Source organism: Lynx rufus, unplaced genomic scaffold (assembly GCF_022079265.1).
Source record: "Lynx rufus isolate CCGP_SWC_20201006 ecotype Redwood Valley unplaced genomic scaffold, mLynRuf1.p SCAF_12, whole genome shotgun sequence".
NCBI lineage: Eukaryota > Metazoa > Chordata > Mammalia > Carnivora > Felidae > Lynx > Lynx rufus.
The window spans coordinates 61,484,320-61,628,498 of record NW_025814826.1 but is presented as its reverse complement, the minus strand read 5'-3'; positions in this window follow the sequence as shown (position 1 = coordinate 61,628,498).

Below are 144,179 nucleotides of genomic sequence, written 5' to 3'. Positions count from 1 at the left end.
TGACCCTCCTTCCTCTGATTTTCCATTCAGTGCTACAGTCCAAGCAAGAGCTCTAGGTCTTTGTCTCTGCAGAGCTCCTAGAAGCCCTGTAAGCTTAGGGTTGTTCTGGCTTTAAGTAGACCTTCCACATGGGCCTTCGGGTCAGACCAGAGATGAAACATAGTGCCTCTTTGGAAGGTAGAGACACCTAGAAATATCATCAGGGCTTAGATATATCCATCGTATGTTTCTCTGTAAGCTATGACTTACACCCATGCAACAGAATGATAAAGTTGCTAAGAAGATGCGCTCTAAGACTGAGGGAACAAATATAACTACCCCCAACAAAGGGAATCCACCATGGCAACAAGCTCGGAAACAACTGCATGAGGAACAGAAGAAAGGATTGGGATGTTCAGGCTGCAAAAGAGAAGATGTGGTGGGGAGGGGTAGGCAGGGACTCAAAATGTCTGAAACCTCATATGTGGGAATGTGAGAACTTGGCAGGGTCTCCAATGGGCAGAACCACGACCAGTGGGCAAAAGCAACAGAGAGTTAGTTTTATTGTTAAGTAAGGGCCACGGATCTTTAATGGCTACGTTAATAATCATTCTTTAATAACTGGTCATTTATAGATTATGCATGTGTGGACTCTTATGTTTTGAACCTAATAATTTATTTCCTCAATTATTCAATGGTTTGAACCTAATAATTCATTTCCTGGTGGTGGTTGTCCTTAGTGGACACATCTGACAAATCATGGAGTGCTGTGAATCCAGAAAAAGTGAGCAATTGTCTTGGGGTTACCCTTTTATTCCCAAAGCCCCTGTGCCAATAGATCCAATTGTCCCGTGTCTAATTCCACTTCTTCTTGGATTTACAAAATGTTTGGGTTTGACATGGGCACTGTGGAGGAGGCGAGCTCAATATAAGTCAAATGTATTGCTGCCCTCCAGATGCTCCAAATTTAGTAGAAAAGGAGAGACACGGTCAAAAAGAGCATAAGAGTGAGTTTGAGGTTCTTTTGATTTCCAGTTCTACCTCCCACTGAGGTGGAAGCCCTATTCTAGAATCTCAGTGGAGGGCTAACTTAGAGGTTATCTAGCAAGGTCACCAAAACTTTCATATCCTGTATGTCGCTTGATATTCCCAAGGACATGGAGAAGAAGGACATCTATTTTGCCTCTTTTCCAACGAGGGAATTGAGGCTCAGAGGGGTCACACCAGCTGCATAGGGACACAGCTAGGAAGCCCCAGAGCTGACTATTCGGATCCTAAATCCCATAGTGACCCCTTCCCCTACACGGATGATCAGATTTGTTGGAGATGATACTGCCCACAAACTACTTGTGATTTAGGAAAATAGGGTGGATCTCTGGAGATTAAACCGTAAAGTCATTGAAAACCAAGTGACCACGAAAAACAAATGCCATGATGGGATAAAACAGCAGTGTAAATAGCACAGTGTAGGAACACACAACACATTTCTAGCCCCTGGGAACTCACACACTTAGGGAAGGAAGGCAGGTACACAAGTGGGGACAAGGCAGGCAATATTTGGAACATTTGGGGAGACTCCCCAAGTGAGAATGTGCCATGTAGGAGTCTTAAAATGAGCTCACTGAAAGAAAGTCGCTGTGTTTTGTTGGCTACAGACAAAGAGTAATGCGCCCCACCAATTTAAACACACCAAGCACTGGCTCACAGAGCACGTTTCAATACTGCTCAAGAGCAGATGATATTTACAGAATGAGGTTTCTAAAAGGACATCCTTCTCTTCTAATGGAATGAAGCTTTTGGAGAAAGAGGAGGGAGGGGATGTCTTTTTGTGTGGACTCTAACAAGATGTGCATAATAGCCACACAGTAATTGGATTAAAGGGGGTTACTACTCACAGGCAGATGTAAAAGCTTACAAGATGTTTGAATGGGAAGAGAGAGGCTTCAGGTTCTAGTTTCCTTCATTAGGAACAGCAGGGTTGGCCAGAAAGGGGAAGTGGGAACCAGCCTTGCATACAATGTACATGGCAAGGTGGGATATCTATTACTGCAAAAACAATTTACTACCAAAATGAGTGGGCTAATGGAATGATTTATTATTGTCTTTCTTGATTCTGTGGGTTGACTGTGCTCGACCAGATGGTTCTCACATAGAGTCTCTCATGTGGTAGCAGTCAGATGGCAGCTGGGGCCACGGCCATCTGAAGGCCTAACTGGGCTGGACATCTGGGATGGCTCACTCCCATGGCCAGCACTTGATGTTGGCTCGGAGTTCAGTTGTGATTGTCAACCAGAATCCCTACAAGCGGCTTCTCTATGTGTTTGTGGCTTCTTGCAGATGGTGGATGAAAGGAAGTGTCCCACAAGCAAGAACTCAAAGAGAACCAAGAAGAAGCTTTCATGGCTTCTTATGACCTAGCTTCAGAAGGCCCAAAAGGTCAGTTCTGTTGGTGAGGCCCAGTCTTCTATGTGTGAAGTAGAGGGCTGCATGAAGTCAGGATGAATTGATACAGCCCAGGCATTTGGGAAGCTAAAACCTAATGAGTAAAATAGATGTGTGATTTCATATCTGAAATTAGCTAATCAGATACTCTGATAAATATCTGTCCAAGCCATGTGGGGGTCACGAAAGAATAGTTTAGGAGGGTGGGGGATCAGAGTGGGCTTCAGGGAGGAGGTGACTACTTGAACAAGGCAGGAAAGGAAAGTCGTTCTTTGCCCTGGACTGTGTGTTGTGTGTATGTGTGTGCATGTATGTGTGTGTGCTGTGTGGATGTGTGTGTTGTGTGTATATGTGTGTGGTGTATACGTGTCTGTTGTGTGTCTTACGTGTTGTGTGTATGTATGTGTTGTGTATGTATGTGTATGTATATGTGTGTATGTGTGTGTGTGTTGTGTGTATATGTGTGTGTGTTATGTGTTAGGTGTGTGTTGTATGTACATTGTATGCTGTGTGTGTGCATGTGCACGCACACACGAGTGTGTGTAAAGGTAGGGAGGAGATGAGGGAAAGGCATTTAGTAATTCAAGAGTGAGGAAACAACAAAATGAATCCAAACAGTCAGATGCATTCTGGGAATTGTAAGAGACTCAATATTGCTACACAGTGGGGAAAAAAACACAAACTGGAACTATAATTGCAAAGGATGTTAATAGAAATCTTCTGAAAGTATTCATTGAATAAGTAAGCTTAGAAACAAAGTTAAACTGCCCGTAGTATTTCTTACATTTTATAATATAATACGTATTACAAATCTTGGCCATTTTGGTGGCACAGTAGATGGGCCAAGAGTATACCCCGTGGTTTAAGGTATATGCGCAAGTAGGTTTGGCCTTGTCTAGACTGTAATTTCCACAATGTTGGGTTAGTCCAAAGAAGACAGTACGACAAGCAGAGAGATTACAAGAGTAAGTGGGGGCTGGATTAAGAAGTTTCGCCATTATCCTCGGGTCAGTTTCCAAATATTCATTAAACACATACTACATCCCTGGCACTCTTTATGGCACTGGGGCTCTATCAGCAAACAAGGCAGAAAAAGTCCCCGCCCCATATAGCTTACCTTCTTCTGGGGAGAGACAGACACTAAACAAGATAAATAGGAATATTATACAGTGTGTTAGGTGATGATAAGCACAACATATAAGAAATAAGGCAGGAAGGAGGTGAGAAGAGAGGTAGGGATCTTACATCATCTGGGCAGGGGGCTGGGCAGTGGAAAATGACATGTGATGACAGTTTCAAAGGAAGAGATCCAGTAAGTTCTGTGGATGGGGGCTCCAGCTGAGGCAATAGCAAGGTCCTGGAGCAGAGGATTCTGGTTCATTCAAGAAGGCGGAGAGAGACCAGTGAGCAGGTGGAGTGATTCCAGGGGATGCTCCTAAAAGAAGACCTTCTGCCGGATCGCAGAGGGCCTCCGGATCCCCAGGCCTTTGGCTTATAGCCTGAGTGAAATGTAGAGACACTGGAGGGTTTTGAGCACCTGAGCGATAAGACTGGCTTGCTTGTGAAAGGATCTCTCTTGCTAATATGTAGGCAACAGACAGAGGGGGCAGAAAGGGGGCAGAAAAGGAAGCAGGGGCACTAATTAGAAGGCTTTTGCATTAAGCTGGCTGAAACATGTTGGGGTCTATACCAGAGTGAAAGCAGGAGAGCCAGTGGGAAGTGGCTGGATTCTGGACATACTTTGAAGGCAGAGCCAATGAGACTTGCTGGCAGATAAGATGCAGAATTGAGAAGAAGAGAGGACTCAAGATGATTTCAAGATTTTTGGCTGCGCAACTGGAAAGGCAGAAGTCCTGTACCTGAAGAGGGATATTTTCAGGAGTACGTTTGAGGCCAAAGAAGCTAGGTGTTGGAGCAAGTGAGTTTGGGAGGCCTGGAAAGAAAGGTGTTTAAGCAAGCACGTTGTGCGATTGGATGAACACTCCAAGCTGAACTTCTCTGCCGGCCTTAGGAAGGATAGATTGGAGAGGATGTGTAAACAGCAAGATGCTCAGGAGTAGAGGAGGCAGTCTGGAAGCTAAAACAAAAATCGAGAAAGAAGCAAAGAAACTGATCTGGAGCAGTAGGTTGAGAACAGGCAGGTTCGAAGAGGCCAAGGACAAGAGGAGTCATGGAGGTGAGGTCAGCAAGCTTTCGCAAGTGGCCAAAAGTGGGAAAGTGGAGGTACACATCAGACTTGCTTACGGCTCGGGATGCAGTGCGGATGTCGGCCCTTTTACGACAAGTAGGAAAATAGAAGATGGAACAGTTTGGTCAATGAAGACATGGACTTCTGTGAGCAACCCGATGAACTTCAACTGCCCTAGTAAACTCTACATGAAAGTGTCTGGGGACTGTTGATGTGGCCAAGACATTTACTGCTCACAAGTCTCTTTTTTCCCACTGATGCAGATAGGCTGGGTCTGAGAACCAGGGGAAGGTCCCATAAAACCAGCCCAGGGGGCCCTTGGCTTCACACAGGATAGAAATCAAGTGCGAGCCAGAGAAAGTGAAAACAGAGTTTACTGAATACCACAAGTAACAGAGAGAGGATAGCAGATGGAGTATTGGGAGACTCAGAAAGGAGAGAAGGATGAGTCTCACCATTGCTTGGGGTTAGGGTTTTGCATTGGAAAGGGGTCTAGGGTAGGTGTTCCTTCAGGAATCCGAGGTAGGGCCCAATGAAAGGCAAGTGTCAGGTGAACAATAGGTATTATTCTGTAAATTACTAAAGGTAGGGATACTGATGCCAGTATCAGCTGAAGTATGTTTGAAGCTGATATCACGAAACATGTCTGAGATCTGGCTCTTCCTAGGTGTTATCAGGTGTTTGGAGCCTAGGAAAAAGCTCAGAGAACGATGAACTTTCTTGCTTTCCCCGCGAAGTAGGAACACAGCTTCTGTGGTTTATTCAGGAGTGGGACCTAGCAGAAGAACAGCGGCGACAGAGCCTTTCTAAAACGGAATCCCTTCACCTCCCTACCTCCCCAGCACCTTCACCATTGACAGGGTCACATGACTAGTTCTGGCTAATGGACCGGGTGCCCAAGTGATCTGTGTTGTTTCTAGGCCAAAACATTTAAGAGCCATTGCGAAACCAGCCAGCTCCCTACTCCCCTGCCGCAGAGGAGAGGAGCTCCATGTGTTCAGATGTGGCTTCCACCTCCGAGTGACTCTATGGCACTTCTTCAACCAACTTGTGTTGGACCTGTCTCATGACCAAGAAATAATGATATGTGAAACCCCAGAGTTGAGGGTATACTGTTACTGCATCACGACCCATGCTCCATACGGTTGGATGTATGTGTATGAAGCTCAGGGGAAATGTGTTAGAATTTTACCAGCATAAACACGGCCGTTAAATGTGGGAAATGAATGAGACGGCTTACTGAGAGTCTACCTAGTGAGAGCCCTGGTGGCCAGAGGGAATGGCTCCGAGGGGCAGCAGTAGTTAAGAAGAAAGATACAGAAGTGCATTCAGACACGTGGGAGAACTGAGACCTTGGAACCAAGACAGAAAAGAATGTCAAGGAGGTGCCGAATGCCTCAGGATTTACTCACTTCAATTTGTTTTAATTTTAAAAACATAGATGGACTGCTGCTTACAGTCTAGGAAAGTGGAGTGAGAATTAATGAAGAGACCAATGGATAGAACAATGTACAGATCATTTGATGACCTTGGACTAGAGTTCTTCCCTGGACAAGGATGTGGGCAGAAGCCAGACTGGGATGGACGGGCAGTATATGGAAGTCATGAGATGGAGCCCACTGATGTGATTCTTTGGGGCTCTTGCAGGAAAGAGAAAGGGGAAGATAAGGCAGTAGCTGTGAGTGACAAGGGGTAGAAAAGTAATACACTATGTTCTTACCACATGTTAGAAAGCATCTGGTATCCCAACCATGCAGTGAGGGCAGAATCATTTCCCCATTCCTTCCAGAGAGAAAGCACCATGTGGTGGTTATCCTTTGAGATGCAGACCCGGAGACTCAGAGAACCAAAACGTCTGGCTTTTCCATTTACCAGCTCTACAGACTTGGCAAATTTACTTAACCTGTCTGTGCCTCATTCCTTCATCTGTACGTAGGAGGAATAATACCTTTCTCATATTTGGTTAGGAGGATTGAATAGGATAATCAACTACCCTGGTTTTCCTAGGACTGAGGGTTTTCCCAGAACATGGCTCTTTCAGCGCTAAAACCAGGGAAATTCTAGGCAAACTGGGACACGTTGGTCTTCCTATGGTCGAGTGCATTAAAAATGTTCAGCACAGTGCCTGGCAAGCAGTGAGTTTTACGAAGAGGTAGCTACTCCCACTGCTGAACTTCTGCGTGCCTCAGTTGCTTAATCTGTCCATTGAAGATATTAGAATTTGCAGAATGGAGTTTTGTGAAGATTAAAAGGATGAAAATAAATAGATGATAGATAGATAGATAGATAGATAGATAGATAAAATGGTGATGCAATCCACATGCTTCACAATCCACATGGTAAACACGCAAGAGCATTCATTATTGTGATGATGGCGATTATGATTACAGTGATAATGACGAAGAAGAAACGGGCTGAGGGAAGTAAAACACACAACTAATTAGTGGAAGAAGTGGAGTGTGAAACCAAGTTGGCCTGCCTCCAAGGCTCTGGGTTTTCCCCCTGTGTTGTGGCGTGTTGTAAGCCAGTTCAAGGGGTGATTATGTGGTGATGTGGCATCTGAACCCAGCCTTAAAGGATGAATCGAGTTTGGCATTCATTCATTTACTGATTTAATCAGCAAATATTTATCAAATACCCATCACGGACTGGACACTCTACAGTGTGAATAAAATAGATGTGCAATTTTAATCTAGGAGACTATGGAAATTGAAAGGGTAGGAAGCAAGAGAACACCCTAGAAAGAGAGAGGGATGGCCTTGGTTTAATTTCCCGCCCTACTCCCAAGTCAAAGGGAGCATTCGCACAGATGAAGGTCCTTGAGAAGTTAAGCCCACTCTACAAATCCTGAGGGAAGAGTTGACCTCTAACTGGAATGTCATCTTGTTGGGGCACCTGGGTGGCTCAGTCAGTTGAGTGTCCAACTTCAGCTCAGGTCATGATCTCATGGTTCATGGGTTCGAGGCCCGCATTGGGCTCTGTGCTGACAGCTGGGAGCTCAGAACCTGGAGCCTGCTTTGGATTCTGTGTGTGTGTGTCTCTCTCTCTTTGCCCCTCTCCCGCTTGTGCTCTCTCAAAAATAAATAAATAAACTTAAAAAAAAGAATGTTCTCTTGTTTATTAGCTTTGACCCAAACAGGACCATTTTTCACACGCTCATCAGGCTCTGTCTCCGTGGTCATGGCAGCCCCTACCTTCATTCTAGCTTGTCACTGCAGGTGATGTTCTAACTTCCTGCCAAGAGCTAATAACACGCCAAGAGAGGCTGCTGACAAGTAAACACTGCCTCTATTTTCAGTCTTTTTGCCATAGATTTTGGCAGATCTTCACTCTGAAATTCAAGGGTAACCCCTGAGCCTTCCTTTAAGAATAAATACTCCTCTGATATGCTCCTTTAAGCAAGGTAAGTAGACAACAGATCTACTATGTGATTTGAAACTGATGAACGAGAGACGTACAGGGAGCTCCCAATTAACAAAACCTTCGCTAACATCCAGCACCTTCTTTAGCGAATCCTGTCCACGGAAACAGCTTCAGCTGGCGCAAGAGGCATGGACTCCTTCTTTCTCAGATCCTGTATCTGAATGGGTCACTGGGGAGGAATTTATTTCAACAAAATCTCTCTCAAGAATCAGCCTATTTCAGGCAAGCCAGAGAAATAAGGGCAAAACCAGGTGAGTCAACCGTAAAATGGCGAGCAGGCAAACATCAGACTTCCTCAGTAGAATGCCAGCCAGCCGGGAAGCTGTGCAAGCAAGTGCCTCCCATTCCCCAGCATCCCCATGGCCTAAGAATAGAGGCCCACCAGGTCTTCAGGACCCACGCACTGTGAAGCAGGAGATCCAGGCCTCCCAGTAGACTTCCTGCTGTGGTAGAACTTCTCACCCAACAGACAGAGACCTTAAGATCTGGAGTTGGAATGTCTTCCTCCGGAGGCTGGGAGATTTGCATTCCTAGGACCTTGATCCTTCCCAGGGTGTCCTAAGACTCAAGTCTGGCTCGATGTTCTTAGATTCCACAGGAAGGAAGCCAAAAAAAGCAAGATTGGTTGGAAAATCCTGAGAATAATAGGCCGTAAGCCAGGTGCCAGGTTTCATCCGCAAAATAAAATGAAGAGAGAGCACTCAGAAAGGAAACCAGAGGGTCCCGGATGATTGCACCTAATGAGGTCTTTGGGAATGTGGGGAGCTGGGTAGAGACTGTAGCACTGAGATGGAGGCCGGACAGCTTCAAGGACAAAAGAGTTACAGTGAGGCCCTCTCTCCTTCAAACCCAGTCCCTCATTCTTTTGTTCAGCCTCTCCTTTATTGTGGTCACTTAACCATATTGTTGTTCCAGAAGGCCACCATTCAGTCAACTAATTGAGTATATGCACATCCATCAAGTTCGCTGGTTACAGCAAATTGTCCACCAGGTTCTGAGAAACCAGCTTTAAGCTGTACTTCTCTTCAGTTAAACTTGCATTTGCCTGATGGTCCCAAAGGCTCACACTATGGGGTATGGCTTTTGAAATACATTTCCTCTCTTTATTAAAAAATAATTATAACAAACCTCAGAGCCTGATATAAGAAAGATCTTTGCACAAATAGATTCAGGAAATGCACACTCCATCAGGCCCATTGCAGAGACTGAACGCATACAGGTTCCAGATGGCCCAAGAAGGAGGCTGCACAAGGGGTCTAGGAATCCAGGGACCATCCCACAGGGTCCAGCTTGGGATCCATCCCAGAACAAGCCACTTATAAAATGTTTTCTATGGGGCGCCTAGGTGGCTCAGTCAGTTAAGTGTCCGACTTCGGCTCTGGTCAGGATCTCGTGGTTCACAAGTTCCAGCCTCGCATCTGGCTCTGTACTGACAGCTCAGAGTCTGGGGCCTGCTTCGGATTCTGTGTCTCCCTCTCTCTCTCTGCCCCTGCCCCACTCATGCTCCGTCTCTCTCTCTGCCTCTCAAAACTTAAAAAAAAAAAAAAATTTAAAAATGTTTAAAACAATGTTTTTTATAATTATGTTCTTCTTTAGATTAAAAAGTGATTCATTAGAAAATGAAAGTTTTGAACGAGAAAATAAAAATCAGGGGTGCCTGGGTGGCTCAGTCGGTTAAGCATCCAACTTCAGCTCAGATCACGATCTCACAGTTCGTGGGTTTGAGCCCCACATCAGGCTTTGCGCTGACAGCTCGGAGCCTGGAGCCTGCTTCGGATTCTGGGTCTCCCTCTCTCGCTGCCCCTCCCCCGCTCATATTCTGTGTCTCTCTTTCAAAAATAAGCATTAAAAAATTTAAAAAGAGAAACAAAAAGAAACATCAGGCAAGATCCCACCACCCAGATTTAGTAGTTGTTAACATTTACATTTTTACCAAAAAAGTGAAATCGTTATGTATAATTTTTAATTAATTGATTATTATTACAAAAGCAATGTATGATTCATATAGAAATTTTTGCATTTAAGAGTTTGGTCAATTGGGATAGTAGTTAAACTTTACGATCACAATTGAAATGAGTAATTTAGTCACTGATTTAGACTTGCTGTTTCAAGTTGGATTTTTACTTGATTTATATATAGTACTTGAACCTTTACAATATCATAAGAATCATCGTGTTTACAAGTTCAGTGTAATCTATTAGACTCATAAGACTTGAGTACTTGGGAAATGTTGTTTGGTAATCAGACAATTCAAAGGCTGAAAACAGAACATATCAAAATTACAAAGACGGTTGGAAATCCTAAAGTTAATAAATGACGCTAGGTGTTCGTCAAGATCTCCTACAAGTGATTAATTTTTGCTAGGCTTTTACAAACAGAATAAGATTTAGAAACTTAACTTCAAAGCTGAAGAAAGAACACTGCTTTATTTTATAAACTTAATGATTGGGGCTCCTGGGCGGCTCAGTCGGTTGAGCGTCTGACTTCGGCTCAAGTCATGATCTCACAGCTCGTGAGTTCGAGCCCCGCGTCGGGCTCTGTGCTGACGGCTCAGAGCCTGGAGCCTGCTTCTGCTTCTGTGTCTCCCTCTCTCTCTGCCCCTAACCCACTCACATTCTGTCTCTGTCTCTCTCAAAAATAAATAAACATTAAAAAAAATTTTTAACTTAATGAACTCAATATTAAATTTTAAAATCAAGGTAACCCGCGAGTGAGCGTTCACGCGCACTTCCCTCGAGGACGTTTTAAAAACACTCCGTCTCACAGCCACATCAGCTAGGGGTGTGGGATTCCACATCTTCTATGTGGACGGCCCCTCCACACAGGGTACCTCGTGGGCTGATGGCCCTCCCTCGTACAGGTGGATATCAAAGATGACTGCCATCAAGTTCATGAGCGTCCTGGTAGGTAGTCCTGCAAGTTGTGCTGGCACATATTTTTCGAAGGAAGTCTGAATCTCTGGGAGGGCATTTTATTCACCTTCATGGCTCCAGAACCTGGCACGCATCACGTGTTCAACGAAGATGCCAACACACCAAAAGGTCAGCGTGGTGAGTGCAGGTGGTGAGGGTCTCAGGTCTCAAGACTGCTGGGGAGAACCTCCACTCTGGACCGTTCTCCGCATCTGCATGTTTGCCCTTTGTTGGGACAATGGCCACAGGGATCTAAGTCCTCGCTCTCCCGCGAGCCTTTCTCTGCCTTCAGAGCCCCTCAGTCCAGCTAGTCCCTCTGATTATTCCCTGGGGTGAGTTCAGACAGGCTGCAGAGGGGCTTGTCACAGAGAATATTCCGAACCGACTTTTAGAAGGTCTGAGGTTACTTATCAGAGATGGGGGTTTGGTGGGGGGAGCAGTGCAGAAAATGCCTACCAGCTGACAGCACGTTGTTTCGAGACCCCAGGCACGGAGCTTGCCTCATCTGTCAGAAAACAAAACAACCCCCCCCCAAAATAAAAACACAACCCACTAAAAAACCGCAAACTTTAAGACAGAATTGCTGCCTTTTATGCTTGAAAACTCGGTCTCTGGGGCTCCCGCCAGGTGAGGGGTGAGTTTCCTTGCAGCAGAGGCACCAGACAGGCTGGGTGAAGGGGGTTGGGGAGAAATGCAGACAGACAGACAGTTGCTTGCGGAGTCACTCTCCGGAGCCTCAAGGCTTCCACCTGCCACCGCCTCCCTGGAACTCAGCCCTGACTTCCCTGTCCTCTGCTGGAGGGCTGGCCCCTTCACCATGCTGGCTGGCCACATCAAGCAGGTGTCTCGAGGGACCGACACAATGTCCCCAGCCTCCATGCCGCGGTGACTCAGGAAGTGACAGCCAGCAGCCTGCACGGCAGGCCCACCTGGTGGGTCCTCAGAGCACTGGCCACAGGGTCCACCGCGTCTCTGTACTCTGGGCCACCTCACCTGACAAACGGCTCTTATCACAGGTAATTTCCCCCTCGGCACTATTTCGGCCCTGAATTTATGCTTCATACCGACGTGCCCTGGAGGTTGGCAGGGATGGATTTAGTCCCTGTGGGTACGGATGTGGATTCTGATGAACACAAGCGCCTCATGACTTCACGACACACACTCGTATGTCATGAGTCCCACAGCACTTCTTAGCCAGCCTGCCAACCGTGGTAGGTGGCCGAGGGGGCGGATGACAGAACGAGTGAGGCCTCCCCTCAAATTCCTCTCTCGCTTACCTCATCTCCGTGCTCCAAATGAATACCTCCCTTCACTCTTCTCACCAAGCATTTTATCTCCATCATTCTTTATATCTGTAACAGTGGCTGTGAATTAGTGAATGCAGAGGAGTTTTCCCTGTTAATCTTACCCACTTTTCACACTCACACCAGCTACCCTACTTGACCGTGGTCTGGGAACCAGAAAGCTTTATTTGATCTTATTTTTTGAATGTCCGTTTATTCTTGAGAGAGAGAGAGACAGAGTGCGAGGTGGGGAAGGGCAGAGAGAGAGGGAGACCCAGAATCCGAAGCAGGTGCCAGGCTCTGAGCTGTCAGCACAGAGCCCGACGTGGGGCTCGAACTCACAAGATCATGAGCTCAGGATCTGAGATCAGGAGATCATGAACTGAGCCGAAGTCAGAGGCTTAACCGACCGAGCCCCCCCCCCCCAGGTGCCCCCAGAAAGCGTTAATAAGTGAAATACAGACCTCTTGGTTTCCTGTCCACCTACGACATTTTCAGGTTACATATTCATACACCGTGTGCACACACACTACCAATTCAGATCTTTGGCCCTTTGTTAGAGTAAAATATTGTAGAAGCCAAATCTGAAGGTCCTGCTGGAGCAGCGGCAACATACAGTAGTGGCCTTCTCCGATGAGACCTCCCTGCCTCCACACTCGGAATAAATGCCTCCATTTGGGAAGAGAAAATCACTTCTCATCTGTTCTGAAGCAGGGAAGTGTTCTGAAAGCACCTGTCTCTCCACTAGGTGTTTGTCAATATTCTCCTAGTCTCCCAGGCTGAAAACTATTCATTGTGTTTAATTTTTCTGCCTCCTCTGTCCCTAGGACGTAATGAAATACTGAGTTCAATCAATTCTTCTATCTCAATGTCCTTCCTCCCTCTCGCTCTTCCTCCCACCTGTCCATACGCGCATGTACCTATCCTTCTGTCAGTCTGTCTATTCATCCATATACCACCAACACCCTTTCCATAATGAGCCATGAGACCCCAGACGTCCAATGCCTAACTTGGACTTCAAACTGTATGAGAAACGACTTTCATAGAGGCTGGGCTCTCCAACCCCACACCCCATCATGGGAAGAGCTTCAGTGTATGAGATTTTTTAACTTGTATATTATTAATGGCAAACATCAACAGGTGATACAAGATCAGCTACTTCTTTAATTTATTTTGAATTCTTTCTCAGTATCATCAGTGTGTAGCCTGAGTCCAGGGTTGAGAAGAAAGCCGTGGCAGAATAACCTCCACCTGCACAGGAGGCTACCCTGTGGCCCCTCTAAGGTGCTTCCACATTGCACATAGAAAGCCCTCTCTAAGGGCTTTCCAGTTGGTTCTGATTCTTTCCCTGGATAAGCTGTGATAATGGCTGTGGATTTCTGAGATTGAGCGTGGCTTCAATCATAGTGATTCAGTGGAGCCCATCAATGAAGAAGTCAAGGGGATGGGGTCCTTAACACAAGGAGATTCTTACACCATCTTTCTAGATTGATCTTTAGCCCATTATCTCACTCGTGTATTCATTCGTTCAGCAAATACTGAAATACCTACTAAATACCAAGAATATACAAGGCATGGTCATATGAACGGAGGGGAGTAGTGATGAGTAAAATGGAAGTCCAATCCTCAAGAAGCTTCTAGTAAAGAGTAGAAGGAAAGGAAAGGATGGATTGTGGCAAAGAATGATGAGCACTGGAATGAGGTCTAAATGAAGAGTGTATGACAAGACAGAGAAGAACGTGCATCTGGGCTGAATCCTAAAGGAATTAGCAAGGCGTGGGGCAGGTGAGGGAGGAGAGGGAGGATTCCTCGAAAGAGGGGAATAGAACGAGCTAGGTTTGGAGGCTAGGAGAAGTGTGGCAGGTGGAGGGAACTTCAAGGTGTAAAACGGAAAAGTGTCATGAGTTGAGCTGGAGGAGTTTGCCAAAGGCCAGAGTGTGACGGGCATTGGCCACCACACGATGATATTTGGGTTTTACCCTGAAGATTAATAAGATCTATTAAAGCATTTCCAAAGAGAACTGAGAAAGTTTAACACCTGAGAAAGTTGTTAAAAGAAACTTCTTTGGCAATTTGTTATCCCAGATATCAAGACTTTAGTAGCGCACGTCAATTAGTGAACCTTTAGAGAATCTCAGTTTGGCTTAGGGGTGGGGGCAGGGGTGGCAGTCATAAAACCAAGAGAGGGACAAAGGAAGGCTCTGAAGATCTGAGGTCTTCTGCAGACACACTGAGCTTCCCTGTTCCAACACGGACATTCCGCCTGCAAACACAGGCATGCCCCCTCTGTGCCTGGCATCAGGCCAGCGACTGTTAGGGACAAAAAAATGAAGTTTGTATGGTAAGTCCCTGTCCTTAGGGAGCAAACAAATGGGAAGTTTCACCAAAGAATTAGCATTTCTCCAGTATGTCACCTGCTTTGTGCCTCTTCCCCATTCCCTCTCAATTCTCCACTGTTCAATTAATTTTGTGTCTGATTCCAGACATCTGCACAGTTGCTGATCACAGCCTGCCCCCCTTGAGCCTTAGAGCCACCTCGGATCTTGAGGCTGCACAAAGCTCTCTGTGTTTAACGGTCTTTCGGCTGAAAAGATGTCTCAAAGCCCACTCACGCGCACCAAGGTACTAATGGGGTAATGGTTGGGGATGTCTGGAGGATTTAGAACACGTTCTCTAAAGGCTGGGGCTTCCTAACTTGGGGGAATGGATTACATCAGTCCATTTGTCGAGTGTCTCCATCCGGGAACTTTATAATCCCCATTCAAGCAACTTGATCATTGTCAGCCAGTTCACCATTTCTGACAATTTGTTTCCCACTTTTCCCTCCAGGGTGTTCACTTTATTTGGGTCTAGAGATCTGAAACATTCTTTATTGGTCTTCCTTTGTGGTCTTTATTATGTCCCAGGAGACAGCAATCTCTTTTTTTTTGGTGGACCCTAACATGATTTTTTTTTGTCCCCAGTTCCAATAGTTGTCAGCACTTTCTGGCCTCTGGTGGATGGTATAAAAGTTGAAGTTTTCCTAGATATGTTGCCACTGCTGGTGGGACTAGGTAGATCAGGACTAGAGAATCGAACTGAAAGCAGGTTAACCCAGTGAGAGAGCAGGTTAACCTGGGCAGTTAGCAAGTCACAAGACATAAAATGGCAGAGCTGGAAAGTGCCTTCATTTCCGAGATAAAAAGGAAACTAACGTTAAATCCTTGTCCAGTATCATACTGCTGATTACCAAAATCTCCCTGAATCTCAGCCTTATCACATGATCCTTCACTGAGCATTTGGGCTCATCAGCTCTTACATGAACCTGAGGTTCCACTATCTTCTTGTATTAGAAATCGATCCTGAGAAACTTAACAGAAGACCATGGGGGAGGGGAATGGGAAAAAAAAAGAGGTCAGAGAGGGAGGGAGGCAAACCATAAGAGACTCTTAAAAACTGAGAACAAACTGAGGGTGGATGGGGAGTGGGAGGGAGGGAAGGTTGGGGAGGGGCATCGAGGAGGGCACCTGTTGGGATGAGCCCTGGGTGTCGTATGGAAACCAATTTGACAATAAATTTCATATTAAAAAAAAAAAAGAAATCGTCAGTCTGTCCAGATCACAAAATTTCCTCTTTTCTAGGAATTTCCATAGGCTGTCCCTCCCTGGCAGTCATGTTTTATAGCATGGCCTCTCTCCCCAGACCACAGCCAGTTGGACCAGTGATGGACACGTGGCTCAAACTGAAATAATCACATTCCCTCTGCTGAAATTTGGAATCAGGCTCAGGAGACATTTGAGTTTTCCCTCCTGTGGCTGAATCTGGAAGTGTGGGAGCAGCTATCATGGCACAAGTGGACCACAAAACTAAGAAAAATTACCTGGACAAATGGGGAGACCCAGAGACAAGGAGCAGAGAGAGAGAGACACAGACAGAGCTTCCTTTATGGTCTTGTGACTCTTCATTTCCTGGATGCTGTCCTTTCTGCCTCTCTACACTTCAGCCCTTGGAGTTAGTACATATCTATGGACCAGTTGCAATGCCCCAAGCATCCTCCTAGACACAAGGGCTACCGTGTGCACCAGAAAGTCGGGACCAATGATCTTGTGGAGGTTGCATTCTAGTGTGAGCATAATAAAAGTAAAGAAGCAAATGAAATTATTTTGGATAGTGGTAAGTACAATTAATAAAATGTTTAAAAGGTTATATATATATATATATATATATATATATATATATATTGACTGAGATTGGGTTGGAAAGTTATCAGATTGCATGTCAGAGAAGACAAGGGCCACCCAGGATGGCTATGCTGATTGTGTCTGTACAACTCTAGCAGATGCCATTAACATGAACTGTGATGGGAACTATGCTCTGCTCCCTGGAGATGTGCAGTGCCCAACATGGACAATAATAGGTAACAATCCTGGGAAAGAGCGCTCTGAGAAAGGAACATTTGTGTACAAATCTTTATGAAAAGAAGACAAGGAGTCATCCAAGTAGAAATATGGGAGAAGAGAATTCCAAGCCATGGGAATAGCTCCCGATGGCCCAAAGTTGAGAATTAGTTAGGCTTGTTCAAAGAGCCAGAAGAAGGGCAAATGCCTTTACTGAATCCGGAAGAGTAACATGAAGTTAGCCAGAAGCCAATCTGACAGTGTGCCAGCATGGGTTGTGGTTAGGAGTATTTCTGTAGGGTCAGAGGATAGGATATCTGCAGCTGTGGGGGGTGTTGAGTGAGAACAGCAGAGGAAAAAGCAGGGTTGCATCCTAATGGCCCATCATGTGATGCCATAGAGTCTAGTGTTTGTTCTCAGAAACATGAGGCACCAGAGGACCCAGAAGGTGGACTCAGAGACTTTTCCATGCAAGTAACAAACCTACTTGGAAATTTGAGGCTTATAACCCAGTGGTGGCCTCTGTGCCCTTGAGTATCTTCAGATGCCATGATCTGTGGAAACAAGGAAGACACCATGAGATCCCTAAGCTGTATTTTATTCCAAGGCAGGAACGATGGCGAGATGTCTCATTAGGGTGGAGGAATGGTCCATGGCACACGTTGCACGTTGTATCCACAGTATCGCTAAGCCAGTTGACTTCACACTTCTGAACCACTTGGCTGTTGCTCAAAATATTGTTTTGCAAGAGCAAAAGGGTCCAAAAAGTCTAATAATAATAACGGACACTTCCCCCGCTCACTGTTTGGCCATTTGTCAACTATAAGAATTAGAAACGGGAGAGATGTCAGCCAAGTTGGAAACTTGGAACTTGACGTTTCTGAGTGGGTTGTAGTTTTGGCAAAAGACGCTTTTCTGTCCCAAGGTTTTTATCATGCCTGATTTTTCCCACCGTTTGCCAAGACGGGATGGATTTGTGTCATTTGCTCCTCAGCGAGAACTTAGATTTCCGTAAAAGCAATGGTTGTGGGGCACTGCCCTGCCATTAGGGACAGAACGGGGGACAATAATAACAGCTTGCAGGGGTCGGCAGCACCACGCGACCCACAAGGCGCTGTCACATACTGTCTCCCTGGGGCTCCGCGGCAACTCTGTGAGGGACACAGGATTGACAAAGGCACCCCTACTTTCAGATGACGAGACTTCCTCCAGGACACCCTGCTCAGAGAATGACACCCCGCTCCCCGCCACCTGGTTGGACAAGCCGGAAGCTCTGAGTCCTCCTTCCGATACCTCTCTCCTCCTCACCAACCCGTACCCACGTCCCGGCGACTTTTACCCATGAAGCATTCCTCACACTTGCTTTCTTCTACTTCTTCGGCCTCCATCTTAGTTCAGACCACCACGATCCTCTGTCCTTGAACAATCTGGTGCCCTCTCACCTGACTCCCAGCTTGGCTCCCTCCTCACTGCTCTCCGCAGAGCAGCAGCAGACCGGCCATTTCAAGATGCACGTGAATTTGTGTCACTTCTCGGCTCTCTGGGTGGTTTCTGGTGCTTGAGGTAAATGCAGGTGGGTTTTGCATGGCCCGCAATGCTCCTGGGGGGCCCAGCGCCTTTTTCCTTCTGCACCTCTCTCATAATCCTTTACTCCCTCTGCTCCAGCCACCCTGGTCTCCTTTCTGTTCCTGGTAAGCAGCAGCCTTCCTCTAGCCACAGCAACTTTGCCCACGCTGCTCTGGGCATGGAGGTTCTTCCCCGCCATCTTCACCTAGGCAAGCCCTTCCCGTCCTGCGGATCTCAGCTCATTTGCCACCTCCTCATGGGGGCCTCCCAGATAGCAGTGATTATTAGGCGAGAGCTCCATGTGAGAATGATGCCCTCGCAGCCCAGTCACGCAGCCCAGGTGCAGGTGTTCATTCATGGTGGTAATCACGCGACCTTTACGGACCTTCCTCACTAGACCACAAGTCCTATGGAGGTGGGTCAAGATGCCTCATAAACTGCCTGAACACAGAAGGTGTTGGATAAATGCATGATACCTGAGTAGATAGACTGAGGAATGAATGGGAGAAGGAATAAAGAAGGAATCTGAAGTCGGTAGAGATCTGTTACTCAAGAACGCTCAGTCAGAACATTCCAGAAGCCCCTCCTCTCCCTGTGGCAGGTTTTTCTTGCTGTCTTCCCGCTGTTTGCAGCAGCTTTGGATCTTCCCCAGCCCCATCGACACAGATCCCATCAAATTCAGACACTCTCCTTCCATTACAATTTGAAACAGGCCCTTGCCTTATTCCTTTTAGATATTGCTTATATTTGGGGCACCTGGGTGGCGCAGTCGGTTAAGCGTCCGACTTCAGCCAGGTCACCATCTCGCGGTCCGTGGGTTCGAGCCCCACGTTGGGCTCTGGGCTGATGGCTCAGAGCCTGGAGCCTGTTTCCGATTCTGTGTCTCCCTCTCTCTCTGCCCCTCCCCCGTTCATGCTCTGTCTCTCTCTGTCCCAAAAATAAATAAACGTTGAAAAAAAAATTAAAAAAAAAATAGGTATTGCTTATATTTAACTGAGGGCACCAGGGCCTTAACATCAAACAGTGGCACAAATCAGAGAAGACTTTCAATGCCTTGTCGGGATTTTGGAGAGGTTGGGGCATTGTTTAAGCAACCCCTCCAGTGACCCGGAGGATCATCTGCCTGCCTGGTCTCCCGGAAGGTGGAGCATGGATGCAGTGGTTTCAAGGTCATCAGCTGGAGGACTCACAATACCATCTCTAGTCCTTGGAGATCCGCCTTTAGGATTTTCTTCCATGTGTTAGCTGTTTCCAGAAGTCATCCTTGGACAGCTGGCCTTCCAACTAGTCCCTGAGGGCACTGAGATGGAGTTATTAGTGACCAGCAATTTATGTCAAAGTCTTCGCTAACAATCCCTTCTATTGGCACATTTACAACTCTGTTTCTCCGATCCGTTTCCTGATTCTGTTCATCCCTGTCTGCCTGCTGGATTTCCATATATCCTGCAAAGCTGAGCTCAGATGTCACTTCCTGGTAGGTTTTTCCTGCTCTTACCACAGGGAACTGATCACCTCCTCAGGACCAGCTTTGAATAGTCTGCAGGCTTCCATTGTGGTGCTTTTTATGCTGAGTCGGTATATAAAGGGACAACTTACTACTATTTTAATTTGCATTTATCTGACTAACTCAATCAACCCTTCATATACTCATATACTCACTGGCCTTTCAAGAAACTATTTTTTAAATTACCTGTTTCTATTTTTCCAAAATTCAGGGGAAAGTCTGGGGTGTCTGACGATTTTTGCTGATTTTCAGAATTTAGGCATTAAAAATAAAATAATTTGTCAGTTGTGTACTTTTAAAATATAGTCTTTCAGTCTTTTGCTAGTTTTTTTTTTTAACTTTGGCTATGGTTTAATTAATTGAAGAGCAATCTTTTACTTGATGCAGTCAAATGCATATATTTTTCCTTTTATAGTTCCTTTCAAGAATTGTTTTAATGTTTATTTACTTTTGAGAGAGAGAGAGAGAGAATGAGCAAGCAGCGGCGGTGTGGGGCATGGGGGACGAGAGAGGGAGACACAGAATCCGAAGCTGTCTGCAGGCTCCCAGCTATCAGCACAAAGCCTGACACGGGGCTCGAACTCACAAACTGAGATCATGACCTGAGCTGAAGACAGCCACTTAACTGACTGAGCCACCCAGGTGTCCCCCCTTTCAAGAACTTTTAAAGAAATAATTCTCCACCTCAAAACCTTAAAGATAATACCCCACGTTTTTCTAATATATTTATAGTCCTACCTGTCATATACAGGTTTTATGAAAACAAAAGCTTTCTGTTTGGTATGAGGTAGGGATCTAATTTATTTGGTCATGTATAAAGAGCCAACTTTCCCAACATCTTTCACTAAATAATACTGATTTGATTCCACCTTTATCATCTGTGGGATGCTTGAAATACAAATGATTTTCTCGTCACTCACTGGAAGTGGATGGCTGGAGGCTGGAAGAACCTCTCTGGCTGTATTTTCCAGATTTCTCAGCATCAGGAATCATGATGGTGTGCCCCTCCCCCTTTTTCTTTAGCTTTCGCAGCAATCTTCTTCTCCTGCTTTTCTTTCCACGTTGCTGGCCAGTTCTTTTCAGTCTTCATTTTGGCTTCCTCTTCTCTTCCCAACCTCTAAATTTCAGGACATCCTAGGGCTCGATCTTTGGTGGACTCCTCTTTCTTACAGATGCTCTCTTCCTAAGCAATCTCAACAATTCCTGACTTTAAATGCTATCTATACACAGGTGGCTTTCAAATATGTATCTCTAGAAAGATTTCCTTCAGGGAACTCTAGACTCCTAGAGCCATTATCCACTTTGTGTTGCTAGGTAGATGTCTACTATTTGTCTCCCACTTACCTGAACTACACAAAATTCTATTCACTCCTGATCCCCAACACTGTTCCCACCCCAGTCTTCCCCATCTTAATGAACATCACAGCCCTCCTACTATGTGCTCAATCCAAATTCTAGGGGAGATACTGGATTTGTCCTTTTTCTTCACCTCCCATATCTGACTAATTGGAAGGTTCTGTTAACCCCCCTTCTAGACACCTCCCATTCCATACACGTTTGTTCATCTTCACTAATACAACTCTGGTCTGAGTCACCAGCACTTCTCACCTGGGCTAGGGTGGCTAGTGATGTTCTAACTGGTCTCCTGCTTCTACTTTTGTCTCCTTGAAATCATTTCTGGAAACAGCAGCTGATCCAATTACCTAGAAATGAGATCATGTCACTCCTCTGCTTAACACCCTGCAGTGACTTCCAACAAAGATTCCCTCCTTGGCCAAACTTCAGTCACACTCTTCTGTGCCCTCTCTTGACTGACCTTGGCCTTGGCTTGCTTCCCCACATGGCCTGCCAAACCCAGTTAGCAAAAAAGCCTTCTGAGTTGGTTTAATGAGAATTCCCCCAACCCTGATATATGACTGACTTCCTCATCTGTACCCCTTGATATCTAAGTCCTTGACCTGCCTTTAGCAAGAATCCTTTTACCCCTGATGTCTACTCAAGATCTTCGTAGTAGTTTTTCAGCCATTGACCTCCACACTGCATCCCTTGGCTCTAGGTCCCTGGGAATCTCTGCTGTATTTGGAATTGAGTCCAGTTCTATAGAGAAGTCTCTTTCCCCTACTGTAGTAGCTCAAATAAAATATGTCTTGTCATTTTGAACACATGCTCAGTTCAAAGTTTTTCTTTTGTATTTATGGCATGTAGAATAAACCCTGAATTTATTAACCTGGATATCATCTCTCACTTCCTCTCCCCACCCCAGCTCCAACCACACTGGCCTTCTGTTGATTCTTCACACAATCACATCCTTCCCACCTGGAGGCCTTTGTGCTGGCTCTTCCCTTTGCTTAGCCCTTCTTACACACTACTCCCACCTGACTTACTCTGTCTTGTTATTTAGACCCCAGTCTAATCATCATGGCCCCAGAAAGATCACTGTGATCACCCAGCATAAGGTAACCACTCCTGATTATTGTATCCTGGTGCTGATTTAATTCTGTACATCAGGGGTTGGCAAATGCAGCCTGTGGGCCAAATCATACTCCCACTTCTCTTTGTAAATAAAGTTCTATTGTAAAACAACCATACCTCTTCGGTCTTTGGCTGCTTTTGTGCTGCATCTGTGAGATGAATAACTGCAACAGAGATCAGGTTTGGTGCTTCCGGTCCTGAAATATTTACCACCTGGTCCTTCACAGACATTATCTATCTCCTCGTCTACACTGTCCGTGTCTCTACCTGATTATTTTCTGATTTAGCTACTTTTCTGTCTCTCTTCACTAGAAATTAAGTGCCATAACATCAGAGATTTTGTCTTTTGTTTGTTTGCTGCTCTGTCCCCATTTTTATAAACTTCCTGGCATACTGATATTACCCCCGAAATACTTGTACCATGAAAAATGTATAGTTAAAGTAAAACCCTGGTTACATTTCTGGCTGTTTCTTCCTCCCATGTCACTATAGTAGATTGTACTGTTGACCGTGATTCTTCATTCCTTCTTGATCTGTGCCTCTTGTCATGTGACTTGGCTATACCTCCACTACAAGGAATTGGGTATATTTTCCCAATCCTTCACTTAGTTAACCATATGACTTCTTTTCACTAATAGAGCAGGATGAAAGTAATTGTATGCCAGCTCCAAGTCTAGGCTTCTATGTCTCCACTGTCACCATGTGAAGAGCACAGGACAGCCCTCTGTCCCCAGAGGAAGATAACAGACTCAAGGAACAGAACCAAACTGCACCTCCCAAACCCACTCTACACCAGCAGACTCAGATGAGTGAGCATACATGACTGAACACTATAAATGCCTCTCATATACCACTGAGTTTTAAGATAGTGTGTTGTGTGTCACAATTGCAGCGATTAGATACATGATTCAGTGAACCTGGGCAATTTGCATCCACCTCTCCAAGCAGCCACTTTGTCCTCTGCTCAGTGGCAGTTATGATAATTACCACCCTAAACTCTTCATCACAACAGGTGCGAAAGCCACTTCACAAACGATGACAGGCCAGGCCCACGTGAGCTCTTGCTTATTATTAATTGGACAACAAAGGTTGGTCTGTTCTGAAGAGGTAAATTGAGTCTAACCAAGTGGTGGGCTGGGAAGTACCAGCAGCAAGTCTCTGACTGTGGCTTTTGTGGGACAGCTGATGAGTTTTGGCTTCATCCTGAGCCACAGGCTGCCCCGGACAGCTCTGGGGCTGGGCTGTTAGGAACCTACCTCAGGCAAAGATGCAGGAGAAAGGGGGAGAGGAGTAGCACCCTAGAAGCGGGGTGGGAGGAGGACGATGGGAGGGAGTGGCGAGGGCCTTCCCAGAGATACTGCCTTGACCGTCGCATCCAACACTTAACTAATTGGACTGAGAGGCAAACAACAAAGGCTTTGGCATGTGATAAATTAATCAGCAAGGTCTACAGCAAATTACCCACTCACATCATTAATTACACATCCTGGAAAGGCAAGAGGAAGGCTTTTTTAAAGTGTTGATTCTGCAGCTTCTACTTTATTTATTTATTTATTTATTTATTTAGTAATTGATGGCCAAGACTTTGATCAGATGTCAGTAGGCAGAAAAGCAAACATCTTCCCTGTTGGATCCAGACCCCAGCTGCTGCCAGATCTCAGAGAGCTGGGTGAGGCATTCTGCATTTCCCAGAAGACCCGGTACTGAGCTCCAACATAATCAAAGGATCAAAACACGCCACCATCCCGGGGAACCAAGGAAGCTTTTAATCCAGGAATGTCGTGTAAGGGGATGACTTCCAATTAGCCATATTGACCAGTCATTAAGATTTCTTCTGTACAAAAGGCAGCTGAAAATAAGGGGAATGAGGTCTGGGGGCCCCCAAGCTGTTACTGTGGCTTCAGGTTCCATTAGGGCAGTTCCCTTCCTCCCCTATCTTCTCATCAGTGTATGTTTTTTGAACAGTTGCTAAAGCTTTTCATAGTCTCCAAAGAACCTCAGAGACCCCACAAGAAGAAAAGCCAATTTCTTTTTTTAAAAAAAATGAAAGAAAGAAAGAAAGAAATCCACAGGCTTGGCAGGTAAGGGGCTGTCTGAGAATCTTTGCTGGTCCCTTGGCCCCCGTACATGGTGAGAGATGGAACCACCACTTAGCAAGGCCCGGAGGCAGTGTTACAGGGCACAGGAGAGTCAAGGGGAGGTGCCGCGCCTACGCTTTCAACTACACTCCCAGGCCTGCCATTAAATATGGCAGGCTTAGCATTTCTCACTTCAAATGAGCCTGGAAGAGTCCCTGGAGCCTCCACCCACCCCCTCTCCTACCCGCCTTCACTCAGTGCCTTTAAACTGATGAACGGGACAAGGTCAGCAATTTCCAGCTTTTCAACAAAGCCCTATTTACCTTGTAGAAAATACAGTGGTATGTGGGGAGCCCTTGGGGACACCAATGTCATCCAGACCCACAAGCATGGAGGGCACAGGCCCACCTTGGCTCCCCTAGGCCCCCTCCATCATTCCAGCAGGGGCCCAAAGCACCCGGCCCAGGCTGGGTTGTGAGGACTGAGTTTCACCAGGGAAAGACTCTAATAAAATGGGCTTCTGCAATCTGGGGCAGAATCTGTAGCTCATGGGTCTGGTAACTGCCTGCTCATGCTGTAAGGCTCAACCTGGTTTCCCTACCAGAAGCTTTCTCCAGTTCCTTCTCCTCAGCTCAGGTCAGATGTTCTGTATTGGCATTCCCAGTTGAGTTCCAGGTCTTTCTCTTATAGCTGGACCTACTCTTCAGGGTAGTGATCAATTGCCTTGCCTAGCTGCCCCCGGGATTGTGAGCTACACAAGGTTAAGGCTTGTGTATGTTTTAGCCCTATCCCTGAAGCCCGAGCAGTCTCTGGCATGGACGGGGGTTGGCTCGTCATTAAAGTGTGGCCAGATGCATATGGGCTTTGGAGTCTGACAGCTTGGGTTCATATTTTGGTTCCATTATTTATTAGATGTGTAACCTCAAGTGAGTTATGTAAACTCTCTGAACTTCATTTTGACTATCATTACAGTAAGGATAATGCCTAACTTTTAGCATGGCTACCATAAGAAAAAAAAGGAAATAATCCATATACGACCTGCTTAGCAGAGAGCATCGTTCATCGTAGGTGCCTAATAAATTATTCCCAAAGCATTCAAGTTGGCATTCATAGCAATAGTAACTTGGTTTTTGCCATCATATTTTGTCACACTGTCTAGTACTTAATTAAATATTCGATAACAAGGACAACTGGCATAAACAGGTTGGAGAACAAACACACCTGACTCTTAATAAGCTTAAAACACACGTGGTAGTAAAAAGTGCCTGTTCATAGTAGAAAGTGGTCCACTACCCTGACCTGCTGGTTAGCGTGTGGTGGGCTTCTGAAAGCAGGATTTTTTTTTAAGGTAGTCTTCACTCCTAATATGGGGCTTGAACTCACAACCCTGAGATCAAGGGTTGTGCTCTACTGACAGACTCACTGGTAATTGCTCTTATCACTGTTATTATTAGCAATTACTTTTATCGTTGTGGTGGCCATTTGGTCAGCAATTTCTAGCTTTTTGACAGCTGCTCTGGTTCCGATGGGGTGCCTTGGCAACCCTGGCTGCTTCTCATTCAAGAATTTCTCAATATATTGAAAAGATGGAAACCGCCAAAATGGGCCTACAGAAATTGTGGCCAGTTTTAAGTGTTTGTTTGTTTTTAATTTTTTTTTAATATTTATTTAGTTTGGGGGTGGGGGACAGAGAGAGGGAGACACAGAATCTGAACCAGGCTCCAGGCTGTGAGCTGTCAGCACAGAGCTCCACGAGGGGCTGAAACCCACAAATCCTGTGGTCATGACCCGAGCTGAAGTCAGATGCTTAACTGACTGAGCCACCCAGGCGCCTTGAATGTTTGCTTTTAATTAAGTAACACTTTTAGCATGCAAAAATACAAAGCAACATGGTTATCACTTACATAGAAGAATTAAAGTTTATTTAAAATTTTTTTTTGTTAATTTTTATTTATTTTACAGAGAGAGAGGGAGAGAGGGAGACAGAGAATCTGAAGCTGGCTCCAGGCTCTGAGCTCCCAGCTGTCAGCACAGAGCCCAATGTGGGGCTTGAACTCATGAACCATGAGATCATGACCTGAGATGAAGTCAGATCCTCAACTGAATGAGCCACCCAGGCTCCCCTACATAGTTTATTTTAAAACATCAGTGTGGTTTATATACACAATGGAATACTACTTGGCAATGAGAAAGAAGGAAATATGGCCTTTGGTAGCAACGTGGATGGAACTGGAGAGTGTTATGCTAAGTGAAATAAGTCAGACAGAGAAAGACAGATACCATATGTTTTCACTCTTAGGTGGATCCTGAGAAACTTAACAGAAGACCCGCGGGGAGGCGAAGGGGAAAACAAAGTTACAGAGAGGGAAGGAGGCAAATCATAAGAGACTCTGAAATACTGAGAACAAACTGAGGGTTGATGGGGGTGGGAGGGAGGTGAGAGTGGGGGAAGGGCACTGCGGAGGGCACCTGTTGGGATGAGCCCTGGGTGTTGTATGGGAACCAATCTGACAATCAATTTCACATGAAAACAAAACAAAACAAAAACAAAAACATCAATTTGGGGGACACTCCAGGCCCCAGCCCCAGTGAGTTTTAAAAGGTTATATGAGAAAACTGGGGCACCTGGGTGGTTCAGTCGGTTAAGCATCTGACTTCAGCTCAGGTCATGATCTCAAGGTTCGTGAGTTCAAGCCCCGAGTCAGTCTCTCTGCTGTCAGCACAGAACCTGCTTCGGATCATCTGTTTCCCTTCCTCTCTGCCCCTGCACCACTTGCAAGCTCGCTCTCTCTCTCTCTCAAAAATGCATAAACATTTAAAATAAATGAATAAATAGAAGTTTATTTGAGGAAACGGACAGGTGTCAGTCCTTTCAAGATGTCCCAGTGATTGCCTATTTTGTCTGTTAGGTGTCATCTGGAGAAAAGGCTACATTTGAGGCCTTTTGTGGATCCGGGGCCTGAGCCCCAAGCCCCTTCCCCACTGCTGGGTTTGATCCTCCCCTGATCCTCCCCCCACCCCCTCCTTAGACGCCCCTCTCTCTCTCACACGTGCGTGCGCGCACACACACACACACACACACACACCCCTCTATCTCTGGGATTCCAGTTTTACCAGCTCCATCCACGTCCTAGGCGCTCATCCTTCTTTATTTAATACTAAACACAGCAAGCCTGGATACCAGTCACTCCCTTTTCACGAAAGCGAATTAAACTTGCATGAAAGCACATGAGCTCCTCGGTGTGCTTTTCCCTTCAGCTTCCCCATGGAAGCCGACGAAGTCTCAAAGGAATGAAGCCTTCCCTCTGGGCTCCAGTGGGCACCTCGCCGAGCGGCCCAGGGGGCTGCCCCCCGCCTTTCTCTGTGTCTCCAGCCCTGAGCGGGCAGCGAGCTGGAGGTGATGTGTGCAAAGCTAGTGTTTACTGGTTTCCACCAGAGGTTTCTTCTCAAACAACTTTCCTTGAGCAAAGAGCTCTACCTCCTAGAAATCGGCTTCCTCTGCTCAGACCGACTTTTCTTTCTCACAGAATTGTCTTTGGGGAACAAATTAGCTTGTTATAGATTCCAAACATATCAGCTAAATTCTCCCCTCGGTTTCTAACATGCTGTGCTTCCCGCTCCCCGCAAAATAAGAGGTGCTGGCACTGATATCTTTATCACTTGCTGCTCCGCTCCCAACCCTGCAGTCCCTGGACGTTCACACATTCACATTGTCCCGAGACCTGGAGGCGGTCAAAACGCATCATCAAGAAATGCCGGAAAATGCAAAGAAACAACCGTGTCCCAGTACTCAGGATCACAAAAACTGGTAAGACACCGTGTGCCTGTGCTAAAGTTACCTGTACGCCCAAACTGGGCAACTAATAAAAATTAAAGTAGAACTACCCCACGACCCAGGCTTTGCACTACTAGGTATTTATCCAAAGGATACAAAAAGGCTGATTCAAAGGGGTACGTGCACCCCAGCGCTCATAGCAGCACTATCTCCAATAGCCAAAGGGTGGGAAGAGCCCAAATGTCCATCGACTGATGCATGGATTAAAAAGATGTGGTGTATGCATACACAATGGAATACTACTCGGCGGCCAGAAAGAATGAAATCTTGCCTTTTGCAGCAACATGGATGGAACTAGAGTGTATTATGCTAAGTGAAATAAGTCAGAGAAAGACGGATATCATATGATTTCACTCACATTTAAGAAACAAAACAGATACACATGGGGGAAGGGAAGCAAAAATAAGATAAAAACAGAGATGGAGACAAACCGTAAGAGACTCTTAAATACAGACAACAAACTGAGGGTTACTGGAGGGGAGGCAGGTGGGGGGCATGGGCTAAATGGGTGATGGGCATTAAGGAGGACATGTGTTGGGATGAGCACTGGGTGTCATATGTAAGTGAAGAATCACTAAATTCTATCCCTGATATCATTATTACACTGTATGTTAACTAACTTGGATTTAACTCTTAAAAAGTAATCAAAAAAGAAAAGAAAAAAACAAACCTGGCTCATACAAACCTGCTCCCCACCAGCAAAGCCCTGTGAGTGTGAGCTAGCTTCACAGCAAACCACTAGGTGGTTGGATGACAAGACGTACTTGGGAGGAGAGAAGCCTCTTGGGCACATGCACAGGGGGATAGCTACCAGCTATCTGGACCAGTGGAGAGGGTCTCAGAACACACACGGAGTCACGGGACCCTGGGAGAGTGGCTTCTCACGGACACAGACTGCAGGGTCAGCAGTTCTGCAGCACCCTCCCCGCAGGTGGCAGGCCTCCTTAGGTGGCTTCATTGCACACACGGGTGCCGAAGCAAGTTAGGAAGGGACACAGCCAGGGACAGGGGCGGGACAGCCTGTACTCTAGGCAGGCAGAGAGAAGAGTCATATGAAACATCATGAAATCCTTGAGTCAAGGCGAAGCCATTAAAACACAGACAATCCTGGACTGTGAGACAGACTGAATGAGGAAGAAGACTAATATTCAATACAGAGGCGAACAAAGAAAAGAATTCTGGAAGGATGAGGTTACTTTCTTTGGGCAAGCTTGACAGGGAAGTTTACCAATTCCTCAATGAGAACTCCTTCTGATATTTTTAAGATATTTGGATGGGGACCCATTGAAAATACAACCGATGAGGCAAAGATCAAATACTTCTCAAGAATCTTGAACTACCTTATAACATTTGAGTCAGAAATCCCCTTTATAGGGATCTAAGTTTGGGAAATAATCTGAGGTGTGGAGTCCAGATTTCTGCACAAAGATTCTCAAGGTATCTTTACAAATTAAGACTGGAAACACCCGAGCTGCCCAACAATAGAGAACTTTTTGCCGCATATTTATAATAGAAACATTCAAATGTGATGTTTCCAAAGAAAACCATGGAAAAATACTTACTATATAAAGTTAAGTGGGGAAAAAAAAGCAGCATTTAAAAATATACACAATCTCACCAAGTTAGCATGTATGAAATGTGTGAAAGGGCTTTGTAAACTGCAAAGCCTCCTGTACCTGTCGAGAATAGTTCTGACCGCGATATGGTGGTCAGAGGGCAGTTGGATGTCTACGAAGAGTGGGTGCTTGTGAAAAGAAACCACCCAGGGCACAGATGGAGAACTGCGTGCCCGTTTGTGTCCACCCATCCAGTTTCTTTGTGGAGCTGGCCACCTTCCGGAAGGAGCACGGGGAAAGAACACACTCTAGAGAACCCAACGGGGACCGGGCTACCTTGATGGACCTGAGAAGAACTAATGAGGCTGAGAACGTGACGACTGTTAAAAGCAGCCCACAAGGGCAGCGGAGGGGGCAGCTCTGGAAAATCAGAGGGTGTCTCACAAGGGGACAGGCAGCTTAGAGAAAGATGGGAGCCAAAGTAGAGGCAAAGAGAGGCCAGGAAAGGAGGACAGAAATACTCCAAAGGCCAAATTGGACTACTTAGAACCAATCATTATTAACAATGTTTTTGTTAGATGCTATGATTCCCCCCTCCACACACACACTACGTTTGCATAACCTCATCCATGACCACAGAACATGCTGTAACCACCAGTCCTGAGATAGAGATTATTCATAAGCAACATATGCACAGTAACCAGGAGTCACAGCTAGTTGGTAACGCAAAGTGTGAACTCAGGTCTAGCTTCCTTGCCAGGAGGGTTCACATGTGCCCTTTATTGGATAAAGGAAGGATTGAACTATGTTCTATGCACATTTTTACCTTGGCTACCAGGAAACACAGCTAAATTTAGAATGCAGTTGCAATCCCGGGCATTGGACTTTGCATATATTAAAATGGCAATAAGTGTTTTTTAATGACTTTCTGTCTCTCCTTGACAGTATCTTCTTGGAAGGCAGAGACTGTCTGACTCTTTCACCTACCCCTGGTTTGTTTTTTGTTTTTTTTTCTATATCGATAAAACGATCAATGAATGTTGAAAGTTCTGATGAGTGAATGACTCTTAACCTATGTTCTCAGTCCAGTTCTTTCTTGTCTCTTAAAATATTCGCGGTCTTCCTTTCTGGGTAAACCACACACCACATGCTTACTTTTATGATGCAAACTGCCTGAATTTTTCAAAAATAGGTGAATATAAGGTATAATTGAAGGCAGCACAAAAAGGAAGGACGAAAGGGTGGAGGGAAGGGGAGGGAAGGAGGGAGGGAGGAAGGAGAAAGCCAAGTTCAGACTTCCTTCAGCAACGCAACTTCTTAAGGGAATTCCCCCCTGTAGGAACTAGAACATGCACTCCGTATAGTAAGGCTTGGTTCTGTTCCGATGTATACACCCCTTTTGTAGTATCAAACATACTCGTTGACTAACCTAATTCATATTCATTGCAAAAGTTTGGGAAAATGCATAGGAGTAATAATAGTAACAGCCATAATGTATAGTTTACTATGAGCCAGCCACTTTTCCAGAGATTTTACGTCCATAATCTCGTTCCCCAACAAACCTGAGAGATAGCTGTGATAACCCCTGTTTTCGAGATGAGAAGCAAAGGTTTGATGACATGAATTAGTTTTTTTTTTTTATATGAAGTTTATTGACAAATTGGTTTCCATACAACACCCAGTGCTCATCCCAAAAGGTGCCCTCCTCAATACCCATCACCCACCCACCCCTCCCTCCCACCCCCCATCAACCCTCAGTTTGTTCTCAGTTTTTAACAGTCTCTTATGCTTTGGCTCTCTCCCACTCTAACGTCCTTTTTTTTTTTTTTCTTCCTTCCCCTCCCCCATGGGTTCCTGTACCCCAATGTTCATAGCAGCACTCTCAACAATAGCCAAATTATGGAAAGAGCCTAAATGTCCATCAACTGATGAATGGATAAAGAAATTGTGGTTTATATACACAATGGAATACTACGTGGCAATGAGAAAAAATGAAATATGGCCTTTTGTAGCAACGTGGATGGAACTGGAGAGTGTGATGCTAAGTGAAATAAGCCATACAGAGAAAGACAGATACCATATGGACATGAATTAGTTTAACAGAAATTGCGGGTCTGGTTTCGAACCCTCCAAAGCTCTGTTCGATCCCACTTGCCAGGATGCCTCTTTTCTCCGTAATAGAGTGGCTGAGCATGAAGAGATCGTTATCTTCCTTTTCAGTACACTTCTGCCCCACCCTTGCAGCCACCCAGCAAAGATGGTGAAAGACTGCAGAAATGGAGGCCCTGAGCCTATAGATTCAGAAACAGCCAGGACCCCATGCTCGCTTCTTCCCTAATCATTCCCGCTGGAGCATGGGGCTTGGTGTGCTCGTCAAGAATATGCAAGAGGTGGCCCCTGTTTTGTTGATTCTCCTCTGTTCTCTCTTGCCGATGGGAAGCGAGAGACCCATCGGGGCTGTGGATTCAGGCACTGTCGGCCTGACTCGACTGAGTTTAAGCCACACAGTCCCACTGAGACTTGTCTCCTTTGTATGAAACTGGGAAGGTGAAATGAGAGATGTCCATAAACCCTATCAACAATAGGCACTCAGAGAATTCTAAATCATATTCGCTTAGTCACGTTTTCAACAAATCGCGAGAGTTACCATGACCTTAGTCCAGTGCTAAGCGGTCCCTGTCCTTGAGGTGCTTAAATTCACATCATAAAAGCAGACGCTAATACATACGCAGATATAAATTATTTGATCTAGTTGATTCTTTGTTTTACTTGTCATTCATGCATTTCAATAATCCAACCCCACCCCCTGCAAAACAAACAAAAACAAAAACACCAACAATCAAGGTGGTGAGAGAGAAGAGAGCAAGTGTAACCCTAAGAATCAACCAGGAGAGAGACCCCACGTCCAAGGAGAGAGAGAATCAAGAAGGATGAGGCAGTGAGCAGATGCCATAGAGAGAGGGTAAAGGGGGTCCCTGGAAGGCACAGGTGAGGAGAAGCCATGTTGTAGGAAGACAGGTCATTATAAACAATGACACCAGAAGCAGGTGTGAATGTAGTTTCCCCAGACTAAAATCCTGCTGGCAAATCACCAGGATTTGCTGCTGATACAGAGGGATGGAGGTTGGGGCTGGAGAATCCAGAGAAGTTGGGTCCCCGTCCCTGTTCGAAAGCTTTGGCTAAGACCCCTGATGTCCTCAGGCCTCCTTGGGATTTTCTATAAAACCAGAGGGTTGAATAAGATGCACTTCAACTGAGACATCCTTCCATATTTGTCAGGTTCTCACAGTAAGTAATCAGTTAATTAATGCCATGAATATTTATTTAGTACCTGCTACAATTCAGGCTCTGTAGTTTAACGCGGATGCAGGGAGAGCACAGTCAGGAACGAGCTGGTTCTCCCAAGCATCCGGAGGCTTTTACGACAAACACAGCTGCAACCTAAAGAATATAATGTGAAACAATTCTCTTAACAAGAAAAAAAAAAAAAAAACCCAACTCTGAGCTTAAGATCGAACTGATGATCTCTAGAGACCTCAAGGCCAAGACCAATCCAGTTAATAGTTCTGACTCCGGGCCCCTGCGGAGCTCTCACCTGTAGCGTCAGAGGGGTCCTCATCTGCCAAACAAGGGCAGACTTTCCAGGGTTATCAATGGCTGTGAAGCCAGGACACTGAGTTGGCCGTTTAGGGCCGAATTCTCAGGCATTCATAATTAACATATATCTGGGTGTTGGTGACCTTCGTCTCATTCTTGTTCTTCCTTTTTGAGTTTTAAGGGAAAACCCTGTCATCCCACTTCTTTTCAAATAGAGCCTGAAGCCCCAGGGCCTCCTCTCAAGTCCAGCATGAGGGGAGGGGGCAGCTGATACCAACCACTTTGTACCCACATCTGTCCCCGTTCTCCCAAAGATTGAAAAGGAAGTGGACATTACCTTAACTTTGCCCTTGAAAAGACAATGCTGACTTCTCCTCTTCTTTAGGCTCAGGGATCATCACCAAATAATTATTGAATGTCTATTATATGCAGGATATCATGCTGGGGCCTAGACACGGGGTGCACAGTCCTTGCCTTCACTGAACTTACACAGGCGAAACATACCAGAAAAATGAATTCTAAATGAGTGAGGCGCTCAGTGCTAGAATATATATATATTTTTTTTAGGATAAGAATATTACATATCCCCCCGAATCAATTCTCTCTTCTTCAGTAGTAATAAGTATACTCAAGCACGTGGTTGGCTCTACAATGGAAGTGACACATGCCATCTCCAGGCTGTGCCTTAAGACAGCAGGGACCTCCTCTACCTCCTTTATTCTTCCTCCCCTCTGGCTGGAACTGAGATGTGGCAGTGACCCAGATGTGGCTGTGCATCTGAGGGCAGTGCTGTAGGAGGTAAAGGAACCCCGAGATGGAACGAGCCTGGGTACCCGAATGACTCCGTGGAGCAAAAGAACCATTGAGTAGGATTCTTTCCTCAAACTGTTTCACGAATGAGAAGGAAATATCTTCATTCTCTAAACTCTGTTCTTATTGTGCTTCCTGTTACTTGGCCTTAACGTTTACTGTAACTACTACAAAACGAGAAAACTGAAGCAGTCATCAGCACAAGTAAACATGAAAATAAGGAGGAGCTGTCATTTAAGGACTTGTGGTACTCTTTCCAAAACTCGAGAGCTGATTCCTTTCCTTCAGTTGCTGATGCTTTAATCAGAGGCTGTGGATAGGGAGTTAGACAAGATTGCCAATCTCTGTAGCTCTCGATTTCCTCATCCATAAAGGGAGGTTATTATAATTATACCAACACAGCAAGATCATTATTGTGAACGATACCTGATATTCTGTTTGTAAATTCTCTGGTACATAGGTGCTTACCCCAGCTCATTACTTTGGAGTTTTGAAGGAAAAAAAAAAAGTCCACAAAAATAAATATAGTCAAGTTATCTAAGTCAAAATGAGCAAATGATTGCCAATGCCCAGACTCCCCCAGCCTTCAAGAAGTCTCTGTGCTAATGTCAAGTGCTTCTTCTCTTAAAATGATTCTCTTATGATGGCTGTCACAAAGCAAAGTTCCTCAGAGAAGACACACGTCACAACACGAAGGAGTGTTCAGGCTCATGTCACAGCTTAGAAGTGAGACAAAATCCAAATAGGTTGCCAGACAACTGGAAGATGTCAAGAATGAGGAAAGACGACAATTCCTGTTTCAGGAGGTGATGGTCCATTGCCAAAAGCAAAGCAGATCGTGCGAATGGGAAGAAGGGCACAGGCAAACTGGATTTGGCATTTTAAAACAAGCAGACTCAGATCTTATCAAAATATGGCCATGCCCAACGCTCTTGGGAAGAGAACAGAGTTACAACAAAACTGTCAGGGGTGGGGAGGAGTATGAAAAGAATTTTCTCAGCTACAGACCAGGAGTTTGGGATGTTATCAGTCCTTTCCATCCAAAAAGTAAGTTTCTGGAATCACGGTGTGGTGCGAGCGTTCCCTAGGAATGGGTCTACCAGTGAGGAAGGATGACCAGAGGAGGCAGCATTCCCAGTGAGCCCATGAGAACCCTAACAAATAGTGCTAACTTCACAAAAGTACACCAAAAACATACCAAAAAAAGACAACAATGACATTTCTTCTGTTTGTTCTAATGAATCTATACTATTCACAACTTTCCTTGCTGAAAAATGTTCAGTGATTTCATATTCCCAAATTCCAGTGAAATATTCAAAAATGTTTCAGGCTTTCTTACAGATAACACTCACATGAAGGAGGCCTTCCCGTTACCCCCTCACCCTAGCCCTGCTCCCTTATGTGACTGTCTAATGCATTTCTGAAATTTATACCCTGAAGGTCCTGATTGCCTCCCAGGTCCCACCCTGGTTCCAGAAATGCAGAGGAATGTGGGTGCTTAGCATGGACAGTGGGTTGAGAAAAAAACTGGGAAATGTCAAAAATCTGTGAGAAATAACGGCATTTATTTCTGTCTAAAGAAATAACTGTTCATGCCAATAACAAAGTGAAGCCATACCTTTATTTGCTAAATTGACATGATTGAGCTGCTATTTTGCAAACTCTCTAATATTCCTTCTCAAGAATTATACCCAATAGAAGGGACTCGCAAATCAAGGCTTTGAAATTTAAATCCTTGAGCTTATGGAAAAAGTGGTCCTGAATTTTAAGTCAGGTGATAGAGTGGTCCAGAAATGATTCCTTTATTCAACAGCTTAATATAAAAGTATAAGTTAAAAGCATCCAAGTCTGCCAAATCGGCCTCAAAAGCACATCAAATGGACTGTCAGAGAAAAATTGGGATTTCTACCTCTTGGGTCACCGATCTTTGTTATTTTATTTGCAAGGCACATTTTTTAACTTATACTTGGGAATGCAGGTCTTTATGTTTTCCAGTGTATTTCCTTAGTTTTAAGATCCATATGGGATTCAAAAATACTAAAATATGAAAAACATGCATTGGAAATTGAGGAGATAAGACCAACTAGCCACAAAGACCCACAGAGCAGGCAATACCATTACGTTTCTGGGCCTTTGTGAATGCTGTTCCTCTGTTCACAATTTCTTCATTTCTTTGTCCATTTGGCAAACTCCTCCTCATCTCTCAAGAGGCAGCTCAAACATCCTCTCCCCTGCAAAACTTTCCTTCACTCCCCCATATCAGTGCCCTTTTCCAAAGCTTGCTTTGTACCTTGTACCTTGCGTAGCCTCCAGCGTGGCAATTGACATACACATACGTCTCTCCCCTAAACTGAAGGCCCCTTGAGCTCGAGAAACGGGCCTCCTTACCTCTGTAATCGCAGTCTCTAGCACAGAGATAAGCACACAGGAGGCACTCAAGCCACGCTTATCGAGTCAAAGTGCTAACAGTGGACTTCCACAAAAATGACTTCTGTGTATCCTCACAAAGCTATGAGCTAGGAATCCCATCATCCCTGCTTTTATGTGAGGACACTGAAGCTCAGGCAGTTGAGTGATGTACCCAAGACCGGAGCCAGTAAATGAGAGAGCCGGAGATCCCACCCAGGTCTTCTGATGTCAGACAATAAGCCCTTTCTGGGCAACTGTGCTGCCCCTGAGGACATCTTGCAGCCTCTGTCCCTCAGCCTGGCACGTTTCACACCATGAATAAGATGTGGCCTCATAGCGCATTTATGTCCCAAGTAGGTTTCAACCTGAAGAAACCACAGAAGAAAAATTTGAGGTCTCTCTACCTCCTATGATGGAGACTTTGCCAGTCAAGGGAGATTGGCAGAGTTTTGAGGTGGAGTAAATTGGTAGGGAGTTAAAGCCGTCGAAGCTTTGGGCCACAGGTGACGCAGCTGGTCAGGCTCGCTCTGCATGAATATCCTTCCTTCTGTAGCCACGTCAACGTGTACGTCTCACAGTGGAGCAAAACGTGGGTGGAGAAACTCTACTGTGTGTGCACGAAGAATGTGTCGTGTGCGTGCCTCTGCACATGTGTGTGAGTTTCAGTCCACGTCCCTGAGCTCGTCTCTGTATTTGTGTGTGTGTGCAAATATGTTTCAGGGTTATCTGTCCTTGCACACGTGAATTGAAGTGTGTTATGTCTATGTAGAGTTCATCAGGACAGGATACCTCTTCCTGCTGCCCCCAAAATCTCAGTGAAGTCAAATCAGGCCAGGAGAGTCTTTGGTACAATTCTTCTTCGAGGGATCCAGATTCCCCCGTCTCGTGATGCCACCATCCCGATACACAACTTGCGAAGCTGCTACAACAAGGGAAGGGAGAACAGGAGTGCCAGAAGGGGGCATTTTGAAGGAAGTGGCTCATCATTTCTAAATATCCCATGGACGGACATGCAGTCTGACCCTGTGATTTAACTTCAGTGGAGACTGAGAACTGCTGTGTGCCAAGACATAAGACAGTGAAACAAGGGGCGCCTGCATGGCTCCGTCAGTCAAGCGTCCAACTTCGGCTCAGGTCATGATCTCACGGTCCGTGAGTTCGAGCCCCGCGTCGGGCTCTGTGCTGACAGCTCGGAGCCTGGAGCCTGCTTCGGATTCTGTGTCTCCCTCTCTCTCTCTCTGCCCTTCCCTTGCTTTTTCTCCATCTCTCTCTCTCTCTCAAAAAATAAATAAACATTAAAAAATAATAGTCATAAAAAGAAAGTGAAACAGATTGGAAATCAGCTAGTATTGCCCCTGCCACACTGTCTCTTCTATTTGCAACACCACCCGTCCCCCCCCCCCCCCGCCAAACACACACACACACAAAGAAACACAACCCTCCACAGAACTTAGCAGCATCCTCCCTGACCTGCTGGCAGAGTGAAAAGCCCCCAATGCCACTGACTGCCCATATTCCCAACTGGCCATTTACAGAAGTCAGGCCCCAGCCTGATGGAGTCATCTCGAAACAGACCCCCGGGGAAGGAGAACTGCTTAGAACTAATGGACCGTTCTACAAGGGCAGAAGCAGAAGCAGGGAAAATCCCCTCCCTGGTTAATGACAGGAGAGGGATTACAAGCTCATAGGGAGTTTGATGAGAATGTTTCTCTTGAGGGATGAAGGCTTGCACTAATTCATTCCTTATGTCCCCAATTCCCTTTGCTTCCCAACCTGCTTATCCAGGTAAAACCAGGTTAGGGCAGAACATCCCTGGGCTGCCCTAAAGCAGGGAAAAGTTTACAAAAGCCCCTTTCCTGACCTCTCACATAAAGTTAGATGGTCTTCCCTCCATAACTGTGAAGCATCTCTAATGCCTCTACTGTCACCGCAAATTGAAATGGTTTGTCTTCATGTGTGACCGCCCCGTGAGATGAGGTGTTGCTTCCCCGGGGAAGGACCTGGGCTCTGGAGTGTGGAGAGCGGACCCCATGTGTGGCCCCCTCTACGAGGAATCAGCAGCTCAGGCTTCTTTCACCTCCGTTTCCACACTCCTAAAGCAGATTTCCACGTTACCGTTGACATGAGTGTAAAACAGTGGCCCACAACCCAACGGCACAGTAGTCCCCCCATTAAGACCCTGATGTCGCTGACCTGGTGTATGGCCTGAGCGTGAAGATTTCTCACAGCTCTCCAGGTAACCCTCACGTCCAGCCAGGGTTAAGAACCGCCAATGTAAAGGGAAGACACTAATGCTCATTGCTCCTGGGTCATCTAGCAAGGATCCCGACAACGCTCTCCTCTTAGAGAGATGCTTCGGAGATGCGGCTGAACACTTGACCTGGTCCTTACGAAAGCCAAAACTCAGAAAACAAAGTTGGAGCTTCAAAGTTCCTATTATTCCTCATGTCACTGGGTGAAGATCTGAGCAAGGTGGCATTTTGATTATGGACAGTGAAGCCCTGCAATGATGGGGAAGATAGTGACCACATAAAAAGCGAAAATGAAATGATTCTGTACAGGAATGTAAGATGAACTTGGGAGCTGTATGCTGATCGTTCCAGAGGATGAAATTTGGCAGATCCAGAAAACCCAGGAAAGAGGAGAGAGGAGAGAATAATTGCCGTAAGAAGAGGGGACTCAGGGGGCTCCTGGGTGGCACAGTGGATTAAGCCTCTGACCCTTGACTTCAGCTCAGGTCATGATCTTAGGTTCATGAGATCGAGCCCCACGTCGGGCTCTGCACTGACAGCGCAGGACCTGCTTAGAATTCTCTCTCTCCCTCTCTCCCTGCCTCTCCCCAGCTTCTGCTCTCTCTCTCTCTCTCTCTCTCTCTCTCTCAAAATAAATAAATAAACTTAAAAAAAATTAAAAATAAATAAATAAAAGAAGAGGGGACTGGCAGAAGGCTGGAGCCTAAGAGAACTCAGCAAAGAGAAATCTCCTGTGTACCAGGAATGATTGGTCAATGTTTAGCATCAGTGAATGAGCTTGGACCTTTGATCTAAAGTTGATTTCTACAGAGTGTGTTACCACCATCCTCCTCCAATTGTCACTTACAGTCCTATATGCAGCAAACCTGGATTATCGGTGCCCTGGAGGAATTAAAGTTTGCAGACGTACATGCCCAAGGTGCGGACGTACCCAAGTTTGCAGACGTACATGCCCAAGTTTGCAGACGTACATGCCCAAGACGTACATGCCCAAGGGACGCGCGTAATTCCCTCTGTGAAGCCCATGGGATGGTCCCAGCACAGCATCAGGGAAAGAAGGTGGTTCTGGAGATCAGGAAGTGGTCATCCACGGCCTAAGTGGGAGATGAAGTCAAAGTGGGGAGAAAGTGACAGCAGAGAGATGGGGACAGCACTCGTGGTCCAAAGAGAGGGGGGAGGCCACTCAGGCATTCACTCAGCAAATATTTTTGAGCACTTATTATGGGCTAGATAGACACTGTGCTAAACACTTAAGATCCATCAGTAAGCAGAATAAAGATCTTAACTCCTCTGGAGCTTGCGTTTCAGACGAGGCAGACAGACAATAAATAAACTTGAAATACATAAATGATATGGTGTATAAAAAGGTGATAATGCCATGGAAAAACAGTAGGAACAGAGTGGGTTAAGAGGGAGGAACTTTGTCACGATAGGCCAAGGAGGGCAGGCGGCTGGCAGTCTTACAGAGGCCCATCAGGGAGGTCTTGCAGAGATGGTGAGGCCCGAGAAAGAGATCGGAAGGGGCGACCCACCTGGAGAATCTCTGGGGGATTAGCCAGAGAGGAACACAGCACGGAGGTCCTACGTGGGGGATTTGCTGGACACATTTGGAAAACACAAGGTGAGTATGTCCAGAGTACAGTGGACAAGAACAGTGTCTTGTCATGAGAATTATTGCCCTTAGCAATAACATATATGAGAATTATTGCCCTTAGCAATGAGATGAAGCTAAGTTTTTCCATTACATGGGAAAAACACTTTCACACAGCCGAGATACGCATTATTTGAGAATTAAACAAAGCAATGTGTATAAAGTACCTGGCACACAGCAGCTTCACAGCAGGGGTGAATTTCTTCTCCTCTTCAGGTATTTCACATGTTATTTGTTAGAAATGTAAGGAGGGGGGGCATCTGGGTGGCTCGGTTGGTTGAGCGTCCCCGCATCGCAAAAGGAGGGCTAGAGGAGGGGAGAGTGACCAGGTATGTTGGCAGAATATCCTCTTCCATGTGCCAAGGCCAGGATGTGGTGGCAAGGCTAGGAATTCCATACCTGATGCTGCTTAGCTCTTAGGGCTTAGTAACAGGTGATCCCCCAGCAGCTGGGGGGACAGGCATCACAGTCCCTGAGACGGCACCCAGAGAAAAGGTGTGGAACAGTTTATAAATGGTGGCAGATGAATGAATATTCCCCTCCCCCTTTCTTTCCCTCCTTCCATTCTTTGTTTCTCTCCTCTCCTTTTTCCTTGTGTTGATTTTACGCTAGATGTATATCAAGTGGAGATTAATGGGTGGCTGTATGCACAAGACTGGATGTCAGAGCAGAGTGCCTAGCTGGGGACATAAATTTGGAACATACTCAGGCACCTGGGTGGCTCAATCAGTGCAGCATCTGATTTCAGCTCAGGTCATGATCTCCCAGTTCATGAGTTCGAGCCCCACATCTGCTGTCAGTGCAGAGCCCGCTTCGGATCCTCTGTTCCCATCTCTCTCTGCCCCTCCCCCACGCGCTCTCTCTCTCTCTCAAACATAAACATTTAAAAAATACATAAATAAATAAAATGGAACATACCCAGAAAAACAGAGAAAGATACAGCAACCACGCATCCCCCACCCAGAGTTAACAAATGCTAATATTTCTCCCACATAAAGATGCAGGAACCCTCCTAATGCAACGTCCCATTCGCTGATTCAACTCGGCTGCTTTTTGAGATTCCTTTCTTACAGCCATAGGTGAAGTCATGATGGCGACCACCTCACTCACCCTCTTCCTGTCTCTGCTTCCCGTCGTCCTCATCAAGGACCAGTATTAGAGATAAATTACGAATCGTATTTCAGTATCAAGAAACACAGTTCCGGAGAAAGAATGAAGACTGCCAAGAAGCGGACCGGTAACTTCAGCCGTGTGCCTACTCTTCTGGAAAACACTCCTTTGCTTTGTAAGAACAAGGCAATTTGGACAAACTCCTGATCTTAAACAGGGGCAGTCGCTGACCCCACTTCACGGACAAGCAGAAAACGTTGCAGGGGGTAGAAGATAGGCGGGGTCTGGCTTGGCAGATACAGAGCTGCACACACCTGAATAACAGCCTGCATCTTCCATGGCAGCCCTGACTGGAGTGGAAAGTTCCGTGCTGGAGGCGAAGAGCCGTGTTACCATCTTAAAAGAGGAAAACGGACAAAGAAAAGGAAGCAGAGGGAAGGGACCAGTCAATTGGCCTCTGACCTTAAGAGGTTCTGAGCCTGAAGATGATTCAAAAGAACAGAGCACTGGGTAGTTCCGAGTCAGAATCTTAATTGCTGTCTCTCCACAAAGCCTCACAAAAGGCTGAGTTAGAAGAATGTTTTCCCTGAGGTCGGGGAAGTTCTGCGGATATAGTAGAAAGCGTAAAACCCTTAGAGCGATACGTCCAAGCTTTGACTGGGCCTGGCCTCACTAGCGTGTGAACTTGGTGAAGAATTCCAACCCCTGATTGTAATTCAGCGCATCAATGTGCACAGACCTTCATGTGGCCAACCACACATACTGTTTCTAGCCCAAATTCTTGCCAGAAGATAGAATATCAAACATCCTCCCATCTAATTATTTTCAAAATCCTGCTAACGAGAAATAATATTTATGGATGATCGCCTAGGATTACACAGTTTATCCATTCCTGTAGATTGGGGGCTGGCAAACTGTTCCTGCAAAGGGCCAAACTGTAAATCTTTTCGATTTTGTGGACCATTTGGTTTTGCACATCTCTATTCCAGATGTTCAGCTCTGCTGCTGGCACATAAGAATAACCGCGAGCAGTAAGTAAACACATGTGCGCGGCCATAACTGGTCCTTTCCTGGCACAGGCATAACATTTTGCTGCCCAGGAAAATTGAGTGAAAATGGTGAAGTAGCTCATGTTGGATCAATCTGCCTATAGTTTATATCCTCTGGAGATCAGATGATAGATAGATGATAGATGACAGATGATAGACAGACAGAGACAGAGATGATACAGACACAGACACACACGTAAGCAAAACGTATATGAAACAACTATCTGAAGGTGCTGGAAGGGGACTGAAAGCAGGCAGAGACTAGACAGGAGTCTACATGTAGCAAAGGGGAATGACATCGATGAGCTTCCCATTTTCACAGCTTTCTGCCTGAAGGCAGACCCAGTCAGCAACTCCAGGCAACTCTAGAACTCACATGGAAACGAGGGGTGGAATTGTTCACTCCCTATAATAATGGCTATTGTCCTTTACATGCCAAATACACAGAATCACCGTGACTTTGATACATTTAGTTTTACCCCACTTTCTGTCATAGTTCTGGCTGAGCACCCCCCCACATACACCCCACTCTTAAATCGAATTCTCTAGGAGTTTACCTTGGATGCATGTTTATCTAGTTAAGTCATTTCCAATTTCCTACCAATCATCCGGAAGGAGTGGTTGACATTTTGAATGGAGAAAAATACCAACTGTGCAGCCTGACATGAAGTTGACACTGACATTTAAATTAATTGACTTATACTCTTAAAAAGTCTATCTGGCCTAGGTGTGATCATCCTTCTAAGGATTCCTTGCTTCAGGGGGTGAAGACGAAGAAATCGAGACAACATGCAATTTGCCAGTCATATAAGCCCAATGTTTATCTTAGGCAGAAAAGAAAAAAAGAAAAGGAGAATCTGGAGAGGTGACACCGAGAGAAAGGCAAATGAGTTGTGACAAACAAAACCTATAGATTTCCTCTGACAAAACTTTCCTCTGTCCAAAATTGTCGGGTTGCCGGTGGGAAGCGGGACTCAGACACAGCAGTAGACTCTGTGAGCCTTGGGTGATGGTGGTACTCTCCAGGGCGGGCAGCAAGATGGGAAGGAAGGAAGCCCTGATGGCCAGGCCCAGAGGGCACCATTCCTGGGATGGCCCAAAGGTAGTTCTGTCCAGTTACTGCTTCATGCTAGGGGATGTGCAGAGGGGAAGAGGAAGGCCAGGCTCTGTCAGGAGCAGGGCAGGAAGAGTGTATTAGTTTCCTGTGGCCGCTGTAACAAATCACCACAAGCGCAGCAACTCAACACCACACACATTTATCATCTTACAATTCAGCAGTTTAGAAATCCAAAATGGGCCTCATTGGGCTAAAATCAAGGTGTCTCAGAGCCGTGTTCCTTGCGGAGGCTCTAGAGGTGAATCCATTTCTTTGCATTTTCGTCCGTCCAGCATTCCTTGGCTCGTGGCGCCTTCTTCCACCCTGAAGGCCAGCAATGATGGGGCCGGTTCCTCTTGCATTGCACCTCTCACCCTCTCGTCTGCCTCTCTTTTCCACTTTTAAAGAGTCTTGTATTTACAGGGGGCCCACCCAGATCATCCAGAACCATCTTGCCATTTTAAGGTCAGCGGATTCATAAACAATTCCATCTGCAACTTTGTTCTTCTTTGCCATGTGACCTAACGTGTACACAGGTTCTAGGGGTTAGACACGGACACCTTTGGGGGACTGCTGTGCTGCCTGCCGGAGAGAGTAGGAGAGGTGCTAACCTCACCTTCAGAAATAAAGAACACGGCTGCCCAGGACTGTGGCAAAAGGAAGCCAAGTGCCACAGGCAAGACAGACCATGGAAACTTTTTAAAGTGCTGGCACCCTGATATTTCTACTCCCCTTGGTCTCCTTCCTCATATCAGTCACAGTCTGGATGAGGAGACACTTGAGTAAATACAGTGTAGGACATTGAGATATGTGGCAAGGCCTATGTGGGACTGTAGGGGTATTCCAGGGGGTGCTGAGTCCTTGCTTAATAGCCAGGCCCCACGATCCTGCAAGGCCCCGTGAACCCCTCCCGACTCATGCGCTGGCCTGGTGTCCTGAGACAGAGAAACAGATCCAGGCCCAGGGAGGCAAAAGGACTTGTCCAAGGTCACACCACTTGCAGATGACAGAGCAAGCTCAGGTCTCCTTCCTTTTAGGATGGTGCTCCTCCCACCCTACCACGCTCGCACGTTTCTTTCCCTCATTTCAGATGTCCTAGTGCATGTTCCAATTTGATGGGAAATCAGGCATCTCTCTGCCATGGAGCCCCCAAGGCCCCAGCTCCAGCCAGCCAGTTGGCAGAGGTTTGAGGCCACCAAGAAGGTTCGAGGCACCAGTGTGGGCCAGTTTCCCAGAGGGAGCATCAGACTTTATGGCTCTTCCTGCCTGGGTCAAGCTCTGCAAACTCCTGAAGCACTTACCATAAACATAATGACCATGAATCCCAGAAGGTATAAAGGACGGAGGGAGAGCAGACACAACCGGTGTGAAGGGGTGGCTAGAAGACCTGGAGGGAAACAGGTGGCCCTCCTCAGAATTCTTCTATCACTGGGCATTGATTTACATCAGTCTTATCCTTATAACCAAAACTCCCAAGACCAAGGTTGGGGGGAGGGGAGGGGATCTTCCGCCCCTTTTGCCAACACATCTGCCCCCTTTTCCGTTCTCCCCTCAAACCCCTTCCTAACAACCTCCACCCTCAGTAAGAAAAAGCCCATCTCCATGGGACATCTCCGATGTCCCATGAATTATAGGACTGTGCATGTGCGTGTGGTTACATGTGTGCTGATGCATGAGTGTGCGTAGTTTAACAAAGTCCGCTCCTCCTCTGGGCATGCAGAGCTCTGGGGAGAAGGGAGTTCATTTGCACGTGTCCAGATGTCTCTTGAAAGAGATCAACCAGACCCTGTCTCTTCTTTCCAGATTTCAGAGTTAAGGCTTCCAGGTGAACGGACTTACTTCACACCCAGAGCCACGGAAGAAGAAAGCAGCCCCTGAACTGCTCTGAGGGATGAGAGAGTTCTGGACCAACACAATGATGCTGCCCTAAGTTAGCAGACAGGATGAGGGTGTGAGGTGGAGGCTGAAAACCAAATGTTTGTCTTTTGCTAAAGCTAGTTTGAATTGGACTTCTGAGGTCACAACGGGAAGAATTCTGATGAGAACATCCCATTACAAAATACCAGTGAGTGGATGGCATGGTTGGTCTCATTTCACAGATGGAGAGAAGTGACTAAGGACCCCCAGGACGTGCTGCTAGTCCTGTCCTCAAACATACACCACGATGACCTCATGTTCTGCCCATCCAAGGCTCCTGGGCTGTGCTGAAGAGACTGTGCTTTTTCTGCCCAGCTCCTAAGCTCCAATTTTTCCAGATTCCGGTTAAGGAAACACCCCCTTTCTTCTCCCACCACTGATTTAGCCAGTTCCCGCCCGGCCAGAGTGTACTACCTGAAAGAAACAGTGTCTGAAGGTGGTCTTGTTGAAAATTATTCCCATAGACTATCCACCAATGTTGCATAGAAAGTTTTTGGAATCCCTTAGTTTGGAAAATTCTGAGTTAAACAAAATTAAGTAGTTGGGAGAGTGGATTTTGCCACCTGACTAAACCAAATATGCGTCCCAGCCTGGCTATTTGTTAGCTTTGTGACTTTGCAAACTTTTTAGGCTTTTCGTGACTTGGTTTCCTCATCACGAAATAGGAATGATTGGCACCTGCCTGGGTCAGTCACGGTTCGATGCAGGACACAGACAACAATGTGAAAAGTGGAAATCCTCTCTAAGTGGAAAGGATTCAACACGGGGAATTTGGGTATTGACAAAATTCCCTGAAAAGGCTGGAGGAGAAAATTCTGGGCTGTGCCTACAGGAGTGAGTCCTAGAAGAAAAAGAAAGTGGGACTGACTTGCCAGGACTGACTTGCCAACCTCAACCACAATCAGAAAAGTGAGGGTTCATTGGACCCTGCTTGAAGAGCCTGGGCCATGCCCCGGAAGCCTCCAATGCCGTTGCTGCACTGGCCTGGCTATGAAAAAGTCAGTCCACTGACCCCAGCACCCCAGCCTCCCTGTGCCCAAAGTCGGTCGCTGGACACCAGCAGCCCCACAACCAGGCCCACTGGATAGTAAAAACAGCTAACACTCAAGAGCGTAGCTTCAACCTTCCCCATCTCACTACAGGGCACCTTGCTGGTGGCACTTTTTTCCTAACTAGAATCCTGTGTGTAGGAGGTATGGAGAGGCCATTTCAGAGTCCCAACCTCTGCATTTCAGGAAGATACACAACTAGGAGGGGTCAGAGGTGCCAAGTGCCCATTGACCACAGCCAGCACTCCATGCTGGGTCATCATGAGGCTAACAGGTGCAATGTGCTACAACACTGCCTTCCTGTACTGCTGTTGCTCTTATCTGCTGCAGGACGTCCCAGAGCCTTTACCGTGCTGACATGCACGTGTTTCCTCCCAGAGGGTAAACACTATGTCACTGACCGGGTCTTTTATTCTGTTTTCCCAACCAAGAGACAAATTTTAGATTCAATGAAAGCACTAGCTGTACCCTCAGTGACTTTCTCACTTACATTATCTTTACTTCTCTTTGTAACTTTCTACTTTTTATTTCTGCTTGCTCCCTTCTAATTCTTCTTTATGCCTTAGCTTCTGGTTAGGTACTTAACATTCTTTATGGGATGCAGCCTGGCAGGAACAAACACATTTATTAAATGAGTTACTAAATCACAGGGGCATCAAGGGCATGACTTACAATGATGGAAATCCACAATGAAGGTGGTACGTTGGATGGAGACCCTTCCCCACAGTGATCGAATAATATAGCACATAGTTTCCCACGGGCTTGGTCTCAGATCAGCTCTGACAGTGTCCTCTAAATGGGGTGTGGGGAGCCACCGTCAAAGTTGCTCTGTTTCCCAATTTTGCCCCCAGCCGTGATGCCCCCCGCAGAGCACACCTCCCGTCTTCAGTTCTGTGGGTCACTCTTCCTTGTCAAGCAAAGAAAGTCTTTATTTCTGCTTCGACTTTGGTGAAACCCTTAACATCTTTCCCAAGCTAGCAAAATGGCAGAGTTCTTGCCTTTGGATGATCAAAACTCATCCAGCGAGACCCCTGGGGCTGAGGCCCCAGGCACTGATGATTTTAATGTGCTCTCGGGCTGGTTTCCTTGCCCCCCACCCTCACAGCCCGTGAGAACATTCTGAAAACCCTCCAAAGCATCGGCACTCCCTGGTTCCTCAGCGAAGTGCCATTTCTACAGACTCAAGCCTGAAGAAGAATGAGGGAGAAAATTCCTGCTCCCCCAATGCAGTTTTATCTCCAGTCACTGGAATCTGGATTCTCTGAGCATAGCGGTGTTTTCTCAGCTCAGGGGTTCTGTCTAATTTTCAAATTGTATGGCACCCACATGCCACACCTCCACTTTCTGTTCTATAATGCTTTTCCTCTTTATAAGCAATAATAATAAATACAAATGTAGGGGCGCCGGGGTAGCTCAGTTGGTTAAGTGTCTGACTCTAGATTTCAGCTCAGGTCATGATCTCATGGTTCATAGGATCATGCCCCATGGGATTCTCTCTCTGTCTTTGCCCCTTCCTCAGTCTTTCTCTCTCTCTTTCTCTCTCAAAATAAATAAACTTAAAAAAAATAAAGTAAATACAAATGTAAAATTTTATTCTGGATATTGTACTATAGGTAAATGACTATATCCCAGAGCACTCGTAATCCGTTTCTATGCAGGGTCTCAGTGAAGAAGTCACCACGGCCACTAGTAACCTGCTAGCACTGTGCTAAATACTTCAGGTTTCTGGCCTATTAATACTCACAAGAGCTACAAGACATTACTGTGCTCTTGTTACAGATAAAGAAACTGAGGCTCTGTGATTGTCAGAGAACTCTCCCAAGGTCAAAACCCCCTACTAAAGTTCCGTTCTGGCTGGCTTTGTAGCCATCCCAGGCGCTCCTACCAAAACATGCTGCGGGACATTTTTATTTGGATCCTACAGAGGAGAAACGCCTTCCTCGGAGAGTTCACAATCAGATTACAAGCAGAAGAGGGAAACACAGGAAAGATCCCAAACAAAGCATGGCAGAAAAAAAACAAATGGCAAATGTGCTGGGGAGGCTGCCCCACGTGGGGAGAGGGGTCCGTGCAAAGGTACAGTGACTAGAAGCCAGAAGGAATTTTCCAGCCAGTATAGTATTTAGCTGCCCTTCTGCCATGCCCGTGTTCATGTGGGGCAGCAGGTGGTTATGGCAGAAAAGCAGGTGGAGGTCAGTCTTTGGGGGTCTCAGACGTGACTCTAAGGAGTTGGCACTTTATTCTTTGGACAAAGTGGAGTCACGGCAGGTCTTTGAGGGAGGGGTTGGAGGACCCAATTCACGAAACACTCGAATTAGTGAAGTCCAAGAGGAAATTGAGCAATGGAAAGCTTTTTTTCTTCTAACTACAAAACAGCATGGTATTTGAACGGGACTGCAGAGAGGATATTGCCTTCCATTTATGGATTTATAACACATATGGGTCCCCACACAGAACGTGCTTCCTTCTCCCAAGATTGGGTTAAGTTCCCACCTCTAAAATCCTACAGCTCTTAAAATGAAACTTACCTATTTTCCCCAAGCATTTGATTAGGAAAAATATGATGTTACCTTGCATTGGAGATGAGCTATGAGAGTTCCCTCCTTGTGTTGTTCATTAGCAAAGGAAGATTTCCAAGAACTCCATAAATAATTGCCCGCAGGTCCTCACAAACATTAAGACTGTTTCACCACCATCAGTCACTTGTCTTTCTGTGAACACGGCTTCACCTTAAAACGGTATTTTGGAATCTGTCTTTCTCTGTATGACTTATTTCACTTAGCATAACACTCTCCAGTTCCATCCACGTTGCTATAAAAGACCAAGGGGGAGGGGAAGGAAGAAAAAAAAGGTTAAAGAGGAAGGGAGCCAAAACATAAGAAACTCTTAAAAACTGAGAACAGGGATGCCTGGGTGGCTCAGTCGGTTTTGTGTCCAACTTTAGCTCAGCTCATGATCTCACACTCTGTGAGTTCAAGCCCCATGTCGGGCTCTGTGCTGACAGCTCAGAGCCTGGAGCCCGCTTCAGATTCTGTGTCTCCCCGTCTCTCTGCCCCTCCCCTGCTCATGCTCTGTCTCTATCTCAAAAATAAATAAAAACATTTAAAAATTAAAAAAAAAAAACTGAGAACAAACTGAAGGTTGATGGGGGTGTGGGAAGGAGGGAAGGGTGGGTGATGGGTATTGAAGAGGTCACCTGTTGGGATGAGCCCTGGGTGTTGTATGGAAACCAATTTGACAATAAATTTCATATTAAAAAGAAAACAAAACGGTATTTTGTTCCAGTACTTACTTCATTGCTGTGACAAAAAGCACATGAATTTAGAGTCATGAAAGACCTATGTCCACAGCGGAGCCCTGGCTTAGTAGGAAGAGGTTTGGGAGGAGGGATGGCGGATGAGTCACGTCCCACACCATGAAAGTGAGATTAAATCTAGCTTCATTTGGAGTTGGCTGTTTACAGGTTTACGCTTTCCTGGAAAATTCAGATGCGCTGCGCCTGGGTTGGCTTCTGTGATCATTCCTATGCACTTTTGTTCTTCTTACAGTTATGAAAATGTAGACACTAAGGTCAGTGGGGATGGGACCTTGCCTGGGCTATTGATTGTTGTATCCTGCTTAGCATCAGACAGTGCCCACTGCTGTGTTGAATGAATGAATGGATGGATGGATGGATGGATGGAAGGAAGAGGCTGAGTGGGGTCAGAGAACAGATGGGGAAGAGAAGGAGCCAGCACTAGGAATGGAGCATGTGCAGTGCGTGCTGCAAATGCACATATTCCTGCCTGTGGACACGTACACGGTATCTACTTAATTTCCCTGTTTAATAAGCTGCACTCAGTCCATTTTGTGGTACGGCTCAAAATAAAGACTCCCACCCAGCACCTTGGTGAGGAGTCAAGGCTAAACAAATGTTAGCAAATTGAGTCAAGGTCATTTGATGAGTCTGATGTTCCTAAAGGTAATTTGATGAGTTATTTTACATTTTTGTGTTCCTCTGTTGAAGAATTACTACAAATTCACTTATGGATTGCTAACTGGAAGGGGTGGTTCCCATTGACGACTGCATTCAAGACTTTGGTGCCCAGAGAAGGTAGACTAGGCCCTTTCCTGTCTGTTATGGAATGAATGTTTATGTCCCTCCCCCAATTCATCTGTTGAACCCCTAACCCCCAATGTGATGAGATGGCCTTTGGGGGTAATTAGGTTTAGAGGAGGTCATGAGGGTGGGACCCTAATGATGAGATTAGCGTCCTTTTAAGAGGAAGAGACTAGACTTCCCTCTCTCTCTCTCTCTCTCTCTCTCTCTCTTGGACACAGCAAGGTGACCATTTGCAAGCCAGGAAGAGGACTCTCATGAGATACTGAGTCCGCCAGCACCTTGATCCTGTGAGAAATAAATTCTTGTTTAAGCCCCCCAGCCTGTGGTATTGTGTCATAGCAGCCTCAGCTGATAAGACACTAACCAAGGACGTAATAAAGATATGAAATGTGCTCAGCCTCATTAGTCATAAAGAAATTCAAATTTAAAATTACGACGTGATACCACTACAACCTACAAAACTGACTAAAACTAAAACAATGCAAAATAGCAAATGTTAAGAAGGTGGTCAAGCAATGGGAATGGTCATGCACTGCCGGGGAGGGATATATAGTCTAACCCCTTTGGAAATCGGTCTGGCATCATCTACCGAAGGGAGATATGGGCTCACCCCACGACCCAGTGATCCCACTTCCAAGTGTGAAGCCTGCAGAACAGCATACATATCTTTACCCAAAGAAACAGGAAAGTGTTCCCTGGTAGTACCATCTGTAGTAAACACAAACTGGAAACAACCGAAACGCCCATCCATGTAGAATGGATAAATTGTGGCATATTCATATTGTAGAATACTATCGACAATAGGAACAACCTACCAACCACACGCAAGAAATTCGCAGACATAATGTTGAGCAAAAGGGCTCGCCTTATTCAATATATCTAAGGCAGAGAAACTAATTTAGAAATTAGGACAGCAGTCACTCTGGCAAGGGCACCAGAGGCTTCGTCGTGCTGTTATGTTCGGTTTCTTCATCCAGGTGCTGGTTACAGAGGTATGTTCAGGTTGTGAAATTCACCCAACTTTCACACTTATGATATATGCCTTTTTCTATAGGTATACCAGATTTCAATAAAACATTATAAAAAAAGACATATTCCTGTCCGGAGCCAAATCATTCTGAGAACGGTGGTCTCATTGAGAATAAGTTGGAAGGGATTTGACTGGCCAACAGGAAGAGCGCAGTCTGCAAACTGGCTGGGTCTCCCAGGCTAGGCCACCTCACCTCCATACCTCAGCTTCTTCATGGGGATAATATCTAAAAATATCTGTAAGCGTTCCTTGGAAAAGCCAAAATGAAAATTAGTTATTGGAAGGGGAGGGGGGACTGTTAGATAGAACGAGTCATGTTCATAAAGGAAAAAATATAATTTCAATTTGAAATATTCTCTCTCGGGAGATCTCCAGGGGCTTGTGAAGTTGAGAAAAGTTCCCTCTTAATAAACTCCAATTTTTCCTTCTAAACTTCATCAGGTGACCTCTGCTCTTGGCATGCAGGGCCTAGAAGGTATATCCATCTCTATTCTCCCTGATTCCTTGATCTCACTCGAGCTGAATTCCAAGCCTTTTGCTGACGACTCTTCCAACCCCTTAATTATCCTTCCTTCCCCTCAATCAATCCATTAGTTCTCTCATGAACACTTTTGGTCATGAATATTTCTCCTTGCTTATCAGACCTCTGAAGGCTGGAAGTGAACGTAGCTCTTGCCAGCAATTAGCCTCCTGAGGTTTCTGGGACTTTGAATCAATTAACTTCACGAGGTAGAGAGTGCTCAAACTTTGCGTCACTCACCCTTGGGAGGTTTCCAGAACTTCTCATCAGTGAATCCCAGGAGCTTCCAAATCACCCTGGCTACTGGGCCCTGTTCACACTGTTCTAAGTGAACAAGAAGTGGCTGGAATTTCAGACTATCTTTGCTTTCTCTGAGCTGCCCAAGACTGTCACCTTGTGTCTTGTCTTGTAACTTTTCTACATTGGGATCTACTGGACCTGTGTGTAATGATTGTATGTTGAATAAAATGATGAAAGTGGTAACAAATGATATCAGCACCACATAAGTCATAATCTGTGCTGTAAACGTAGGATTTGAATGGGTCAAACTGCTCAGGACTCTCTTCATCCACCCATCCATTTGCTCATTCATTCATACCCTAAACATCCACAGTGCCTGTCATGTGTCAAGCGGGGATTTAGCAATGAGTGCACTTCAGTCCCTGAAATTAAGGAGCCCGTGCTTTGCCAGACAGAGATGGGCATTCATTTCATAGTGCATAGCGTTAGCTTTATCAGGGATGCACACAGCTCAGGGGGACCCAGAAAATGTATGAATCGCGTTTTGCTTTGTCTGGGGTTGAGACGAAGGCAGGTGGCCTCACACCCGGGCTCTGGTGTTGAGACGGAGATGGCTGTCTGGAGAAGGTGGAAAGCACCTCAGACAGAGGGATCCCTCAACAAGGTGTGGAGTCATGTCTGCACCAGGGGCTGGCTCAGAAGGAAGAGCAGTCTCATGATGAGCAATTGACCTAACATAGGCTCAAGGGAAACAGGAGAGGGTATATGCCGGGCAGCAGAGTCGAAGTCTGGTTGCCAAAGAAAGGATTGAACCTCATGCTGAACTTGACTGTGAACATCGTCACGGGGTTTTCCGCAGGAGGCTACATGGTCACATGTGCCTTGAAAAGTTGAATGAAATGCTCGTGGAGTATAAAATAGAGGTAGGAGAGGCTGTGGACTGAGACCTGGCAGGAGGCTCTTAGAATTGTGCAGGCGGTGTGTGACAGAGGCCTCACAGACCAGAGGCAGAAGGGAAGGGCAGAGGAGACTCCACTGTGTCATTGCAGAGTTTTATCAAAAAAAGATGTGTTCAAGTGCTAGCCCTGAGTGATGGGACCTTATGGGGAAATAGGGTCTCTGAAGACGTGATCAGTTAGCTGAAAATTAGGTCATACTGGATTAAATCCAATGACTCATGTCCTTATACCAAGGCCACGTGAAGACCCACGGGGAAGAATGCCACGTGACAATGGAGACAGAGATCAAAGTGATGCATCTGCAAACCAAGAAGGGCCACGGACCACTGGCAGTCCCCTGAAACTGGGAGAGGAGCACGGAACAGACCCTACTCTCAGACCTCTGGAAGGGACAACCCTTGCTGACACTCCGGTTTTGGACTTCCCATCTCCAGAACTGAAAGACGATGGCATTCTGTGGTTTTCGGCCACCCTGTTCGTGGCGCTCTGTTGTGGCAGCCCCGGGAAGCTAGTAAGTGGAGATAGCACAGACATAACCTGTTGTCCAATGGCATGGGAGTTGGGCGGACAGAGGGCTCAGGAAGACAGCGGAGGGAAGGTGTGCCTAGGTTTACGCTTTGGATGAGGGAGAAGCCATCCCCCTCACTCAGATTAAAAACAACAGTCAGGAATTGGGTTGGAGCAGGGAACAGTGCACTCAGCTTTTTTGTATGTGGAGCCAAGGTGCCCAGAAGGCCAAGGAGGGCAGGTTGGGCTGCTGTGTGGAAGGACTACAGTGATCACGTCTCAAGATGAGAAGATGTGTTTTTGCCTCTTCCTTCCTCAACCCTCCTCCAAATGCTTCTTGGTGCAGGACACTTCGCACCCGCCTCCAACCCCAATGGAGAACCTGGCCAACGCCTAGCCAAGCCGATGGATTAAGTCTCGAGTCACTGGGGGAGAGACCCAGGAACTGTCTCCATGATGCCATCAGGCACATAGCAAGAGCTGGTTAGCATGAGCAAGAAAAAGCCTCTCTGTTGGGTGAATGCTTCACTCTGAGGCTAGACCAGTGAAGAACATTATCCTTCCTCCTCCACCGTGGTAGAGACTGAACTGGCCCTGAATCTTACTCTCTCTTCCTACCTTAGGGGTACCTCTGGCTTTTATGTAGGCATGAGACGCCCAACATTCAGACTACATTTCCCTTTTGACACGTGGCTGTGTGACTAAATTCTGACCGCACAGCTGTCCTCTGGAGCTTCCCAGAAGGGTCTTCAAAGGAAGAGGGTGTACCTCCTAAGCCTCTCCTTCTTCAACCTGGCAAGGATGCAAACATGATGGCTGGAGCCCAAAGAGCTCTCTAGAACCATGAAGCTGCAAGCCAAGCTGGGTAGAACAATGGCCACACAAGAACCCAGGTCTCTGATGACTGGGTTGCTGCACACGGACCCTGCACTGATCCCTGCAGGGCACACTCCCATGAGAGAGAAGCGAGCCCCACCTCATTCGAGTCACCATCCCCTTGGCTTTCTCACATGTTGCGGAACCAGTCCTGCCCCGTACACCCTCCTCCTAGGAAGGGACTGAAGGGCTTGAATCTTCTCCATGACTCACCTGCCACCAGCTCCGTTGAGAGGAGCCTGGAGGGAACTGGTTGAAGGGAAGTGAGTGAGAAGGTGCAGGTGCAGGATGCCAGAGGAACACGGAGGCATTGCACGAGCTGGGGACGGTAGAGAAGAGAAAGAGGAAGGTGACCCCAATATCCATCCCACACACGGACGGAAGGGCAACGTGAGGGGAGAATTAAGGACTCTTTGCAGCATCTTTTGGACAGGGTGTATCCACCTAATCATCTAAAGAAGGGAATTTCTCGGGGCGCCTGGGTGGCTCAGTCGGTCAAGCGTCCGACTTCAGCTCAGGTCACGATCTCGTGGTCCGTGAGTTCGAGCCCTGCGTCAGGCTCTGTGCTGACCGCTCAGAGCCTGGAGCCTGTTTCGGATTCTGTGTCTCCCTCTCTCTCTGCCCCTCCCCCGTTCATGCTCCATCTCTCTCTCTCTCTCTCTCAAAAATAAATAAACGTAAAAAAAAAAAATTTAAGATGGGAATTTCTCTGGCCACAGAGCAGAATTCCTGCCCTTCCGGAGCTAAGGACACAGGTGAGGGCTGAGCTTCACAACTCACAGCTCAGAGGGGGAATTGCCCCGGACAAGGAGCACCCAGTGAGCCCTGTTACATGCTGCTTTGGAACCTACGGAGGGGCCACTCGTCTGTGGTCACACAGGGAGAAAATGGCCGAGTCGGGGACAAGCACGGAACAATGAACAGTAATCTGGTCCCTGGACATGCGTCCCCAGGTTTGGCAATTCTGAGCTGCCCTCTGTGTTGCCAGTTCTCCCTCGCACACCTCTCGGCTTTTGCACCCGCTGTTTCCAGACTGTTTCCTGCCTGGATCCCTTCCTTCCTTCTCTCCCTCTGAACCTGCTTGCAGACGATGAAAGCTGAATAACTCAGCGGAAGGAGAGTTTATGCAAATGGCCACAGTTGAGGATTAGGCTCAGGTCCGGCTTGCGGGAGAGGCTCGTGCCGGTGGGACTGGCCCGAGGAAGAGACCACGGCTGCTGCCAGCACAGCAAGAAGGAGAGACACCCCATCCCTGCCTCCTGCAGCTCCTGCTCCTGGGAAAGTCCTGCATGGGGATGGGAGGTCAGACGGACTGGCCACATCTAGGTCACCCGTGGCCAGGCTTCCAGGGAGCCTCGGAGATTGACCTCCGGTGTCGACCTTGAGAAGGTGGGACTCAGAATGGAAAACACTAAGAACAGGGGCACCCGGGTGGCTCAGTCGGTTCAACGTCCGACTCTTGGTTTCAGCTCAGGTCATGATCATGATCTTGCGGCTCACGGGTTCGAGCCCCGCATCAGGCTCCGTGCTGATAGCGTACAACTGGCTTGAGATTCTCTCTCTCTCCCTCTCTCTCCCTGCCCCTCCCCTGCTCATGCTCACACTCTCTCTCCCTCCAAAATAAATAAATAAATTTTAAAAAAGAGAAAATACTAAGAATACACAGTTGGAAATAGTAATCTGCCTTATAGGGTCTTTCCTCCTGGGAATATTAATCATTCCCCAGGATGGGGCTAGGATGCCGCCTCTTCTGGAATTTTTTCCTTCCTTCTTATTTATGTACTTGTCTGCATGCCTGGCTGTGACTGTCTTCGGCTGGGCTCCCCTAACGCAGACCCTGAGATAAGAACTTGTACGTGAGGGGTCATTTATAAACGCACTTTGAGGAGACACTGCTTGGAGTTAAGGGAGGTAAGACAGGGGCCAGAAGGAGCAAGTGAGGGTGTGATCCCAGGCCAAGTCCTGGGGAGGGTGGGCTCAGAGTTTTCCCAACCTGAGACAAGGGAGCTGGGCTCACAGTCACAGACTAAGGGCAGCTAAATGCCCAGTCCCTTCCAGTCCCCTGAGCATGAGAAGCAAAACATCTCTAGTAGCCCAAGGGCTGTTCTCTGAGGCATGACAGGTCCTGGCTGAGGGAGGGGAGCACGCCCAGGGCATCTAGGTGCCACCGGCCGTGTCCTATGGTAGGTATTCACTCATGCCTGCGTTCGTGCACCCGTTCACCTGGACTTCTCACGGGGCCGTGGATTCCACGGGAGCAAGGACCATGTCCTGACACTGCACCTGCTCTGCTCGGCCCACCACAGGTGGCCCCTGAATCCAGAGAAAGGAGGGGCGGAAGGGCGACTGTACCGAACATCCCGCAGCGGGAGCTCCCCACCCCCGCCCTGCCCCCTGCATCCAGGTTTCCCCCTTTCACTGAATCGCCCAGGTGCAGCCACCACATAAAATGTGATTATTCTGGAGTCTTTAGGTCAAGGGAGAGGGAAAGAAATTAATGAAGCAACAGCTGTAATAGACTTCTAGGCACCCACCCAACTCATTCATTAGTGAGAGAAGCAGACCCTAAAAGCGAGGATGCTGTTCTCAGAGCCCAAAACCCTGTCGACGGGGAAGGAGAGCCCAGGGCATTTGCCAGGAAGAGGTGGCCAAGGCTGGAAAAGGTAGGGCTTCTGGAGGCCAACTGGCAGGGAAGGCTCCCGGGAGGCCATCCTGCCCTCCAGGGGCTCAGAGACTGTGTGCACCAGCCAGCTCTCCTGGGGGACCTTGGCTGGAACAGGTTTGCGGCCAGGAAAGGTGTGGAAGGAAGGGGAGGATCATGGGGCAGGGAGACAGTAGACAGAGAGGAGGGGGCAGCGTAAAGGCCAGCATTGGGAGCAGATCTCTTTTTTACTGGGGCTGTTCTTATCAGGAAGGCTCATCACTATGAAGTCTAAAGTCACATCCAGGAAGACTGGCTGAGCCTGTGTACAAACAGCCCAGCGTAGATTAGGTGCCCCCCAGTTCTGACTTTCTTCTATCTCATCATCTTCTCACCACCAGGCCCTGGGAGCAAGAATGCCCCCGGGTTTCTAGCTCCTCGGACTACACTTAACGCCCCGAGCCCCTCTCGTCTTGTCCCTGGGGTCCCACGTGTCCGGCGGGAATGATCACCACCTCTATGCCCACCCAAATGACAGTACGAATAAAGCCACTTCTGTTTACGAGTGCTGTCCATGTGCCACTTTATCTCGTTCAGGTCCTAACATTGCCCCAACAGGTAAACATTACTTCTCCTGAATGAAGAAAACTGCCATTCACCGAGACACTAAAACTCGTAAAAATTTGGGAAAAGACTGAGGTCCCAGCTGTGTAACTTCATGGGGATTTTAAAACACTGACACCTTGGGGAGCTTGGGTGGCTCAGTCAGTTAAGTGTCCGACTTTCCCTCAGGTCATGATCTCACGGCTTGTGGGTTCGATCCCCAGGTCAGGCTCTGTGCTGACAGCTCAGGGCCTGGAGCCTGCTTTGGATTCTGTGTCTCCCTCTCTCTGTGTCATTTCCCTGCTCGTGCTCTCTCTCTTAAAAATAAATAAACACTAAAAAAAAAAAAAATTAAGGAGCACCTGGGTGGCTCAGTCAGTTAGGTGTCCAACTTCAGCACAGGTCATGATCTCACAGTCTGTGAGTTCGAGCCCCATGTCAGGCTCTGTGCTGACAGTTCAGAGCTTGGAGCCTGCTTGGGATTCTGTGCCTGCCTCTCTCTCTGCCCCTCCCCCGCTTGTGCTCGCTCGTGCTCCCTCTCTCTCTCTTAAAAATAAACATTAAAAAACATTTGTTTTATTTTAAAACCCTGACTCCTTAAAGTACCTTCTACAACTTGCAGTTGCCTATAAGATAAAGCTGAAACTCCTCATCGTTCCTGACCCTGCAATCAAAATCTAGCTTCTATCCACCTTCCAGAATTTTCAATTCACGCTGCCCACCACTTGTCCCCAACCCCATTCACCCTATTATCCAGTAATAAGAGCTCTCCTTTCCCTAAACACCTCCCTGTATGTCTGTACTTCTGGGTCTCTACTTTTTCCTTTTAATGCTGTATTGCTACTTACTCTTAACTTCTCGCCTTTGAAGACCACTAGACCCCAATGTCTCTGAAGGTGTGATCTATCTGAAGTCGCCTGGGTGCTGCATAACAGTGAAGGTTCTGGGATTGCTCTCCTGACTCAATGATGCAGGTTTTTTAGAAGTACGCTTGGGAATCTGTATTGTTACCCCCCAGGTGACTTTTATGCTCAACAGCATGAGGAACCAGACTTCAGGAGATGCCCAAGTTCCAAGTAAACATGTGCAGTCCTCCTCCAACTGCCTGGCGCAGAAGCTGATCCACAGAAAACCCTAAATATTTGGGAAATCGTTACATTGAGCAGTCAGGGCCCGTGAGGCACAGATGGATTTAAGCACAATTGTTGGATGCATAGACAAGTGAGTCACAGGCAGATAAATGGATAAACTGCCCAACACTGCTACCTCTTCATCCAAGACCATATCCCTGGCTCTCAATTCCCAGGCGGCAATAGCCATGACTTCCTTGCGCTCCCGATACTTTCTTGATTGGATAATGGAGACTCTTGGCCTTCTAGAGTGGTCTGCAAGCTCCTTGAAAACAGAGAGTGTGTGCCTTTTTGCTTCATCCCAACATTTAACAGAGGTCCTGACCCCGAGTTATTGCTCAATTCATGTGAAGTGAATTCAAGCAACAACTAATAAACTGTTATCGGAACAGATGGACAAATGAACGCGACAACAGGGATCTGGGTGAAGGAAAAACAGACATGGGACAGTTAGATGGGAACGAGAACCCTGCGATCTGCAGAAGTTTCCTGCATTTGGCAAAAGGAAAGCACCCCTCTTCCTGCCCAGTCCCCAGGGCTGGGAGCAGAGGGAGCCTCCATATGGGGAAGCGAGGACAAGATGTCTCCGGGAATAACAGATTTGAGAAAGCGGTGTCCCTAATGCACTGGCAGCCGGGTGCTGTTGGCAATGCCCACCTCTGCCCACCAGCCCCCGCGGAGAGCTGTACTTTCAAGAACTGGAATTCAAAGGCTTCAGGAGGCAGGATGTTGTGAAGGAAAAGAGGGCACGAACTTCAGAATCCTACAGATTTGGGTGAGAAAGCTCTGTGATTTGCGGGCTCTGCTTTCTCGTCTGTAAAAATGAGCCCAAGATAGCCCTCCTAGGTTTCAACACTCGCCTTTGCTTAGAAAGTCCATGCACCCGGTTTTGCTCCTGACGGTCCCCAAAGATGCCTGTTCTCCTGGTAACGTCATGAAAGGCACCACCTTTCAGCCCCCGAGCTGCCCAAGCGTGGAGAGTAAATAAAGTGTCCAGCCCACCCTTGGCCCACACATCTTTATCCCAACGTCACGTTTTGAAGCTAGTAACCACCTTTCTGTTGAGGCTGCTCTTCAAGCCAAGAGTCTCCCATGTAGCGGGAAATCCACTGTTCAGAGCATAAGCTGCGGCATCGGCAGTTATGGGTTCGAATCTAGGCTCTTCGACTTTGTGGCCAAGCCTTGGTTTCCTCGGTGTGAAATGAAGATGATAATGATTCCCCCTCACAGTCACCGGGAGGGTTAAATGTAAGGACATGAGTCAGGCACCTGAAACCTGGCCAGAGTAAAAGCTTGGTCTCTCCGAGTCTCTTTCCCTCTTCCTCTCTTCCTACCCTTCCTCCTTGCTCGCTCTCTCGCTCTCTCTCTCTCCTTCTTCCCTCAGAGCAATGAGATCAAACTAGAAAGCTCCCTGAGATCCCAAACTTATCATGCCATATCCGGAAAGTCCAGAACATTTTAGGGAAGGTCCCGGCCGTAGCTTAAGCAAATTCTACTGCTCTCTCAAAATACAAATGGAGTTACAGACAACAGCTGTGCTTACATAACACATGTTCTTACTACCGAAAGAGAAAAGTTTCCTAACCCTAATTTGGGCAAGAGCTCTCTCTCTTTCCTTTTAGACCCAGAACTGGGATGGCTTCAGCCGCTCTGACTCTCAGAACAGGCTATCTGGAGCTGAAGCCAGGGGAAAGAAAGGCCCTGAGAACATTGTCTGATATCGTGGATCCAGCTGTGCCTGAAGGTAGCTTTATATTTTACTGTTATGCAGCCTAATAAGTTCCTTATTGGCTTAAGCTCATTTGGGTTGTTTCTTTCTGTCACTTTCAACAAAAGGAGTCCTAATAAACCAAGGCGGTGGCGGATGGTGTGTGTTCAGAACGAGGGTCATTAGAGAGTAGGTACAAGACAAGTCGCCTGTCCTGGGACTGTCCTGAACACAAGACAGGAACTTTGACTTGCAGTTGGCTTTTGTCCCCGATCCTTTGCATGTGGGTGGAGGAGGGCCAGATATATTTTAAAGACCAGAGACAACAGACACCAGCAGGCGATATGACCACATCAAAGGCATTGCCTGGGCCACCAGAGATCCAGAAAATGTCTATGCACCTCTATAGTGACATTTTCAAGGAACTCTCAGAAAAGCAATAATTGTAAAAGCACCATGCTGTCGAATCAGCCCCACTACCTACCATTAATTGAGCTCTAATTTTCAATACAGGCAGCAGAAAAGGAGGGCTGTAAAGGAGTGTTTCCTTTTGGAATTTACCCAGAGGGAATGTAGGAGGAAAGAAAGAGCCAGGGAAACCAGGGAAACGAAGTGGGGCTGTTCTCTGGAACTCTGCAACACCCAGCTCCCTATGTGCTCTTCTGGACCTGGCTGTGAGACCCCGCACACGAGAGACCAGAGCAGGGGGCAGGTGGCAGGGAATGGGCGCTCCGCTTTCAGTCAGACCTTTCTTCAAACCCAGCCCCGCCACCTATGAGCCACGAAACCACCGGCATGTGACTGAGCCCCTCTGAGCCTCAACTTCATCCACTCCAAACTGCAGATAATATCCACAGACCTTGTAGGATGATTTTGAAATGAGATGAGATAATTTACATACTATTCTCAAGGTCGTTCCCAGTCGGTAGTGAACATCTTATAAATACTAGTTAGTATTACTGTCAAACACACAGAAGCACAGGCCTATAATAGTAAATGAAAAAAAAAAGAAAATCAGGGATAATATGTTTTGGACAGTGATCATCACTATTGAAAACTACCAAAGAAAACAGGAAACTAAAAGTCTATGCCCTGAAAAACAACTAGAACGAATACAGCCCATGTCTTAATAATGGTTACCAATGGTTACCTTTTGCAGGTGGGATCAAGGGTACTTTTATATATATATATATAGCTATATATGTATATATATGTATATACATATATATCTATATATATGTATATGTATGTATATACATGTATATATATGTATATATCTATATATAGCTATATATATATACATATATATATCTTTGACTTTTTTTAAGGTTTCAAACATTTTAACAATGGTCCTAGAGTAATTTTATAGTAGATAAGATTATTTTAGTTTTAAGAATTACTATTCTCCTTCCTTCTTTTCATAGAGATAAGAAGCTTACCTAGGACATGACTTTCCTCTGTAGCCCAATATGGCATCCCAGCTGGACAATGCATTGTTTCAGGGTTTCACAGCAGAGTTGAGGAAGGCCGGATGATGTATAACAATACCTCCGATAGTACCTCCCCTTTCAGGATCCATCCACACATTTCCAGACATTGTCTGGGGTTTCGTGGCAGCCCAAGAGGTCCAACACAGTCCTTACAGACTGTCACAGCTGCAAGTTCACAGACAAGGAAATTGAAACACCAAGAGGCTAAGTAATTTGAGAGCATTATCGGACTCAGAAAAGCATGTACTTCCCACATGCGCTTGTAGGGACAGCAGAAAGGGAGCAGAGAGAGCTGGAGGGAGGGGAGGGAGAGGCGGGCAAGGCTCGTAGAGAGACAGGTGCACCTGCCCGCATGGGCTTGCGGGCCAGGAAAGAAATGTGAATCTCACTTGCCCAACACGGACGACTCACTGAAGAATTTTCCACATGAGACAGACATGATCGTGTCAATCTTTTTAGATGATTGTCTGGCTGCTGTTTGGAGACTGAGAGAGAATGTGCACAAAGAGCTGAGTGAGAGAGAAGTCAGGGCCCTGGGGGAACTAGAGGGGAGAGATGAACCCCTCCACGGGTGGCGTGGCCTTCTGTAAATCTTGGATTTTGTAAGTCCTGTGTGTTTCCAACAGGCACATGCTCTGCTGGCCACGCCCACTGCGAGCCCCTGTGTCTACGGGGTTAGCTCACCTCCGGGCCTGGCTCTGTCCACTTGGCATGGGAGTGAGTGGGAGCCACAGCGCTCTCATGAATCCCTCCAGACGTAGTGCCCGGCAGTAGCCAGAGCCCGCGCAGGTGTGCTTGTGCTGGAGGCCTGCTGGAGTCAGGGGACTGGCACCACAGAGGCCCAGATCCCTTAAAATTTCCCATTTGATGTGCTAATTGTTAAAAGAAAAAGAAGGGAAGGGAGAGAAGGGGAGGAAAGGTGAAGGAGTGGGGTGAGGGAAGGAGAAGGAGAGAATGGGGGGGGGACGTCCCTCAGCCTTTTCCACAGCTTTGCCTCCACATTCCTCCAGTGTGGTTCCTTCTGTCTCTTTCCTTCCCTCACCCTTCTTTCTTCTCCTTCTCCAGAGTATAAACCAAGTTTCCGGGTTTTCATCTGAAAGCCATCTCTACAATCCCCAGAGGAGCCCCTTGCATACCTAAAACAGAGGTTCACTACCCTGCAGCCCCCGGGGACCAGGCCCAGGCAAGACCTCTCCTCTCTGGGCCTCACAGACCTTCTGTCCTCTCTCCTCCTTGAATGCTCTTTCTAGATCCTTTCTCCTTGGGTACAAGATTCAATATCACTTCCTCAGAGAAGCCCTCCTGCCTGGGACTGCCTAGATCTCTCTCTCTCTATGTCTGTCTCTAATGATCATTGGAGCTAAATTCCCTACATTACACTTAACAGGATTTGAAACTGTTTACTTCTGTATGTCTTCAGTTTTTTGGGGGGGCCAGCGGGTCTCAACCTTGCCTGCACTTAAGTATCATGTGGGGAGGTCTGGGGAGACCCTGGGTCCTAAAAACCCCCTTCCCCCCGCCCACCGCTACCAAGGTGCAGTGGGTCTGGGATAAGCCTGGGGCGTCAGGAGCTTTTAAACCTCAGGGGCTCCCAATGCACAGCCAAACCTTCTGCTTTAGCTGGGCTTTTGGGGGTTGGTTTTTGTTTTCTGTTTTTGATGCTACTCCTTTTCTTGTTTCTTTTCCCCCCCGAGTTACTTTATTGGTCTGTTTTTTAGCTTCTCTCTTTCCCATTGTGGGTCTTCTTCGAGTCCGGTCTGTTCATATTTATTTATTTTTTATCTTTTTTAATGTTTATTTATTCTCAGAGAGAGAGAGAGAGAGAATCTGAAGCAGGCTCCAGGTTCTGAGCTGTCAGCACAGAGCTGGATGCCGGCCTTGAACTCACAAACGGTGAGATCATGACCTGAGCTGAAGTCTGAGTCACCCAGGCGCCCCTTGTCCATTCATACTGAAAAAGGAAGGGACCCTGGGGGCTCTGACAGTTCTGTGGGGGTGGACAGGGCTGGTTGAACAGCTGTGTCTCTCCACTTTGAGAATCGGATGATCGAGTCCAGTTCCAGAACCATGTTGGGTGACTGAGGATGCTGGTGTCCATGGGGGTTTCCTTTTGGGACAGTTAGTCTCCTCCACCTTCTTGGAGCCCAACAACGGAGGAGGTGTGGGTGTTGGCGCCTTTATTCCCCGCATTGCTTTCCCTGCTGGCTGGAGTCTAGAGCGGGATAGATCTGTTTTCCAGGGAGGGGGATGTGGTGACTTGGCCGTGTGGGTGGGACGGCACCAGGAAGGGGGTCTCTGGTCCTCCTGCACACTCACCGGTGCCTCGTGTTCGGCCTCACCTTTCTCTGCGCCTCGTGCCTCTAATTCCAGGGCGCTTCTGAGTCTCCCGGAAACAACGCAACTTACTCTCTATTGCGACGCTCCCTTTGTTTTACTCATTCTTTCACCAACTTTTAAATGTCTAAACATTGGTTGTCATCTCTCACCTCACGTCATCACCTCTCCTGACCTTCCTTTCTGTGGGTTTATGCATTTTTTTTTTATTTCTTTACTTTCCTTTTAGAACAGTTTGGGGAAGCGGAGAAGGCAGGTGCCCAGGTGCTGCCCATTGAAAGAAAGACTCGAAGCACTGTTCCTTCTCCGGTCCAAGGTGGGCTGAGATTTCTTTGCCGGCCTCACAAGCCTGTTGGAGTGTGTCAGGATGCAAAGTAGGAATTATTTTTATACTCACTTTACAAGATGTGGACTTCGAGGATCAGAGAGGTCAGTGACTTAACCACAGATCACACAGCTCCTAAACTTCAGCTCTCCGTTAGCCCACACTGCTCTCAATAGGCTGCTTTCTGCAGGTCCTGTGACCTCAACCTACTTTTTAAAAATTCACCGAATACAAGGGCACTTGGGTGGCTCAGTCGGTTGAGCGTCCAGCTTTGGCTCAGGTCACCATCGCGCGGTTCGTGAGTTCGAGCCCCGCGTGGGGCTCTGTGCTGACAGCTCAGAGCCTGGAGCCTGCTTCAGATTCTCTGTCTCCCTCTCTCTCCGCCCCTCTCCCACTTGCTCGCGCGCTGTCTCTCTCTCTCTCTTTCTCTAAAATAAATATTTATCACAGCCCTGGTATCTTTGCAGAAGGTTGGGAGGTGCAAAATGAAAGTGGTTTGGGCAGCCTCTTGTCAAAAGGAAAGCAATATAGGTCGCGATGGCCATGGATGTGTTCCATCGCCATCGTGATGATTGCTGTTCGGCAACTGTTCGGCCCATACTTGTGAGCTCCTGACAGCAGCCAGTGACTCGAAGCTACATCAGCTTTTGTTGGACAAATGAAGGAGAGTCAGCAAGGTTTAAGGAGGAGAACTTAGATCTGAGTTCAGACAGACGTGGGTTCAGACCTCTGAGCCCCTCCCTAGCTATGTGACCTTGAAAAAAATCACACAAACCTTCCTGAGCCTGCATTTGCTTTTCTGCCAATGGGGAGAGGGGTCCCCCTTGAAGATGCTGGGGGGGATTATGGAGAATCACTTATCGCAAGGACCTCGCAGGCAGCCCCGCAGATGACCTTCCTCTGCCTCAAGGCTCCCCTTTCCTGAGTCGTTCAGGCCTCCTAACACCCCCTCGGGCCGACCTTGCATGTTGGAGACAAGACTAAAATAAAATCTTACCTTTGAAAGAGTCATAAGGCCCAGGGAAGAGGACATTTGCATTTAAAAAAAAAACTATATTTTTCATTAATATTTCTAATAAAACGAAAGCCCCAAGGAAAAATGAAAGGAATTAGCTTTACTTAACCCGATAGAGAGAGGGCTTCAGCGGGCCTCATAACTGCCTTAAAGTGTGGGACGGAATATCAGATCAGATGCTGACCATCAGCCATAAGGTGCATCAAAAATCCAGGGACTCGGCTGCAGCCGCAAAACTCACAGGCGAAAGGGAAAGCAAGGAACACTGGCCACAAGGAGAATCCTGGGGCGGAGGGGTGGGAAGCCAGAGGGGGACACGGCTGTCCTTCCCACCTGCTCCTGCTCTACTGCTGCCACTCAGTCGCTGACCCCATCTCCTGGTCGGGATCACCGGGCTTATCACTCTCGCGACACGTTTGACCTCTCATGCCTCTGCACACTGTGTTCTCTGGCTGCAACGCCCTCCCCTTGGCAGCTGTCACGTCCTGGCACACCTTTCCTCAGCTGCAAGGGCTCTCTGTCAGTCACTTCCTCCAGGATCCCTCCAGCAACTCTCCCTCACTTCTGCTTCACTCCTCCCCAGCACTCTGTACTCACCTCTATTCCAGGACCTGTTACCGTGCGTTCTACTATTTGCTTGCATATATTTTCCTCATTTGATGTTGGGCTCCTTGGGGCAAAGACCTGCATCCCGTTTGTTGGGCTTATATCCTCCCGCCCTACTGGCTAATTATCTAGCATACGATAGGGGCTCAAAACCGTGTGTTGAGAGAATAAATTAAAGAAGGAGTGAATTCAGCAAGCATGACCACCAAACACAACAAAGTTGTCCTTCTTTTAAACGATTCCTCCTAGACTCTTCCCTCTGGCTCCCCAGATTGCAGGGGTGAGGGAGAGGTGTGAGTAGGAGGTTTGGTTTAATCATTCAGGTGGGTGGTTACCTCCCTCGCAGAATCTCTCATCATTCCATGTACACACTCCCCATCTGCCATGCAGCTCCCCCAAAAATCCACAGGAGTTCCCGCCTTCGCGATGCTGACTCCTCCTAAAATTTCATTCCACTCCTCTCTGCCTAGATAACATCTCATCCTTCAAGACCTGGCTTTGGCCAATGGGACCTGGACACAAATATCAGCGTGCCAGCTCCAAGGGCAGATATCATGAGGTCTCATGGGATTCCTCTCGCCATTGTGGCCACTTCCAATTCCCTCCTTGGAAGAACATGCTCCGCCATCCATTCAGCTTGACTTGAGAGTGAGATCCATAGAGGAAGCCATCTTCTCTAAGTAGCCACCATCCCGGAGAGGACAAGAGACCCGCGGAGAAGACCTAGTCACGACAATTACAGCCTGAAGCGTGGGGCCCAGCCCTGCCCTTGGCACAGCACAAGCAAGGGATGGTGGGGTGGTTTCTGGGACACAATTGGCTCCTTTCACTGTGGCCTTTCTTGCAGACCACCTACAAGTTGACTCTTAGAAATGGAGCTCAGATGTATGAGTCCCTGGACCCAGTGCCCTAACTTCTCTGTGCATCTGCTCTTGATCTATAAAATATGGATACCCAACAGCATCGTTGAAAAGATAATATGAGTTGTTACCTATGAGGCACCCAGCATGTGCTTTTTACATTGTAAAATATTAAAAAGTAATGACAATTGTTACAGCAGTGTTAGTATTAAGAGTATCTGAGGGGCACCTGGGTGGCTCGGTCAGCTAAGTGTCCGCCTTTGGCTCAGGTCATGATCTCCTGGTTCATGGCTCCGAGTCCCACGTCGGGCTCTGTGCTGACAGTGCAGAGCCTGCTTCAGATTCTATGTCTGCCTCTCTCTATGCCCCTCTCCCACTCATGCTCGCTCTCTCTCTCTCTCTCTCTCAAAAATAAACGTTTTAAAAAAGGAGTATTTGATAAATGGTGTATTAGCTACCCATTGCAGTATAATAAATGACTCCAAAACTTAGTGGCTAAGAATAACATATTTATGTATTTATTTGACGGTGTCTGTGGGTCATGAATCTGGGCTTAGCTGGAGTGTTCTGATTCTGGGTCTCTCACAAGAGTGCAGTGAAATGCTCAGCCGTGGCTGTGTTCACCTCTAGGCTCATCTGGGGGACGACTGCTTCCCAGCCCACTCCTATGGCAGGTCATGTGCTCAACCCACTGTTGGCAGGTCATGTGCTCATGTCATATACTGTCATATGGGCCTCTCCAACATTCATCTTGCTTCACCCAGAGAGAGACAAGGGAAGGGAGCAAGCACTCAAGACAGAAGCTGCAACCTTTTCATAACCCAATCTCAGAAGTAACATCCATAATTCTGCTGTATTTCATTTGTTAAAAGTTAGTCACTGGTAGGGGCGCCTGGGTGGCGCAGTCGGTTAAGCGTCCGACTTCAGCCAGGTCACGATCTCGCGGTCCGTGAGTTCGAGCCCCGCGTCAGGCTCTGGGCTGATGGCTCAGAGCCTGGAGCCTGTTTCCCATTCTGTGTCTCCCTCTCTCTCTGCCCCTCCCCCGTTCGTGCTCTGTCTCTCTCTGTCTCAAAAAAAAATAAATAAACGTTGAAAAAAAAAATTAAAAAAAAAAAAAAAAGTTAGTCACTGGGTCCAGCCCACAGTCACCATGAGGCAGAAATGACTGGGGCCATCTTAAAGGCCACCTATCACCAAAGATAAGGTACTAATGATCACTACTACCAATAAATAATGATAATAATGGTGAAGGGAAAGAGTGATCCATATGAAATCAGAGACAATAAGGATTCACATCTCAACTCTAGGATTCACTTAACATGGGTCCATAGGACAAGTTACTTACCCTCTAAAGTCTCTGTTCTTAATTTGCAAACAGAAGGTTTGTACAGAAACTACGTGACATAAATGAAATAATGGATACAAAACGCACATGTGGTATTTGGCACAAAGGAAGATGAAAAATAAATGCTGGTATCATTATTGCATTGTGTGGGGTTTTAGCTCCAGCTAAATGTAATTGCATTTTCTTGGCATATTTTTTTTTTCCTAAGGAATTGGCTTGTCTAAGATACTGGCCAATCTTTTAGACCATAAAATAAATGTTTCATCTGCTCGCAGTTTCTTAGACCTTAGGACAAGAGATAAAATGCCAATGGATGAGGTCCTGAGTGTTACAGAAAACTCTAAGTATGTGCTGTCTCACATCCTGAGCTCAAAATCTTCCTGGAAGGCTCTAGGCCTACACGACCTCCCATTTCCTTCCAGGAAAAGACGAGTCCATTAGCCCAAGGTAGCACCATGGCCTCTAGCAAGGAGACAGGAGAGCAAGGAAGTCTCTTCCCCCAAGGTAGTAGCTATTTTAGTCTTAACATTTAGAGAGATACAATTACTGTGTCTTTGATATTCGTGAAGGCATTTCTCACACTCTGGTAGCCTGAGGCCATTCCAAAGTTTGAAGGATAGAGTCAATTTATTGAATCAGACATTAAGAGGGGATTTATATGCAGCTCCAGATAAGGACCAAATATTGATTTTTTAAGGGGAAAAAATGAAATGTTTTTCCTCATACCTAAGAAAAAATTGAAGTTGTCTGGATTTCTCATAACTTGGAGAATTTGTCCGGTCCCAAGAACTTGGAGTTTAGTACTGAAGTGGAACCAGCTCTTGGGAATTTTATCCGCTTCCACATCTCCAACAGTAGATGATCCGGTCAATGTGAGGTAATCACAGACGCGTTAGAAAGGCTACCAGACCCTATGTCTGCCCTGATATCTGAGTTTCTACCACTTGAGGATCCTTCCTTTGGAGAGACAATATGGTTCTGGAGACAGAGCACACGAATCAAAAGACAAAGGGATGAGTTATATCTAAGCTGCTTGTTGGTTATGCCAACTGGGACTCTTGTATTTGGTTTCCTCATCTGGAAAACAGAGTGATGATAATATTTGCATCATAGACCGCTTATGTGAGTGTGAAAATGCTCTTAAAAGAATTTTGTCATCGGTGGAAAACTGATTCAGCTGTCAGTTAGCTAGCATTTTGAATTCTACCTTTGATATTCACTACAATTCTTATGGAAAGAGTAAGGTTCCTATTGTTACCCTTTAAACAAAAAAAAGAAAGAAAGAAAAACACTGAGGCTCAGAGAGGCAATTAACCTGCCCTTTGCCACTGCTACATTTTATGGTTGCTGATGTTACTGGATTCAATCATTACATTTCTGAGAATTACCTATAAAATACAAATGTTGCCATTATAATTACCTTGGGTTTTTTTTTTCAGTCCTTACCTTTATGGCTTAAATTAGTTTCTCTCAATTTTTATTGATAATTGAACCAAAAGAATTGAACCAAAATCACTTCTGGATTTACTATGAAAGTACTATTTAATGTACTATTTATTATATCATTAAAAGGCTTTTACAAAGAGTATCAGGTAATAAATTCCTTTAAGAATATTGTGACAGGAAGTAAGTTTATACTTCTTTAATAATGGGTATCCTTTCTTCTAACAGATAATAAGAACATTTCAATCGATCACAGTTTCTTTTGTCTCTACCACCAAAAACTGTCTAAACCAAATTTACTCTAAGTGATTCAAAAACATTATTCCTTCATTCATTTATTTTCTCACTCGTTAACCACATTTTTTTAATTTGGCTGATTAATTACCTTTTGTTCCAAGCATTATTCTAGGGGCTAGGGAGAATGGAATGGAAGAAAAATATATATAAATCTCTTCTCTCTTAGAGATTATATTTTGTGGAGAATACACATAAATAATAAACAAATATGGCATATAAAATACTGATAAATGTTACACAGGAAAAAAAATGCAGAGAAGAGAAACTGGAGTGTCAGAATAGGGGAGGGAAGGTGACAGGTTGCAATTTTTACAGGGTGTCAGGAAAGGTGTCATAAAGAAGGTGACATTTCTGCCATTTCCAGCTATAGCCTAGCTAGCTTGGATCATACCAAACCTCGTCCTGAAGACAAGGAAAAAAAACCAGGTAAACCTTCTAAACATTCTGCTTGAAGGAATTAAAGAGCTATTTAACTTAAAGGATCAAGATCTCAAGGATAAGAGAAGCACAGAATAGTGAGCCCTAGATTCTGTCTTCACTTGAGGCATTTACTGATTAGTAAATGGTGACCAAGAGGCTAAGAAACTGAGGAGAAACTGGTAAAAGGCTGAGACTTCAGCCATCTCAAAGGCTGTGGAAGCAAAAAATTGCAATTCAGGGCATGTCACAGAGGAAAGGACACAGTAGATACCACAGGCTTTAAGCTGGGACCACTGAGGTTCTACACGCCCCAAATAAGGGCAAACCGGATATTTATCAGCTTCCACAAAGACTGAAGACACAGCTTCAATTCAGCTCAATTCCAGACTGGCTCATTATTATCCTCCCAAACCCTCAATTCCTGCCAGAAGATAAGTTCATCCCAGAGTCTCATGTTAGTTCTACACTTTTCTCATGCACAATGGCTGGAATTCTGTGAAATTTACTAGGCATACCAGGAGACAGAATCAAACAACCAACACCAAGAGAAAAAAGCAGGCAACAGAAACGGAACCAAAAGAGATCCAGAAGGGAATTTTTAAATAACTGATTAACGTGTACTAGAAAATAAATGACTAAAATGGAAATTTGACTGGAAAACTGATAAGTATTTTTTTAAAAGAATCAACGGAAACTCTAAAACTGAAAATACGGTATCTAAATTTAAGTGTTTAATGGACTCGTTTAACAGAAAATGAGGCAAAAGAGAAGAAAAGACGAATGAACTACAAGATAGATCAGCAGAAAGTATTCAGACTAAATCATAGTAAGACCAAAAGGCGTAAAGCACAGAAGTTAGGATACAATACATCTGACACATGATCAAAATATTTAACACTAATTAAAGTCTCAGAAAGAGAGGGCAGAGAAAATCAGTTAGAGGCACTATTTGAAGAGATCAGGACTAAAGATTTTTGACAACTCATGAGCTAACAGAACACATCAAGCACAGATTCCTGCTCAAAGGTGTGAGATAGCTGAGGGAGGAGCCATGAAGACATCTAGGAGAAGAATGCTCTGGGTGTAGTAAAGGCAAGTGTAAACATCCCAGGGCATGGATTCTAATCTGGGAAAAGATGAGTGAACAGGAGGGAAAGTAGTAAATTAGGTCAAGGAAGTGAAAGAGCAAGATGAAGGAGGGCTTTACAGAACCCCGTAACATCTTTGGCTTTTATTCAATATGATATGGTGAGCTGTTTTCTTAAAGGACGACTGACATGATCAGACTTATCTCTGAAAATGAGTAATTATCACCAAAAGAACATTTCTCATTCTTACCATCAGTTGTCTACTGTTGCATAACAATTACTTCAAAAAGAGTGGCTTAAAACAGCACACCCACATCTCACGGTTCCGTGGGTCATAATTCCAGGCCAGCTCATTTGAGCTCTCTTAGGTTCTCAGGAGGCTAAAATCAACACATGGGCCACACTGAGGTCTTATTTGGAGGTTCAAGGAAAGCAGTCACTTCCAAGATCATTAAGGTTATTGGTGATTCAGTTTCTTGTGGCTATTGGAAGGAGGTCTCCATTTTCTTGCAGACTAACTCTCAGCTCCTAAAGGTTCCAAGTAGTGCTCATGTCTGGCCCCCTCCATCTTCAAAGCCAGCAATGGCACATCAAATTCCCCCCATGCTTCAAATCTCTGAATGACTGCACTGCTGGAGAAAACTTTCTGCTTTTCAAGGGCCTAACTGGGGTGCCTGAGTGGCTCAGTCCATTGAACATCTGACTTCTGATATTGGCTCAGGACATGATCCCAGGGTCATGGAATCAAGCCCTACATTGGGCTCCAGGCTGAGTGTGGAGCCTGCTTAAGATTCTCTCTCTCTCTCTCTCTCTCTCTCTCTCTCTCTCTTCTCCACTCCCTCAGTCATGCTTTCTCTCTCTAAAATAAAATTTAAAAATAAATAAATAGCCTAACTGATTAAGTAAGGCCCACCCAGTTAACGTTCATATCTTAAGGTCAACTGATTTGGGACATTAATTCCTGCAAAACTCCTTCACAGAAATACCTAGATTAATATTTTATTGAATAACTAGGAAACTGAAACTTTGGGAAGACATCTTTAGAATTCTGCCCACATTTCTATTTTGCAAAGGAGAAAATGAGACATAGGAAGGTTATGACTTGCCCAATATCACATTACTAGTTATAATTGCTATTGCTTTTTTCATGCTGACTAAAGCAGCTATAGACTAGATAGGAAAAGCAGGCAAGGAAAAAACCTAGAGTTCTGATACTATAGTCCAAAGATGATTGTGGCATCAGTGAGGGCGGTAACAGTGGAGGTTGTGAGAAGTGGTTAGTTCTGGATATATGCTGAAGGTATAGTCAAGATTCACTGTATGGGATCTGAAAGGAGGTATCGAGATGATTTTAAGGTTTTTGGTCTGAGCAAATAGAAGGACTTCTATTGAGAATACATTTACTAAGTTTGGGAAGTCTGGAGGATGAACAGGTTTGTTGGGGGAAGATCTGGTTTTAGACATGTTAAATTAAGATGTCTCTTAGGCATTCAAATTAGATGTCTAGTAGTATATAAATTTGGAGATCAGGGGAGGTTGTCAGTGGATAGATGATATTTAAAACCCTGAGACTAGATGAGATCACGAAAAGAATATAAGTATAGTTAAAGAAGAAAAGAGGTCCAGAAAGTGAGCCTTGGATACTCAATGTTTAGAGGTCAGGAAAAGAGAATGAACTCAAAAAGGTGTTCAAGAAGCAGCCACTGATGTAGGAGGAAATCCAAGAGAGTGTGGTGTTCTAGAAGCCAAGTTAAAGTATTTCACTGAGGAAGTAGTGAGAGATCATCTGTGCAAAATAATGCTGATAAATGAAATAAGATGAGGACAAGAACTAACAGTACAGAGTTCACTAGTGACCTTGAAAAAAACTCTGGTGGAGAAATAAGGGTACAAGCCTTACTGAAGTGGATTCAAGAACGAACAAAGGAAGATACTGTGGAGATTATGAATATAGACATCCTTTTCTAATTGCTTCACTATAAAAACAATCAGAGAATTCAGGTCTAGAATGTAAAAAGCTAAGAAGAACATCACTTCAATCTTCACGACAAGAAAAAGTGGGGTAAACTACAAAATTATTACTTTGCTTGAACTATCAGACAGCTGAAGGCACAGGGCTAACAAGTAACCTGAAATCTAAAAAGAAAAACCTTAAAACCTAGTTTACCTATGGCAGACCACAGAAGGAAGAGATTCTGGGCACCATACAAGCAGCTAAAAAGTCTAACAAATTGCTAAAGATTCAATGTGAGCTAGTTTGAGAGTATAAAACACTGGAAACCACAAATAAAAGAGGAGTTTGCACCCACTTTCAGGGTTTTCTCCATAGACCTTCAATGGGTATTCACAGAAAGACTGGAATAAGGGCACGAGATAGGAGAAAGCCTTCCTCCATGGTGCCTTGTGGGAGGAAGAGGGCAACTGCCTTAAGGGAAAGACATAAAACTCCACCCATGAACCAAACTCCACCCAAGGTCTTCCATGAACCAAAGCCTTGAGATCCTTGAGAAAGACAGCAAGCCTGGGGCCCCAGGGCACAGATGAAGACATTCTGTTGCTGGACAAAGATTCAATAATACAACTTCTACCATGGGAAAGGGGCAGAAAATAGTCCTGAGCCCAGGATCCTATGCCAATGCAACTGGAGACCACCAACCACTGAGGAAAAAGCAGAAAATGGACACAGAAGAATCACCAAAGACAACAGGCAGAGTCTGGCTGCCATGGGGAAGAAGAGCAGGTAGGTGAGAAAGCCTGACCCAGAAAGCCAGGTCCACAGGATATAAAACCTACTGGGCCTAGATAATAGGCCCACTATCCACCAGCAGACTAACCAACACTGCGTAACAAACAACAGCAATCTAGCATTGTGGAAAAGACAAGCACATGAAAAGAGACCTCATCACATAAGCATACAGGGTAAGCCAACATCTAATGATACAACAGGAACACTGAGAAAAACCTTCCAGGATCCCAGATGCCAACCTAAGTACAAACTAATATCTGAGGAATTTGAAACCACTTGTGCCTTGAAGGTAACCATAGCAACAACTCCTGACTGTATTAACTCAATACCACACACCCAGGGCTTAGCAGAAAAGACGTGACCATTCCTAAGCATAAACACTATTTAAATTTGTTCCTCCTATGCTACACTGAATGTCTGGTGTTCAACCAAAACTTAAGACACACACACACACACACACACACACACAGCACATAAAAACAGCCAACTCTCATGAGACATATTAATGAACAAAACTAGACTCAGAGGTGAGCCAGATATAACCATCAGGATATTTAAAATTGTTTCATTAATATGTGAAAGGCTCTAGTGGAAAAACTGGGCAATATACATGATGGCTGGGAAATTTCAGCAGAGAGAATAAAACTATAATAAAGGGTCTAACTGAAATGCTATAAATGAAAAGAAAACACAGTAAAATATCTGAAGAATATTCTTGATAGGCTCATTAGTGCACTTAAATAGCTAAGAGAAAAAAAAAAAATCAGTGAACCTAAAGTTAGGTCAATAGAAATTACCCAAACAGAAACACAAAGAAAAGAGTGAATAAAAAATAAAAGCATATCAACTCATCCAAGATCTATAGCACAATACCAAATGGTCTAATATTTGTGTAATAAAGTTCCTGAAGTAGAAGAATGAAAGAAGAGAATATTTAAAATGTTAGGAGAGATAATCAGCAAGAACTTTCTCAAAATAGTGAATTATATCAAGTCATAGGTCTAACAAACTCAGAGAAGCCCCAAAATGTAAATGTTTTCTTAAAAAACCATGCTTATCACATTCAAGCTGCTGAAAACCAAAGATAAAGAGAAAAAAGAAAAATTATATAAAGAGAAGTAGTTATAAATTACAGCCAACTTCTCATCAAAAACTATGAAATCCAGAAGGCAATGGAATGACCCTTTTAAAATACTCAGTGAATAATAGAAATCTGTTAACCCAGAATTCTATACCTAGTGGAAATATTTTTCAACAGTGAAGATGAAATAAGGATTTCTTAATAAAAATGAAAGCTAAGGGGCTCCTGGGTGGCTCAGTCGGTTGGGCATCTGACTTTGGCTCAAATCATGATCTCACGACTCGTGGGTTCAAGCCCTGCATCAAGCTCTGTGCTGACAGCTCAGAGCCTGGAGCCTGCTTCAGATTCTGTGTCTCCCTCTCTCTCTGAACCCCCGTCCCCTTCTCACACTCTGTCTCTCTCCCTCTCTCAAATATAAGTACACATTAAAAAAAATTTTTTTAATTAAAAAAAAAAAGCTAAAAGAATCCATTATCAGGGGATTTGTGCTACAAGAAATGTAAAAGGAAATACATCAGACAAAAGATATATCTATACCTATATCTATATCTATATCTATATCTATATCTATATCTATACCTATACCTATATCTATATCTCTCTCTATATATACATATACATATATATGACATAAATTTGAATATACATGAAATGAAAAGCTTAGAGATTGTTAAATAAAGGCAAATAAAAGGATATTTTTCCAATTCACTAGCTCAAAAGATGACTGATTATCTACAGCAAAATTAGCAACAATGTATTGTGTGTTTATAGCCCGTGTAAAAGTGAAATATGTGACAAAACAGCACAAAATATGAGATGGATAATTGTTTTAAGATCTTAACACAATATGTGAAGAAATATATTATTTGAAATTATTCCGTGATAAATTAAGGGTGTATATTTCAAGTACCAGGGCAATCACTAAAACATTTTTTAAAAGATGTTAATAATAAGCCAATAGTGCAAATAAAATGGAAACACAAAAGATTCTCAATTCATGCAAAAGGAGACAGAAAAAAAGAACGAAGAATAGATGGAGCTAGCAGAAAACAACTATCAGATTTAAATTCAACCATATCAACAATTATGTCAACATAAATGGTCTAAACACACAACTTAAAAACAGATTTTATCAGATCGATTCTAAAAGCAAAACCCAACCATATGCTGTCTACAAAAAGAACCTTACTTTAAAAATTATTGTTAAAAGGATGAAAAATATATACCATACAAATATATAAATATATCGTGGCTATATTAATACCAGACAAATATCTGACTAATATCAGGCAACTTCAAAACAGGGGAAGATATTAGGGATAAAAGGGACATTACATAAAGTGAAACTGGTGAATCCCAAATATGTGTGCACTAAACAGGGTTGATTTCTTTTTTGAAATCAGAAAGAAGGGTCAGTGGCTGGAAGAGAATATAGATTTAGGAAAGGATTTTTTTTTTTTTAAGGTGGCAGAAATCATAGCCTAGTTGATGCTGATGTGAGTGATCCAACTGAACAGGTAAAATTGATGATTTTGGAAAGAAGAGGAATTTGTGAAATGTGCAAGGGAGTATGGTCTCTAGGAAACAGAAGTGGAGGTTAGTCTTATGTGGACTCGTCATATTCATCAACAGGAGAAAAGACAATGAGATAATTCCTTTAGGATTAGCATGTGGTTTCTCTTATACCTTGTTCAAGAGTCCCTACTCTATATTTACTTTCCAAAATTTTGTGTGCAATTTATTCAAGCTAAATAATTAAAAATAAATAGAAACCAGCTCGCCTGTTTCTTTCATCCCCCACCCCGCACTTCTTGAAATCGTAGATACAGTCAGTCTGTTCTCTGTATCTACGAACTTGGTGTAATTTTGCCAGGCACAATATGTAAGTGCAGACCCTGCCCAGTAGGAAAGGAATTGTAACAGCAAAGAACTGCCCTGAAAAGGTCAAAGGTCGGTGGAGGAGAATCTTTCTGTTACTGCTTTGTTAGCTGGGTAATCGGGGGGGGGGGGGGGAAATATAGACTTTCCTACTTCACAAGTCCCTTCTGAATATCATACGACAATTGTTCATTACAAAGCCTTACGTAGAAATGTGATATTTTATGGGATGAAATGGCAGATAAGGCTACTCCCGGCCCTGACTTCTATGTTTCTATGCTTTTTGTTTAATGTCTGTTCACCTGTCCTACTCTAAAGAAAGTTCCATGGAAGCAGGACATTTGTGTCTTCCTTAAGCCTGGGAGTGAATGAATGGATGAACAAATGAATTAAAAGAGCATAGGCTGTGCAGTAAGACAGACCTGGATTCAAACCTGGCTAACTGAGTGGGTGGCTGCTAACTTCAGTTTCCTGATCAGTAAAATGCAAACAACAATACCTGCCTTGGGGTTATTGCAAAGACAGAAACAAATACGATCAGGACGTATAAAGTGCCTGACACTCTCAGCAAATAACAGCTCCATCTTCAATTATGAGGAGATGTTCAGTTGGCCAAAGGAAAGGAAATAAAAAAGGGGCTTCAACTGTGCCCTCCCCACAAAGAGGCGGCTCTGCAGTGGTTCCTGAGGAGCACGGGTATTTGCTCTGGCTGTTCTGATGCAGCCCAGCTATTTTACCAATTTCTGGCCCCTTTCCTTTCTTTGAATGACTGGGACTCCATCTGTAGGCTTTCCCGCACTGTATCATGTCTTGGAGGCAGAATAAGAAGGACTTGCCATTTTAGGACATCCACAGTGAGCTTCTTGGCCAAACTTCACCCACCTCTGAGAATCAGCACGCCCAGACTGTGCGACCATCCCCCTTCCTCACCTCTCCCTCATCGGCTTCCCCCTCCTGCCAGCTGGCCTTCCTGTCCCCAGTCAGCTGGCATCTCTACCCAAGCAAGAAGATGATGCCACCTCAAGTTCTTCAGACTATTTTCCAAAGGAATCAAGGCAGGGAGGGAAGAAAGCAGAATCTCACAGTCTTACTCTATGTCTTGCTCATTGCTAAATAACTTGCCCAATTTTACAGAGCTGGGAATGAGGGAGCCAGAATCTAACTCAGGTGCAACTGGTCCTGGGGGCGCTAGTCCTTGGACATACCATGCTTCTCTTGTAATAGATAGACACACACATGTGTGGCATGCCACACAGGTGCAATGAATGTCTAATGGCAAAGAAGGATGGATGGATGGCTGGATGGATGGACGGACTGATGGATGGAAATAAGGAAGAGAGAGAACAAGGAAGGAAGAGTGGGAAGGATTAAAGATATCTGAGCCTAAAATACGATAAGATTAAATCCTTATCACAAAATCAGGATGTTTCCTCAGAATTGAGATGTGATTGATGGGTCCAAAGTAACTATATCTTAAACAACTGGGTCAACAGAAGGAGGAGGGAGAGGTCCACATGACTGATAGCCAGCCAATAACCTCTTCAGAGATCTCTTTCTTCCCCATCAGTCCTAACCCCTGCATTGAGCAAGGTTATCATGATCCCCATAGCTAATATCTCTTTGTCTTACTCTCCTTTGTCCCCTTCAGCTCCAAGAGCTCCCCAAGCCCTCACCTATAGCAGGTGCTCATGAAATATCAAGTTCATCTCAGAGGTTTTTTTCTCTTGCCGTAGCTTTTTAGGTCCTTATAAATGACCAAAGTTCAAAGTGAGACATGAGGAAGCTGCTTTCCCAGGGGTCCACGTGTCTCTTAAAAACTTTTTGTCCCCCCCCTTTTTTTAAGGAAGAATTAAGAAAGGCAGTTTGTCATTGGACTGGTTCTCATTGACTTGTTGACAGCAGCACAGAGAGAAGTTGAGTTGCATTCTGCCCTATGCTGCCCTTTTTAGGAGGCTAACTGGAGCTATCCCCTGATCAGGCAGTGAGGGCAGATGGAAGGAGGCAGACAGTGGGAAGGGGGTCAGACATATCCCTCACTCCAGATCTGTGGATGAACAGATGTTCCTGACCTTCTTCTTCAGAATTACCTCCTAAGGCCATGAGGATTAGAAGAGAACCACAATGATGCCAGAAATACAAACAGCAGGGAAGAAAGACCACTAAAAATTGGGAGACCTGGGTCCCCAGTGCTGCATGGCTTTGGATAAGTCAATTCTTTTGTCTGAGACTCAGTTTCCATTTATGAAAAGTGAAGTCTTCTGGTTGCTTCCTGCTCTTGAATCTTGTCATGCACTGATTGGTCTCTGAAATTTCCGGGGACCATTATCAACCCTGGCATAGGGAGGAGTGTCAGGAAGCATACTGAATTTCAAATCTCCAGCCCATAGGTGAGTTCTAGCTACACTGAGGTCTCTGTGCCACTGTGGGTGTGGGTCTGTTCCAGAATAGAAGCCAATGGACTCCTTTCCATATATGGGAGCTGCCAGCTCACTCTAGACACCATAGAAATTACCTCGTAGAAGGACCCAAGCCCCAAATGATGGGGCTCATGATCCTTCTCCTTCCTGCTCTACTAGGCTCATATCTTACTGTTTCTGTCTCGTCCTTTACACTCTAATACAACTGAACTGATAGGCAATATCCACACTCCACACTCCATGTTCTCTGCTAGTCCCCAGCATTGGTTCATTCATCCTTCTCTGCCTAGAACATCTTCCCACCTCCTTTCCTTTGCCAATACCTACTCAACTGCCAGGATTCTACTCACATCGCCTCCTCCATGAAGCCTTCCTTTCCTCCATCCTTCAATTCAGGTTAGACTGTATGTCTCTTTCCATCTGCATTTAGTTATAACAAACACAGCCAGTCTAGACATGTTATGCAGAAAGTGTATTGTGATTAGAACTGTTAGAGAAGCAAACTTCAGGCACCACACCACCACTAAACGGCCACTGCTCTGAAGGGAAGGAGGGAGGTGAGAGGAAATTTCTCGGGCTGCAAGCCCCGCTCATCAGCGAGCTTCCACGAGGACCATTCCCTGTGCTTGACATGCCGGAGAGGAACCAAGAAGAGGAAGCCCTCTATCCACCCACCCCCCGCCAACATCTACTGGAAACATTTGCCTTTAGAAAAGCTTCCTGATTGCCTAAACATCTTTTAGACCTTAAAGAAGAATACAATAATGGTGATATTTCTGGGAACTTGGCAAAGAAAGGAAGATATTTTGAAACAAAGGATTCTTACTGGGAATTCCTTCCGAGACACCCACTTACCCTACTCTCGCAGCGATTTAAAACAAAAAAGCAAAAACAGAGGTATGAGGAACAAAGGCCATTGAAGACCTGCTTATGCCTGAATTCCCTGGATGATGTCCACGACGAGCCCACTGCCACCTAAAGAAGTCTGCACCATTTATGCTGAGAAATTTTCCTTCAAAAGGCTAAGGGTTGCTGATCCTTCCTTGTTCATCATTATGCCCCAGAGTTCAGAATGGTGCATGTTACACAGTAACTGCTCAGTAAATACTTGCTGCACGAATCTATAATGAACGAAAACTGTTTTCTGTCATTCCCGTTAATTTGGCCTTAACTGCACACCAACGTAGACGCAATCTGTCTTCCGTGGTCCATTTGAGAAAACCTGGAATCTCCTCAGCCTAAATGCCAGGGCCTGGGGTCCCCGGAAGCAGAGCCCAAGACAACAACTCAAGGGCATTCAGTTAATTCTGAGGAGAATGGATAAGGGGCCAGGGGGGTGCAGCCGGCGGGACTGTGTTCTCCAAAAAGACACGTCCAAGTCCTAAATCCCGTGCCTGTGCCGTGACCTTATTTGGACATAAGGTCTTTGCAGATGTAATCAGGTTAAGTTCCTCGAGGGTTTAAGGTGGGCCCCAAATCTGCTGACTGGTGTCTTATACAAGAAAGGAAAGGGAAATTTGAGAGGCACAGCGCGAACAGCAGGTGAAGAGGGAGGCTGACACCGAAATGACAAGGAACCCTGGGAACCACCGGCAGCAGGAAAAGAAAAAGAAAGATCCACTCTGAGCGCCTTCAGAGAGAGCTTAGCCCTGGCGACGCCCTTGGTTTCAGACCTGTGGCCTTCAGCCTCTGAGGGAACATACGTCTGTGGCTTTCCGTCACCTGGTTTGTGGCCCTGCACAGTTTTCTATGGCAGCCCCGGGTAACTAGCCCCGGGATGAAAGTCAGGAGGAGGAGAAGCTGTTACAAGGCGTGTCACCAAACTGACCGCTGCTCAGGGCCTCTGGTGCGCGACCACCATTGGCTCCTCTCCTGTTCATCACAGACAACCTCAAAGGGGACGCCTCGCCTGCCCATGTCCCATGTCAGCTCGAGCAGGTGACCGCGGGCTTTCCAGAGAAGGACCAAGAGAGAAAGCAAGAGGCAGAAAGCCACGCTGGGTTGCAGCTGCTGGAAACGAAGCTGGTTTGGGCTGCTGGTGCAGAGCATGGGCGGGACAGGGAGGCCGAGAGCCTCCTGCTGGGGGACACAGGTGGCGTCCCACACGGTACCTAACTCCAGAATTACCAGGCACGTGGGGTCTGTGAGACGCGCCATCAGCGGCTTTATGAAATGGGCCTCTAGCCCTTTCCACGGAGGAAAAAATTGGAGCTCAGAGAGGTGAAGTAACTTGCGCCCGGTCACACAGCTTGTCAACGGCCGAGCCGGGATTTAAACCCAACTGCTGGGACAGCAAAGCCTGTGTTCTTCCCACTGCATTGCCCTGCTCCACTGCTTCTGGGGCAGAAATATGTTTGTTCCCCAAGTGTGAGGCTGACGCCACTTGACAGTTTTCATTTCCTGTTGTTTACCATCTCATCCGGTCCTTTCTACTCACCCGGAGGTTCTAAATCCACCCCAACTGCACCTCAGGGGCCGCTGCAATGACCCCTCATGTTCAGCTCTTGGAGTCTCTGTAGACTGGCACGGACAGGAGGACCACCACTCCTCACCTGTGGATAGTGCTTCACAGTTTAAAAGAAAAACCTCCAACGACCACAGCAAATATTTTCTGTGTACGTCGGCCTGAGCTAAGGAATGAAAACGGCGAACAAGACAGGCGTACCCAGCAGCCCCCTTGCAGAGTCCGAGACTGGAGGGGGAAATAGTGAATGAACCCTGCAGTGGGAACTCTCCATGTGCTCAACCCCCCCTTCCCCCCAACCCCATGGTCTTCACCCGACTTGAGAAAACCCACATCGCCACCAGGGCTCAGAGGCCTCACATGACCCGTCTCCAGCCATGCTTCTCTGGTTGGCTCTCAAGGGCCTCCGGCTGCCCCTGGAACACTCCAGAAGCCCTCCCACCCAGCCCTTCAGCGCTGGTTCCTCCCTCACCTCCTTCACGTGAGCTCAGCTATCTTCTACTATGCCCACCAGCCCTCCCTCCGCCTTCCCCTTCCTCCTTTCCTTGCTGTTTTAAATACAGCACCCCGCACTTCCTCCAATCATAGATCACGTACACCTTCATTTATTATATGTACTGTTTGTTCTCTGTCTCCCCCTATAGAACCTAAGCTCCATGGGGGTGGGGATTTTTGTCCCTTTCATCTCCTGAAGGTGTCCCAAGCACAAGAACAGGTCCTGGCCCTTGGCAGGAGGCAGTCACTGGGCTTGTGAAGTGAAAATGAGCCAGAGGGAGGAGGAAGCAGGTGCTGAGAATCATCTGTAAAGGGGACCTGGCCTGGGGGGGGGGGGGGCCTGGACAAGCCACGTCGCCCGAGGAGCGGCTGAGAGGCAGAAGGAAGGCGTGGGAGGTGGAGACGGCAAGAGGGGCGTGGGCCCAGAGCACAGTGTATGCAAAGGTCTGAGGTGGCAAAGAGCTTGTGAGCTTGGAATATGAGAAATTTCTAGAACCAGCGTGGCTGGAGCAAAGTGAGGGAGAAAGCACGTGTCTGCGCCGGGGAGGCCGGGGGAGGACGCAGGTGTGCCCCCACACAAGCGGTTCCCCGCTCCAGCCTCTCCTTGCACCCGTGCAGGGAGTGAGCCCCAGCCAGGCATGGCTGGTGAGCACTTGAAAGGGAGCCGGTGCAACTGAAGAACTACATCTTTTATTTTTGAGTTTACATCCAAGTTAGCACCTAGTGTAACAATGATTTCAGGAGTAGATTCCTTAATGCCCCTTCCCCATTTAGCCCACCCCCCCTCCCACACCCGCTCCAGGAACGCTCTGTTTGTTCTCTAGCTTTAGCAGTCTCATGTTTTGTCCCCCTCCCTGCTTTTACATTAGTTTTGCTTCCCTTTTCTTGTAAGAACTACTTTTTTTTTTATTTTAATTAATTTAAATACAAATTTAAAACCCAGCGTTCAACTCAGTTATCACAAAACATTTAAGAATGTTCGGAACAACCTGAGTTGTCGTAAATCCACTCTGTCTCCAGCAAATGTTGTGAAACTTCAGTACAAATCGGGTCATTCCAATGAAAAGTTAGAGTCCAAATAGAGATGTGCTAAATGCATAAAATACATACCTTTCCTAAACTTGGTATAAAAAGAGAGTGCAAATATTTCGCCTTTTTAGAAAAAATGTTAGGGGCACCTGGGTGGCTCAGTTGGTTAAGCATCCAACTTGGTTAGACTCAGGTCATGATCTCACGGTTTTGTGAGTTTGATCCCCGCATCAGGCTGTGCACTCACAGTGCAGAGCCTGCTTTGGGTTCTCTCTCTCTTTCCCTCTCTCTCTGCCCTTGCCCTGCTCGTGTTCTGTCTCTTCATCTCTCCCAAAATAAGCTTTTTTAATGTTTATTTGTGAGAGAGAGAGAGAGACAGAGCACGAACAAGGGTGGGGCAGAGAGAGAGGGAGACAGAATCCGAAGCAAGTTCTGGGCTCTGAGCTGTCAGCACAGAGCCTGTCGGGGGGCTCAAACTCATGAGCCATGAGATCATGACCTGAGCCGAAGTTGGATGCTCAACCAACTGAGCCACCCAGGCGCCCCCATCCCTTGCCTTTTTTTATATCGCCTCCATGTTGAAATGATATTTTGGATTTAGTGGGTTAAATGCCATACATTATTAGAATGCATTTTGCCTGTTTCTTTGTACTTTTTAAAATATGGCTGCTAGAAAAAAATTTTTTTAATTATATAGATGGCTTGCATTGCACTTTTGTTGGGCAGTGCTGCTCTCTACCATCAGATCCTGAAAAGTTCAAGCTTATCTTACGTATATTTGTCTCCCCAGTGCCGGCCCAGGGTGGGAGGATCTGGTATGGAGAATGGACTCCAGGGAGGCTTCCTGTGACTTCTGCAAGCACTCCGTCCCCAGCCAGCCCTCTTGCTCCCAGAATCCTCCAGCAGCATTCAATCTTCCCTGGAATAATGCAAGCACAGGGCTTTGCCAGCCAGCAGCTCACTACCTGCGAGGCACTGCTATTTATAGATGATGCCATCCGTGGGAAGTAATAGTCCCCCAGAATTCTCAGAAGATTTGCCTTTCGATTAGAGCCCAGGCTGGTTAGGAGAGTGAAGACCAATTTATGAGTATTTTTAGTCCGTGCGATGTACCTTCAGGAGCACCGAAATTCCAATCCATTCTTCCCCAGGAGGCTGAGCCCAGCTGCAAAGTCCAAAGAGGGGCTTTTTCACCATGGAAAATAATTAGCTTCCCTGTAAACAGGTTCCATGGAGCAAGTCAGTGCACGGGTCTGTCTGAGGGGAGAGGGATGGGGCAGGTGAGGAAGGGATCTCTCAGAAGTCAACATAAGCAGCATTTCAGAGCAGTTTGGTGGGAGCTGCTTGGAGATTTGATTTCCAGCTCATTCTCTTGTTCTCTCACCTGCCATTCCTGAACATCGCTTAGAGCCGATTGAGGAAAATTACAAAAATAAAACCCATCGTTGGAAATACTGCAAAAGGCAGAATTCTCCTGGTTCAGAGGCACTGATTTGTAATCCTGAGTCTCCACGCAAAGAATCAAAGATAGCAGCCTCTTGTCCCTTTCTTTTCATCAAAATTATGTCTAGTGCATTTCAGGGAAAGAAACAACTCGGCAGGAAGTGACCTGTCTTCACTCTGATAGTGATGGGCAGCCTTTGACTGTTGATGGGACTCACTAAAAGGGAGCCAGAGCCAACGAGAGAGCACAGAACTGCATGTCAGAGACCCTGGCACCAATTAGCTGTTCTGGGCCACAGAGGCCTGGGTTACCACATCCACAAAATGCAACAGTTTGGAGAACTGGGGAATTTCCTGGCATCCATGCGACAACAGCATGTGGGTGTCTCCCTTCTCGTTTTGTCTTTTGGAATGCTTGACTCCCAGGCTCCCAAGTGGGTGTGCACACCCACATACGCCTTATTATGTATAATACATATAGACATCATCGTTAAGTACCTGCCATTATCATTCAGGTTCTCAGATGAGGAAACTGAGACTCAGAAAGGTTCATTGACTTGTTTGAGTCACAGAAAGAGAGAGTAGCAACCAGTCCTAAATGCAGCTCACCACACATGCAGGCTGGGGATTTTCTCCCCACCCCCCCACCCCGGCATGACAGTCTTTCTTCAGCAAATACCTCCTAATTGCCTGCCACTAATAACAACTGTATGCCTGCTGTGTTAGCTCATTTATTCCTCAAGCAACTGCATGAAATAGGTAAATCTCAGGAAAGGCAATCAGACTTCCAGTTAGCAACAGAGGATTGAAATAAGGTTCTTCTCTCCATCCTAATAGTGCACTAAAATACTAATGAATGACATTTCAAACGGTTGCTACAAGTCAGCTTACTACCAAGCTCGGTATAAAGCAGGTACCACTCTTGACCTGGTTAGTTCCTTTAACGGTCACAAAATCCTACAGGGAAAGTCTTACCATTATTACCAATTTATAGATTCAAAAACTGAGGTAGAGAGGAATACTAAATAGCTTTCCCAAAGATATACAGTTAAAACATAGTGGCGTTTCCCACTTACTGTCTCTTTGGGACCCTGTGCTCTTAAAACTGATGATTGTAAAAGTATAAAAAGGAGCAATGAACCCAAAATGAAGATAGTATCTGCAGAAAATCCATTAGCAGCTGAGACAATTTCATCACATTCCGGAAAATAGCACAGAGAACCTCACAGGGTACCTGGAACCTCAGTCCCGTGTGAGACGTGCGTGAAAATTTTACATCTTGTAACACAAAACTCTGGAGAGGTGCAAGACTCTGGGGTGCCAGGGGAGGGCACCCCCTGGCTAGGGGAGGGGCTGCAACAAAGATTCACCAAGATAGAAGCCTGGAAGCTTGGGAATGAGCTGGAAAACCAGACCCCAGGTCGTTTTCCTTCCTCCCCAGACACATGCCGTGTGAGCACCATCAGCCGGGTGTGCAACCTGCCGTCTAAACCTCATTCCTCCACTTCGAGCAGAACATCTGAGGTGTTCCTTCTAACCGAAGACATTGTGACCCTCTCACGGGATCCCTGATTGGGAATTTGGGTTCCTTTAAGCATAATATCTAGAAATACAAAAACAGAGAAAATATGAAAGAAGAGAGACACAGCAACGTGGTCTAATAGTTTACCACCACGCTATTACGTTTTAAAACACCACAATAAACAGAAGTCTCTAAAAGTTTCTACAGAAAACTTCTCATTTTAAGACGGCAGAGTAAATACATTTCTGCTGCCTTCTCCTTCCCCAAATGTCCTCCAGTAACAAGAAGAACTAAAAAAAAAAAAAATGTTTTTCCTCTTCAAGGAAACTGAGAGACATATGAACACACTATATGCTGAAGTGGACCACAGAGGGGGAAAAAATGACCTAGGAGAGAGAACATTTCAGCCTTCAGTGCCTGCAAAGAAGGAATCAACCCAATTTGCAACAGAGAAAGGCCAAGAAGTTGAAAGTACTAGGTATCCATATGGTTTCACTCTTATGTGGATCCTAAGAAACTTAACAGAAACCCATGGGGGAAGGGAAGGAAAAAAAAAAAAAAAAGAGGTTAGAGTGGGAGAGAGCCAAAACATAAGAGACTGTTAAAAACTGAGAACAAACTGAGGGTTGATGGGGGGTGGGAGGGAGGGGAGGGTGGGTGATGGGTATTGAGGAGGGAACCTTTTGGGATGAGCACTGGGTGTTGTATGGAAACCAATTTGACAATAAATTTCATATATTAAAAAAAAAGAAAGACAAAAAAAAAAAAGAAAGAAAGTACTAGGTATCAAAATTGGCAGAGGAGGGAAGAGTGGAGCAGGCAGCTGAATACAGAAAACTGGTCGAAAAAACACATTTTTTTTTGTTGGGGTAAATTTATTTCATCTGTCTGTAAAGAATGTGTTTAACAGTTATGGCATTTTTTAATGCATATTAAGTCAGATGAGTTAGACTGTGCCCCAGATGCAGCAAAAAGCAGGGAAAGAAATGGACAAATCAGCCACAAGATCTGTTTTTAAATCTGTGCATGACCCACAAGGCCCAAACGATAGAAGAGAATACTAGAAGGTCCCTAAAGTAGTGCCATTCGGAAGAAATCTCTAATAGGTCAGTTAAAATCCATCTCGCGATAGCAGTGGTTCATTTTAACAATATGGCACGGAACACAAGTGAAAAAAAAATTCATCTCCAAACAGCCAAGTCCACAATCATGCAACTTCATGCAAAAACTCAGGCTTCAAATAAAAACAAACCGAAGAACAAACTGAACACAACCCAGATGGTTATGTTGGGATACCTAATGTCCATAACGGCAGCCTTTTACAGTTTATAAAGAGTAGAGCTGGTGTGCAAAGAAAAGGACGGGAACAAAAATCTGAGCTACTGCAATGATGGAATGTCCCTGGGGATTCAGGCAGTGTGGTTACTGTAAGGTCTTGGGAGGGAGGACCTTTTGCTCTTGTTTTGCATCTACAGTCTTCATATGTCTTACAGACAAGAGGTTTGTCTCCACTCAAATGCAACAAGACTGAAAACAAAGTACTGTGGCTCTCGGTAGCTCGTCAACAGAAGGGGTGTTACTTAGTTAAATAAACCAGGCGCTGATAAAAGAAGATGGGAGCAAACCAAATACCTATGTGAAAATTTTAAATAACAACTTGGAACCCTAGGTCCCCATCCCAACCCCTGTCCCACCCTCCAGGGCTCCCTAGGTTTATTCTCCTGGAGTGCTGAGTTGAGTTTTGACTCTGTACTTCACTGAAAACAAGTTCAAAGTGAAAGCCTTTATATATAGCTGGGTGGGGTGGTGATCCACAGCCCCGTGATTTGAAGATCTTCCTACAAAAAAATAAACCTATACCAGGAAAAGACCTACAAATCTCTAATGAAAATGTCATCTGGCCTTCTGCTGCCCCACAGTGGAGCCCACCAATGTACTCGGGAGTTGCATCCAATTTTAAGCATCTTACTTGTTAATATGAACAAACAATTAATAATTACTAAAAATTGGAGAAGTCACCCTCCTTGATAAAAAAGAATGAACAAAGAGCAAAGAACACAGAGGCAACAGAGTTAATGCACGGAACATAAGAAACTTCAAAGAAAATGTAATTAATATCCTCAGAGAAATAAAGGGGGATATTATAACCCATAAAACAAGAAAAACGCAATCATAAGAAAGTACATTCAGAGAATAAGTGAGTGTTCTTAGAAATTAAAAATATGATGACTCAAAAAAATACTTGATTCAAAATAAGTGCTTGACAATAAAGTCAAGAAAATCTCCCGGAAAGTAGGATAAAAAGATAAGCAGTCAGCAGTAGAAAAGAAAGGAAAAGAAAATCAGAATTATCAATCCAGGAGGTGGAACATCCCACTAATAAGAATTTCCAGAGAGATCGGAGAAAATAGAAGAGAGGACATTATCGCACAAAAAGAATACAAGAACATTTCCTAGAATGGAGGTACACAAATTCTCTCTGAGTTTTCAGGAAAATAAAAAGAATTATAAAAGTCCAAAGTCTCAAACTAAAATATATCACTATGAAATCTCAAAACAAACCATCAAAAATTACATAAAAAGGTACGGGTGATGCATGGGTTTGCACTTTACCATTGGAATATAGGTAGCTAGGAAAATGGACTAACTACCTCAAATTCTAAGAAAATAATTTACCCCTGAGACATCTATAGCTCCATAGGCTGTAAATCAAGTGTGAGCATAAAGTGGAAAAAATGTCAAGTCTCAAAAACACGAATCCCACTCACTCACCCTTCCTCAGGAAGCTGCTGGAGGAAGGATTCCAACACAACAGAGAAGCAAACCAGAGAATGGAAAACCTACTGCAGGGGAGTGAGGGTGAAAGCGGCAAGGATGATGGCTGGCCGGTGTCTGGGGATACTAAGGAGCTCACTTACAGAGTGATTAGCATTAGATAGGAAAGATGGAGGAAAGATAGGAAAGATAGACAGATGGAGGCACCAGGAGGCTCTAGGAGAAAAGTAGAATGGATAGAGAACTTGACAGGTTGCACAGCGTGGGAAGTTTAGTAGGGTGTGGGAAAACTTAGCCAAATGATAGGAACAAACACATAAATAGTGCTTTTCTGGACACTGTTCCAATCACTTTACACATATGAAACTAAGTAAATAAAAAATAGGCAATTACTAACTCAAAAAACCCTAAAATTTTGTAGAAAGAAAGAAAGAAAGAAAGAAAGAAAGAAAGAAAGAAAGAGAGAAAGAGAGGAAGAAATAAGTGTAGTCAGCACACACTACTGGGCTCAGCAGTGGACAGTGTTTATGTAATTATAGTAATAAAACACTTAATATAAATTTGAATTTAAGATGTGACATGACTATCTTGAGAGAATAAGGTAGAAACACTTAGAAATACCACAATTCCTTACTTACCATAAGAGAAAAATCAGTAGAAAATGCCTAAGATTTGACCTAATAAATAAACATAAAGTTTAGAATTACGAAGCTACCTATTAGAAGAAATGACTAGGGGCGCCTGGGTGGCTCAGTCAGTTGAGCATCTGACTCTTGATTTCAGCTCAGGTCATGATCCCAGGGTCCTGGGGTGGAGCCCCACGCTCAGCATGGAGCCTGCTTAACGTTCTCCCTTTCTCTCTCCCTCTGCCCTTCTCCCCTGCCTTCTCTCTCTCTCTCTCTCTCTCTCTCTCTCAAAAAAAAAAAAAAATTAAAATTAAAAAGAAGAAGAAGAAATGACTAAAAGAATTAGAAGTGGCGGCCTGCAGGGATGGGGATAGATGGGGGGTTTGACATACGCTTTTTAGTGCCATGATAGATACTATTGGTCCTTTGCCCAGACCCCCTTACCTGGGAAGTACATCCATCCCATAGCTGCTTTAATCAGTGGTCGCTAATGATCACAAATGCATCCTTTTCCGGAAAATTTCACTCAGCCGACACGAGCAGCCTCATCTGGAAATGTGTGGGGAAGCTGTGACTTCCCTCTGAGGACAGCCATTAGCCGATGGCTGCCTGGCATGGAGCACAAATCCTGTCCCCCTTTCCTCAAGGTGAGAAAACGCCAGGGTTCCAATCATTCTTGAGATAGGCTGTGCTTACACTTCAGCGGAAGCTACCCTTTGTCAACTACTTTCCTTGCCCTGTCCTGCTTCCTTCACCTCCTGACAGACTTCTCCTGAGAATACTCCCTTGATAAATCACTTGCACAAGAATCCCTGTCTCAGGCTCCGCTTCTAAGGAACTCAGCCTCGACCAGTTGGTGCCACAGTGGCTCTGTGAAGCCACGGATAACACTTGACCACCTGCCAGCTATTAACCGGCCATCACTGGTTTTAGGTGGAATATTGGTAGGAGACACATTTTTAAATGCTGAACTAAAAGATTTCCCTTGATCCACTAGGCCTGCGGAAGAGGGCCAACCTCCTTATCAAAGGACAGAGCCCCCACTTGCTTGACCACTCTACTAAATGCTCAGTGCATCCTGGTGTCTTCATAAGACAGTGTTTGCCCTCCACAAGACCTGTCCCCGCCTTCCCCCTCCCCTCCTGGCCACCAGACCTATAACTAGGATCACATTTCTTCTTGACTCTAGTGGATGGGATGTGCTCCATACACTAAATAAGGAGAGGTATTATACATCAACGAAACTGCAGGATGAGTGCGTCCACTTAGCATGGAGAGAAAAGTGTCCAGAGGAAGTACATACACAAATTCGTAGCAAGGGCGGATGGTTTGGCTGGCTTGTCAAAGGCCAAAAAAGAGCAACGTTAGAAGACTGGAGATAAAGAGGTCCGGAGATGAGGCATGTGGATGAATCTATGGGAGAGAATCTTCACAAAGTCTGTCACAGCCCGCTAGAGAGAACCCTGCAGAAGAACACTAAACAACAACTGTGGGAAAGGATGACTTGCCAGGACATGTCAATCAGCCTCTGCCTCTGGCTACCCCGGTTCTATGAGATGTGTACGTGAACAAAGGAACCTCGGTGGCAGAGACAGAGGTATGCGTGGGCCCAACAGCATGGGCTTCTGCCCACTGAGCCTGATCCAGCTACGGGCACGCTGGAAGTCTGTCTTGCAAACAGCAGAGACTCATGCTGAGTCCTTGATAGAACCTCAAGGGGACCACCCAAACTCTTTTTTTTTTTTAAGTTTAATTATTTTTGAGAGACAGAGTGTGAGGAGGGACAGAGAGAGAGGGAGACAGAATCCCAAGCAGGCTCCATGCTGTCAGCGCAGAGCCCGATGTGGGGCTCGATCCCATGAACCATGAGATCGTGACCTGAGTTGAAATCAAGAGTCGGGCACGCAACCGACTGAGCCACCCGGGCACCCCCAAACTCTTGATAATTGTTCACACCTCAGTCCCCACCTGTCTGGAAAAGGCAGTGATTTATCCTGTCCTTTTTTCCATATGCATCCCACAGGACGGACGTGTATGCTGAGTACGAGCTTGCCTTTCACGCCACAGGGCCTTGGTTAGAATCACTGTCTGAGGGCTCACGGGGTGCCTGAACTGCTGACATGGGATCTTCTGCACAACACTGCCTCAGGCCAAGAGACGTACCATGTAGTAGAGAAGTTATGGTGCCCACATGACAGACCCACTGTATCCCATGTACCATGCCATCCAATAGCTGCCTGCCAGATATACCAGTGGAATGGCCTCTTGAAGGAGCAGCTAAAACGCCATCTTGGAGATGACACCCTGTGAGGATGGGAGGTACACGTACACCAGTGGCCACTGAGTGGCGTGTGTCCCCAGTAGTTCAAATACGTGGGCCGGAAACCAAGTGGAGGAAGTAAGAGTGGCCCCATTCAGCATCACGCTCAGTGACCCACTTGGGGATTTGACTGCCAATCCCTGCAAATTTAAGCTCCGTGACACTAGACGTTCCCCAAGTGGAGGAGGGGATACATGCAGATAAGAACAGAGTAAGATCCTCCTAAAGCTAAAGCATTGGCTATTGCCTGGTCAGTTTGAGCTCCTAATAATAGTAGGCCAGGAAACGAGCATGGCATGACCATTCAACTGGAGGTCATTGGCCTTAAGGAGGAAGCGCTGGTACAAGATGGGGGCAGAAAGAGTACAGTCGGGTGTCTGCATCACCCCACTGAGGAAGCCACTTGGCCCAGCAGAAGTGCTACCTGAGTGACAGGATATCTAGAGGGGGCAGAGAAGGGGCGATGAGTATCCATACGGTCTGGGTCCAATTGCAACAGGGGGAAAACTATCGTCCATCGCACTGACCTTCCTCATTGAAGTCTCCCCAGAAATCACGACCAGTCAGAGTGCTGGAAAAGCTGCTTATGGATGAAGTAAATCCACTGGGAAAAGCCAACACGTCTAGGCAGAGGAAACATGGACCGGGAAGGATGCTGGAGGTACTCGGCCCAGATCCTCATCATGGCCAGTGGCTAGCAGTCCCAGCTGAATCCCTGCAGAGAGAATTGCTCTCAGCTGGTAAAAGCCGCTTCACCTGCAAACACCTGGGAGGTGATGCAGGTCCCACCGGCAGCAGGGGGCGGACCCCAGCCAAAGACGGACTTGTACAGAGATGCTTGCCTCTGGGAGGACCAGCTCTGGGGCATTGCCAGCCTCTCCGAGGAGCAGGCTGAGCCTAGGCTCCAGCTGAAACACCTGCCCCACGCCTCCCTGCTCCCTCCTGCCTCCCTCACTTTCTGGCAGCCGTTTTCTCAGTAAATCACTGGCAGGAGAATCCCTTTCTCGGGCTCTGCCTCTAGAGTTCTAGGGAACTTGACCCAAATCAAGGACTATTTTTCTTTTAAAACTGTCTAAATGTAATACTTTGATAACAATAATTCATTTTTAAAGAACAAGTTTCTAGGGGCGCCTGGGTGGCTCAGTCGGTCGAATGTCCAACTTCAGCTCAGGTCATGATCTTGGCGGTTTGTGAGTTCAAGCCCCACATCGGGCTCTATGCTGACAGCTCAGAGCCTGGAGCCTGCCTCAGATTCTGTGTCTCCCTCTCTCTCTGCCCCTCCCCTTGCTCGTGCTCTGTGCCCTTCTGTCTCTCTCTCAAAAATAAATAAATATTAGAAAAAAATTTTTAAATAAAGTACAAGTTTTTGAAGAGCTTAAAAAAAAAAAAAGTTCCATGTACTAGCTTCCTGGGGGTTCCATGACAAAATACCACCAACAAGCTGGCTTGAAATGATAGAAACTTACAAATACCAAATGACTTCATTTATATGTGGAATTCAAAGAATGTAAAAAATGAAATAAGTCAGTCAGAAAAAGACAGATATATGATTTCACTCATGTGGAGTTTGAGAAACACAACAGATGAACATAGGGGAAAAGAAGGAAAAGGAAGATAAAAACAGAGAGGGAGGCAAAGCATAAGACACTCTTAAGTACAGAGAACAAACTGAGGGCTGCTGAAGGGGTGAAATGGGTGACGGGCATTAAGGAGGGCACTTTTGGGGATGAGCACTGGGTGTCACATATAAGAGATGATTCACCAAGTTCTACTCCACAAGCCAAAACGAGACAAACAAAAAACAGGCTCTTTTTTTAAAAAACGTTTTACTGATTTTTGAGAGAGAGCACAAGTGGGAGAGGGGCAGAGAGAGAGGGGGACAGAGGATCCAAAGCGGGCTGCATACTGACAGCAGCGAGCCCAATGTGGGGCTCAAACTCGCAATCTGTGAGGTCATGACCCTAGCCAAAGTCAGATGCTCAACTGACTGAGCCACCCAGGCGGCCCCAAAAAACAGACTCTTAACTGTAAAGAACAAACTGGTGATTATCAGAGAGAAGGTGGGGGAGAGGGATGGATGAAATAGGTGAAAGGGCTTAAGAGCACCCTTCTCCTGGTGAGCACTGAATAAAGTATAGAATTGTTGAAACACTGTATTATACACCTGAATTAACGTAACACTGGATACTAACTATACTGGAATTAAAATAAATTAAAAAAAATTTGTTTTACATTTATTTATTTTTTGAGAGACATAGAGAGACAGAGCACAAATTGGGGAGGGACAGAGAGAGAAGGAGACACAGAAGCCGAAGCAGGCTCCAGGCTCCGAGCTGTCAGCACGGAGCCCGACACGAGGCTCGAAATCACAAACCGCGAGATCATGACCTAGGCCAAAGTCGGATGCTTAACCGACTGAGCCACCCAGGCACCCCTTAAAATAAATTTTTAAAAACAGAGTTCACATATCATGATGAGCACTGAGTTAACGTATAGAATTGTTGAATCATTATATTTTACACCTGAAACTAATACAATGCTGTATGTTAGCTGTACTGGAATTTAATTAATTAATTAACTAATTAATTTAAAACAATAGAAACTTCTCATCTCACAGTTCTGGAGGCCAGAAGTCTGAAATCAAGGTGTCGGCAAGGTCCGTCTCCAAAGCCTCCAGGGAATGACCCATCCCGGCCTTTTCCATTCTGGGGGGGTCCAGGAACTCCTTGGTTTGGGGCAGTACACGTCCAGTCTCTGTCTCCATGTTCATATGGTGGCCTTCCCTCTGTGTCTCTGTGTCCCAAATTTCCTTCTTCTAAGAACACCAATCATATTGCATTAAGGCCACTCTACTCCAGGACGACCTCATCTTCCTGTAGCCAATTACGTCTGCAACGACTCCATTACCAGGTAAGGTCACATTCCACCAAACTGGTGGTTAAGACTTCAATATAACTTTGAGGGCACACAATCCAACGCATAATAGTCCCCTCCCCCCAAAGGAAGGGTACTCAGAATGGTGGCAGATGTCTTACCAGAAACACTGAATGCTGGAAGATCAGAGAGCTTGTTGTAAATACTGAAGTCAAACCACTTCCAGCCTTTACCTAATCCATACATCCAAGAGCTCTAAAAACATATCTACCTTTCAGGACATAAAGAAGGGCGTGCTCTAGCAAACTAAGAGAGTAACCCAAGAAAGAGGAAAATGCAAAATATAGGAAAAGAGGCCCCCACCCAGGTGAGGGTACAAGAATGTCCAGGATGGTGGCCATGCCATCCAGAACAGAAATTGACTCAGTCTAGAAGGGAGGACAGTGACTTTAATAAAAAGGAGAATATTGGATTGGCTGAGGCTCTTGAAAAAAAATACATGGAGGAAAATTATAAAGAAGATATTGCAGTATGAAAAGAAGATTTGCAAGGACTAGAAATTTTAGGAATAAAGAAACAAGACAAAAACTACACAAGAAAGGAAATAAAATCATAGTGTACCACCTCACACTTGGAGGTATGTATAAAGCATTGGGATTTTATAAAGAAATAACCTTGAATGTAGCTTTGAAGACTTTCATAAGCTTTCCAGAAGGACAGATTGCCCAGGGCAGGTGGGTAGTTCTACAGGACCAGGAAAATAAATCCCTGTCTCCTAAGATTGTTTACCCCTGAGGGGACTCTTTGGACATTGAGGCAGGTAATTCTGCTGCTTCAGATTCTTGGTAAATGGAAATACCAAAGGTCCAGAGCCTGGAGCGCAATGGAATCCAAGGTGTAGGCTGTGGCCAAGTTAACGGCTTAGCAGTGTCCAGAGACCTCTGGTTTTGGATGTTGCTAAGACACACTGGTAATGAACCTGTCATAAAACCAGTGGAAGTGAGCTCTCTGAGCCAGCCTGCTCCCACACTGGGCTGGGGGAAGAGGTCAGGTCTGCCTTTTTCAGGAACAAGTTAGGAAGAAGGGGGGAAATAGAGTGGTAAACTCTCTGTAGGTAAATTCAGAAGGATTAGCTGGTAGAATGATGGATAATTCTCTGTGATAGGAATACCTAGTCTGAAGCCAGAAAGCACCCATTAGAGCAGAGGGAAAAATAGCATGTGGGACAGTGGGGAAGAACGTCAGCAAACAAAACCAAGTCAATGAAAGATTATAATCCAGCATAACCAGAGTTAAGATGGCAAATAGATTTTATCCCATCCCAAAGCTCACCGTTTGGTCTGCGCTGCCTGGATCAAAGGCTCGAGAAGTATTTTAAAATTGTTCCAGGCTTGGCAGGAAAGGGTTCTTTGACTGATTGCAATATTTGGTGCTGGCCACAAAGGGGCAAGTGTTGGCTTCAGACCCTCTCAGCAGGTGGACTCATCCCTCCCCAGGGATCAGCCTTCTACGGTGATGGGAAGTGTATATTACATAACAAAAAACAAGCGATGCTGCTCTATTCGTTTCACGTGGCCTTGTGTTACTTGTATTACCTTCACAAAATGAAAGGGCCAAACTCAAGTGATACTTTGTATTAAAAAAAAAAAAACATATTTGACATTTGGGCCAATTGACATCGAGCTTTATGTATATGAATATACTCCCAAGTATAGGATCATGTTTCAGTGAGAAAAGCCACAGAGTACATAGTTTCGGTTCCATGGTTTGGGTTGATTGAGTCTCCATCCAGAAGAGGGTATTTTTATTTTGTATTTGTAAACCTATCAGAGTGGCCCAGATCTATTTAGAAGCTGAAGCTAAATGTTGAAAGGGTCATGTAGTAAATGTGCCTATAAGAAGTCTGAGCTGACCTCCAGCTCTAAACTTTGGATGAATGAAATGGTTTCTAAATTTTCTTTTATTTTTGAAGTAGAATTGACATGTAATATTAAATTAGTTTCAGGTGTACAACATAGTAATTCAACAATTATATACATTATGAAGCATCCATCACGATAAGTGTGGTCCAGTATTATTGACTACAGTCCCTGTGTTGTGCTTTTCATCCCCGTGACTTATTTATAACGGGAAGTTTGTACCTCTTAATCCCCTTCAATAAAACATTTCTGGAAATGCTGCTCTGAGACCAGATAGAGACCAGTTAACTAAGGTTCCCAAGAAACAAGCTTTGGAGACAACACCTCCAGCCCCCGTCAAACACACACATACACACACACACCACAAACCACTTCAAACCGTTAAAACCAGCGTTTGGTTAATCAGGAGATTTCATAAATTACTAAAGTGCTCCTCTGACAAGATTATCAACCATGGAGTTGTATCTCAGTGAATGGATTTTCACTGAGTTGAATGAGAGACCGCTTTAAACACTTTGAAGTTTGCATAGATCTGGGATGGAAGGTGGACATTTCCCACAACGAGCTGGAAGGAAGTAACCAAACTCTCACCCCAGCTAGAAATAAAAAGTTAAAGACACGTGTTGGGTTAAAATGGAAGAGTCCCAGCCAGTGTCTTCTGACCAATAAGGAAGCCTTCTCATTCTGAGGTGGATTCTCACTCCGACGATGACAGCAGAAAGGACTGGACGAATGTCCTGAAGAGAGCCTGGAAAGGGGAAGTTGAGAGGTGCTTGTCTTGGGGCCACAGTATAGCTACACATGGAGGCCACTCCAGGTCGGTCACCACTGTCTGCTTCCCCAGCAACTGCCTCTGGCTCCCCTGGGTGTTTTCCCCAGTGACTCCCATGGAGATCTGGACCAGCCAGGAAGCCATGATGACAGGGGATACAAGTTTCTGTTGATGGCACCTTCTGATGGTGGCAGGAGAAGCAGATGGGAGTCCAGCCTCCTAGTTCTCCCTCTCCCTGGAATTCATGGGCAGATCTGCCTCACAGGACAGCATAGATCCCCAGGGTTGACTCTGGAGACCTCGTAAGGGACTACAGACTTTCCGAGAAGTGTGGGGGCTCTCATGCTCAACCACGAAAATAGGGAGATGTATGTCACCCCAGCTGGTGACCCAAGCCAAACCCTTCCTATGAAGAATGGAGTCTACACAGAGGTTTGTCCTGCCAGGACGTGCTGTATGTGGACAGAGGAACAGAGAACAGGTGCTCAGTAGATTTCTGTCGTTTTGCTTTGGAAGCGCAAGCAGAAATGATAACTGAGTCCCTACACTTTGTTTTTATTGAGGAGAGAAGAAGAGACAGGAGAACTGGGGAATAATACGGTAGGATCCTTGGACGTTGGGGGAAAAAATGCCTCAGTAGCAGAATGATAATATCCCTGCTGATACTTACCAAACTCTTGTCCTTTGCAAATGACCTTCACAATTTTTGTCATATCTATGTACTATGCTACCTATGCTATGATTTACCTACTGCATATTTTAATTGGCTCGTTTTTCTGTCATTTACAATCTTTTTATAAAAGAAATTCTGGGTTTTCTCGGAAGATGGCGGCGTAGGAGGACGCTGGGCTCACCACGTCCTGCTGATCACTTAGATGCCACCCACACCGGCCTAAATAACCCAGAAAACCACCAGAAGACTAGAAGAATGGAGTCTCCGGAGCCAAGCACAGATGAGAGGCCCACAGAAGAGGGTAGGAAGGGCAGAGAAGTGGTGCGTGCTCCACGGACTGGCGGGAGGGAGCTGGGGAGGAGGGGCGGCCCGCTGGCCAAGCAGAGCCCCCAAGTCTGGCAAAAGCAGAGGGGCCGGACGGAGTGTGTTCTGACAGCAAGCGGGACTTAACATCTGGAAGGTTATAAGCTAACAGCTCTGCTCAGAGAACGGGAGGGCTGGAGGACAACGGGAGGGAGAGTTGTTGAGCCCCAGATGACAGAGCACAGCTTGGTGGGGAACAAAGGCGCTCGCCAGTGCCATCTCCCTCGCCCTTCCCCCAGCCAAAATCCCAAACAGAACCAGTTCCTGCCAGGCAACTTGCTTGCACCACGCAAACACCCAACGCTGTGCTTCTGCGGATCCGTCCCTCCGGCAGGTCTGACTCCCTCCCGGTGCCGCAGGGCCCCTCCCGAAGCGGAACTCCGAAGGAAAAGCAAGCTGAGCCTGCCCCTCCCGCCCCTGTGCACCTTGCCGATCCACCCCAGCTAATACGCCAGATCCCCAGCACCACAAGCCTGGCAGTGTGCAAGTAGCCCAGACGGGCCACGCCACCCCACAGTGAATCCCACCCCTAAGAGAGGGACAGAGAAGGCACACACCAGTCTGACTGTGGCCCCAGCGGTGGGCTGGGGGCAGACATCAGGTCTGACTGCGGCCCCGCCCACCAACATGAGTTATTCAAGACAGCACAGGGGAAGTGCCCCGCAGTTCCACACCACTCCAGGGACTATCCAAAATGACAAATGGAAGAATTCCCCTCAAAAAAAACGTCCTGGAAATAACGACAGCTAACGAACTGATCAAAAACAATTTAAACAATATAACAGAAAGTGAATTTAGAATAATAGTCATAAAATTAACCACTGGGCTTGAAAACAGTATAAAGGACAGCAGAGAATCTATTGCTACAGAGATCAAGGGACTAAGGAACAGCCAGGAGGAGCTAAAAAAATGCTATTAATGAGCTGCAAAATAAAATGCAGACAACCACGGCTTGGACTGAAGAGGCAGAGGAGAGAATAGGTGAACTAGAAGATAAAATTATGGAAAAAGGAGAAGCTGAGAAAAAGAGAGATAAAAAAAATCCAGGAGTATGAGGGGAAAATTAGAGAACTAAGTGATGCACTAAAGAGAAATAATCTACACATAATTGGTATTCCAGAGGAGGAAGAGTGAGGGAAAGGCGCTGAAGGTGTACTTGAAGAAATAATAGCTGAGAACTTCCCTGATCTGGGGAAGGAAAAAGGCATTGAAATCCAAGAGGCACAGAGAACTCCCTTCAGACGTAACTTGAATTGATCTTCTGCATGACATATCATAGTGAAACTGGCAAAATACAAGGATAAAGAGAAAATTCTGAAAGCAGCTAGGGATAAATGGCTCTAACATATAAAGGGAGACCTATAAGACTCGTGACCAATCTCTCTACTGAAACTTGGCAGGCCAGAAAGGAATGGCAGGAGATCTTCAATGTGATGAATGGAAAAAATATGCAGCCGAGAATCCTTTATCCAGCAAGTCTGTCATTTAGAATAGAAGGAGAGATAAAGGTCTTCCCAAACAAACAAAAACTGAAGGAATTCGTCACCACTAAACCAGCCCTACAAGAGATCCTAAGGGGGATCCTCTGAGACAAAGTACCAGAGACATCGCTACAAGCATGAAACCTATGGACATCACAATGATTCTAAACCCCTATCTTTCTATAATAACACTGAATGTAAATGGACTAAATGTGCCAACCAAAAGACATAGGGTATCAGAATGGATAAAAAAAGCAAGACCCATCTATTTGCTGTCTACAAGAGACTCAATTTAGACCTGAGGGCACCTTCAGATTGAGAGTGAGGGGACGGAGAACTATTTATCATGCCACTGGAAGTCAAAAGAAAGCTGGAGTAGCCATACTTCTATCAGACCAAATAGACTTTAAATTAAAGGGTGTAACAAGAGATGAAGAAGGGCATTATATAATAATCACAGGGTCTATCCATCAGGAAGAGCTAACAATTATAAATGTCTATGTGCTGAATACAGGAGCCCCCAGATATATAAAACAATTACTCACAAACATAAGCAACCTTACTGATAAGAATGTGGTAATTTCAGGGGACTTTAACACTCCACTTACAGAAATGGATAGATCATCTAGACACACGGTCAATAAAGAAACAAGGGCCCTGAATGAGACACTGGATCAGATGGACTTGACGGATATATTTAGAACTCTGCATCCCAAAGCAACAGAATATACTTTCTTCTCGAGTGCACATGGAACATTCTCCAAGATAGATCACACACTGGGTCACAAAACAGCCCTTCATAAGTATACAAGAATTGAAATCATACCATGCATACTTTCAGACCACAATGCTATGAAGCTTGAAATCAACCACAGGAAAAAGTCTGGAAAACCCCCAAAAGCATGGAGGTTGAAGAACAGCCTACTAAAGAATGAGTGGGTCAGCCAGGCAATTAGAGAAGAAATTAAAAAATATATGGAAACAAACGAAAATGAAAATACAACAATCCAAACGCTTTGGGATGCAGCAAAGGCAGTCCTGCAAGGAAAATACATTGCAGTCCAGGCCTATCTCAAGAAACAAGAAAAATCCCAAATACAAAATCTAACAGCACACCTAAAGGAAATAGGAGAACAGCAAAGACAGCCTAAGCCCAGCAGAAGAAGAGAAATAATAAAGATCAGAGCAGAAATAAACAATATAGAATCTAAAAAAATGGTAGAGCAGATCAACGAAACCAAGAGTTGGTTTTTTGAAGAAATAAACAAAATTGATAAACCTCTAGCCATGCTTCTCAAAAAAAAAGGGAGATGACCCAAACAGATAAAATCATGAATGAAAATGGAATTATTACAACCAATCCCTCAGAGATACAAGCAATTATCAGGGAATACTATGAAAAATTATATTCCAACAAACTGGACAACCTGGAAGAAATGGACAAATTCCTAAATACCCACACATTCCAAAACTCAATCAAGAGGAAATAGAAAGCTTGAACAGACCCATAACCAGCAAAGAAATTGAATCAGTTATCAAAAATATCCCAACAAATAAGAGGACCAGATGGCTTCCCAGGAGAGTTCTACCAGATGTTTAAAGCAGAGATAATACCCATCCTTCTCAAGCTATTCCAAAAAATACAAAGGGAAGGAAAACTTCCAGACTCATTCTATGAAGCCAGTATTACTTTGATTCCTAAGCCAGACAGAGACCCAGTAAAAAAAGAGAACTACAGGCCAATATCCCTGATGAATATGGATGCAAAAATTCTCAATAAGATACTAGCAAATCGAATTCAACAGCATATAAAAAGAATTATTCACCATGATCAAGTGGGATTCAGTCCTGGGATGCAGGGCTGGTTCAACATTTGCAAATCAATCAACGTGATACATCACATTAATAAGAGAAAAGATAAGAACCATATGATCCTGTCAATCGATGCAGAAAAAGGCATTTGACAAAATTCAGCAAACTTTCTTAATAAAAGCCCTCGAGAAAGTCGGGATAGAAGGAACATACTTAAAGATCATAAAAGCCATTTATGAAAAGCACACAGCTAACATCATCCTCAATGGGGGAAAACTGAGAGCTTTTTCTCTGAGATCAGGAACACAACAGGGATGTCCACTCTAACCGCTGTTGTTTAACATAGTGTTGGAAGTTCTAGCAATCAGACAACAAAAGGAAATCAAAGGCATCAAAATTGGCAAAGATGAAGTTAAGCTTTCACTTTTTGCAGATGGCATGATATTATACATGGAAAATCCGATAGACTCCACCAAAAGTCTGCTAGAACTGATACATGAATTTAGCAAAGTTGCAGGATACAAAATCAATGTACAGAAATCAGTTGCATTCTTATACACTAATAATGAAGCAACAGAAAGACAAATAAAGAAACCGATCCCATTCACAATTGCACCAAGAAGCATAAAATACCTAGGGATAAATCTAACCAAAGATGTAAAAGATCTGTATGCTGAAAACTATAGAAAGCTTATGAAGGAAATTGAAGAAGTTATAAAGAAATGGGAAAACTTTCTGTGCTCATGGATTGGAAGGATAAATATTGTCAAAATGTCAATACTACCCAGAGCTATCTACACATTCAATGCAATCCCAATAAAATTTGCACCAGCATTCTTCTCAAACTAGAACAATCAATCCTAAAATTCATATGGAACCACAAAAGGCCCCAAATAGCTAAAGTAATTTTGAAGAAGAAGACCAAAGCAGGAGGCATCACAATCCCAGACTTTGGCCTCTACTACAAAGCTGTCATCATAAAGACAGCATGGTATTGGCACAAAAACAGACACATAGACCAATGGAATAGAATAGAAACCCCAGAACTAGACCCACAAACGTATGGCCAACTAATCTTTGACAAAGCAGGAAAGAACATCCAATGGAAAAAAGACCTTCTCTTTAACAAATGGTGCTGGGAGAACTGGACAGCAACATGCAGAAGGTTGAAACTAGACCACTTTCTCACACCATTCACAAAAATAAACTCAAAATGGATAAAGGACCTGAATGTGAGACAGGAAACCATCAAAACCCTAGAGGAGAAAGCAGGAAAAGACCTCTCTGACCTCAGCCGTAGCAATCTCTTACTTGACATGTCCCCAAAGGCAAGGGAATTAAAAGCAAAAATGAACTACGGGGACCTTATGAAGATAAAAACTTCTGCATAGCAAAGGAAACAACCAACAAAACTAAAAGGCAACCAACAGAATGGGAAAAGATATTTGCAAATGACATATGGGACAAAGGGCTAGTATCCAAAATCTATAAAGAGCTCACCAAACTCCACACCCAAAAAACAAATAAACCAGTGAAGAAATGGGCAGAAAACATGAATAGACACTTCTCTAAAGAAGACATCCGGATGGCCAACAGGCACATGAAAAGATGTTCAACGTCGCTCCTCATCAGGGAAATACAAATCAAAACCACACTCAGATATCACCTCACGCAAGTCAGAGTGGCTAAAATGAACTAATCAGGAGACTATAGATGCTGGAGAGGATGTGGAGAAATGGGAACCCTCTTGCACTGTTGGTGGAAATGCAAATTGGTGCAGCCACTCTGGAAAACAGTGTGGAGGTTCCTCAAAAAATTAAAAATAGATCTACCCTATGACCCAGCAGTAGCACTGTTAGGAATTTACCCAAGGGATACAGGAGTACTGATGCATAGGGGCACTTGTACCCCAATGTTTATAGCAGCACTCTCAACAATAGCCAAATTATGGAAAGAGCCTAAATGTCCATCAACTGATGAATGGATAAAGAAATTGTGGTTTATATACACAATGGAGTACTACGTGGCAATGGGAAAGAATGAAATATGGCCCTTTGTAGCAACGTGGATGGAACTGGAGAGTGTGATGCTAAGTGAAATAAGCCATACAGAGAAAGACAGATACCATATGGTTTCACTCTTATGTGGATCCTGAGAAACTTAACAGAAACCCATGGGGGAGGGAAAGGGAAAAAAAAAGAGGTTAGAGTGGGAGAGAGCCAAAGCATAAGAGACTCTTAAAAACTGAGAACAAACTGAGGGTTGATGGGGAGTGGGAGGGAGGGGAGGGTGGGTGATGGGTATTGAGGAGGGCACCTTCTGGGATGAGCACTGGGTGTTGTATGGAAACCAATTTGACAATAAATGTCATATATTGAAAAATAAATAAATAAATAAAATAACTTACAAAAAAAAAAAAAAAGAAATTCTAAGGGTGCCAGGGGCACTCAGTAGGTTAAGTGTCTGACTCTTGGATTCCGCTCAGGTCATAGGCTCATGTTTTTGTGAGTTTGAGCCCCACGTTGGGATTCTGTCCTGGCAGCACAAAGCCTGCCTGGGATTCTCTCTCTCTCTCTCTCTCTCTCTCTCTCTCTCTCTCCCCTTCTCTCTCTGCCCCTCCCCCACTTGTGCTGTCTCTGTCTCTTTCAAAAAAAAAATAAATGAATAAACTTAAAGAAATTCAATATTGTGAGTTTTACGTGGTTATTCTTTTTCTAACACACATTAAATTTTAAATGTCCATTTAGGTAGCACCAAAAATCACCTCAAACACCACATTTGGCACACATCTCACACCGTGAGAAACCTTGGGACGACACAAAGGAAATGTTCTGGGGAATCAGATGGTCGTGTGTTCCCATCCCCACCCCACTGGCAGACCACCTGTATGACATTACAAAGTTGGCCCGTCTGAGGCTCAGATCTCTCCCCTGTATAATGAACGCAATGGACACCTGTTGCCATTTCTGCCTGGTCCACTCTCCGGGAATGACCGCATGCCTCCCCCTTCCTGCCACCTCCGCCCACAGGAGGCTTACAGAAATCACACAGTTGGTGCAGTATCTTCTCCTACAGCTGCAGTCGATCGGTCCCTTTCCCTGGGTGGCTTGAATTGGAACAGAGAAAAGGGTCTGTTGAGTTACTGAATCCATGACGTGGAAGCTTGGGACAGCTTCGTTGCTGCCATGTTTATTTTAGTGGGGTGCAGGGCGGGTGAGAGAGAGAGGGAAAAACGGGGAGAGGGAGGGAAAGGGAGAGAGGCACAAACACACCAGGACCAGAGGTGGTACAACAGGGAGAAAACCCGCTCAGCTTTGCGGGCGGTGGTTTGAGAACCTCGCTGAAGTTCACTAATTCTGGCTCTTGGGCTGCATGAGATGCCCCTTTATTTTCATAATAACCACCCCCACGTTTTCTGGGGTTTAAATTAACTCGACCTCACTTCTACAATTTGCACACACAGGAGATAAAGCTAGCACACGGTGTCAATAACTCCCCGTCCAGGTTCTTTGAGGATTCAGTGAGAAGAAGCCCTTCAGGGGGCTCCTAGCAGGCTCTCCAAAAGGGACAGTTATTATTATCTCCGTGACACCTGTCAACCTTAAAAATAAAACAGCCAGTTATGATACCAGCAAAAGGAGTTCATTCCGGACTAGCCGAAGAAATACAGTTTGGGACAAGCAAACTATGGGGAACCATAGGCAAGTTCGAAGGGACAAGGGGAAGGTCAGCTCTTATTAGGTTTGAGGAAGAGATTGGGGAGGATGGTTCTGAACGGAAGTTCGCTGGAGAAGAACAGGAGTTCGAGGCAGTGGTGGTATCTCACTGGCTGCAAGATGTGGTTACTGCTTTGTTACTGGGGCAGGACAGCCCTTCCTGCCCCTTCTTAAAGGCCGGAGATAAGACACCCATGCGAAGAGGGCCCTCTCTCGGGAAGATGATTCTTCTCTTCCTTGGCCAGCTGGTCCTGTGGGCCTCAAGGAGCGGTACCTGCGTGACAGCGCCCCCTTCAGGGCTCCCCACGCCATTCCAGGTGAGGCTTCCTTTATCGCCACCTGTTCTATCACACCTGGTCTTCTCTCTCCATCCCTTTCCGACTCCTGAGGACCAGAGAGGAGACAGCTCTGGGAGGGGAGAGGAGACAGTAACAGGAGAGCAAGCTGTGGGGAAGAAAGCCGGGCCCCTGGCAAAGGGGCAGGGAGGCTGTGTGACAAGCCGTGATGAGAAGCCGCTAAGGAGCCCCCTGGTACCATCAGACTGGATGGAGCCTGTGTGCACATCTGCCCGCAGCACACCTTCTAGAGGAAATGCAGGGAGAGCGGGAGGAACAGGAAACCAATGACAAATTCTGGCTCTAACACCCATCAGCTCTGCCGCCCCAGCATCCGGGCGGTTTGCTCATGGAGCAAACTGGGACGTTTCCCCCACCGCCACCCCCACCCACACCCACCCCGGGCCCAGGGTCTTAGTGAACGTGCGTGGAAAAGCAGGTGCGTGGATGCCTCCTTCTCATCCTTCGGGCCCGGGCTCCAATTTAACTTCCTCTGCAAAGACCCCCTTTCTTGTTCACACACCACCTTGTAATTTGTAATTACAGACTGATTTGTTTGCTCACTTGTTTATGGGTGCATCTCTCTTTCTGCACCTGTTTGGACATTCCTCCCCTTGCCCTCCCTTCCCAGCCTTCAGGGAAGCATTTTCTGCCCTCCTGGCCCTAAAGTCTGGCTTTATTCTTCTCCCTCCCAGATGGCCAGCAGGGTGGAGATCCCGGTGTGCCTTGTGCCTTTCCCAGTTAGGACAGAGGCAGAAGTGGGGGGCAGCGGGGTGGCTAGATTTTTTCCTTCACTCTGGCTCACCCTCTGGAGGCTCATCTCAGCACACGTTGTCCCATAGCCTTGCCGCGAGCCGGGTCCCAGAGCTGCCACCTAGGAGCAGAAGGATTTGTCTTGCCCCAGGGAAGGCTCACTGGACACTTCCTCCCCAGAACTCACTGACACAAGCGAACCGTCTGGAAGAGGGGGCCTCGACATGAATCCAACCGGCTAAGGATACGGAGCAGAAAGTCCCAGATAACTCAGCAAGGAGGGACAGAGCAGAGAGGCAGAGCCCAGGACCCTTGTAGTGTTTCTCACGTGCCATGTTGCCTCTGGCTCAGACCAGGCCTTGAAGCCCAATCAAGACGTCAGCAGTGCAGCTTGCCATATTGACCTGCATTAGTAACAGCGTGCAGGGTTTTTATGAGCATCCTCCCATTGGCAGGCCCTGAAGCAACGATTTGAGGGCAACTAGTTTCTTTGGGGAATGCAGGAAACCCATGTATCGCAGTGATTCAGAGGAGGAAAGCACCCAACTTTTAGGTGAGAAGGTCGAGACCTGGGCATAACCTCACAGCTCACATCCAGACCGGTGTGGAGCCCAAATGTACTGCCCCCCAACCCCGCCCAGTCTATACCCTGCTTACTGAGTGGCTGCTTCCCAGAGTTCACAGAACACGCTTCTCCAAATAGCTCCGCAAACCACAGTAGGAAGGACAAACAGAAGCTACACCCAACCATTTATACTTTAGAGTGAAGTGGCTTTGATTCCATCACGAGGTGCACGTTTCCCGTAGGGCTGTGTGCAGGGCTGGGGGGCGGGAGGAGAGGTGGGGCGGAGGACAGAGAAACTCCGACGGGTTTAAGGAAGGTGCCAATGAACTAGGAACGTGTAAGAGGCTGGGGTCGGGAGTACCAAGCCCTATCCCTTCTCCTCGATCTGATTTCCTAGGAAACGTTTACTGTGCATTTACGATATGCTAACCCCCGTGATGGGCCCAGCCCTACGCGGGGAGATGAGGCGACCACTCAAGTTCAGTACATCCCAGACTCGGGCAGGGGATAAAAATTTGCGTTATGGATTAAAGGCATTACCAATTTTCTACAATGGTTCAAGAACTTTCATAGACAAACAAAAAAAAGATCAACCTGACCAAGTCCCCAGTTTCCTAAGGTTGAGTGGCCTCAAGTTTTTTTCCAGAGAGATCTCCAGCTTCCTGCCAGCTACCGAGAATGAGCACTTCATAGCTCTGACTGAAGCTAAAAGTTTTGGTGTTTTTTTTTTCTTTACTTGTTATTGTTGTTTTCTTTTTTTTTTAACAGATCATTTTCTCCTGGTGCGCAGACCTCTGGAGAATGGAAACAGTCAGGAAGATGTTCTTTTTTTTTTTTTTTCTCTCATGTAATTCTATTATTTATTTATTTTTTCAATATATGAAATTTATTGTCAAATTGGCTTCCATACAATACCCAGTGCTCATCCCAAAAGGTGCCCTCCTCAATACCCATCACCGGCCCTCCCCTCCCTCCCACCCCACAGGAAGATATTCTTAAGTGACTCTTAAGCATTTCCCCACCTCACCTTTTACTGGCTTTACTTCACCTGAAAATGAAGGAAAAAAGAAAAAACACCTCTTTCTGAAAACTGTCTTGCCTCTGAAGATGTCCTCAGCCTCATTTCCTTTTTCTCCCGGCCCCCTTTCAGTTCAGCACCGGGGGATCGGGAAGGAGGAGGGAGATCTTTGGAGGATTTTGGGGGAGCTCGGGGAAAGGGAGGGACTGAAGAGTAAACAGCACTGGACCAGAAGCACAGTCTGCCCAGCCCCCTGCCAAGCGCACAGATGAGCACAGGACCCGATTCTGGCCACAGAAACATGAAGGGGCCTATGGGAAGCTTCTGCAAAAGCTTCCTCTTTCATGGGAGAGAGCCGTGGGAACAGTCTTCTTCCTCTAAACAGTGTCTTGTCAGAATGTAACACTTGAAGCTAGTGTGGCCATCTGGCCTTCCTAATGGGAAGAGGGAGCCAGCCCCGGGAAAAGAGGGTAGAGAAGCAGTCGACACCTGTATCTTTCAGGGCATCGTCATCAGCCCTAAACAGCCAGTGCAAACCCACCTTAATGGGAGGGGATCCTGTGATTCCAACCGGTGGTGGTGGGAGGGGGGTTATGTCAGCCATCGTGGAGGCACAGAGTTAAGAAGGAACCTGGGGTCCCCGGGAGAAGAAGGAAGCAGACCCTCTTCCGGGGGACCGGGGGGATTCCGGAGCGCCCTGAAAGCCAGCGTGAGGAGAAAATCCTGACAAGCAAAGTAGGTGCCTTCAAGGTTCGGGATGGGGCAAAGTCATGGCGAAATGGATGCAAAGGGTGGTTGCTCGCTGGAACTGATGCCCCCTGGGCGGGCAAGGCTTAGAGTAACATCTGATGCGCACCTATGGGTGTCGGGCGCCCACCCAGAAACCCTAGCTGCCAGCGCATCACACCTGTTGAGGAAAACCAAAGTCTCCTGCCCTAGACATGCCTACCGCCCCCCACGGCCAGCCAGAAACTTCACACGCCTGGGGACTCTGCCATAACTATACTCGCCCAAATATAAACACCCCGACGTGCTAGGACCCATCACGACTGCTCGACGGAAGTCCTCTTATTATTCCCCATAAAATGTCACCTCCCTGTCGGAGACGGACCTCCTTTCTCTCCACCAATCCTGTCTGCTTTTGAAGGAGCCAGGAACCAGGTGGCAGAATACACAGACGCTCTCTTTAGGCAAGATGAGTTTTTGTCTTTGTTAAGTACTCGGAGGCAGCTGGGTGTTTCTAGGCAGCAGAAAGAAGAGGTTGAGGACAAAGATGACACTGTAAAGGAGGAAAAGGAAAAGGAATGGTGGGCAAAGGGAACAGGGAAAAGGGTCCCCGGGATGAAAACTGACAAATGATGGTTGTGTTACTAGGAGGTTTCTGGGGCAGGCCCTGTTCTAGAACCTCATGCGCTGCAAACAGGGCTCGCACACAGGATTATTGTCTTGCGTGGTGCCCCCCGGTGGCCTTCAGGATTAAGTGGTGTCACGACCCCTACCGTGGCCAAGAAAGCCATGCCCGAGCTGGCCCCTGCCTAGCAGTGCCCAGCACGCAACCTAGGGCCACTCGTGCCCTCCTGTTCTGCACTCCAGGCCCACGTAACTCTTCCCAGTTCCCCACCGATGCCGCGCTGTCCGCAGACGGTGTTGGGGTATTTGCCACCCTGCCCGCGCTGACTTTCATCCTCACATCCTTGGCCTCTCCCCACACCCACAGATGCTCTTTGCCAGGCCAATATCTTCCTGGTTTTCAGGTCTCACCATAGATAACCCTTCCTCCAGGAAGCCTTCCACAACGTCCAGGAGAGGTCCTGGTGCCCCTCCTTTATTTTCTTGAAGTTCATCGCCAGGTATGTCTCATGGGTTGAGTTTACCTCTGTCCTCATCTGACTTTGCCATCGGGGGCCACAAACCCCTTGAGGACAATGTTTGGGTGCTGTCTGAAGCTTATCTTGGTGTAGGATCCCCCAAAACAGCCTAAAACAAAGGCTGGGGTGCAGGAAGTTTGTTTGGGAGATGATTCCAGGAAGGAGGAGAAAGGGTTCCAGGAGAATAAAGGCGGGGGAAAGTCGATGTCAGGGTACATTTCGGGGTGCTGCTGTGGCTAATAGGAGCTGGATTTGATGTATTCAGAATTCCTTCCAGAACCTTCCCCTTGGGGGACATGAGGAAGGAGTGTTTACCCACCATTTCTCTCCCTCATTGACACTCTGATGAAGTCATCCCCAGCCGAAAACACACGTGTCATGTCCCCATGGCTTCGAGGAAGCTTTCACCTTGAGCTGAGCACGAGGCTTTTCCTGGTGCAGCTCCAGCCTCCCACGGGCCCCCACCATGGACTCTTCTCTGCAGTCACACAGAACTGCATGTCCCCCCTCTACATGCCCCACCATGTCCTCTGGACTCTGCCTCACCTTTCCTCCAGGAAAGCCCCACCCAACCCCCACTCGTGCCCAAGACCCACTCTGCCCTCCTGAGAAGCTCTCCCAGATCCCCAGTCCAATCTTGTTCTCAGTCTCTGCTGCAAAACAAAACCCCGTGGGGAGCTTTAAAAATAAAAATACTGACACTCGGGTGCCACCACCAGAAAGACTGGATTAGAGGCACCTGGGTGGCTTAGCCGGTCGAGCTTCTGACATCGACTCAGGTCATGATCTCATAGCTTGTGAGTTCGAGCCCCACATCAGCTATCAGCACAGAGCCTGCTTAGGATCCTCTGTCCCCCTCTCTCTGCCCTCACCTGCTGTGTTCTCCCAAAAATAAATAAATATTTAGAGAGAGAGAGAGAGAGAGAGAGAGAGAAGAAGAAGAACAAGAAGAAGAAGAAGAAGAAGAGAGAGAGAGAGAGAGAGAGAAAGAAAGAAAGAAAGAAGAAAAGAAGGAAGGAAGGAAGGAAGGAAGGAAGGGAGGAAGGAAGGGAGAGAGAGAAGAAAGAAAGAAAGAAAGAAAGAAAGAAAGAAAGAAAGAAAGAAAGAAAGAAAAGCTTAATTAATTGATCTAGGACTGGGACCTGGACAACACTGTTTTTTAAAAGCTCCCCCGGTGATTTTCATATGCTGACAGGGCTGAGAACTGTTTATGTTCCTCTGTTTTAATTACACTTCCTCTGGGTTTCCATAGCCCCGGCTATGGGGCTCCTTCTGGCTCTGGACTGTAATTTCTGTTCAGTTTCCTGACTCCCCACCTCACCCTCAAGGCCTGTCTTCCCCCTCCAGCCCCCCTCGTCTCCTGCTTGGCTGGGACACCTGTGTCAGGCTTTGGTCCCCGCCGGCCCCTGCATGGGAGCCGCTCCCTTCACCCCACCCCTCCTGCCTGCACCCTCTGAAGCCTCGTTTTCCAGCCACCTCTAAACGCAGCCCTCGACTCAGCACCGCCAGGATGAGCCAACTGCATCTTTCGTGGGCATTTTTCCTTCTACCTCTGCTCTCCCAGATTCTGACACTGGGGCTCCCAGGCACCGAGCACTGAGTGCTTACAGTATCAGGTCAACAGGTGCTGCTCAAGTGAAAACGCTCGAGGGAAGTGCTGGAAAATCCCCGGAAATCGCTCCCCACAAGCCACCGCCCCCACCCAGCTCCCCGCATTAAAGAGGAAAGTTCTCTCCGGGGGCCTCTGGGCAGGGACCCTGCCGACCTGACCGCAGAGGCCAAGGGCTCCAGGACTCTTCCTCCAAAGCCCATTCAAACCTTTGCCCCCACCGTGTTCTGCTGTTCGGGCACCTTGCAATCACTCTCTGCTCCAATGCCTGATGCCAACACCAGGTCCTATTCTGAGCCTGACAGAAGGAGCTGGCTTTTCCCTGGGAACTGTGTGGTCCTGTCTCCTTGCCGTGTGCAGTACAATTTAGGACTCGTTCCTGGCCTCCAGACGCTGCTTCACACTTCCTTGCTCTGTCCACTTAGGCAAGTCACTCAACCTTTCTGAGCTCCTGGATGCCCGTTCTGTGGGGATCCTCACCCCTGACACAGAAGGCAGCTGTATTCCTCCCCGCCCGTGCCTCGTCCCCCCTGGACTGAATCTCGCCTCCCCACTTTGGGAGAAGGAAGGACTCTGACTTTCCAGACAACCCTTAGGTGCTAGCATGTTGCAGTTTTAAACTGTGCAGTTCAGCCTGACTCCAAAGCCTAAAGCCTCACCGTATTCAAAGCGTCTTTCTGCCAGCATCCTCCTGTCCTGAGCTGGGACTCCTGCTCCCGGGAAGGGACTCATCATTAGCTCTCCTTGTCTCCTCCTTCCTCCAGCCTGCCTCCGGGTCCTCCAGGGTGCGGTGCGAGGACAGAGGGGGCGAAACGAGGGGCGGGAACTGTCTGATTTCCTGAGGTTGTCCTCCAGCATGGGACATCCCACGGGCGTGCAGGTGTCTAAATGCTAACCCCTTTCCGCGTGGAGCTCTTCTGGGACCCCCATCGAAGAAGCTCCACGGGGGGGTCTCTGACTGCAGTCCCCTAGCTTGGGTGAGGCTGTGTCTGGCTTGTGGCTTATAGCGCCACAAGCCGGAGCCCCTGGCTTACAGCTGACTATCCCACGCACCCCGGGGCCGTGGCCAGATAGCTCACGGCTGGCTTCCCTGCCCTGCAGCCTCCTGTGTCACTCACCCCACACCCAGTGACCCTTTCATTCCCCCAAATGTCCCAGGCCAAGCACACCGATGCTCAGAAATGGTGCGATTTAGGAAGCCCACCCTCTCTCACCTGCCCTGTCTACCCATGGGGGAGGACACAGGACGCCCCAGCATGCTGGCACTCTCTGCCTCAGAAAATGCCACCTTCCACGCTCTGCCTGTTGACCCCCTGCCAGGGAGTGAAGGGCCAGAGCCTTTGGACTGATTTGAAGGCCACACCTTAACAGTTTTTCATAGGCTATCCACCTTCATTATTTAGAATCTCTGACCACTTAGGGCGCCTGGGCGGGTGAGTCAGTTGAGCGTCCAACTCTTGATTTCCGCTCAGGTCATGATCTCACAGTTCATGGGATCAAGCCCCGCCTTGGGCTCTGTGCTGACAGCACAGAGCCCCCCTGGGATTCCCTCTCTTTCCTTCTCTGTATGCCCCTTCTTTCCCCAGTCATGCTCTCTTTCTCTCTCTCCGCACCCCCCCAAATAAATAAATAAATAAACAAACCATTAACACCCTTTGTTCTCAACTTTGGAGGTTCGGCCAAAACTTAAGGAAGAAAAACACTGTTTAAGCTCCCATTAGGTTAGCCAGAGCACAACGAATCTCTTCACTTGAACTCATGGGTCCCCCGGCCTCCGTCCCCTCTCTGACCCTTGTGTTTGTCTCCCCAGCAGACCACAGGCTTCAGGAAGGCAGGCCTGTGCCTCCTCTGTGTTCCAGGGACCTGAGACCTCAGAAGGAACCAGTACGCCTGTGTTCAATGAATGAGTAACACAGTTCACTGAACACTCAGGTACCAGGTCTCACTTACGTGGAAGGAACAGCCACAGGTGCTATGGAGTCTGACAGTAAATGGAGATACCACTCTATCAAAAAGCTCCATGACAGTGATAGAAAAAATCATTTCAATAACTAACATCTATTGACCTAGTCGATCGGCTAGTTTACATAACTATATACTCAGTCTCTGCAACGGGCGGGATGGGTGTGGTCCCATTTTACAGATGTGGAAACTGTAATACATGGGACTGACTCATGAGCTATAACTCAAAGTAATTACAAAACCAACAGTTGGAAAGAGCTCTGAGAGGAGTTCAGAGGGACCCTGTCTCTGGCAAGCATTCAGAGAAGTCTTCCTGGAGGAGGTGACATGGCATGAAAGTCTTAAAAAGTGAGTATGACTCCCGCAGCAGACACGAAGGAGGAAGGCCTGCCAGGCGGTGAACCGACAGGAACCCACCGCTCCTGTCGAGGGCATAACAGCAGACGGCAGTTTCCAGAACCGACCCCGACTCTACGTTGTCCGGATGTGAGTGATCAGCAATCCAAAGGGGTTTGGGCGTGTGGAGTTTGCCAAGGCAACGGGAACCACTGAGGGGTTTGGGCGATCAGAGTTGTTTTCTGGAAGAATTATCTGTCGGGGTGTGTTTCTTGAACAGACAGAGACCGGAGGAGGCAAACCAATCAGGAGATTCCTTCATTATTCAGCAGAGATTCATTGGGCAAAAAGAGCTAGAAGAAAGCTTAGAATTCACGGCTTGTCATTTTACCCTGCACCCGACAGCCCTTTCAGGGGAAATGCAGCATGTAATGCCTTTTCCAGAGCCGAACCCGGCACCGGGCAAGAAGGTGGTGGGTATGTTCACTCCAAGTGAGAAAGGAGGTAATGAGCGAAACCTCCCTCTCCAGAGTGAGAACAGGATCAGTGCTGACCAAGGAAGGAAGAGGGTAGTAAGAGACATTGCCGGGGAACGCTGGACAGAACTGGAGGGAGTTTGCTTGTACCCAGAAGTGGGGGAGAAGAAACGCACTTGACAATGAGCTTTCACCCCCCCGGACCTCAGTTTCCCCACCTGCCCAGCAGCGGGTGGCAGAGGAGGATTGGACAAGAGGCTCTCCAAGACCCCTCTGCCCCCACTATTCTGGGATTTGAGGATGGCCCCCAGCTTCTTCGCTCTCCACCCGCAGCCGCTTGTCTGCCAAGCGAAACAGGGCCAGGAGCGAGGGTCCCGCTGGCAGGCAGAGCCCCACGGGTCAGCAGCTGACTGCGGCACCTGCCCCAAAGGCAGCCTCGCCCCGGTTATTCTGGGCCAGCATCATGGCACCAGGCTCCCTTCCCTCTCCCCGAACCAGGCTTTTATGAAAGTCCCTAACGAGCACTGTGCTCTTACGCATTTTAGAAATCTCATCTAATGGGGGCTCATGGAGTATAAATTAACCCCAAGGAGCAGACCTGCATTAATCCCTGTGGTGATTATACATTAGCCAAAGAATTTCTTTGCCTATTTTAAGCAGCTGAGCCCAGACTGTCTGGGGTGCTTTTCTACTTTGTCTCTGTTGCCAGCCATTCATTTAGATCATCCCATTTTCCTCATCCTCCCCTCCGTCCCTTCCACCCCCCCACCCCCCCACCCCCTCCTGCACCTGCCACAGAGGCCTGGGAGCCCTTGAGGTGCAGCGAAAAGGGTGTGGCCTATGTGTGACATACCCCGTGTTCCAGGCCATTCCATCTATGTGACACTGGGCGGGTTACTTCACCTCCCTGAGCTCTGCCTGCCTGACTGTAACCGGTGATGAGAACGGCCATCTTCCAGGCTGTTTGCGAGTTTAAGAAATAACATGGCCAGCGGGCCCTCCCTCCCTGTGAGTCCTCTCCCCTCCCTGGTGACACAGCCTCACCTGTGCTGATATGACTGAGCTGAGGATGGCCGGTAAAGAAAGTCACTCGGACTGGGAAAGATCCAGAAAAGTTTCAGCTTCTCCCGGCTGAAAATAGAACGAATTAATATTCTGAACGCCTTAATGAGGTGTTCGAAATCACCTAAAGAGAAAATTCCAGCGTCCGTTAATCAAAGGTGTGTTTCACCTAGCTGAGGGTTTTCTGGGAAGGAAACCAAGGCATGACTGCCCACATGGCCTACCACTTCAAGCTTGAGTCATGCTATTTTCTAAATCAAAAATTATAATTATAGACTTGTCTTGTAAGCAGTCAGAGCCTTTCTCCGAGAAGTTCGGAGACTGCTATTTGGGGCCAGCAGCCCCCAGGGGATGATGTCAGCTGGGCCCCCAGCCACCCCCCCCCAGGCGGGGGGGGGGGCGCACACTCATTTCCTACGGCGAGCATACAATGCCAGAGGCACACGGGCAGGGGCGCGTGGCCTGGCCCCTAACTCGGCGCCTAATGGGACTACAGTTCACCCTGCACAACACTTCGCCCTTCACAAAGGCAGGTTTTATCCCTGTGGAAATTGTAATAACAGTGTACAAAGGGCAGCCTGAGCAGGGAGAGGAACATAGGGCCTGCTTGACAGCTAAGGACACTGACGCTGGGCAGAGTTACATAAGAGGGAAGCCCCTGAAATCACAGAGCCAAAGGCCTTTGCACGCATCACCTCAGACGGCCATGGTCAAGTGAGGTCCTGGATCACATCCCACCCATTCCGTCTCTGGATGTCATACTGCCCCAGTCTACTTGAAGCACCTCGGAGCTTTGATACTCATCTAACAGAGAAGACTCTCTCTCTCTCTCTCTCTGGAGTATAAAGTCCATGCTTCATACATTGTTATTGCCTGGTAATAACGTGATGAGCAATACGTTGTTGTAAGCTTATCACATCCCATACTCCTTGAGGCAAGCCTCTGAGTCGAGCACCATTATTATTTATGCTTGGAAAACGAGGGTTGGAAAGAGAAAGTGGCTTGAACCCAGGCCTCGGGCATTAAGTGGCAAATCTGGGAATTGATACTCGGTGTGACACCAGCTCCTTCTATTCAATGTGTTTATTTTTGCATTCACTCAGCAAACCCTTGGGTGCCGCCGACACTGGGGTGGACCGACATGTGGTTCTGGGATTGATGCACCCGGTCTAGCCATCGCTCATCCGATCCAAACACCCCAGTGTGGATGCAGCGCACACAGAAACAGGTGCACGTCGCTTTGTGCGGCAAGTGCATTGATGCCCCGAACACCTGTATCTGCTTGGTTTCTGAACTGTGTGGATATCCTTTCCCTTTGCCCCGATTCCTATTTAGCGAGAAGGGTGTCCCAACATCTTTGCAGGCATCTTCTCTGACCCCCGGCCACCTACCCAAAGCTAAGAGGCTTCACATGGGACAATGAGAAAAAGCAGCCAGGTGGAATTCACACAGCCTGGATCCTGTTTTCCTCATGGTCCAGCCTAGCACGTATGGATCTCTGAGCTGGTCATTTGGTTTCTCTCTACTTGGATGCCCTCGTTTGTAAAAGAAAAGTTGGATTAAGAACTTGATTTGAGGAGAGGCGCCTGGGCGGCTGAGTCAGTTAGGCGCCTGACTCTTGGTTTGGGATCAGGTCATGGTTCATGAGTTCAAGCCCCGAGTCAGGCTCTGCTGGACAGTGTAAAGCCTGCTTGGGATTCTCTTTCACTCTTTCTCTCTCTCTCTCTCTGCCCCTCTCCTGCTCATGTGCTTTCTCTCTCTCTCTCTCTCTCTCTCTCTCTCAAAATAAATAAATAAATATTTTTTAAAAAAAGAACTTGATTTGATGAGACCAAACACAAATCCTTTGGAAAAAGCAGGAATCAATTTTTAATTTGTTTTCCTTTTATTGTGGTAATATAATAACATACAATTTACCATTCTAAGTGTACAATTCAATGGCACTAAGTACATTCACAACACTGGACAGCCATCACCACTACCCATTTTCAGGGTTGTCATCACCCCAAACAGAAACTCCGTACCCATGAAACACTGATCCTCCCTCCTTCGCCCCCAGTCCCTGGAAACTAATGTTCTGCTTCCTGGCTGGTGGATTTGACTAGAGACTTTCACGGAGGTGGAATCACGCAGCGTTCGTCCTTTTGTGCCTGGCTTCCTTTACTTAGCGTAACCAACAAGCACGTTTAATGCGAAGGCCACCCCATCACGCCAAGTGCAGGCACTGGACTAGAGCTCTCGGCAGGTGGGGCATTTCCAAGCCTCGTGTCCCCACACGTCCTCTTAGCCAAAGAGGAAACAGATGAGATACGTCTACGGAATGTGGCCAAGATCTCCCAGATTGTGACAGAGCCGGACCCTCTGTCCACAGATCTCTGACTCCAATTCAGGAGTCTTTCTAATTCACTTCTGAGGCATGATATGCTGATGAAACCCCAGTTAACTGATAAAGCACCCCCAACACATTAACCACAGACGCTGGCGTGGTTACTTTATTTTTTTATTTATTTTTTAAAAATTTTTTTTAACGTTTATTTATTTTTGAGACAGAGAGAGACAGAGCATGAACAGGGGAGGGGCAGAGAGAGAGGGAGACACAGAATCTGAAACAGGCTCCAGGCTCTGAGCTGTCAGAACAGAGCCCGACGCGGGGCTCGAGCTCACGGACTGCGAGATCATGACCTGAGCCGAAGTCGGACGCTTAACCGACCGAGCCACCCAGGCGCCCCTGGCACGGTTACTTTAGATTCTCGTCACGAGGCCTCGGCAAAGGAGAAAGTGCTATTCCTCTGAACATCAAGACGTGCAGACCCCACCCCCTCTCTGCCACCCACTCGCCCGCTTGTCGTTCCCTGCAGTACTTGAGCCAAGTCACTGAGGCCCCCGTATCTCAACGTCCCCATCACTGAAGAGGCTGAATAAAACTTGCTTTACCTGCACTGCCAAAGGTCGGTGAACCCGCGGGTGTAAAAGACATTGGAAATTGCAGGCAGTTATTGTTTGGAGTGATGTTGTGGGAAGAACATGACAGTGTCAGAGCCCCAGCGGGCCACTCTCAGGGCAGAGGACCCCTCTGGGCTTCGGTTTCTCCCAGCGCGTCTTAAGCCCCTGTATGTGCCAGGCACGGTGCCAGATGCGGGGCGGGCAGGGTGTAAGGAGGATACACCCACGTGCTCACGGTGATTAAAACTTTGTGGGTTGAAGGGAGGATTTAAGGCAGGCAGGGCGAGTGCTCAGCACAGCACGTGGCAGATGGTAAGCACCCGATATTTCACAGCCTTTTACATAACGGACTCACTCAGCAAACATCGCTTGAGTAACCACCGTGGGCTCAGGCAGGGCTTCTCCCCCTTGGCACTGTTGACATGGGGGCTGCAGACCCTTTGTGGGGGAAGGGGGCACTGCCCTGTGCACTGCAGGATTGGCACATCCCTGGCCTACCCGCTAGATGCCAGTGTCCCCCCCCCCTCAGGTTCTAACACCGAATATGTTTCCCCACATTATCCAGGGTCCCCGGGAGGCACAGGTGCACCAGGTAAGAAGGTCAGGTTTCACTGTATGTCAAGCACTGAGATGCAGAGATGGATGGGACAGGCCTGTCCCAGGAGCTCCCAGTCTAAGGGCACAGATACGTCCATTAGGCAAGAGTGTGACCGGGAGAGCAGCCGGCCCGTGGGATAATCTGCTGCTAGCCAAGTGCGTTCCCTGGCCGGGAGGGGTCAGCTAGCAAGCAGTGGGATTAGGTGGCGGCCACGGTCCGGGCAGGAGAGGACGTGGGCCTGTGCCCAGCAGTGGGGACATTGATGGACAGGCAGGGTGGGGCTGGTGAAAGATCTGGAACAGCCCAGACAGGAAAGAGGGGTGGCAGGCTGGAGGGGACGGAAAGGATGCTGGGGACAGCCAGGCAGGACGCGACCAGGACACGGGGTGGGAGACCAGGCTGTGTTTGTAGTGAGCAGTGTGACGAGGGTCCAGGCAGGCCTGTGGTCTCTGGGACCAGGCCACCTGCTCTCCCAACCCCTTCCTGCCACTCGGAAGCATACCTCTGCCTTCCCTCCTTCCACAGGCCTCTCCAAAGAGGAGAAAAGAGAGAGTCAACGTTCTCCTTGGGTCCCGGGAAGCTTAGGCCTGGGGCCCTCCCTGCTCCACGTCCTTCTACCAGGAAGGGCTCTCAGAGCCTCCTCAGTGATGGGTGTGGAGGCCACTGAGTGGGACAGAGTGACTCACACCGAGCAGATAACGAGCTCTGGTGACAAGGGACCGAGCATCAAAGGCACAAGTGTCACCTTTACGAGGGCCCTGGCTGCGCCCGCCAGGCTCATCCGTGGGATGGCGGCTGAAGGAGTCTGACGGCTTCCCTGGCCTCCCCCTCTCACCACACGGCCCCCACCCCCGCCCGGGAAGTCTTGCTCCTTTAAATGAGCATTTTGCAGTTAAACCAGTTAAACTGGAAGCTTGAAACCGGAGGCCCCATCCTTGACGTGGGCTGCCTTGCCTTCCCTTTAAGCACAGGCTTTAGCTGGATCTCGACGCTTGAAATATCCAAATGTGCGTCTCCTGGGTCCACTTGGCCACAGTGGACAACCACTCACGTCACAGAGCCTCCCTGGCCATTGAAGGCCAGTCATGGATAACTGCTTGGGTTCCAGTAATCACAGCGACCTGAGCGGCACATTCTCTGAAGTGGCACCCTTGTAGCTTGTAACTTAAGATCCCGTGCGAGTAAGACTGCAGTGTCGGTAAGGCTACAAAGAAAGGGGATAGACCAAGTGACAGGAGAGCAACACCCGAGGCAGAGGGAGAAGGCAGCAATGGACCGCACATGTTCAACCCGCCTGAGACACCCCTATAAAACAATGAAGGTGTGTGTCAGTCAGGGCCCTGACGGGGAGGCCATGGCATGTACAAGCTGGATGGACACATGAGGGTTTCATAACAGAACTACCTTCAGGAAGGAAACCAGCGAGGGGTAGTGCAGAGCCTAAGGGCTAATGGAAGTAGGGGGCAGTTACCACTCCAAAGAGGCAAAGGGGTCAGAAGTTTCTGGAATCCAGAGAGGGGAGCTACATGGAGAGGGTTTCCCCACAGGCACAGAGGTCGCAGTGAGTGTGCAAACCTGACAGGGAGACTGCCAGGCCAATGAGTGCCCAATCTCACTGTCCTCCTGCCCTCGAATTTCCTGCCTAGCTTCCTCAGGCCAAGCCCCACCCTATGACAGAGGGCAGCGAGCCTACCAAAGCGGTCCACACAGGCTACCTCCCTGCCTTCCCATGATGTTCCTTGTCTGGACCTCACTGTTTGCCAGTTCCTTCCAACAGGCAGGTGGTAGGGAAGGAAAGGATGGGGGTGGAGAAGGGCAGTGACTCCTCTCCCTGTACCCCAACCAGGTACTTAGAGACAAGGAAACAATTTTAATGTCTTCAGTAGAGACTTTTTAGTGGTCTCCCCATTTTGGTGGTCTCCCCATTTTCCCCTCCTTCTTTCTGACAACTCCAAGGAAGACGACCCCAGCTCCAGGTGTGGAAGACGTAAGCTAGGCTAAGCCACTCAGAACACTCCAACCCCATAGAGTCAGGTTAGGCATTGGACTGTATGACTTTTCCTTGGAATCCTGGAGAGTGAGCCTCCTGTTCTCTTGCTGGAGGTACATAAGGAGAATGGAAGCCCTAAGATGTAGAGGCATCCACCGTGGGGCCAAGAAAAGAGCCAACATAAGATGAAGTGGGCACCATCGAAGGCATCGTAAGGGATGCAACGAGGTACCAAGACCTCTGGTACTTTTCACCCTTCTGTCACTGGATCTGCTGATGAACTGACATGATCTCTTATTTTACAGATGAAAAAATTAAGGCTCTGTCATACAAAGTCATCCAGCCAGTAACTGATGGAGCCGGGACTTGAACCCAAAGCCTCCTGAGCTAGATCCAGCATGGCTTCTTTTTCTGTGGCTTCTCTGTACAGCACTGACAAAACAAGCCTGGGAAAATGCCACCAGCTACACACATTCTCATCACACCCTATGTCGATATTTATTGGAAGCGCAAAATATGAAGGCTTCAGTTAATGAAATTAGATTCGTCCCCCCATTCATCATCTTTTCTGCATCTGCAACCTCCAAATTGAATCTGGGATGGAGTGGCAGAATTTATCAGGACTGGGATAATTCAATGAACACTGCAGTGGGGTTTCTCAATAGTCTGAGCAGGCTGAGTGTCACAGCAATTGGGGAATATACAGCCATCTTCCTAAAGTTGGAAGCAAGTCTTTTTAACCATGACTGTATGGCTTAAATTCAGCTAAACCCAGTGAAACGACACTCAAATAACTGTTAATCATGAGCAACACCCCCATTACCCCTCCAACCTTTCTTCTCTCCTTTCTCCCTCCTCGTCAGCCTCCATTCTTAATCTGGGAGCAAGTATAGTCCAATCCATTCACTTACTCCAGAAGTGGCTGAAATAATACCAGGAATAAGGTCAATGGAGAGGAAGAAATGATGAAGGAAAGTGTGAAGGAAGGAAACGGAAGTTAACGGGTCTCGTGTTATAGGCATGAGATTCCATACATTCTCTCATATAGATTTCCCACCACCACCACCAATTATCAGTGATATTTCTGGAGCTGCTAATATAAGGAAGAGATGAAAGAAACTTAAGGGAGTAACAGGTTTGATCTCTTGGCCACTTGGGCCCAAAATGGCCAAGAGAGGAAGTGGAGCTGAGTGACAGAAATTGTCAAAATAATATCCTTGAAGGCCAACCAAGCTTTCCCAGTGTTGCCCTATACTTTTCCTACCCCCTGTGTATTCTGTATTTATAAGGTGTATTTCTTTTATCTATGCCTAAATGCCCACAACATTCTTTGGACTTTGTGTCTTCATTTAGTCCTCATTCATCCAGTTAAGTACTGAGTGCCAACTGTGTACCAGGCACTGTTGTAGACGTTAGGAATACAGCAGTGTGGAAGGAGAAGAAAGAGGAAGAAGGAGGAGGAGGAGGGAGAGTAGGAAGGGGAGGAGGAGGAGGGGGAGGAGGGGGAGGAGGAGGGAGAGGGAGGAGAAGGAGAAGGAATAATCCGCCATTCTGGAGCTTATGTTCTAGTGGGTGGAGGCAGATAGTAAATAAAATAATAAGTAGAAATATAATATTCTAGGCAGTGTTGCATGTTATAGAGAAATTGTCAAATTGATTAACATACAGTGTGTAAAGTGTGCTCTTGGTTTTTGGGGTAGATTCCCGTGGTTCATCGCTTCCATACAACACCTAACAAGTGCTCATCCCAACAAGTGCCCTCCTCAATGCCCATCACCCACTTTCCCCTCCCCTCACCCCCCCCCATCCACCCTCAGTTTGTTCTCTGTATTTAAGAGTCTCTTGTGGTTTGTCTGCCTCCCTCTCTGTTTGTAACTATTTTTTCCCCTTCCCTTCCCCCTTGGTCTTCTGTTAAGTTTCTCAAGATCCACATATGAGTGAAAACAATGAAATCACCAGATACTTCTTATTGTTGAGTTAAAAAATAGCCTGTCAAAGAGGACAGGTGGAAACAGGGGTGCGAGCTGGGAGCTATTAACGCAGGCAAGTTTCCTGGAGATACGGAACCTGGCTGTGCCATTTCCACAATGTATTTGGGTTTGCTGTGGCTTCATCTATACTGTCTCTCTCACAGTCCAGGCCCTTGTCATTGCTAGACTTTGCTGTTACAAGAGCTTCATAACTGGTCTCTGTGTCTCTAGTCTGGTACCCTGAGTTAGGGTAGGAGAGGCCCTGCTGTGGCCACAGATAAATGCTGGAATGTCTGTGACTCAACAGAGTCAATGAGTAGTCTCACTTATGCCATCATCTCATGTGAGTCGGCTGGCTTTTTCAATCTTCTGTCTGTGTCCTCTGGAACACATGACCTCCAAGCTCTTCATAAAAGAAGGAGGATTTTAGAACTGTAAATCTTAGAAGTGGCTGACACTCTGCCCACATCCTTTCAGCCAGAACCCCATTACATGGCCCAACCTAATTTCACAGAAGGCTAGAAGTATAGAATAACTTGTGGATATTTGATGTGTAGCAACATTCTCTGCCACACATCCTTCCATCCCAGTGCTCCTTCTAAAGCACAAGTATCACCACGTCCCTCTCATGTTCATAACCTGGTGATGTACCCTGATCCCATCACAGTTTATCATAGTACAGTTGGTAATTCTTCCATGAATTTTCCTTTCCTCATCCAGATATTCATTCCTTTGTAAGCAGACATTCTTATCCGACCCATCTTTATCCTTTCTTCTTCAGCCAATAAAACCATTACCACAACAGTGTTTTTAAACTATAGTGTGTTCTCAGGATCTTTATTCTTTATTAATAAATTCTCAGGCATTTTTTCAGGAATTTGGATATCAAAACAGATAGATGGTGGTTCATTAACCACATTTTTAAAGAACTGATTAAGCCAACCATCAACATCCACTTTACTAAAAAAGGAATCAAGGCTCAGGAAACTCAGATGGAGAGTGTACACCAAAATCTAGGTTCGAATTCAGACTTGTCTCAAAAACAAGTGCTTCTTTAAATAAATTCAGGAATGATATTTAACCCACTATGGGAATAGAGATTTAAGAACAATCATGGCATTATGATTGCCTTTGAGTTCACTCATTCTCCTTTTCATGCTTCCCCAGCCTATGGTGGCTTCCGTCAGGTCCAAACTCCCAGACCTCACTGATGTCTCAGAGACATGATGGGAGTACCTACATATAGGAAAGAGGGGCTGAACAGCTCTCCACTGTTCACCAGTTCCCCTGAGAGATTTTTACTCTCAAGGTTTCAGATGCAATATTTCTGTCAAGGGTCCCTTTTAATCATTTGTTCATACGTCTGTCTTCCCTAGTAGACTATGAGCTCCTCCATGTCAAGAGTCAGGTCTTATTCATCTCCTCATCCACAGCATAATTGCATCCAGAATGAGTCTCCACCTGACTTACAAAGGGTCTAAAGCAGAGTAAATGAAAAGGACCTATTGATCCAAGGATTACCAAGACCTTTCCAAGATTCTGACCCTCAGAATTAGACCCATAACCTACATCTTCTTTCAACACTCTGAGTATCTATGTTTTGGCAAGCGCTTTGACAGACCTTAAGATGCAGTAAAAAATGAAACCACACCCCTTCTCTTAAACAGCTCATGGTTGGGTCCAGTGGCTTTGTCAATGGCCAACAGGATGTCAACAATGCCATATTCCTTCCCTCCATGCCTTCATTCCCAGACCCTTACGTACACAGTTGCATCTACTACTCCAGAAAGTAGGAGGCTACATCAAAAGACACTCAAATATGACCATCGTAAGCACTAATCTTTGCCTCAGGAAATCTGTGGTCCTTCCACTACAGTGTCACTCCAACAGTCTACTACCATAGTCTTAGTTTCTCCGTATATAAAAAGATAGAGTCGGACCAAAGAAAATCTGAAGCTTCTTCCAGCTCCAAAATTCTATGCAGACCCACTGAATGTCATGCAGAGGCCACCTTATTAATTCAAAGCTAGAGAAGAAATTCTTCTAAGTATAGAATTATTTATCATTTGCAGGAAGAACTGAGCGGAACTCAAGCTGTTCAAGCTCCCTTCTTTTTGGCCAAGCACGATTTCCGTGCAAAAGTTTTCGGTGGGATTTTTTAAGCTTCCAGAGAGGTTCTAAAGACTTTTTGGACATTGATCTGTACTTTTATACCATATGGTTTGAATTTAGTAGGAAGAAGTCAGGAACAGACAGAATGAGCCGCTTGTGCCAAGCACCCAGTAATTTAGAAAGTTCCAAGAAAATGGATGGTTCAAAATTGCCAAAAAGCAATTGGGGGTAGAATGGGCATATCCAAGGAGGCAGAGGAGAATCAATGTTCTGAAAGCCTGATTTATCAGATTTTCTGCAAAACAAACCCCTTCAAAACTTAGTGGCTTAAATCAACAACCACCTATTTAGCTCATTACTCTGTGGGCCAGCAAGTTGGGTCAGGGTACCTGGATGGTTCCTCTGGACTTGGCTGGACTCTCTCATCTGCAGGGGTTTGGCTGAAATGGCTAATCTTAGTTGTACATGTCACAGACCACAGTCCAGGAGTGTTCAGATGTTGGTAAAAGAGATCCCAAGAAAGTGAGTGCCAATGAGCAGATGCTTTCCCAAATCTCATGGTGCTATTGTCCCATTGGCCAAACACATCATTTGGTCACTCCAGACTCAAGGGATGGAGAAGGACCCCCACTTCTTGATGGGGAGGAGCTTTAAAAATTGATACAAATATGAAGACACAGGAAGTGGAAATTTTTGTGGCCAGTTTTACCATCTACCACATTTAGACACATGGGAATTAGCTTAAATTCACTGAGATTTTGCTGTGGAAAGTCAAGACTGGGGCACGTGGCAGGGAGAGGATGGCAGAAGAAATCGGGGGTTCGTAAAACATGACCACTGTTTTCAAGAATTTAAAGAGATATCATGGCTAAGAAGAATTGTGTATGTTCTGAATAGATGCAAATGGAAGTATTATGGTAATGGCACAAGTCACATGATGCAAAAGGAAGAACATTTGAAACACTGGAGCTTCCCATTATAGGTAAGGAGAAAGGGAACAAACACGGAGCACCTACTACAGATCAGATAGTATAACACTTTCCATTTCATGCTCTCAAAAATGCATTCCCTTCCATATTTTAGAGACAAGGAGGTAAGTCTCAGAGGAGTTAAGTGCTTTCAATCAACCTCACAGAACTAAGAAATGGTATATTGGGATTTGAACCTCAGATCTCTGATACCAAAATCCACGTCTTTTGACACTATGACTTGCTGCTTCTAGGCTCTTTCAGGACCGAAGGGACAGAGGCACACGCAGGCTCAGCATTAAAATAAATGTTTGTTGTAAGGAGGTGTGAGGCAGCAGCAGGTGCTGGGAAGTGTCTCTAAAGCCTCCCCACCCCCTCACCCACTGGCTGCTTCTGTCTTCTCTTGCCTGGTTTTCCTTGCCCTCCCACTCCTAGAAATCAGGGACCCCAATCCCACTAAGAGATGCCGTTTTCTGGGCTTGCAAATGCATTCATCAAAGTTCATTCATAAGGCTGAGCCTTTCCCTGTAGTGGCTGCATTTTAAAGAATGTCCTGGAAGCCAAGATGTCATAATGAGAGCTACTATTTTCTTAGCACTTCATATACCACTCCTGATCCTCACCGAACACCCACTAAGTCAGCACAATTATTACCATCTTACAGATTTAAAAAACCTGAAGCTCAGGATTCAAATCCAGGCCAAACGAGACAAAAATCAATTCTTTTCCACAACACTATACTCCCTCTTGAAGGATTTGATGCTGGAAGGCTCCCAGGCAGTATGAAAGTGGGTGGTAGAGATGGTTTTTATCGAGTGGGCTTTCCTTAAATTATACCACATTCTACCAGACTTGATGCATGAGAAATTCTGGTCTTTCACAAGTGAACTAAATCTGATCATTTTGCCATTAACTTTAAAAGGTTTTTGCAGATTCTTAAAACCTTCCTTATTATAGAAAAGTTTCAAACATATGTAAAAATGAAGCAAAAAGCATGATGAACCCCCATGTACCCATCATCCAACTTCAATAATTTTCAGCATATGGTCAATCTTGATTTCTTGGCAGATTTCTAAGAGATGAATCCCAAACCTACGGTTGATAATGAGCTGCTTCAGCTTTCCCAAAATTAATAGCCAAGGAGTGTTGGAGCAGGAAGGCCCCCCAGCATCATCTGGGATGAGCCCCTCATTTTTAAGGGAGAAAGTTAGGATCAAGAGAGGACCTGCTCAAAGTCACACACTGAGGGAGTGGAAAAGAAAGAAGTAGAAACAGGGTCTGCCGGCTCCAAGCTCAGAGCCCTCCCCAACAGACTGGTCTCTCTAAGGCATCAGGATGCTTGCTTGGTGCCCACCCCCTAAGAAGCCACTGACACCTCCAGAGGATAAAGAGGAGGTCAATGTGGATTGATTTGGCCTCCATCCAGCAGGCTCAATGGACTTTGTCAGCCATGCCCTCCTCTGACCTTCTTACTCTTTCAAGGGTAATTAACCAGCCAAATGGGTTCTTCTGCTGGGACTTGGCATCCAAATAATCACAATACCACCCCCAGTTGCTGGTGACCAAATCACTCCTGTGAGGTCCCACTTGGTCCTCCAATGTCATGTCCTTCGTTGCTCCGCTCTCCTTACTTACGAACTTGGTACCTCACAAAGAGGGCAGGCTTGTGAGGGGGCAACAGACTTTGCAGACATTCCTCTGTCACTGGGTTCTGGTGGCATATTTCCTGCTAATATGCAAATTAGTAGGAGATTGTATAGTGCATAGGCATGATGTGGAATGGTCATTCTCAAATTGGGAACTGCTGGAGATCATGTAGCTTGCTACGGGCGTCCTGGAAGTCATGGGATAGAACATCTTCTAGACGAGAACATCTCATTTTCACAGCAAACACCAAAGCCGGGATATCTTGAGTGTGAATCCTGGGGCAGGCACTGTGCTTTACATATATTAATTCATTCATTCCTCCCTCTAACCCTCGAGGTAGGTATTATTGTTTCCTCCAATGTGAAGAAACTGAGGCACAAGAGATTAAGTAACTTCTTGAAAGTAACAGAGCTATTAAGCAGCAAGGACTATTAATCAGAATAATAGGGCTTAAGATGCTGTCTAAACTCTAGAAAAGGGTTATCGCGTTTGTAGGGTTATTATTAAAGCCAAAAATACGTGAGGTGAACTGTGGGAAAATATGGGCCAGTATATATACAAATCCTTACCTCGTAGTCCGTTTGGAAAATGCTAAAGGAATTTCAGAAAGTAAGAAAGCAATAATTTTATCAGAGAGGACCTCAAGGTGGGACAGAATATTTGGAGAGTAGCTACATTTACAAAATATTTTTTCAGTTCCTCTCTCCTCATCTTGACAACGGCCCTAACGTGGAAATTATCATAACCCCATTTTACAGATGAGGAAACCGAGGTTCATAGGGGGCGCATGACTTGCTAAGAACCTAAGCAGGCATTAGGACTGACTCTAAATCCGGAACTTTTCCTGTCCATCCCAGCAGAGCTCACTGTGAACCTGTCGGGATGTTCCCACTTCTCAGCAAGGTGTCTCAGTCCTGGGCCCATGGAAGCCTGCGTGAAGAAGGTGACCATATGTCCCACCTTGCCCTAGACAGTCCTAGTTTATACCTGTGTCCTGGTATAATTAGTAATAGTGCCCTCTTTTGTTTTCAAAAGGTTCTGTTCCTGTTTGGATGAAAAACTCGTAAAGCTGCCCTAACTCTGAACAACACTTTGCTGGCACCTGTCCCTGCCTAGTGCAGCAAAATGCCTGCAAACTTCCTGCCTCCTGGGGACACGGCAGGAGAGCCCTTACTGAGCAGATGAGCCACAGATGAGACCATATTTAGGACAATGTGCACAGAGACTTTCTACCTTATTCCTCCCCTTCTCACCTCCAGCCCCAACTGACTGTGGCAGGAGCCACTCTTCTCTGGGTAGAAGGTTCGGGAAGAAGGGAAGTAGGAAAAAGGACATAGAAAGAAATAGAAGCAAGAGCACAGTGAGCTATTTGCCCTACCCTGGCTACACACCTGAATTCACTAACTATCTGGGAGTGAAGATTCTCGCTGCGAGTTGCCCGGCCCTCTGTCACCAAGGTGACTTGGGTTCCTCCAACTCTCAGGACGTTTACACGTCATCCCCACCGTAGTTCTTAACATTAGTGACAACTCTTCGGGCAGGTCTCTCCCACCGCCCACGCCTCGCTCAGGTAGACAGTGTCAAGGAGACCAGAGAGGGGAAACCAAGATGGCTTTGAAGGCGCGGGGCGGCCATGGGTAGGAGTCACATCCCGGTTCCCAAGGCACCGGCTTGTCCAAGTCCAGTGCGATGGAGCGAAAGAGCAGAGGCTTGGGGTCCAGCAGACCTGGGGGTGAATGCCAACCGTATCCCAGGCCGGCTGCATGCCGTGCATTAGTATCACTTTTTCTGCCCAAGGGAGGAAGGCCCAACTGCCCCTGCTGGGATCGGAAGCTGTGGGTCTAGCAGGCATTGCCGGGCGGCCAGGCAGTCTGTCTGACCAGAAGCCCAGACAGTCCCTAAGCTCCCCCCAGTGCCTTCATCAGGAATGAGTGCCGGTTAATAACAGCACCTTCCCAGATACTATTAGTAGAAGGTTTTACAGATTCAATATGCTCTGGTCCTGTGGACACAAGTCAGGTGATTCCACCTTACCTGTTATGGGCGGGCTGGGGGTGGGGGTGGAGGGGGTGGGGGGTAGGGGGGAAGGAACAAACCAATGCCTTTCTCCCTCCCTTCTTTCTTTCTTTGAGACACTCAGGGTGGGGACCAAAGCCTAGTCAACCTCAAGAGAGGTGCAGCGGTACAAGGCTCTGGAATCAGGTAGATGGGCGGGCCAACTGGTGGTTGTAGACCCTCAGCTAGTTATTTGAAACTCTCTTTGCCTCAGTCTCCTTGTCTGTTAAATGGAGACAATGCCTACCTCATACAGGTGTTGTAAAAACCAGGTAAGAGGACTGTGTTAAAGGAGCGAGCAGACCACATGCGTGCTGCCCGTAAACAACTCCCATGACCTGCTCCACACTTTTTTCACACCCATCTTCTGCCCTAAATACTCACTGCAACCTTGGAAGGCTTCAGCTTGGGCCTCTGACTACATGGTGTAGGGAGTTCTACCAGATCCACATGAGCAGAAGTGTTCTCATGTGGTCGAGCCACTGAGCTTCGGAAGTTTGTTTCTGTTGCATGTGTCAGTCACCTATTGCAAAAAAACAAACCACTCCACACTTAGTGACTGCCGTGGAATAAATTACACACACACACACACACGCACGCACGCACACACACACATACACACACAAGTTCTATAGGATGGTATTAGGTCATGGGGGTTGCAAACCTCATAATGGCAGTAGTACCCTTATGAAAGACACCAGACAGCTCTCTCTCTGCTCTGTGACACGTGAGGACACAGCAAAAGGACGGCCACCTGCAAACCACGAAGAGGTTTTCACTAGAACCCGACCATCCTTTCACCCTGACCTCAGATTTCCCAGCTTCCACAACCATGAGAAATAACTTTGTATCGTTTACAACCTACCCAGTCTGTGGTATCTTGTTGCAACGGCCCAAACTCACTAACAGTGGCTCGGAACAACCGTCTGCTCTCTCTCCCCAATTAATGGGTCCCGTGTGCCTGTGGCTCATCTTGACGGCTTTATCCGATCTCAGCTCAGCTCTCTCATTCATCTGAGGTCAGTTGCCGTGTCAGCAGTGGTCTGGATGGCCTGGAATGGATTAGGCTGGGATAATTCCACTTTCTTCCATGCGGGTGCTCTTACTCCGGCCAGGTAGTCCAGGCTGGTTCTCATGGTGGTGACAGAGGTCCAAAGACCCAGTAAAAGCAAGTATGGCCTCCTAAATGTCCAGGATTGGGACTGGGATTGCCCAACATCACTTCTGCCACATTTATTAACCAAAGCAAGTCATGAGGCCAGCCATACTCGCGGGGTGAGGGGACAGAGCCGTCTCTCGATGGGAGGAGAAGAAAGATGACATTGGGAGGGGTCGAGAGTCGAGCCCTTTCTGCAGTCAGTCTACAGTAGAGCAGCTGGTGTCACCTTAACTAGTACGGGCACAAACAGATGGTGATGACAGAGCCAGGATTCAATTCCAGACCTGACTCACGTCAAAATCAGAGCTCTTTTGAGGAGCCATAATACTGCTTTTCAGGAAAATAAAAACAGCTTTGATGAAATCAATAAAAACATCTTAATGCAAACTTCCTCAAGTCGGCAAACGGATGGACAACTTCTGTTCTCCCCCCTCGTTATCCAAGGCATCTTCAAGGCTGCTGAAGAGTTGAAACAGCTTTATTTTGCTCCTTTCCGGGATTCATTCATCAGACATGGAGTCACCTCCCTAATTAGTTCTAATTAGATGCATGGTTCATGTTAGGTCACAACAAACCCAAAAGCTGAGTAATTTAAGGAGCCAGGCGTTGTTGGCAACAGACTCGGCTTCCTGGTTACCCGGGTGATGGCTAGTCCGCCTCCACCTGAGTTGTCAGGTAGCTGACTTTGAATTCCAAATGTCGGCTGACCTTGACAGAAAGGTGGTGACCCCACGTCACTCAGGGGGCCTCAGGCCTCTTCTTGGAGAGACTGTAATTTCCTTCACTTTCTGGGAGTGAGTGGCCCATGTTGACAGAAAAAGAATCAGATTTCTCCACTTCTCCAGCCAAACGGGCCCCTGGGGCATCCCTTGAAACTCCCACCTTCGCCCCTCTCAGAGATATCCCCAGAGAACGTGTGACTCAGAAGGACCTGAATACTTACCTCATCCAATTCTACCATTTTATAGAAGGGACACTTGAAGTCCCAAGAAAAAGTCTACTGATCCAAAGCTTGCGAGCTAGTGAGAAACAGAACCATGGTTGGAACCTGCACGAAGGCACCATGGTGTAACGGAGGAGGCATCGTCTCTAAGTCAACAAAACCTGACCTAAATTCCAGTCACATCACCGTTATGCTGTGTGACCTTAGGCAAATACCCAACCTCTCTGTGCCTTAGTTTGTTCATCTTTTTAAAAGCCCTGGTTTACCTTTTTTTTAAAGATTTTTTCTAAGTTTATTTATTTATTTTGAGAGAGAGAGAGAGGGTGAGAGAGAGACAGAGAGCAAGGGAGGGGCAGAAAGAGAGAGAGAGAATCCCAAGAAGGAACCGTGCTGCCAGCACAAAGCCCGATGTGGGACTCGATCCCACCAACTGAGAGACCATGACCCGAGCCAAAATCAAGAGTTGGACGCTTAACCGACTGAGCCACCCAGGTGCCCCCTGGCTTACCTTCCTTATAGGGTCATTGTGGTATTTAAATGAGATAACATATATATTGTATCTACCAGACTTCCTGGCACATTGGAGGTACTCAGCAGAAGATAACTTTTATACTATTCACAGAGCCAGTGTGGGAACAGAGGTGGTGATTAGAAGCAGGGGCTATGGGTATTTTCTAAGGAACAATGGACAAGAATGACTTTTCCTGAAAGCCATTCTTGAAATGAGTCTCTTGAATAGAATGTGAGTTGCGCAGGGGGCAGGAACTTGGTCTGTGTTATTCACTGCTGTATTCCCAGAGCCTGGATATCGAGAACAATGAACATTTGTTTAATCAATGGATAGACAACTGTTAGGTCACTGGAGTAATGGATTGCGCGAGTGTGGTTCTTTTTTTTTTCCAGGGGTAGGTTAGAAACACAAAAGATATGTCATTAGTAAGGCTCCCTCCCCTGCCTTCAACAAATTAACACATAAGACAGGCAGTGTAGTTCACACGCTAAGCATAAGGGCCTCTGACCAGGGAGTCCTGGACCGGAACCCTAGCTTTGTCATCCACCGGCCATGTGACTTTAAATGTGCTATTTACGCTCTTCAAGATAAAAGTGCCTCTTTCAAATGATTGCTGTGAGTAACAAGGAGAGCTGGTTTAGCTTACAGCCTGACACAGGGTGGGGGCTCCATCAATGGGAGCTCAACACACAAAAATAAATACACGACAGCAATCCCTGCCTCCCTGTTGGTGGGAGGTGAGGCTAGTTCCTCTGTTAGGCATCCCAGGAAAGCTCATGGAAGAAAACAGACCCGGGGGACCCTCCTAAGTCTCCCTGCCCCACTGCGTGTCCACAGAACCCTAATCTATTATAAATATGCGGGTGGTCACAAGGTGTTTGTAGGCGGGAACCAGATAGGGAAAAGGGAGGAGAAATTATCGATCAAAGGCACCGGTTCTGTGCCAGGCACATGCTTGTTTGTTATGTCCCCCCTAAATAAAGGAGTCATGAGTTTTGAGGTGAGGTGTTTCTCACTTGCATTGGCCAGCAGGAGGCAAACAACCCAATCGTGGCCCCACTGTAATGATTGCTTGGGATCCCTACATTTGCCTATTTACATATTTTCTTTCTTTCAACCTTGTCTCACTTTTTTTTAATGCTTATGTATTTTTGAGAGAAAGAAAGAGAGCGACAGAACACGAGCAGGGGAGGGGCAGAGAGAGAGGGAGACACAGAATCCAAAGCAGACTCCGGGCTCCGAGCTGCCAGCACAGAGCCTGACATGGGGCTCGAACGCACAGACTGTGAGATCACGACCTGAGCCGAAGTCGGACCCTTAACAGACTGAGCCCCCCAGGCGCCCCTCACTTTTTTTCATGGAAGTGTAATTTACATACAGGGTTATATTAGTTTCGGGTGTACAATCTAGAGATTCAACATTTTTATACATCACACGGCGCACGTGGTGATCAGGGCACCCTTACCCCCTTCCCGTCCCACCCATCCCCCACCCAAGTAAAACTTCCACTATTCGCAGGTGACATGACGCTACACATAGAAAACTCACTTTTTTCTTTGTTTTCCTTTTCTCTTTTACTATATAAACCCTGACAGAATACCTGAAATACTTTGTGAAGTAAAGGTAGATACTGATCCATCAGTAATTCCATTTATCCTCCCAATGACCCCAGGAAGAAAGCATCATTGTCTCCATTTTAGACAAAGAGTGAGAGTCTCAGTGAGACCCCACAAGTATCATCTGCAGGAGTGGAATTCAGACCCATGTCCGGCTGACCCCAGGGCCCTTTCGCTCCCACTGCAATAGGACCCTGTCACCCAGATCACTGGGCCCCCTGCTCTCCTGCACGCTGTTGGCCTCCTCCCCCTCTTTGTGCCGAAAACTACCTCGACAGTCAGGACTATCCCCGTGGGGTAAATGCTCAGGAAACAAGGGATGGAGTCAAAGGCTACGAACGATTACAGCTCTTGCCCAAATTCTGTGCAAAGGTGGCCACCACGTTCCTGCGGCCAATGGAAGAAACGAGATCTGAGAGACTGGAGGGCCGTTCTGCCATGGGGCCGGGAGGGCAGCCAGTTCCCTCCACCGGGTCAGAGCCTCAGTCCAACGCCACCTCCTACGCGAAGGACACAATAGCTTCTCGCCTCTTCCTGAAACCCTCCCAGCCAATGTCAGGCTGGGAGCCATCTTTCAGCCTCACAACACACAGCTCCCCGGGAAAGGCAAGGGACCACCACACACTGGTGGGGACGGGCTCGTGGCCCAATGCAGGCACCACCATCGGGTCAGAGAAGCCAGGCTCTTGGAAATGGCCCGGGCTTTTCGACTGCAAACACAACAGTCCCCTCCAACAATAAGCACGAGCTATTCAGACAACACGCACTGGATGTTACACAGGAAACTGCCTCAGACGGCTGCCAACCCCTTCCATCCGCTATAACTTGTCCTAGCCTCCGTTTCTTTATCTATCAAATGTTAGCACTGAGGCACAACAATACGGCTGCTGTGAGGAATAAGTGATTATTCCCAGGCAAATAAAGCCAGGCAAAGTGTAGTGACCATGCCCAGCATATCCCCAGTGTTAATCAATGCAATTTGCATGCATTAATCAAATTTGGGTAGTGTTTTACAGTTTACATTGGGTGTTCACGTCCACATCAGTTCCTATGGTTTCAGTAAGTGACGGACCTCGGGGGCCTGAGACTAATCCCGAGTGGGAAGTGAGAAGGAGGGATAAGGTCAGAATAAATGGACTCCAGCTTTTATTCTACTGCCCTGAGTCCTGGGGTGACGAGATGTGTCTGTTTGCCGGGACAGCCCTGATTCAGTCCTGCTATGTTGGGGTGACAGTTAATGGTCCCCCCCTTTACTCCTCAGGGTGTTCTCGTCTGGATGATAAGCTATCTGATAGCCCTCCGTCCAGACAGACCTGCTCAGGGTTTGGATAAAGAGACACTGGATCGTGACGTTGTCAAAAGCTTGAATTCTGGATTCTGAGTTAATACAGTTCGGTCACTTCATAACTGGGTGACCGTGGGCCAACTACTTAGTCTCTCTGAATTCCAGTTTCCTCACCTACAAAGTAAGGACAAATTAGGACCCACCTCACAGGGTCATTGTGAAGGTGAAGGAGAGATGCTCATAAAAATGCATACCCTAGGGGCGCCTGGGTGGCTCAGTCAGTTAAGTGTCAGACTTCAGCTCAGGTCATGATCTCACAGTTTGTGAGTTCGAGCCCCGCATCGGGCCCTGGGCTGACAGCTCGGAGCCTGGAGCCTGCCTCCGATTCTGTGTCTCCCTCTCTCTCTTCCCCTTCTCTGCTCTCTCTCTCTCTCTCAAAAATAAATAAACATTAAGAATATTTTTTTAGATGCATGCCCAGCACAGCAAGCACACAATCATCATTAGTCGGTGACATTAGTTCTTTTGGAAAAATAATTACTTACTCAAAATGCTTCTGGAATCACATTTTGGCAGGCTCAACCCATCAAAAAGTTCAAAAGTTAAAGGACTCCACTGCCTCATAAATAAATCGAGGGTCACCTTTAAACATACAGTCGGCAGGGGCTTCAGGCATTTCTTGGTCATTACAGATGCCAACTGAGAAGGTTGACACCAGTGAGATTTCGCCCTTGGCTTCCTTCAGAGTCACTGCCGAGGACCTGCTGGTGATTGGTGGCCATTCCTTCCACCACGGGATGTGTTAAATATTTGCAGCTGGTCAGCCCTGGATGGGAGTCCTTGATGGCTATATATAACACGGACTGTAACAGTGCCAGCAGGAGGAAGTTGCCCGCGACCTTGGTTATTCATTACCCTCTGCGACTCTCCCCTGGTGAGCCTGCCTCTCCTCTGGTCACCGGTGCTTCCTGTTGCACACACAGAGCAGGGGACACAGGTGGGGGTGGGGGGGAGGAAGAATGGCTTTGCATCTATCTGCGTATGGCCCCAGGGCTCCAGAACGGCTGAGCTGCCTAGAGACCGCTCTCATTTCACACAGGGGAAATCCAAGGCACAGAGAGCTTGAGGGATATGCTCCAGGTCACAAAGCAGGTTAGTGGGACAGGAGGAACGGGGGCTCCTAGCTTGAAGCCATTCCTCCTTCTGCTGCACCCAGCTTTGCGAAATTCTGGTCAAATGGCTTCTTCAAGACATTTGAAGGCTTCTTCAAATGGACCCTCTTCATGCCTTTCCCAAATTTTGTCATCCATGGTTTGCCTCTAGAAAGGTCATCTGGCCCCAGTCATGTTCTTGGAGACCAAAAGACACGTCCGGCTTCATTCAAGAGAGGCTGTGTGCTCCTTACCAGCTTTCCGACAGTGGGCATGCTGTGGATGCACTCCCCCGCTCAACCAGCCAAGCCCTCCGCAGGTCCCCGTGTTGTGAGGTGCGCCCAGTGGTGCCCCACCTCAGCCTTAGACCACCGGCCTTGTGCCCCATGTGCAGGGTGGCCCCGTCATCACCAACACGTAAAGCACAGGACAGCAGGTTTCCATACTCGCCCAACTGGACCGACTCCATGCTGCCACTGATGCAATGGCCCTTGCTCTCTAGGTAACCCATCAGGCAGAACTAACTCTCAGTGCACAACCTTTGCCCATTGAGAGATGGCAGACGCGAAGGAGCGGGCATCGAACCCTCTCCCCATCTCCCCTGAGGGGGCTCTTCTAAGACACAGGGTTTCCACTTGGCCTCCTCAAAGCGGTCCTGCAGGACCCAGAGAATGGCTATTTGGAGTGAAGTGCAGACAGCTCACTGTCTCTCTCTCCCGCCTCAGTTCCCACTTTACTCCATAATCTTGCCTCTTGGGGATCTTACCCACCGACAGAGCCTTAACACGTGTATTTTCCTCAGGCTCTATTTCCTAAGAAACCCATGCTAAGACAAAGGTAAGCTCTAGTAACAAACACATCAATGTCATGGGGTCACGGCAGGGCTGGGTAGCCCTGAATAATGTAGCGTAATCACAGGGAGGCAGAGATTGTTCTGCTTCCCTCATTGAAATCTCCCAAGCTTCTAGAACAGTGCCTGGAGACAATAGCACCCAATAAGTATTAGTGGAATGGGTCAGAAGTACCGTAAATTTGTACAGGGCTTTGTAGTTGAGAAAGTGTTTTCACATACAGGATTACCTCACAATTTCCAAGCCCCCCACTGTGCAGGATGGGTAAGAAGTGTGTTACCATTTTTGATTATGAGGAAACTAAGTCTCAGGGCTACTCAAGGTCACAGAGCTGCCTAGTAAGACCACCTAAGCTTGCAAACTTGAACAAAAGTCTCTGGAGTATACTTCTTGGAATATTTTTTTTATGCTATTAGTTATCAGGGTCCAAGAACAGGCAAGAGTTTTGGGTAATCAGTCCAACAAAGCAGATATTAAAGACTGAGCATTTTCTAGAGTCTGGAGGTGACAGAGCTTCCAAAATTCCATCTGATAGAGAAGTCGGCTCCTGGCAACAGGGGAAGGAGGTGTTGATGTCACCCTGATTCTGTAGCCATGTCTCCCTCTGTTCAGAGATGCTGTCCAGTGCTAAGGAAAGGGGGACTACGAGTCCACTGATGTAAGCAAGGATACCTGAGAGTGAGGAGGGAGAGATGGGGAAGATAATGCTTCAGTTTACAAAGTATTCACATGTATCATCCCGTTTAATGCAACCATCTGAGAAGTGAGTGAGCGTATTAGCTTTTGCGGTGTGACAAACCACTCCAAACTTAATGGCTTAAAACAACAACTATTTATTAAGCTTATGAGCCTGAAGGCTGGCCGTTTGGACTGGACGTAGCTCAGTGGCTCGTCTGTCTTTATTAGGCGCCCTCACTGAGTCTAGTGGGCTGCAGAGTCAGCTGGGAGCTAGCTGGCCTAGGATAGCTCCCCCTGGGATAAGGCGCCTCTGCTCCACATGGGTTCTCATCCTCCAGCAGGGTCATGTGGGCTTATTCACATAGCAGAAGCAGGGGTCCAAGAGAGCTAGCTGAAGCATGCAAGGCTCCTTGAACTTTAAGCCCCTACCTGGTGCACTGTCACTTTCACTGCATCCTGTTAGCAAAAGTAAGGCAGAGGTCCTGCCCCTACTCAAGGGGTAGGGAAATGGACTCTAATTGGGAAGGGAAAAGTTGCAAAGTCACATTTCAAAAGGCATGAATACATAGGAGGAAGAACAACAATGGCTGGTTTGCATTGTGCCACAGTGATGTTACCCTACCTCTGTAGCTGAGGAGACTGGAGCTCCCAGAGGTGGGTGGCTTGTCCAAGGCCACACGACACACGAGGAGAAGTGGTGGGACAGAAATCCTGGACTCCTCCCTCTAAATCCAAAATAGCCAGCATCCTGCATAGCCTGCTGGAGCGTCCCCAAGACCAGCAAGATGGCCCTTGCTTGGAGATACTCAGGCTCGAGGAGAGCAAAGCCACACACAAAATCAGGGTCCAATGTGATTAAGGCCTAAAGAGCTACCAAAAACTCCCTGGGGGAAGCAGAGATCAAAGATGTTTTGCAACAAACTGACTTATAGCAGGAAAGGAAGTATGATACACTGAGAGAACCATACTCACAGAAGGCAGCTCTGTGCCTACGTCTCAGACACCACTTTGCGGGGACACCTTGCAAGAAAGGTGTAGAAAGTCACAGGAGGGAAAGAAGTCCCATCCACAGAGAAAAGTGGGTGTTAATGCAAAGCTGGGAACTGGACCACAGTTGCCTTATGCCTCTTCTCATGTCTGTGGCTGTTTGGTTTAGTTTCCTTCTTCTTTTGACTTTTGTTTTGAAGCAATCAAGACCGATTTTCAAATTTAGAACGATTCCTACCTTCTAGGTTGAAGCGTTGAATTTGTGTTTGGGGCAAACTGCCCCCGGTTCTGGAAGGATCTTCACAGATTTGCAAGTTTAGGTCTTTACCCACCAACTGTTCTTACAAAAACTATCCTTAGTCTTGCGAGGGTCCAGGAGATTCAGAGATGCCTGGAGGAACTAAGAAAAAGTTGGATGGAGGTTTGGGGGAGCTCTCCCCTGCCTTGTAGGGCATCTAGAAGGGAGGTGGGAAACAGCAGCATCAGGGATCCTAAGACGGGATTTAGGTCTCTGGACCCCGAGAACAGTGCCCTCGGGCATCAATGGAGTGTTTGTGCTACTCTTCAAGGGGGAACCCAGGCAGGAGGGCTGTGATGGGAATCTGTGCTGATCAGCCTCAAGGAGCACTGCACCCCAAGAGTGGTGATGGCCTGTGGATCTTTGGCGGAGACCAAAGACGTATGAGGAGGGCTGATCAGGCTTGGTTATTAATGGAAAGTGTCAAAGCATTTTGTGGTCAGAGACGGGTGAGACCTGGGGTGGACTGGACACAATGGCTCGAGCAGAGCACCCCAAACATAATCAGTGTTCGAAGGGAGTTTGTTGCGTTAAGTAACAAGGTGAAAGTAACACATGAATACCTAACAAGCCATCAAGAGGAGAGAAACCTGTTTTCTTTTCTTTTTAATGTTTAATTTATTTATTCTGAGAGAGAGAGAGAGAGAAAGCGAGGGTCAGAGAGAGAGGGAGCGAGAAAATCCCAGCAGGCTCTGCACTGTCAGCACAGAGCCTGACACGGGGCTCGAACCCACAAACCGTGAGATCATGACCTGAAAGCCGAAATCAAGAGTCGATGCTTAACCAACTGAGCTACCCAGGTGCCCCCAAACCTCTTTCCTTAAAGGGAAGTGATGACCTCAGAGATTCAACCAGACCAGCTATAATCTCTTCCACCAGCTTCTTTCTCAGCAGGCTCTCCCTTCCTGGTGGCAAGACTGCCAACTGGGGCATCAACGTCCTCTTCCAGGATCCTAGGGACATTTTGATGCATCTACATGGCCTCTACTGGTCCACACGTATAATCCAGGGGCTGTGGCCACTGTGAGCAGCAGTGTCATGAAACCAAGAGCACACACAAAGTGCAGGTGGATTTAAATCCATAAGCAACAGCAGCAACCTGGGGGTGGGGGCAGACGGTGGCTCTCCATGCAAAAACAAGGGGTCCTTGCAAGAAAAAGAGGATGTGGAAGCATAAACGTCCACTCCAGGGTTCTTGGTTAGCCTTACTGAACCTCACTTTCCTATGGATGAACACACAATTACAGCAAAAACCTCACCATGGGTTTTTTTAGTGCGATTTGAAAGCGATAACATGAACAACGCTTGGAACTGGGTCTGGCAGAGAGCACGAATCAACAGAGTCACGTGAGATCATTCCCTTCCTGTTAGATTCAGCTTCATTTCTATTAAACAGGGATTAGCTCCTCTTTCTTTATAGAAACTTGTCAGGAATATCTTCATTGGGACACAAATGTACCTTATTCGGAATAAAACAAATGTATCATTCCCTGCCAAGTTCAGAGGCATCCAAGGTTAGCAGTGTTCTCCTAGCACACACCCTGGAAGGAGGGCAGATAGCAGAGGCTCGGGGAATTTTCCACAGGCCTTGAAGAGCAGTCCAAGTTATAAAAAGAATGTTCGTGTTTAAAAATTAAATGTTTGGTTTAAATATTTAAATGTTCCATTTTTCCCCCTGCCTGGTTGTTAATTCAGTATTAAAACAGAAGAGGAGTTGATGTACAGCCCTTGACATTGGCCTCCAGGGCTTTCTTCGAAGTAATAATCATTTTAATAGGTCACCATCGTCAGAGCATTTCCTCTAGTCCAGAAACCAGGATAGGTGCTGTTCATCCATCAACTCGCTCCCTCTTAACCCCAATTCTGCAAAGGGACCACGATCCCCCATTTTACAGGCGAGGAGACTGGGGCAAATGGAGGTTGCACTGCTTTGTCCAAGATGACCCAGCCAGCTGTGAGAGGATGGGGCATGGGACACTAATCGGAGGCTGTCGGACCTCAAAGTCTGCATCATTTCAACTGGCAACCATAGGTCAGGAAATCAGACTCCAAACCACATCATCCCTGAAATACCCACTTTGGCTTCCTGGCCACTTGCTCTAAGGAAGTTACAGAAATCTGATTAGGGTCCAGCAAGGTGCTTGCAAAAGATGAGAGACTGCAAGATTAAAACGAGTCCTTGTTATAAATCAAGCACAGTGACGACAGGCATTTTGAAGCAGCATTTAAAGACACATCATCAGCAAAGTAATGAGATATTTATTGTTTTCAAGATTTACTGGCATTCTAATAAATGCCAAAATTGACATCCGTCAGTGTGGGTGTAGGATGCTGCCCAGAATGATAAGCTTGAACATTCCGCTTAGCATTTAGGGAAAAAACATGAGTGCAGGTGTGGCTCGCAAGATGTGTTCTGTCTGGTCAATCTGTGGGCCCTTGTGTGGAGGGAAAGGCCTTGCCAACTTCAGAGTTCCCAGTGTCAGACCAGGAAGGGGCCTGAGAACCCTTCTTAACTAGCCATCTATCGCACAGAGGGTAAAGTGAGGACCAGAGAAGGGAAGCAAATTGCCTAAGGCCACACAGCAAGTTGGTGGTGAAGGTGGGCTCTAACCTGAGACTCCCGCCTGCCATGCAGAGCAACTTTGACTCTGCCGTGCAGCTTCTAAACCTTTCTAACAATAAGAAGGGTTTTCCAATAGAGGGTGACTTACAAGACTGTAAGTGGATACTGACCGTGCCCGAGAAGGCAAGGCAAGAGCGAGGCCTCTCGGCATAATGGAGGAGGAGGAGGCGTCAGAGAGAGCTAGTGACCCACCTTGGGGTGGGGAAGCCCAAGGAGCACACTGTGGTCCTGGGGGTCTCAGCAGCTCTAGGGACCCAAAGAGGAGACAACTGTTCGCCTGGTGGTTATGATGGACACATATGAATGAAGGAGTGCCTGAAAGTCTTCCCCAGCAGGCCTTAAAGATGGCAGAAGATTCACACAGGCATCCACAGAAAGAATGTCCTGGAATCATGGTTGCCTTGGCCCCATCACATATAGGTATACACATACACAATATGCACACACACACACATACACATGTATATAACACATACGCTAAGCTAAAAGATTAGCAATGAAGGAATTCTATTCAAGCCTGAGTTAGAGCCTCTACAGCAGGATTTCTCAATCCAGCACTATCAACATTGGGGGCCCGATCATTCCCTACTGGGGGGGCCTGTCATGTGCACTGCAGGATGTATAGCAGCATCCCAATCTACTCGCAGGACATCAGGACCCCCAATCCCTGTCTAGTGGGACAACCAAAAGTGTCTCCAGGCATTATGAAATGTACCTCCCACTGCTGTTGAGAACTACTGATCTAAAGTGATGATTGACAACACCTCATGGGGTCAGTCTTTGTCTTCTTTTTAAGTTTATTTCTTTTGAGAGAGGGGGTGCATATGCAGGGGGAAGGGCAGAGAGGGAGAGAGAGAATCCCAAGCAGGCTCCACACTCTCCACGCAGAGACTGGCATGGGGTTCAGTCTCCTGAACCATGAGATTATGACCTGAGCCGAAATCAAGAGTCAGACACTTAACCGGTTGAGCCAGCCAGGCGCCCCATGTTGTTTTTTTAATGTCGCGTTGACGGCATCTTCTAGTTGACTGGAATACTAACAATATTCAATGTTTACCTTTAGTTTCCTAAATAATGAACAACATATATTTTTCAAATTATGTATTTTAAGGCAAAAGCAAACCACTCGCAGGTTAATAGTGCTTCTGAGAAGTTCAACAGTTTGGACCATCTGGTCATCACTGAGTGATATCCGTCCATCTGGCACTAACACACATTTTGTCTGAAAGCAAACCAAATAGGCCACACTTCAAAGATGTCCAGAGGCTGCCTCAAGAAATCCCATCCTGTCCACTCAGTGACTGAAATACT